At 43.0% G+C, this 127,262-nt stretch overlaps 1 protein-coding gene across 1 annotated transcript; it reads left to right on the top strand.

Moving 5' to 3' along the window:
• The first annotated feature begins 19,866 nt into the window (after positions 1–19,866).
• On the top strand, positions 19,867–90,944 carry LOC126204109 (odorant receptor Or2-like). Its single transcript, XM_049938525.1, has 5 exons — positions 19,867–20,666; positions 42,515–42,614; positions 45,069–45,170; positions 77,420–77,575; positions 90,870–90,944. Exons 1-5 carry the CDS (start codon positions 19,867–19,869, stop codon positions 90,942–90,944), a joined length of 1,233 nt encoding a protein of 410 aa, XP_049794482.1.
• Positions 90,945–127,262: the final 36,318 nt, after the last annotated feature.

Raw genomic sequence — 127,262 nt, forward strand, 5'->3', positions numbered from 1 at the left:
CTCATCTAAGGACAGCCTTGGCCTAAGAAGACCCGGTGTTTACGAGATTCCTTGTAGCTGCGGCATGTCGTACATCGGACAAACTTGTCGCACTGTGGAAGAGAGATGCACTGAACACCGACGCTACACTCGTCTGGAGCAACCAGAAAAGTCTGCAGTGGCCGAGCATTGTCTCAGTACAGGACATTCTATGAATTATCAACATACAAAAATTCTCGCATCGACGAGTTCGTACTGGGACAGTGTTATTAAGGAAGCAGTGGAAATACGTAGCTCGACGAATCTTGTAAACAGAGACACGGGCTTTCAGCTTAGTTCAGCATGGGATCCTGCACTGGCCATATTGAAGTCGCTTCGAGCAGAGAGGAATACTATTGGTCATAAGACGGACGACGATTCGCCAGCAACATAAATATTCTGTTGACAACGGTAGGATAAACAAGGCGCCTACGTGGACGCGCAGTTTTGCTTGCGGCTTCCGACAGAGGTCGCTGGGGCGACCGATGGCAGCGCAGAGTAACAGCGACAGCCTCCGCCCTTGCGGCTTCCGACAGAGGTCGCTGGGGCTGCCGATGGCAGTGCAGAGCAGCGGCGGCAGCCTCCGCGCGTGCGCCGAAGTATTTGGTCCTTCATCCTGTAGGTGGCGTTACTGTCCTTCCAGCTATCAGTTGATATCGTCGATATTGGCCATCGAATTTGGCGCCTCCACGCATGCGCACTTCCTGCCTAAAACTGGCATAAATAGGGGGCCCTGGTGCTGCCTTAGCAGTGTGTTCGTCGCACCTGAAGATGTCGGCCAGTTGTGGTGACGAAATATTGTTGAGTTTTCACTACGACATCCGACGTCTCGCCCGAGAACCATACATGCAACATGTCCATCGGGAAAGCCTCAAGCAACACAAGCTCCTTAATATTTATATTCCAGTTAAAATTTTCCATCCATATGTAAACTGAAAATTTGGCGTCAGTCTTCACTGTTCACTGGCGAGTGTACATGAGGTGCATCAGTTCCCATTTTACGTCCGAATAGGCCTCGTAAAGTCCAACGGTACGATCGATCGCCGTGTCATCCTCAGATGCTAGGTGTCACTGGATGTGGATATGAGGGGCATATGATCAACACACTGCTCCCCCAGCTTTTGTCAATTTTAATGACTCTAGCCACTACTTCTCATTTATCTAGGTCTTGAATTGGCCTCACACAGGCTGAGTGTATCCTGCTTGCTTAAAGTGCTTGACAGACCCAAATGGTCACCCATCCAAGTGCTAGTGAAGTATGACAGTGCATTAACTTTGGTGATCTCACAGGAACTGGTGTTTCCTCCAAGGCAGTGCTGTTGTCAGGTGCATCAGTGAATGGTGTTAATCTGTTTGTTGTACAAGGCAGAATTTTTTACGTTTTTCAAACTTACAGGTGATTTCGTTTTCTGAAAATTGATTAACAATTCTTTCGAAAGTTGTTTACACTCTTTTTTTTTCTTAAATGAGGATTTCCTCAACATAGAGGCTTATCTGCAGCAGAACAATACTTTAATATGTTTTGAAGTAAATATTACTTTTTACAATGAATGTGACATAAGTACATATTGAATTCTTGTTACAGTAAATATTACACAAGTACCTAAACATTATCTCTTCAATATGTTCCTGTAAGTATTTCAGTAATTTGCATCCCCTTCTTCTTCTACACCATATCTTCTCGTTGTCAGGTGTAAATTTTGTAGCCAACTTGTCTTTTGTCGTTCTTTTCCTCTTCCTCCAATATCCCGCCTCATTATCAGTTTTGGTATTCTTGTTTCGTCCACTTTCTCTTACATGTTCGTTCCACTGTGATTTTCTTCAGTTCATCAGTCGACATACTCTTCTTCTGCATCCACTGTATTTGTGTTGGTGGTGCTCCTTATGTAGTTTTTCCTGTAAATTCTTACTCACCCCCAAACATCCGTCTCTAATACTTTCATCTCGTTCGTATATCTCTGATCAGTTAACCAGCTGTGTGCTCCATATAATAATGAACTCTGTAATACTGAGTGGAATATCAGTCTTCTCTTTCTCACAAGACTGCTGTATAGGATTAAAATTAGCATTACTAATTAGTATAGTTAATTTCTAAATTTCAGTCTCTATGTGTTTCTAAAAAGCACCTCATCCAACAAAAGTTGTTAACTTTTTTGGTTCTTTCCCTTCTATGTATAGTTCCTTAACATGGAAAACTACACAGAAGGTGAATGCCGAATAGCTTTCAGTGCATGGAATGTACCTAAGTGTGACAGCAGGTGAGTTTTCCGACTTACCTGATGTATAAAACATATATTATAAACCTCACGGATTTATTCTTGGCATCAAAAGGTTACAAAAACTTCCTTAGTTAGGGATGCACGCAAGGATATAGTGTTCATGGTACAAAACTACATTTATCTCAGACATTTAAATATAGAAAGCTTGCTTCATGTGGCCACCTGGTGTTTCCAATGCATCCCCTGTGTCTGGGTCCCACATTATGCCATTAATTATTTGGGTTCTCCATATTTGGTTAAATCCATCTTGGATACGCTCCATCAGAACATCGATACTAGGAATAGGAATTTAATACAATAATCACTTTAAAAGTCTCCAAACGAAATAATCCCTTGGCATAAAATCTGGCTATCGATCAGGCCATAAAATGATTCCACCTCAACCAATCCTCAAGTAAGGGAACTGGTTATCGAGATACTGGTGAGTCAGCCATGTGAAGCGAGGTATAACATCACTGCTCACAACATGCGTCAGATGGAGGACGTCTAGAGCAAAAGAAGCAACTCAGGTCTGAGAAACTGTAAGCACATTTGTCCATTAATACTTTGCTATGACAAGTATGTTTCAAATAGATTATGATTAATGATTCAGTCCCGTGGTTTGAGGATGAACCTCTATTGATGTCTGTCTCGTCCTACTTGGTAAGGGTTTTATTAAGCACAGACATGATTGTTATGCTTACTGAAGATCGCATCACGTGTAAAGCCAGCCTTTCCAATGGATAAAGTACATGAAAAAAAACTGCAGACCCACAGTACACTACCGTAACATGCGCTGACAGAAAGTTACTCTTGGCAGAAAGTCAAACTCATTTAATTCTGGTAACTGTTGAAGGTGATATGAGTACAGACAAATTTCATGCAGAATATTCCAAATCATCAAGTGATTAATGTCTTCGTTTCTAACAATTCTCCTTGTACAAGTTGATGGAGTTAGCACGAAGAACTCGTTCTTCAAGCTCAAGCTTTTATACGTCGCGTCTCCCACCATTTGAAACTCACTTCTTAACTGAGGCAGTCTCTCTGAAGCATTAGTAGAGTCGCTCAAAAGTTCTTGCTCAAGATACCTGTCTCCTACGGTAAAGTTTAGGAGAACGTTAACGTGCTAGGTCCGCATTCTCTTCTACTAGGCCATACTTGTAGTCCAAATCCGTCATTTCAGACACAGAATACATCATCGTGATGTGTTGTGATGGTTATCTGGACGGGGCTCCATCTTCTTATTGGCGCTTTCAGCCATGATTCTATGGCAGAGATGACCTATACAACAGCACTAAACCATCTTTTCTGGTTATGGTTACTATCAAGACCAACCTCAGGGAAAAGGACAAATTTCTTGTTGCGTGATGTGTATTTATTCATTTACACAGAAGTTATTTCTTTTTTAATGAATAGTAATGGAATGTTTAGTTGGCATATGTGTGGGTTCAAAATGGTTCAAGTGGCTCTTAGCACTATGGCACATCTGAGGTTATCAGTCCCCTAGACTTAGAACTACTTAAACCTAACTAACATAAGGACATCACACACATCCATGCCCGAGGAAGGATTCGGACCTGCGACCGTAGCAGCAGCGTGGTTCCAGACTGAAGTGCCTAGAACCGTTCGGCCACAACGGCCAGCTAGGTGTCGGAAAAGTTGTCGTTGGTGTGCTAACCCCATATGCCAATGAGCCCCTTGACGACATCGTTAACGAAATAGATACCACACAGTGCCGAAACACAGAAACAAAGGATTAGTGCCTTGCCTTCATGATAAGTGAGTAGCTTTATTTCTGTGGGTCGAAGCCTGAAAACTAATGGTACCACAGATCACGCAGCCTCCTACATATCATAATAAAATAGAGAGATATGCCTAATAAAACGACTGCACCTTGTTAGTAATGCACCACTCCAAAAGATACATGAAATTGCAACCAAAATGAAATAAAACGACAGAAGTGGTAAATAGTAATGACTACAGCTAATAATAGGAAAACAGTATCAATATCAAAATGTGAACTCCTTCAGTGCAAAGCTACATTTATTTATAGAGGCAACAATGTCCTTAAAAAGTGTCAGAAAAATTACAAATGACACTATTTAAAGTTCTTTCTGACTCTTTAAATAGCAAGAGCGAGCTTTACGTTGCAGCTTATCTGTGCATGGTCGGTGAGTTGCGAAGTTGACGGCAGTTCAGCGGTGGTAACGACGAGATTAAAGTACACTGCTGGCCACCGTAAATGCAACACCCTGAAGGAAGTATCCGAATCAAGTGAAATTTACACCATGGGTTTGCAGCGATGAGGTATGCAACTGATTAGAATTTCAGCGCAGACACACATCACGCGCGCCTGTGGCGCCACCTCATAGCGCCATTTAAGGCTTGGCGATTTCGACGAGTGTACGTTTGGCACGTGTGTTTACTTTGTGGTTGTTTCACAAGACGATCAGTTATGCCTCGTAGACAACAGCGAACATCTTTTGATCAAGTATCCGAGTTCGACAGAGGAAGGATAGTGGCTTACCGAGATTGTGGATTATCATACAGAGAAATCGCTAGTCGTGTTGGACGAAACCAAACAACTGTAATGCGGATATGTGACCGTTGGATGCAGGAGGGTACGACGGAACGACGTGGTCGATCGCATTCACCCCGGTGCACCACTGCACGTGCTGATAGGCAAATTGTGCGCATGGCAGTGACGGATCGCTCAGTGACATCCCGAACCATAGCACAGCACATTGCGTCTGTAACGCATCATCCAGTGTCTGCGCGTACCATTCGACGCCGTTTACAGCAGAGTGGTCTGTCCGCAAGACGTCCATTGCTTCATCTACCATTGACGCAGAACCACAGACGTCTCCGTCGCCAATGGTGTGATGACAGACGGATGTGGACGGCAGAATGGAATAACGTTGTCTTTACTGACGAGGCACGCTTCTGTCTGCAGCACCACGATGGTCGGATTCGAGTGTGGAGACACCGTGGAGAGAGGATGCTGGACAGCTGCATTATGCACCGCCACACTGGTCTTGCACCGGGTATTATGGTATGGGGCGGCATTGGATATTACTCTCGCACGCCTCTAGTACGCATTGCCGGTACTTTAAATAGCCGGCGCTACATATCCGAGGTGCTGGAGCCAGTTGTCCTTCCTTACATTCAGGGCTCAGCCACAGCCATATTTCAACAGGATAATGCGCGACCACACGTGGCACGCATTGTCCAAAGGTTCTTCGTCAATAACCAGATTGAATTGATTCCCTGGCCGGCTCGCTCTCCGCATCTTTCACCGATAGAAAACATGTGGTCCATGGTTGCTCAACGAGTGACCCAGATTACATCCCCAGCTGCCACACCAGACGATCTTTGGCAACGTGTGGAAGCTGCTTGGGCTGCTGTACCCCAGGAACACATCCAACGTCTCTTTGACTCAATGCCGAGACGTGTGGCAGCAGTGATCTCCAACAATGGCGGCTACTCTGGCTACTGATTCTGGCAGGAACCACATGTCACAGACGTCTGTAAACGTAATCATTTGATACTTGGTCAACATGTTATCTACAAAATAAATCTTGTTGCGCTACCTCTTGTCTTTCTTGGTGTTGCATTTACGGTGGCCAGCAGTGTAGATCAATCGGTGATGAAATACACTCCTGGAAATGGAAAAAAGAACACATTGACACCGGTGTGTCAGACCCACCATACTTGCTCCGGACACTGCGAGAGGGCTGTACAAGCAATGATCACACGCACGGCACAGCGGACACACCAGGAACCGCGGTGTTGGCCGTCGAATGGCGCTAGCTGCGCAGCATTTGTGCACCGCCGCCGTCAGTGTCAGCCAGTTTGCCGTGGCATACGGTGCTCCATCGCAGTCTTTAACACTGGTAGCATGCCGCGACAGCGTGGACGTGAACCGTATGTGCAGTTGACGGACTTTGAACGAGGGCGTATAGTGGGCATGCGGGAGGCCGGGTGGACGTACCGCCGAATTGCTCAACACGTGGGGCGTGAGGTCTCCACAGTACATCGATGTTGTCGCCAGTGGTCGGCGGAAGGTGCACGTGCCCGTCGACCTGGGACCGGACCGCAGCGACGCACGGATGCACGCCAAGACCGTAGGATCCTACGCAGTGCCGTAGGGGACCGCACCGACACTTCCCTGCAAATTAGGGACACTGTTGCTCCTGGGGTATCGGCCAGGACCATTCGCAACCGTCTCCATGAAGCTGGGCTACGGTCCCGCACACCGTCAGGCCGTCTTCCGCTCACGCCCCAACATCGTGCAGCCCGCCTCCAGTGGTGTCGCGACAGGCGTGAATGGAGGGACGAATGGAGACGTGTCGTCTTCAGCGATGAGAGTCGCTTCTGCCTTGGTGCCAATGATGGTCGTATGCGTGTTTGGCGCCGTGCAGGTGAGCGCCACAATCAGGACTGCATACGACCGAGGCACACAGGGCCAACACCCGGCATCAAGGTGTGGGGAGCGATCTCCTACACTGGCCGTACACCACTGGTGATCGTCGAGGGGACACTGAATAGTGCACGGTACATCCAAACCGTCATCGAACCCAACGTTCTACCATTCCTAGACCGGCAAGGGAACTTGCTGTTCCAACAGGACAATGCACGTCCGCATGTATCCCGTGCCACCCAACGTGCTCTAGAAGGTGTAAGTCAACTACCCTGGCCAGCAAGATCTCCGGATCTGTCCCCCATTGAGCATGTTTGGGACTGGATGAAGTGTCGTCTCACGCGGTCTGCACGTCCAGCACGAACAGTGGTCCAACTGAGGCGCCAGGTGGAAATGGCATGGCAAGCCGTTCCACAGGACTACATCCAGCATCTCTACGATCGTCTCCATTGGAGAATAGCAGCCTGCATTGCTGCGAAAGGTGGATATACACTGTACTAGTGCCGACATTGTGCATGCTCTGTTGCCTGTGTCTATGTGCCTGTGGTTCTGTCAGTGTGATCATGTGATGTATCTGACCCCAGGAATGTGTCAATAAAGTTTCCCCTTCCTGGGACAATGAATTCACGGTGTTCTTATTTCAATTTCCAGGAGTGTATATACATCTCCTTACCCGGTACCCGATTCACTAAGCATCAGTCTTATCTTTCGGTCATCTCCCACTAAGTGTATGTTGGTCGTTAGTAATTATTGTTGCAGTTTGGATTCGAGCCCGTCATGAACGTCAGTAATGTTACTGATAAATATTATACGAATGTTAACATCAAATACACAGCTTCGATGGAACGTAAAATCCACTTTCACTCAGTGTTCGTTGACGTTTGTTACACCGTTTTTAGCATACGCGTCACCTTAGCGACTTCACAATTTAGCTAATCAGTTGCACAAGATGTAAATAGCTTAACTATTTCTATGGCGAAGTTTAACCGATTTAATGGGCACCGAAGTCCTTTTAAGTTGCAAATCGAATAAGAATCTTAAAGTACATTTGTTTCTGCAAATTTTCTGCAAATAATTTGTTTCAAATGACGACAAACACTATTAACTGGCGGGTACATTGCTACTGCAACTTGTAACACTCCACGAAACTCGCAGTATTCAAACGGTCAATGTTTTTCTTTCATAACGTTCACTTCAATATTTAGTCAGTATTCAAAACATAAGTATTCAGCAGTATAATTGTGTATGCGTGTGCGTGTGCGTGTGAAAATCGTATTGGTATAGACAATGGTGCTGCTGCAGATCCCATTGTCCCAGCTCATCTGAAGAACTGATCCGGTGCCTCACATTACCTACAACAACAGCTGAGCATCAAATGAAACCCTCCGACAATTTCAGGGGGAACATGTCTGTACCCACGAAAAAATTTGTCTAAATAATGTTCCTGGAACAGCGTGAGAAACGCCATCATGCATATGAGGTCAGTGTCAGCTGGACACGATGACACCACAGACCAAATGATGAAGTTTGCCCACTAAAGGAGATGTCTTCAATCATTCCCTGAAGCTTGGAAGAAGGGAATAGTTAGCCACAGCACTGGCAGATTATCGATCTATTCGAATTCTTCCTGCACTGTCCGGGTTCTTAGAATATATGGTCCACGACCAACTAACAAACTACCTCATTACAAATAACTAGACAAATACGAATCAGGTTTTTGTGAACATAACAGCACAACATCTGACGCAATAAAGTTAACACGTAAGCTGGAGCTTACTACGGACGCTTAAGAGGCGACTGTCAGGTGCTTCTTAGAATTCAACAAAGATTTTGACACTGTCGAATTCGAAATTTTACTTGTCAAAACCTGCACCCTAAATAGCTCTCCAAGTGCATAGCAATTGTTCCGCTCGTACCTGACTTCTCCCCAGCAGTGCATCCGGCACGATAGGTTCATGGTGGAGGCAGGTAGTAAAAGGTGTCCCCCTAGATTTTGTTACTAGGTACTACAGCCGGACAGTGATGCGTTGTCAATTTTGTCCTATGGTAATACCACATATACGCTGATGACCACCAGTTGAATGTAAATACTAAGACAATAAATGTGTACACAGCTATCTAGAAACTGGACACCAACTTGTGTGCACTATTAAAATGGGCATAGAATATATGATTATAGCTCAACCTGTCCAAAAGCTGACTGGCAGTAGGTGGCCATGCTAGGCTCATTAGCGTGAAAGATCGGGAATCCTTGCCATTTCTAATGTAAGACAAATATCAGCTTCTCTGTATCAACAAAGGGTTTAGGAGCAATAATCGCTGAAAATCTAAATTGGACTAAAAGCGCAACTGTAATGCTCAAGAGGGCTTCAGTATCTGTCCATGTCCTACAAGAATATAAGAATAAAAATTCTTCCCTCTTGACCTGAAAAAGAAACTTACAGAATGACTTATAAATCCAATTATTTATTAAGGCGATGCTATCACGAAAGGTCTTACTCAGGAAAGCCTACTGCACCTAGAAGTGGTTACGAATGCCTGTGTTCGACTCCTTGATCATATTTCACCAGCATGTACGCAGCTGTCCTGGCTGCGTGCACATAAGAGCAGAGATTTACAATTTCTCTGTCTTCTGCACTATTTTATGAACGTACACTTTTTCTCATATCTCTCCTCGACCTGAACATCATGGCAGAAACACCCGTTCCCTTCAGAGCAAAATCCCTTCTGTTCCACCCTGTCGTTCAGCCATATTCTACATCTACATCTACATCTATACTCCGCGAGCCACCTTACGGTGTGTGGCGGAGGGTACTTATTGTACCACTATCTGATCCCCCCTTCCCTGTTCCATTCACGAATTGTGCGTGGGAAGAACGACTGCTTGTAAGTCTCCGTATTTGCTCTAATTTCTCGGATCTTTTCGTTGTGGTCATTACGCGAGATATATGTGGGCGGTAGTAATATGTTGCCCATCTCTTCCCGGAATGTGCTCTCTCGTAATTTCGATAATAAACCTCTCCGTATTGCGTAACGCCTTTCTTGAAGTGTCCGCCACTGGAGCTTGTTCAGCATCTCCGTAACGCTCTCGCGCTGACTAAATGTTCCCATGACGAATCGCGCTGCTTTTCGCTGGATCATGTCTATCTCTTCTATTAATCCAACCTGGTAAGGGTCCCATACTGATGAGCAATACTCAAGAATCGGACGAACAAGCGTTTTGTAAGCTACTTCTTTCGTCGATGAGTCACATTTTCTTAGAATTCTTCCTATGAATCTCAACCTGGCGCCTGCTTTTCCCACTATTTGTTTTATGTGATCATTCCACTTCAGATCGCTCCGGATAGTAACTCCTAAGTATTTTACGGTCGTTACCGCTTCCAATGATTTACCACCTATGGCATAATCGTAATGGAATGGATTTCTGCCCCTATGTATGCGCATTATATTACATTTATCTACGTTTAGGGAAAGCTGCCAGCTGTCGCACCATTCATTAATCCTCTGCAGGTCTTCCTGGAGTACGTACGAGTCTTCTGATGTTGCTACTTTCTTGTAGACAACCGTGTCATCTGCAAATAGCCTCACGGAGCTACCGATGTTGTCAACTGAGTCATTTATGTATATTGTAAACAATAAAGGTCCTATCACGCTTCCTTGCGGTACTCCCGAAATTACCTCTACATCTGCAGATTTTGAACCGTTAAGAATGACATGTTGTGTTCTTTCTTCTAGGAAATCCTGAATCCAATCACAAACCTGGTCCGATATTCCGTAAGCTCGTATTTCTTTCACTAAACGTAAGTGCAGAACCGTATCAAATGCCTTCCTGAAGTCCAGGAATACGGCATCAATCTGCTCGCCAGTGTCTACGGCACTGTGAATTTCTTGGACAAATAGGGCGAGCTGAGTTTCACATGATCTCTGTTTGCGGAATCCATGTTGGTTATGATGAAGGAGATTTGTATTATCTAAGAACGTCATAATACGAGAACATAAAACATGTTCCATTATTCTACAACAGATTGACGTAAGCGAAATAGGCCTATAATTATTCGCATCTGATTTATGACCCTTCTTGAAAATGGGAACGACCTGCGCTTTCTTCCAGTCGCTAGGTACTTTACGTTCTTCCAGAGATCTACGATAAATTGCTGATAGAAAGGGGGCAAGTTCTTTAGCATAATCACTGTAGAATCTTACGGGTATCTCGTCTGGTCCGGATGCTTTTCCGCTACTAAGTGATAGCAGTTGTTTTTCAATTCCGATATCGTTTATTTCAATATTTTCCATTTTGGCGTCCGTGCGACGGCTGAAGTCAGGGACCGTGTTACGATTTTCCGCAGTGAAACAGTTTCGGAACACTGAATTCAGTATTTCTGCCTTTCTTCGGTCGTCCTCTGTTTCGGTGCCATCGTGGTCAACGAGTGACTGAATAGGGGATTTAGATCCGCTTACCGATTTTACATATGACCAAAACTTTTTAGGGTTCTTGTTTAGATTGTTTGCCAATGTTTTATGTTCGAATTCGTTGAATGCTTCTCTCATTGCTCTCTTTACGCTCTTTTTCGCTTCGTTCAGCTTTTCCTTATCAGCTATGATTCGACTACTCTTAAACCTATGATGAAGCTTTCTTTGTTTCCGTAGTACCTTTCGTACATGATTGTTATACCACGGTGGATCTTTCCCCTCGCTTTGGACCTTAGTCGGTACGAACTTATCTAAGGCGTACTGGACGATGTTTCTGAATTTTTTCCATTTTTGTTCCACATCCTCTTCCTCAGAAATGAACGTTTGATGGTGGTCACTCAGATATTCTGCGATTTGTGCCCTATCACTCTTGTTAAGGAAATATATTTTCCTTCCTTTCTTGGCATTTCTTATTACACTTGTAGTCATTGATGCAACCACTGACTTATGATCACTGATACCCTCTTCTACATTCACGGAGTCGAAAAGTTCCGGTCTATTTGTTGCTATGAGGTCTAAAACGTTAGCTTCACGAGTTGGTTCTCTAACTATCTGCTCGAAGTAATTCTCTGACAAGGCAGTCAGGATAATGTCACAAGAGTCTCTGTCCCTGGCTCCAGTTCTGATTGTGTGACTATCCCATTCTATACCTGGTAGATTGAAGTCTCCCCCTATTACAATAGTATGATCACGAAACTTCTTCACGACGTTCTGCAGGTTCTCTCTGAGGCGCTCAACTACTACGGTTGCTGATGCAGGTGGTCTATAGAAGCATCCGACTATCATATCTGACCCACCTTTGATACTTAACTTAACCCAGATTATTTCACATTCGCATTCGCTAATAACTTCACTGGATATTATTGAATTCTTTACTGCTATAAATACTCCTCCACCATTGGCGGTATATATTCCATTCTGTGTCTAGGATTTCGTTACTGTTCACTTCCGGTTTTAACCAACTTTCCGTTCCTAATACTATATGCGCACTATTTCCTTCAATAAGCGATACTAATTCAGGAACCTTGCCCTGGATACTCCTGCAGTTTACCAATATTACGTTAACTTTTCCTGTTGTTGGTCTCTGAGGACGGACGTTCTTTATCAACGATGCTGATGTTCTCTCTGGTAAGCCGTCAGGTATTTTATCGTTTCGCCCAAGGGGGGGTCCCTCTAACCTAAAAAACCCCCGTGTGCACGCCACACGTACTCTGCTACCCTAGTAGCTGCTTCCGGTGTGTAGTGCACGCCTGATCTGTATAGGGGGGCCCTACAGTTCTCCACCCAATAACGGAGGTCGATGAATTTGCAACCATTATAGTCGCAGAGTCGTCTGAGCCTCTGGTTTAGAACCTCCACACGGCTCCAAACCAGAGGACCGCGATCGACTCTGGGCACTATGCTGCAGATATTAAGCTCAGCTTGCACTCCGCGTGCGATGCTGGTTGTCTTCACCAAATCAGCCAGCCGCCGGAAGGAACCAAGGATGGCCTCAGAACCCAATCGGCAGGCGTCATTCGTTCCGACATGTGCTACTATCTGCAGCCGGTCACACCCAGTGCGTTCAATAGCTGCCGGAAGGGCCTCCTCCACATTACGGACGAGACCCCCCGGCAAGCACACCGAGTGCACACTGGCATTCTTCCCCGACCTTCCCGTTATTTTCCTGAGGGGCTCCATAACCCGCCTAACGTTGGAGCTCCCTATAACTAATAGGCCCGCCCTCTGTGACTGTCGGGACCTTGCCGGAGAATCGGCCACTGGCCCAACAGGCGAGGCATCCTGTGGTGGCTCGGAAACGATGTCATCACCACTAGGAAGCACCCCGTACCTGTTGGAAAGGGGTAAGGCAGCTGCCACGCGGCCAGATCCCACCTTCGCCTTTCGGCCAGGCACGCGCGAGCCCACCACTGTCCGCCATTCACCCTGGAGTGATGGCTGACCGGTAAGATGCTCACTGCCGGAAGACGCAGCGACATCAGGGGTTCCATGTGATTCCAAGGCCACCGAAGTAGGCATAGGTCTCACCACAGTTGCCCCAACGCCACTACGAGCCGACGCCTGCGCCTCGAGCTCGATGAGCCTAACAGACAGAGCCTCCACCTGCCCCCGAAGAGTGGCCAATTCTCCTTGCGTCCGCTCACAACAACCACAGTCCCTACACATGACTATGTTTACCCTACTCTATACGGTGACAAATTCCCAAGATAATCTTCTGATGAGCTACTCTGATAATCAAGAAACACTCACTGAAATACGAGACGCGAAAACTACGCTAGGTTTTCCCAGAAAAACTATTTAAAAGCTAAGCGCAGCAAATAAGTACAAAATAAATTTCTCTCCTAACGATCAAGAACTGTTAGTTTCTATGCAGAGCAGATAAACACAAATAGAATCCCTTCCTTAGTGGAAGGTCGTAAACAAAATGCAAAATAAACGCTTTATACAAACAGTACTCGCTGCTGCTGGTGCTCTCGCTCTGGCTGTCACAAGACAACTGCTGATTCAAGTGACTAGTGGCTAACGGCCGCGAAACAAACAAAAGACGGTTTTAGGGCGCTTTCTGTTCTAAACGATCAAGAAAACACTAAGAAATCTAACACGAAAACTACGTAAAGTTTTATCAAGAACTGTTAGTTACTATGCAGAGCAGATAAACACTAATAGAATCCCTTCCTTAGTGGAAGGTCGTAAACAAAATGCAAAATAAACGCTTTATACAAACAGTACTCGCTGCTGCTGGTGCTCTCTGTCAGTAGCAGGAACCAGACTCAGGAATAACCATCCTCATTATACGACATAAATGAATAAGATCTCCAGCTTCACAAGACATTAATGACATATCTATTGAAGCAACTATGATGACTAACGTTGTCGCTGTATGCACTGGTTACCCCTGTTCATTCTTCTTCCCCACCAGGTCTTCTTCATTTGCCAGTATTCCTAGCTGGTGCACTCTTCTTCCCCAGAAGTCGCTGTATCAGAAAACATCTGTTTCATAGAACTATAATTTCTTTTTATATCTTCTACTAATGTTACAGTTAACATTGTAACTACTGTTATTATTATTATTATTTTCATTATTAGTGGCTGCACCAGAAGTAGTAGACAAACAGCCTGTATCAACTTTATTAGTTCATTGTCAGTATTATTTACGCTCTTTATCCCTACACATATACAAATATTTTTAATTCAGTATACTATATTAAATTTGTTATTTCTCAGGCAACTGTGATGTAAGAAATGTACTGTATGCGTGAAATCATGGTGTGATGGGAGATGTCCGGATGATACTAATCGGATCAGGTTAAATAAATCAACAAATAAATAAGTAATCAAAATAAACAAATACTAACACCTTTCAAACAGCCTACCCGCGCAGGATATCGACACTGCACACACACACTGGCTGTCTCTGGTCTACTGCAGCAATCGATCTCACTCTTGCTTCACGGTTCGTATAAGAGTTAGAGATATTACATTTATTGTCACATGTTGCACTTATCAAGAGTTTATCAAGAAAGTTAAAAAACGGAAGTATTTGCACACACAGAAATAAGAATGAAAACATGAACAAGAGATTCCTGTTGTAGCGTGAATTGCCAGGTGTTCGCGTTATTATCAGAATGTTCGATATTTCACCGCGTGTTGGATGTTGGGTACCGAAACTGCATTCGTATCATTAATTTATCAACTACTTTGCAAAATCCAGTCAGTACACATTTGGTACACTGTCGCCAGCTGGTACCTGCTGCTTTCGTAAGTTTGAACCTAACCTAAGCGAGTGGCCGTTGTCCGTCTCTTTCTTTCTTTGGTTTCTGCTGCCGCCACCCGCATCCGCCACCCAACCCCGCGCGTCAGTTAATCAGTTGAACCTCAGAGTAGAACACATTTGAGTTTTGACGTTACTGTGCGCAATGTTTTGACTTTGTATCTAACCTACTTGTTAATTAATAAATCATGACAGAAACGAAGGTGTCTGCTGATTTGGAAAGTTATTACTATTATATTGCAAGACCATTTTAATCGTTTATATTCCTTGCTTTACAGCCGAGAATTTCTTTAGGTATAACTACCTTCTTTAATATCTATTATTGTGGTAAATTAGATTTTACTCTTTTGAATGTTACATAAATACTATAACGAATACTACGTAATCAACAAAAAATATGGATTCCTCACCCCCCCCCCAAAAAAAAAAAGGTTTTCATTGATCTTGTGGTTTTAAAAAGGAGTGGATGCATGATGAAAGATTTCTCCAGTTGTATTAGTCAAGCCAACGACAGACAACAGACCATACGTGTGATTGGTTCATCTTCTGTTAGTGTACACAACAATGAGGTGAATTGTGTTATTCAAGGCAGAAACGGCAAGATGCAGCCTTCATCGGTGCCATCAAGAAAAGTTTCATGCAGCATTTCTAAGTTTCTTGTACTAGCTTTTGGAGGTTTAAAAGAGAGCTTTAGTAGCGTTGAATCAAATCTATCGCCCGGTAAAACATGAACACAGCTACAATTCCTGTGACAATGACAGTAGAATACATTGCATACTTTATGATTTCCCTCAATTAACTTCAGACGTGCAGGTAGGTACAACAAAATTGGACGCTCTCACGACTAATTTGACGGCACTATATTCTAGGGAAACCGTCGTAAAAAGTAAAAGATAAAAGCAGTACATAATTCAATACCTATTGATAAAATGTACGCTTGGCTACGACGAGTAGTTTATTTATTTATCCTAAGACAACAATGAGGTGAATTGTGTTATTCAAGGCAGAAACGGCAAGATGCAGCCTTCATCGGTGCCATCAAGAAAAGTTTCATGCAGCATTTCTAAGTTTCTTGTACTAGCTTTTGGAGGTTTAAAAGAGAGCTTTAGTAGCGTTGAATCAAATCTATCGCCCGGTAAAACACGAACACAGCTACAATTCCTGTGACAATGACAGTAGAATACATTGCATACTTTATGATTTCCCTCAATTAACTTCAGACGTGCAGGTAGGTACAACAAAATTGGACGCTCTCACGACTAATTTGACGGCACTATATTCTAGGGAAACCGTCGTAAAAAGTAAAAGATAAAAGCAGTACATAATTCAATACCTATTGATAAAATGTACGCTTGGCTACGACGAGTAGTTTATTTATTTATCCTAAGGCATTATAAGTGCAAGTACAATCAGTGATATGATTAAAACACATAATATATATATTGAAAAATATATACAATATGTCCCATACTGATATAAATAAAACAAACACCAGTATATATAATGTTCATATGAGAGGTTAGTTATGGTAAAAAGCAGCCGTAATTCATTATATAGTTAAATCCAAAGGAGACAGCCTCTCAGTAACAGCAGGGCAGGCTTTTATAAAATCCCTCGGTTTTCCAGGGAAATTACGCAACGGGCAATCTTGTACTATATGGAGCAATGTTTGTTCAGCAATTTCACAACCACACATTCGGTTGTCAGTGATACCCCACTCGCGCATAATGGATTCAGTTTTTGCCTTCCACTACTTACACGGTTAAACTGAGACCGTGTTCTGCGGGAAAGTTGCATTCCTGGGAGTTGTTGGTTGGGGCCTTCTACGTTGTTCCGGATAACGTCACTGTTAGATAGGTAATTATATGTTCCATAGAACATTTGAACAATTCTTTAATCCAAGTGAAGTGGAACGAATCAGTTTACAGGATGTGTATACATTGTTAGTGCTAACATTAATGAACGCATTATCATTTTACCCTTACTCATGAAACTACGCTTAAAAACAAGTTTTCTTTCGTTTTTACTAGCTACCAGTTATTAAGCATAAATTCCTCAATCGTATAGGAGGAATTGTCTAGGAGAAATGATTTTTAAATTACATTTAAAACTTGCTTCACTACCTGTCATACATTTTATGTTATTGGGCAGCTGATCAAAATTTCTTATTGCTGAATATTAATCTTCTCTCTGACCCACTGACAACTTTAACAAGACGTAAGAAACGTCATTTTTTTTCCTCTAGTGTTGGTGGTATGTACATCACTGTTCTTCTCAAATTGTGATAGGTATTTTTTGAGGAATATCATTAGCGAAAATATGTATTATGATGATTAGTTACAACTTCTAGCTCCTTGAGAAGGTACCTGCACGACGTCAGTGGATAAATATCATATATAACTCTTACTGCTCGCTTTTGTGCGATCAATACTTTCTTTAACCTTGAAAATTATTCCGTACTACATTACTTAATGGAAATGTACAAAGCATGTGATAATAGTTGGACAACGATTGTCCTTTACTGTGTTTCACTGGAGACGGGATTTGTGGCTCCCTGTCCGACAAGTGTGATGAACTACGTGGCTCGACACCAGCTTCAGTATCACGTTCAATTGTTAAGCACGTATCGTCATCTTTGTAATCCTCATGTACACTGTCCGCGCAGTAGAGCGTATACTATATCACACATTCCACTGACTGATCTTGCAGAGACGCTAATATTTCATCTGCCACTTCTTTTGCACTCTGCGGAAGTCCTTTGGTTCCTTTGTGACGAAATGTCAATTTCAATAACTGTTGTTATCGGTATACTGTAATGTTTGCTTTCTTTATCTTTGCCATTACTCTGCTCCGTTCAACAGCACTAGCACTGTTGCACTGTGCTCGTCGAGTAATTAGTTGAATTACGCCCCATAGTCTCATGCTGGACACCATCGTGGACACATCGAGTAAAGCCTCCTCTTTGCGTTAGTGGCGAATAATGTGGTTGCATGGTAGACAATATATTGGGCATCAGTTGCCGAACTGGTGATTGAACTCAGTACAAAATAATTTTGTAGCTACGTCTTTTAACGGTTTCGACAGAGATGTACAGTACAAAAATATAGCATATGAGATATAAAAAAAGTGTCAACACAAGTAATTAAGCCCAGCTATTTTTCACCGTTGCAATTAGACATCTTTTATCACAGTAATTTACCGGACATCGTTCGCAGTCGATAATGGATCAGTAAGCACGAGAACTTGTAATTTGACACCTTGTGAATGCTCAGTCTGAAATACGATTTATTTTCAAGGTGTACGTAGCAACAGGTATTTCTCGTACTCTCTCGCTAAGAGTGGAAAACTCTGGTGCCTGGAACGTGTTCGCTTCTTTCCTTTGTCTTTCTGGTGTGATTTAGTTCTACCAGTATCACAAGCGTCCGCTGACAGAAGGATAACGACAAACAGACAAATTAGACAACTACAATTAGCAGTTGGTTGGTTGAAAGCCCACGTTTCTTCTAATTTACCGAGGCATGCAAAAGATAATTTAACGGCCATTTCTTCGAGACAGTTTTTTTATTGGTAGGATGTGGTGTGCTGCAAGCTTATCTATGAAAGACGTCTCAAATTCGAAACAAAATAATATAAAATTTGTTACATATACAGTTCATACGTTGGTTACGCTGTATAAAACATTCCAAAATTAGAAACAAGGTAAACTGTTGCTATGCCTGTAGGTTCGCACATCGCCGTAATATTGGTAGCAAAGAGAGCAAGCTAATCCATGTCGAGGTACACTGTTTTTTATTGAGTGAAACGTATGATCGTTTGAATGTTTCATTGAGTGATAACATTCTTCCATTAATATTTCTTTACCTAAATAACTTGGGTGGTAAAATATTGTTTTAGTGAGCTTTTGTGAGTATTTAAATCAGATTGTACACATGCTTAAGAATGGTATACTACTTCTAGCCATGTGGAGCTTTCTAAAGGTTATCAGTGACGCCATTTATTGTCGAAAGTATCTATGTTCACATTTGGAATTCCCACCTTCACCTCATAGTCTGGTAGTGTCCAGAAAAAGACTGCGATTCAGCACACGTAAAATTTCAAAAGTACTTCGATATGTGCTCATGTCATTGGTGTATATGAGAACTGTGGCAATTTTAAGTACTCAACAGATATCTCAATTTACCACTGCCTTTGGGCATTGCTTACATGTGAACTCAGGCAATGTACAATCACAGTTGTTCATCGGGATTTGTGTTTAGGCTGTAAACATTGTTGTAAGACTCAGATACGACGATTAAATGAGTACACGTCGTTGTTCGTAGCAAAACCTTCAGAATGGCCCTAAGACTGAAACTGTATTTGTGAAAATAAATATATTCAACAGTCAACGGCGAAAATGATCTCTTTTAAAAACGCCTGAGATTGTTATTTCAAAGTGTTACTACCTGCCAAAAAGAGTGTTAACAGTGGCATACGCCAAGGTTTTTTGACAGAATGTGACACATATTTATATATGTATTGTCATTATTAATCATTTTCTGATTGGATGAGCAACGTACATCGCCACATGACTTTTAAGTGATCTTATCAACCGAACTGTTTAATGTTTCATTTAAGCTACATTATTAACCCTATTGGCTTACTGCGTTTGTTTACGTTACATAACTCAGACGGGACTAATTCAGGAAGATGAATATTTCAACAACGAAATGCTGAAATATTACTTGATAAATTGAAATTCGTCTCGACCTCTCAATTTTTTACTACTGCACTCATGTATATATATGTTTTTACAAGTGACGTTCAGCGTAAATGGATCGAGAAGCTGAAAGGACTGCAGTAGTTTAAATTTCGCTCCACTGTCTGCACCGGTCTGTGTTACGGAAGTCTATTCGGGCGGAGTATCCTGAGCTGCAGGTGGAAGAGGAGCGATGAAAAGCAGGGAAAAGGGTGACACGGAGCTGCCTTTGTCATGGTCGGAAAGCGAGCGGTCAGTCTTGAAGCTGAATATGCGCCACTTGTGTTTATTTGGAGCATGGCCGCTGTCAAGGTACCGAATATTCCACGTTTACAGCGTCATCAACGTAGCTCTGGGCATCTGGTACGTTAACGAGGCCTCGACATACGTCTCCTACATATGGGGAGACATGGAGGAAGCGACGCTGGTACTCATTAGTACTTTCAACATCGGCAGCATCGTTGTGAAGACGACCTTGTTCCTGTGGCACAGAGGACAATACTTTGCTCTGGTCCGACGAGTGGACGATCTGATGCTGGTACAGAGCGAACCCTGCTCCCAGGACCCGGTCCTCGGTCACTTGCTGTGGCGCTCCAAGAGGACCGCAGTCCGCCTCACCACGGCCATGCTGCTGCTCATGGTGTCCCAGTACGTCACGTGGTACCCCATGCCGCTCATCATGAACTGGGGTGAACGCCGCTTGCCTCTCGCGCAGCATCCCTGGGACAACAACACCAATTATTACGTACTGTCGTACGCCGCACAGTGCATTGCTGTATCGTGGATGACGCAGATCAGTTTCGGCATCGACTGCCTCTTCGTGTCCATCATGATCCTCGTGGCCGCGCAGATGAAGATCCTCGCTTCACGCGTGGCCAGTCTGAAGATGCAAGACGACGGGTCAAGTCGCAAGCAGCACACAATTAAAAGTCCCAGATACAAATTATACAGAGATTTGTGCCTCTGTATTAAAACCCATCAACAGCTTCTAAGGTACGTTGAGCAGTGATTTTGTAATTTCTGTGAATGATACGAAGCTTTTCATAGTCTAGGATGTTAATCTTCATCGTATAAATGATCGGTTTCAAATGGTAGAAGTCATCCTCAGGCAACAGTATAAGGCGACCCTTATTATTGCAAAAACTTATCGTAAACGATGTCTAAACGGAAAAGCAACCAACGTCTTCTATTACGGAGAACGAATAAGAACTCCACAAAAAAAATTTAGGAGAATGTTCTAGGATATTTTCTGAGTATTTTGGCACAAGGGACTGGTGGTCTCCTGGATATCGTTACAGAATAGTTTCATTGCATGTGATTTCGATCGCTATTTATCTTCGTAATCGTACTGCAATGAAAATTTTTGCACAAGAGTGCAAATATCGACAACATGCACAGTGTGCCTTGTTTTGCAGCAAACACAATCCATTCACTCACGGTACTTATTGTTGACAACAGCAATGACCGCTTTACTCTACGCCGCCAAAATTTCAATTCAGTGTTGCTAATTAACTTTCCCGGGTTTGTTTCACTGACAGTCCTCGTTGCACATTTACAGCCGCTACACACGCTGCCGTTTTCGAGGTGGTCAATTCTGGGATTAATAGATAACAGATCTGCATTTGTAATATGCAATTGTATACACTAATAGAACCGTTTGAAATCATTGTGACAAGAAAATACTTCCTTGGTCTGAGCCGGCCGAAGTGGCCGAGCGGTTCTAGGCGCTACAGTCTGGAGCCGAGCGACCGCTACGGTCGCAGGTTCGAATCCTGCCTCAGGCATGGATGTGTGTGATGTCCTTAGGTTAGTTAGGTTTAATTAGTTCTAAGTTCTAGGCGCCATTTGAACCTTGGTCTGAGTTTTCTTCTGTGTCTTCTGTTGAAATTTCTGGTGATCGTATAATACACGCTTCTTCGCTGTTGTGAAGGGATTGTCACAGCAACTGTGGTTATTGGGATGACAAACCGAATACATCATTGTTATATTATTACTCTGAAATGATGACCGCGGGTTTGTAGTAGCAAAATACTCATAAAACATCCCTGTCCAAAATCCCTGATATTGCCAGTGGAGTTCGGCTTCAGCCACTACCGTAATTTTGCAATAACTTACTATGTCAGAATACGTCCGCCCGGTTGGCCGTGCGGTCCAACGCACGGCTTTCCGGGCGGGAAGGAGCACCGGTCCCCGGTACGAATCCGCCCGGCGGATTTGTGTCGAGGTCCTGTGAGCCAGCCAGTCTGTGGGTGGTTTTTAGGCGGTTTTCCATCAGCCTCGGCGAATGCGGGCTGGTTCCCCCTATTCCGCCTCAGCCACACTATGTCGGCGATTGCTGCGCAAATAAATTCTCCACGTACGCGTAGATCACCATTACTCCACCACGCAAACACAGGGGTTACACTCCTCTGGTGTGAGACGTTCCCTGGGGGGTCTACCTGGGACCGAAACGCACAATAACCCTGGGTTCGGTGTGGGCAGGCGGAGAGGTGAAGTGGACTGCGGTAGTCGTCATGGGATTGCGGACCACTGCGGCTGCGGCGGGGACGGAGCCTCTCCGTCGTTTCTAGGTCCCCGATTAACATAACATGTCAGAATGTTTAGTTTGGCATTTTAGTATCTAAGTTAATATTCTCATAAGGTTATTTATGTTTGTACTCTACACAACGAAGCGACGACTACATTTCAATTTTGAGATTTTGTTTGTTATGTAAGGTTTATGCTACGCCTCCTATTGTTCGAAATTCCTCCCCTTTTTTTTAAATTTACCGTTGAAACAGGTGAAGCAGACCACTTGATGTGTCATACCTTTGTAAACTGCAAACAACACATTACTGGAAAGTAATTATTCCGTAGATACGTTTCTTATCTTTTCCTTTCGTTTCATCCCATTTATTTTCCCTTTAATTGAAAGTCTCTAGTAGTATATCTTTGGGCACTCGAACTGTTTGACCAAACTTCAATCATAGGACCGTCCCATGCTATCACTGTACTTGAACGCATGACTTCAGCCGCATTTGCTGCAGCTGTAACGTGATACGCAGCTATGACAGCAAAAATTCACAATCTTCAGCAAAAAGTCTGTCCCATCAGGAAGTATTGCACACAAAAAACACAAACACACGTTTTGCTCTCCCACTCTCAGCCCATTATTTTACCAGGCATTAAACTGGGCCATGTGCAAAAGTATCCAATTATATATGAAAATACAAAATTTTATTCACAATTCCAAAGAATTTCCGAGCCAATATGGTGTAAGCTTCACCTGAATTGTATAAATCGAGTTAGTTTTCGAAATCACCCTAGGGAACTGAATTTTTATGCCATTTTCAGATAGTATCGGAGCCCCTTGTATTATTTATCTAAATACATGCTAAGATTTAGAACACTGTTTTAACTCACAAAGTATTTTTCTGTATTACTTATAGAATATACACGCCAGATAATGTTCCTAACATTCTGCTTTATCATTAAATTTCATCTACATATGTTTTAGAGTTCACAAGACAATGTCCAGTACCGTACTGCCTCATCAGTGAATTTAATCCACTCGGTTTTATTTGTATATCACTAAATTACTTTTCATGCCCGATATTGAACGGAAAAAACTACCTCATCAACAAAATTTCTTTGCTTTATTAACTTTTATGATTTAGGCTTTCATCAGTTTCATGTCATAAAAAAGTAAATCTTTAATTATGTGTGTAGTATCATTTCACAAAGGGTACCTCCTGTGTTTCAGAATAATGCATCTGTCTCCGATTGAAGGACCATATTCAAGTAAACGAAAGGAACTTTCAGATGAAATAAATATAATTATGTGCTTTCTATGTTTCTTTCCAGTTTTCGCACTATAACTCAGTTACAAATCAAATTTACTGTTTCTTTATATTATCACACACGCTTTAAAATCAGTTACAAATACTATTTTATACTTTGACGGAAAGAAATTACAGTAACAAAACATAAGTAATCTAGGGCAATGAAATTTTCGGAATACAGTTGTCTAGGTAACATACATAAATGATTAGCATTGCAAGATCACATTTTAATGCAAGTGGAGATAAGCCATTGTAAATGCGAGAAGCTGGTACATCAGTAACTGCTGTAAAAGTACTAGAATGTTGAATGGAAGCATGCAAACGTGCAAGAATTGTGTTGTACAGGTGTCGTGTGACAGTTTATGGGATGGAGTTTTTTGGTCGGTGAATACAGGAACGGTTAATTCTGCTTGTGGATGAGACTGCAGTAATCGTCCGATGGTGTCCCTCTGTGCTCCATTGGAGATAGATCTGGTGACTGAACCGGCCAAGGCAACTTGTCGACACACTGTAGAATATATGGGCGAGCGTTGTCATGTAGCAAAACACCCCCGGAATTCGGTTCATGAATGAAAGCGCAACAGGTCGAATCAACCAGATTGACATACAGATTTCCTGCCAGAGTGTGTGGGATAACCAAGAGAGTGCCCCTGCTGTCATAAGAAACCACGCCCTAGGCCATAACGCCAGGAGTAGGTCCTGTGCGTCTAGCACGCAGACAGGTTGATTGCAGGCCGCCCATTAGCCTCCTTCCTACCAACAAGCGGCCATCACTGGCACCGAGGCAGAACCAGCTTTCATCGGAAAACACAACGCACTTCCACCCTGCCCTCCACTGAGCTCTCGCTTGACTCCACTGAACTGAAGTAGCAAATGGCGGTGGCTTAGGGTCAGTGGCGTGTACGAGTGCACGCTACAAGGCGTCTAGCTTGGAGCTGTCCTCGAAATAAACAGTTTTCAATAGTTGGTTGTCTCACTGCGGTGCCAACACCTGCTTCAATTGCTGCGGCAAATGCAGTATGATGCATCGTAGGCATGTGCCGAACACGATGGTCTTCCTTCTCGATCCTGCCTCGTGGCCCTCTGGAGCCCCGTCTTCTAGCAGCCGTAAATTCTCATGACCGGCAGTGCCAGAAGTCGTGTGTAGTGGCTACATTCCTGCTAAGTCTTTCTTTCTGCAATACTGGAGAAGGAGCATCCAGCCTCTTGTAGTTCTATTACAGGACCTCGTTCACTCTCAGTAAGTTGTTAACAATGGCGTCTCTGTCGCCTTAAAGGCTTTATTGACTAACATCAACTCACCACTTCGAATCTCAAATGCAACTAACGCTCACTATCGTTACAGAATGTATTTAAAGGAAACCTGATCAGCATCCTTATAGTGGCGTTACCAGTGCCACTGTTATGCGACTGGCACAAAATTTTAGTAGACGTAGTCTTTCAGATGTAGGAATGCGCCTGCGAACTTTCGATTAAATCGCACAAATCCTTCTTGGTGCTGTGATATTTTTCCGTCAGAGTATTTTCACACATACACAACAAATTCAGTTATTAGTTTTCAGGAAGTTGTTACCCAAAGCTATAATAGCAACGTCATCTAGAACTATGAAAGTTTATCATCTTGTGCTGTAAAGCCAATTTGTGGTGTTTAAGAGTAGAAACTACGTGCCAATTTGATGAATAACGTCCTGTACAGTAGCTTTGATAACAGAGTTTAACACATGTTCCCAGTAATCACCAGTGCTTAGTTCTTTTGTTGATGAGCATTTTACATCTTTTGTTCTATGCACTATGTTTTGTACTTCAGATCCGGGGGCATACATTTGTGTTCTCAGTCCTGCGAATTCTATGACAGTCTCTACTGATAAATGAGCTGTAATTGAACCAAGTATCTTTCTGTTGGCACTTGGAACTTTAAAGACGTTATTAGGGAAAGCTGAACAGTTAACACAAGTATGTCCATCACTTTAAATAACATCATAACTATATGGGGTACTTACATGATATATTACCCCATCTGTGTCTGTAAATCACATTTTAACATTTTTGAAATACAAATACCAGTAATGGAAATCTGAAAGCAGCATCCAAGAAATAGCTAACTTAGACATTCCTATGGCTATCATAAACAATGTTAAGTCTGCTTCATACAACAACAATCTATTGTTTCAAATTCAGCCTTGCAGTTAGAGCAGTATCTCCATATCTATCTTGCTTAGATGTCTCTAGTTGTGTGTCTTTCATATTTCGGACATTTTGCGTTGTTTTACCTAACAAAAAGTTATTCATCAGTAGATGTAAGAGGATTTTTTCTCAAAAGACTGCTTACATGGATACATTTTTGTGCATTCATCTCAATATGTGGCTTCGTCCAAGGAGTTCATCTAATGGATAAAATTCTCTAAATCTCTTGTAATACCAATTTACAGTGGAAATATTGCTTTAGATTTCTGCAGTGAATTCAGGTACATCCTAGTCATTTCTCTGATTTGTTACCATCAGGTGGAGGTGGATTTCTCTGACGAGAGAAGAATAAATCTGACTGGAAATCGTGAATACTCTAAAGATATTTGACATCTCCTTCTAACATGTACCATACTTCAGAATGTTTTTCACGTTAAGAGTTTCAACACTCTCAGCGAAAACGCAACACAAAATTGGGCACTGGTAGAGACCATCACTGACCGGCTGCAGAGGCTATTCACGTCCACTTTGTAAGATTATTCAGTTTTATCATCATAACTAGCAATGAATCTGTTGTTTGCAACAGCACGTCTGCATGAACAATGAACAATAAGATGATGTTGCTGGTAATAAGCTGCCAATAATATGCTCATCTAACTTTAAGTAGGGCTTCCCATCTCAAGCCAGGTGAAATAGTGTAAATAACAAGATCCAGTTTACACCTTTTAAGACATACGGTACAAATATTTTTAATTTTGAAAACATAAGCACGGAGTAGCATAAAATTTTCAAATCTGTCGGTGGGTTACAGGCGCTCAACAGCGAGGTTATCAGCGATCTTACACATATTAAAAGAAACAAATGTGGATAAAACAGCTAAAATTGTTGTCACCTAGGGAACAGGAAACCTATAAAATGACACTGACTCACTCCCAGCTCACTCGCGTTAATCCACACAATCACTCCATCTCACATGCTTGAAGACAACGGAGAAAGGATGAAAGCTGCTGTACCTGGGATTAAGCCATAAGTAAACCGACAGAGGAGCTAAAAGAAAGATAAAGGGAAATGTGACTGGCTGACCAATCGAAAAAGAAAAGAAAAGAAACATGGGTTGCCCGGTCATCCTTTTAACACACGAAAATCATCTCCCTAGAATTTTAGGGACAAATTGGACACATCACCCCATTCGTTTGAATGTCACTTAAAATAGGGGAAAGATTCGTCTGCTTATCTGCCGCTACCCTCTGGCCTGAAAATAAAGCAGAGTCTAAAAAGTTGAGGATTGTGATCTATACGCCACGAGTTCTCTCGCCAGAGCAGGACGTCATGCGACGTAGGGCTTTGGCCTCTGCGAAGACGAGCAAGGAGGATCTCGTCACGTCTGCGTAACTGGAAGAAGGTAAATCACGACCACGTTGTGGGCTTTACTAGACGAATCGTATTGTCTGTCACTTCCAGCCACTTATCATCCCGTCGACGTATGACTCTGTACCTCAACAGCAAGAAGATAGAGAACACAGGGGGAAGGCACAATGAACTAAGTGAGGATCACGACAAACCTCCTTGGCTACTACATCCGCCCTTTAGTTCCTCGCAATACCTATGTGTCTTGATTGCCAACAGAAAGATACCTCCTTCCCCATCATTTGTAACTGGAAAAGAGCACCCTGAATATCCTGGACGACTCTATCGGCGGGATGCAACCGTTGCAAAGCCTGAAGGCCACTTAGGGAGTAGGAATAGACCAATAATTAAGACGGCAAGACGCATGTTCTCTGCCCCTGTGCCCTCAAGGTAGCGGATAACTCGGCATCAAATACAGTAAACTCTGGAGGTGACCACATCTTGAGGATTCGATGTGGGAAACCAACAGAGCAGCCAACGGAATCCACCTGTTTACATCTATTCATGACTACAGTTACACAGTTTCCGTGCTAGTTTAAAATGTCTGAAAATATCACATTAAAATTAGAAGGAGAAGTACTGCACTAAATCTAAAATTACTATCTGCTTCTCCAGTAACCAGGGTGGTAGTCGGTTAAGACCCCGGATCTGAAGTGTCCTGCGCCAATGGACTCCAACACACATTTCCTGCGGGTCCCAAACCACCTCATTGCCCATGGACGACTGGTAATGAGGTGTTCCACAGCTGTACGGGCAACAGTACGGTACGATAGTCAATTGGGAGTAGAGAGAAACATACATGCACGATGCACCATGAGGATTTACGGTCGGATGGTAAGTGGCAGTTCAGCAACCTCAACACAGAGATTGGATAGGGCGCTGGTCTTGAATGCGCTCGTGGCCAGTCTGACCTCTCATGGTGTACAACGTCAATTCTCTCCAAGTTAGAAGGTCTCGCTGACCCATACGCTGTACAGCCATAGTCAAGCCACGATCGTACGAAAGCCCTGTAAAACTAGTGTGGACGCGCCCTGCCCTCTCCCCAAGACCTGTGGTCCAAGACATTTCAAAGTGTTCAGTGCCTTCTGGGCCTCACCTTTGTGTCCTTCAGGTGTAGTAATCAAGACAGTCGGGAGCCAAAATTGAGGCCCAAAGACCACACAGAGTCTTTAAAGGTGGGAGAACAAAGATGTTGTCCATGAGTCCAGTGTTCTCAGTGTTACCCTCTTTGCCACAGCCATAAACAGTATCAAATCTACATTATGGAGTCCTCTACAGTGCTCTTCAATTGTGGACGATTTTGCAATTTCCTGTTTCTTTTCCTGTACAGCAACAATAACTTGTCATCAGTCGCAACTTACAGTAAAGTGGCTGGAGGAGTGGGCTCTCGATTTCGTAGCTATAGTCACAGTTAGCAGAAATCAAGTAGCCAAGACGAACACAGAAACTACCTCCATTGTTCCTCTTCCTACATGCCATGAAGTGATAGTGTATTTGCCATTATTTTCGTATTCCTGGCATTAAGCATCAGACCTTCAGTAAGAGCATTCTTAACTGTTTCTCATTATCTCCTACTAATATATCAACTAAATATCCAAGATCATTTACATCTATCCCGGTTGTTTCAATTCCGGAGTCTCCTTCATCTAATACGGGATTCGTCATAATGTACTCTACAAACAGATTGAATACATAAAATGACAGTATTCAGCCTTACCGTACCGCTTTCTGAATCTTGACCCATGTAGTTGCTCCATATATGGTTCTCACCGTGGCTCCTTTGTCAGAGTATTAATTCCATACGAGATAAATAACGTGATCGGGCGTTTCAGTGTTTCTGAGTGCTTCCCGTAACTTACTGTGGTCGACACTGTCAAAGGCTTTAGCATAAGAAATAAAGCAGAAATACTCATATCTCTGGCATCCTCTTACCTTCTCCGTAATCCATCCGATGTCGGTAGTTTGATCTCATGTCTCTCTTCCTTTACAATATCCAACTTGGTCTTCGGCTACCTCTTGGTCTGTGTGCCAAGAGTAACACTGATATACATGTGAAACTAAAAAACATAGTAATTATATTAATTTTCAACAATATCTCCGCGATACTGATTTTTCCGGTGCCTTCTGTCATAGCTTCCACAGTAGATTTATAAGACTCAGTATATTTGAAAGTCATGATGGAAATATCCAAGAAAATTATAAGGACCTTTGCGAAAGGAACAGGCTTTTCCTACGAACATACAGATGAGGAAGAGCTATTAGATGTGGATAAAGAAGAATAAGGTCACTCCTGCCTGTATTGTGATTAAACATGCTCTTAATTTTAATTCAGTATTAATGTTGTCCTGACACGAGACCAGTACGAAGCATTTCTGTTTTCTTTCTGTCTCATTCAAACCTGAATGGAAACACTAATTACCACGCGTATCACACTGCTGTGTTGCATTGTGGTCTATGCATTGGCACAAATAAAAATTATCATAAATTATATTTACCTACACTAAAAAATTAGGTCAGTTTAGTTCCGTTTCCCCTATGCCAAGATGAGTCTAAAACATTTAACAATAGCTCTCGTAACTTTCTGAAAGAGCACACGTTTTCTTGAAGTTTTTTGAAGTTTTAGGTGGAGTTGTATGGGACCAAACTGCTGAGGTCATCGTTCCGTAGTCTTACACACTAATTAATGTAAATTAAATTAACTGCCGACTGGAGTGGCCGAGCGGTTCTAGGCGCTACAGTCTGGAACCGCGCGATCGCTACGGTCGCAGGTTCGAATCCTGCCTCGGGAATTGATGTGTGTGATGTCCCTAGGTTAGATAGGTTTAAGTAGTTCAAAGTTCTAGGGGACTGATGACCTCAGAAGTTAAGTCCCATAGTGCTCAGAGCCATTTAAATTAACTTACGCTAGGGACAACACACGCATGCCCGAGCGAGGGAGGACTCGAACCTCCGACGGGGGGAGCGCGCGAACCGTGGCAAGGCGCCCTTAGACCGCACGGCATAGGTTTTGTTGGACCCTTGTGATATGTTAAAACTGTGTGCTTGACCAGGATACAAAACTGTGTAACGGTGTGCGCGGAGTGGGAGCCTAGTTACAAGCTCACGGTTTGCACCGGACAGAACAGAGACAGGAGATTTCGCTGTGTTCCACTCCAAATATGTACCATAGATATAGTCTGTCACAAAAGGTTTCATTTTGGCCTACACTAAGCTGAAGAGGTGATACAAAAAATCTCAACAAGACTTTTGACCCGACAATCCAGAAAAACTCGTGACAATATTCTAACGCTGAAGATACTTATTCCAGGATACGAAGTTTTTTCTGTGGAATGCGAAAGGAATCTAGAGCAGACAGTGCCAACTTGAAGGTGCGACTCAGTCGTGATATTATGCCCTTAGATGTCTCTGAGCAGTATGTGACACAACATCTAAGGTCATTAGTCCCCTAGAACTTAGAACTAGTTAAAGCTAACTAACCCAAGGGAATCACACACATCCATGCCCGAGGCAGGATTCGAACCTGCGACCGTAGCGGTCTCGCGGTTTCAGACTGCAGCGCCTAGAACCGCACGGCCACTTCGGCCTGCTATTATACCCTTAGCAGAGCCAGGACGGAACCAGCCATGGTAGATATGTATGAGGGATGGTCTTGAAATCGAGAACAAAGTACCGAGTATTCTATGTAGATCTACTCCACCGTGTGGTCATTATCGTAACAGCAGCAATTATTCCGCAAGTACATCAAAACAGATCTAAAATAGTCCCCATTGGGAAACCTCTGCCCCATTATCAGCTCGCTTGGTATTTGGCTGAAAAGAACCGGTTTTCTGTAAGGTATTGGATATCAAACAGCCCATTCTGCCACTAGGAGTAGAGACTGAAAAGCATAAAAAGAAAAAAGTCAAGTTCACTAACTTCCTGCTATACTTCGTCAAACATTCCAAAGCTAATAAGAGAAAGCAAATTAAAATGAACCTCGACACCTGAAGTTACAACAGACACTAAAAGTAACATTGCTAGTGGAACAGACAGCGAGCGTAGCAGAAGGATCTACTATCACCTGTTATTTTGCGTCAAGCGAGGGTGTGTTTACAAATATTTACTTGCTCGTATGTTTACTCAGTTTCTGTTAACGTTCATAGAAGCACAATACCTTTGATAATAATTACTTATTATTCACGATTACCAGAGTAATCGTAACGTTGGTTTCCAGTTTCTGGTAGTAACAATCACCATCAAGACTAAAAAAAAGCTAAAGACGCAAAAAAGACAGTAGTATCGTTACGACGGAGGAGGGCCACACTAGTGGCACCACGTGGGTCATTGCCTCAAATGCATGACGTCACATGTGTGTGCATATATCCTAGATGCAGGAGCAATACTATGAGGCAACGGTGCCCCGGTACGCAGTTACGCCAACAAAAATTCTGCCTCGTCAGTAAAAGTTTTGCCTCTTCAGCGAAACACATACACACACGCACACACACACGCACACACACACACACACACACACACACACACTCAACTGATAATATTTTGTACTTCAATAAAACAGTGTTTATGTCAGCAAGTTTAATCTCTATCTGTTTCATACTTCACTGAAATGTAGCGCAAGATGGGTTGCGGTTGCAGAGTATACGTGCAACGAAAATAAGACTGTGAAAGAAAAACTACGTAAGCAATGGTGCTTATTGTTGCAAGGCGTGGAATGTGTATGTGTACCCACAGTGGTATCATAGCTCACTAATAGAAGACGCCAAGTAAGTATCCTTTACGCATGATGAAGAACCGTGACTGCTGCAACGAACTACGTCTCCTGTGTTATGTCCTCATAATCAGATATAAAGAAAACGGCTTATGATGCCCATTGTGAGTGGCTCATTAATTTGCTGTAACCGTAAACACGTCTTTTTAAAAAATACAACTTTTGATGAAGGTAAAAGTGTGCTCCTTACATCCAGTGATATTTTTCTGACTGCTAAGTGCAGCTGGATGTAGGCTCATGTGCGTAGGAAAGCGACCGCGACGACGAGGAAAAATATTAGACATAGAAAATATATCAAAGAAAAAGTGTAATAATTGCTGAAGGAAGTTAGCCACGAAATCACACACAATATTAGTGCTCAGAAACACGTTGCACACAAAGGTTCAACAAGCGACAAAATGAAATCTAAACGAGCCACGAGACATTATTTAAATTATAGTGATAGAGAGTGTAGCGACTTCAAATGCTTTGCTATTATGATACATCAAAAGCAGATAGTTTCTGCACCGTACTTCTAAAACTGCTTTCTTCACAGAGGTGCAATGTCTGTAGCCTCACATGGATGACACGCCTTAATGTCATGAAAGATTCAGTGAAATTATCTACTTCAAAGCTCGGAACGCGAATCACGGAAATAAATTCATGTAACTACCCGATCTCTGTGTACAATTACCAAAGTTGCATCTGCTAATGCTGCAAGCAACCAAACTGCACCTTACCACACCATTGTGTCTAAAACAGACAACTATGCCTTCATACTGCCAAGATGTAACACCACACCACACTCATGAACACTATTGTTTCTCTTCAGACATGCTACCTATCGTTCGTCCTGAAGTGGGTTGTGACGTATGGGCCACCTGAGTTGGGTGCAGAGTCCTTCTTAAACACCTCACAAAACAAACACCGTAGAAACAGGCCTTGGAGGTCCACCTGTACCGACCAACTGCAGTGTCATCCTCAGTGCAAAGGCATCGCTGGGTGCAGATACGGAGGGGCGTATGGTCCACACACCACTTTCCAAACCACTGTCCAGTTTTGTGACCGGAGCCAGTGCTTCTCTGACAAGTAGTTCCTCAGTTGTCCTCACAAGGGCAGAGTTCATACGACTTGTCAACAGCACTTGGCAAATCCTGAAGGTCACCGATCCAGGTATTAGCCAAACCTGACAATGCTTAACTTTGGTAACCTGCTGGGAACTAATGTTACCAGTGCAGCAAGGCCATTTGCTTAAACACCTTACAGACTGTGGCAAAAACCAAGTATGTTGATAGCTGCCTATAACTAGATTCATGAAAGTATCTTTATAGTAAACCTGTGGTTAATAATATTCCAACTAATCTAGAAGACAAAGTGACAAATGTAACATACAACCATCACAGTCTGGAGATGGGTAGAGAGAAAGAGGCGCCTGTGCGGCTGGTCCCGGCGGAGGTTCGAGTCCTCCCTCGAGCATGGTGGTGTGTGTGTTTGTCCTTAGAATAATTTAAGTCAAGTAGTGTGTAAGCTTAGGGACTGATGACCTTAGCAGTTAAGTCCAATAAGATTTCACAGACATTTCAACAAAGAGGTGCAAACAGACAGCTAGAGAAGGGAGGTGGAGACAGAGAATGGAAAACGAAGAGACAGGTAGAGGCAGGGAAGAAAGATATAGGCAGAGAGAAGGAGGAGGAGGAGATGAATAGAGAAAGGGGGAGGAAGAAATGGACTGAGAAATTGAAGAAGGGGAGATGGGGCGACAGGAGGTAAAGTACCTGATGGTCATAGAAAGGAAAGAGGCAGAGACGAACAGGGTAAGGTGTTTCTTACATAATAAGATTGATTTTTTTACTTTCTGCACGTATGTTTATTGCAGTAGAGGTTACAGTTTTCCCATATATATAGCTACGTGGATTTCTCCATTCTTATGGATACAACGTTGGCCCATGGAACATACCACCACTTTCCTGTGTCGCTTGTTTTAAAGGAAAAGCACGTATTCACTTTGCACTGCATGCACCAGCTGTCTTTCATAATATTTAGGAGAAATCGGGCAAGGATGTCACATCACAGTTCCTGAGATACAGCTAGTAGCAGGTCTTCAATAATTTTCAGATGAACAACTGCTTACAGTTTAATAATTTTTTGAGTGATAACTGTAATAGATGGCAATCACATTTGTGGATTGGTGAGGGTGAGAGGATCCTGGAGCGGTAAGTAGCAAAGCAAAACAAAATTTCTTAGTTTACTTGACACCAACAATTTCACGTAAGACACACACTGGTAATCTTAGCACACTTGATTATTAAATTAAATACTCAAAAGGGAAATTTACTGAATTATTTAAAATCATCAATAAGTAATTCAGGCCCTATTAACGGCACAATCCTGACAGAATTCCAATAACCAAAGTTAAATTACAATGCACAACTAATTTACGGTTCCAAAAGAGAAGGCCAATAGCTAACGAAGGGGGTTATAGAAATATCCCGAAAATCTTCGTTTAGAAGCTGGTACATGAGTTATTTACATTCTCCACAGGTCTCAACAAGGCTTCCCACCAAATTGAAAAAAGCGTAACTAAACGATTAAATTTTACGTCTAAAATACTAAAGAATTATTACGACACATGTCAATTACAACTTAAAATAATGAAATATGTGACAGAATGGCACCTGTTCCACAAACCAGAAACATAAATCAATGTACGATACGAGATTCCAGCAATTCTCTTGACTACACCGCCCCTCTGGTACAGTAGCACACATTTAAACCGAGTACCAGCTAACACCTAGGGAACGGCATTTGGGAAATTTACTCTCGACAGGTGTTGCTAAATAAATTCAATATCAGTAACACCGCATATCAAATAAAGACACCATAATAAAAACTGTAAGATCATCTCAGCCAAATTAGATCAAAGAGAAATCATAGACAAGATACTATGGGGTGCAGTTTTTACAGATGAAACTAAATTATAGACATTTACAAGTTATTGTTGGGACTCTCTTCGGAATCTTAGACAAAAGACCACGTAAATTTAACATACTGGCCACAGTAGTTGAGATCTAATTTCTAAATATCAAACAGAGAACAAGTTTTCGTCGACACGTAAATGATGGGGCAGCAGACCACGCATGAACACTGTCGAGAATTACGCATGGAAGTGATATGTCCACTCACCTTGGTACAACAAAGAGCTGTCACGAAGTAACTCATGTGAGGGAAGCTTACCGTGAACTTCCTTTGGATAATGATGATGATAGCTGCTACAATGACTCACAGCAGGTACACCTCACTCTACTACTTTCGTGGCAGGAACAGAACATGGATACACCAAATGAAAGTGTTCCGTACTGGAAGGGGAAACATAAAAAATGAACTAAAGAATTTATGTGTGGCTACCAATCACATAGACAGATCCACACTAAAAAAACCGTAGACTTTCCAAGATGACAGTCGTTACTGTGAATCGGCTGTGAAAATGTGCTCACCACTGCCAGGAGACTCCTTGGGCAAGTGTATTTTCAAAACCCATAATTCACACCGTGCATCCAGAACTTGCGGCCTCTCGCGACTTGCGAAGGAAACTCCACATACCTCACCTTAAGGCACCGACGCTAGCTTATAATATATCGATATGAAGGTATCAATCTCCTCCCATGTAATCGGAAGCCGGATTATGGGCTCAATCATTAGATACCACCTTTGCTTCGGCACTACCTAACTTCAGCTGACTCAAATATGACCTGATTTTCTTATAAATTTTAATGTCTTGGAGCAAGAAGTTGACAGTGGACAAACTATTAACAGCTTAATGCAGCCAGAGATGATCCCTTGTTTCCCCCACTCTCAATGAAACAGCGTCTCCGCCCCCCCCACCCCCGATTGTACGTACGGTTCTCTCTCATGTATAAAATAAACTTTATTTTGCACCGTCTCCCATTTAGCCTTGATGTGCTCAACGTTATTACAAACAGGTAATACATAATTCAACGACCACAAATAACTCGGTGCTGAATTAAGGACGAACGTGAACTTAAGTCTGGCAGGCATCATGTTATGTGCCTCATGGCAGGCAGTATTAAATGCAAAACTAAGCCAATATACCTAACTAAACGAGAATAGTAAATTACTAAAGGGGATTTCAAATTTCTGTTAATATTTTCCCGTAAATATGGCTGAGGCTAATACGGAGTAGTCGTCACATGAGAAATACCACCATTTAAATGAATTTTTTTTATTCATGTGGTCACTTTCCAAGGACTTACGATATCCTAAACTGGTTAATATAACACTTAAACGCTGGATACAAATGGTACTCGACATTAGGGACCAAACACATACACCCCATAAAGGTATCAAACACCACTAAAACGTACCTACTACGATTTTTGCTATGTTGAAGAGGCTCCAAACAATCACGAAACAGTTTATCCATTGGCTGATATTCCCTGGTGGATTGACTAAAACTTCTACTGGTGTTAGGGGCTGTAACATTCTTTATTAAAAGTTAAATGGACTGATGACGATTAATGTGTGAACTATGGAATCGATACAGAAGTCGAATAGTCATGAGGTGTGTTGTAACTGCAAGTTGTGTGCTTACTCTGTCTTATTGTTAGCAAAACTTTACATGAATTGATTGGGCAATGAAACTTCCAATACCGTTAAAGAAATACAGTCACCGCAAAACACATTCACCCCCTTACGCACTGAATTATCTGATCCTGTTAAAAACTGATAATTTTGGTCACTGCAAAGTACATTCAGCCCCTTAAGCACTGAATCCTAAGGCCCTGTTTACATAATAAATAAATTAAATTGTCTTACCTCTAAAGCAGCAATGGAGTAACGCCATACTTACGTCATTAATTATCGTGCAAGATATCTTGGTAAAGGCGTTTTTCCATTAGAGCATTTAAAGATTTCTAAAAGGCTTTTGACACTATTGACTGGATATATTATTAGGTATATAATATAGGTAGCGAATGGCTTCCTAGAACATTTAGAAAATTCAGATTGCAGTTACCACAGTCGAAGGGCGTGAACAAGAGGTGGTAACTGGGAATGGAGTCTATCCGCCACGCTATACAAACTGTACTTAGAACAAGGGGAGCAGAGAAAAACAAAGTTCATGCGGAAGACATAAACGGTTTAAGGTTTCCTGATGATATTGCAATTCTGTCAGAAATGGCAAAGCAGAATGGATATGTATTACGAAGAGTTTATAAGTTGAACGTCACCAGAAATTTAAAAAAAAATAGGGAAGTTAGTGACGCCAGTAAATGGAGTAAGAAAAAACGAGGCGTCAGTACCGTAATGGAAGATGACAAACAATAAATGGCATGAACACGAGCCGTGCATGGCTCATAGTTATGGAAAAAATTCGTTTACGTTAAATACACTGAAAATGAATCTTCTCCTTTAAGGTGACTATTGTAAATCACATTGGACTAACTGTATTGCACATATCTGTTGATTTGTAGAATATGTGTCGACTCCTCATAGAACTACAATGAGCTGAGAAACGGAAGCTGGATCTGCCCAAGAGTGGACGAGTGTGGCTCCATTGTTACATTTTAGCATGGCTTCGTAAAATAACGCCGCAGCTGCAGTTTATGCAAGAAGTCATGAGAGCAGGTCAGAACGGAGCCAGCTTGATGCATTTACATCAGAGGTTACCTAATAAAATGTCCATTATTTGCCCCAAAGTGTCGAGACCGTTACCACACACAGCAACTGAGTGAAGAAACAAGAGGTGTAACACCATTGACTCAGCAGGAAGACTGAATAACAGTGATATGGGTTTCACGTCTGAGCCATGGGGCTGTTGTGGCTTATGTGACATAAATCGATGCTGTAGCACAGTTTTCATAGTTTTATAGTCATTAAACTTATTATTGATGACGATTATAATAACCAACTTCATTGCATTCCATATTAAAGAGTTTTGAGTTGGTGGTGTATATCCCCTTCACATTTAGGCTGGTGTATGTGCATTTTGTCAACTGCTGATTTCTCTTTGCCACACGATATTCGCGCTATTTCAGAGTCGTCACAGTCACTTACTACATTTAAATTTTTGCTCGTTTAGTATCTGGCGACTGCTTTATTCTGCACAGCAGGGGGCTGTGTGGAAGGGACTGGGTGGTTTTTTTAGGTTAGAGGGACTCATGAAACCACACAAAGGGCGTCCTTGTAAAAGGGGGCAGGTAGATAACAGTAAGGAAGTGGTAGAAACGATCGGTATTGTAGTTGTAAATTGTTGTAGCTGTGGTGGAAAGAACAAGAGCTCCAAACCCTAATAGAAAGTACTGAAGCTCTAATAGTTATAGGTACGGAAAGCAGGCTAAAACAGGAAATAAGTTAATCCGAAATTTTTTCGAACGACCTAACGGTGTTCAGATAGGATAAATTAAATACAGTTTATGGTGGAGTATATATTGCTGTCAGAAGTAGTTTACCTTGTAGTGAAACTGAATTAGATAGTTCCTACGAAATAGTGTGGGTAGAGGTTATACTTGACAATCGAACTAAATTATTAATTGGATCATTTTACCAACCCACCGACTCAGAAGATACAGTTGTGAAAAGTTTAAAGAAAACGTGAGTCTCATTTCAAGTAGGTGCCCCACTCATTTTACTGTAGTCGGTGGCGACTTCAGTCTACCCTCGTTATGCTGGAAAAATTATACGTTTAAAGACGGCGGCAGGCATAAAATGTCATCCGAAATTGTACTCAATTCTTTCTCAGAAAATTATTTTGAACAATTAGTTCATGATCCCACTCGAAGCGTAAATGGTTGCGAAAGCATGCTTGACCTCTTAGCAACAAATAATCCTGGACAAATTGGGAGTATCATGACGAAAACAGGGATTAGCGACCACAACACTGTTGCTGCTAGGCTGAATACTGTAACACCCATAACAATCAAAAAGAAACGCAAAGTACATCTGTTTAAAAAAGCTGGTAAAAGTGCTCTTAACGCATTTTTAAAATACAGTCTCCACTCCTTCTAATCTGATCATGTAAGCGTAGAAAAGACGTGGAATGACTTCAAAGGGATAGTATCGGCGGCAATTGAGAGATATATACCACATAAATTAAAAAGTTATGGAACTGATCCCCCATGGGACATAAAACGGGTTAGATCGCTGTCGCAGAAGCACCGAAAAAAGTATCCCAAATTTAAAAGAACGCAAAATCCCGAAGATTGGTAAAGTTTTGCAGAAGTTCGAAATATAGCGCGTAGTTCAATGCTAGATGCTTTTAATAATTTCCACAACGGAACTCTGTCTCGGAATCTGGTAGAAAAACCAAAGAGATTCTGGTCATACTTAAAGTACACCAATGGCAAGACCCAAACAATACTTTCACTGCGCGATAACAACGGTGAAGAACTGATGACAGTGCCACTAAAGCAGAATTATTAAATACGATTTTCAGAAACTCCTTCACCAAAGAAGACGAAGTAAATATTCCTGAATTCCAGTCAAGATCAACTGCCAAGATGAGAAACATAGAAGAAGATATCCTCGGTGTAGCAAAGGCGAGGCCTCCGGTCCACGTTGTATACCAGTCAGATTCCTTTCAAAGTATTCTGATACAATAGCTCCATATTTAGCAATTACATACAACCGTTTGTTCACAGAAAGCTCCGTACCTCAAGACTGGAAAATTGCTCAAGTCACACCAATACCCAAAAAGGCCCATATCACCAACGTCGATTTGCAGTAGGGTTTTGGAACATATGCTGTATTCGAACATTATGAATTGCCTCGATGGAAGCGATTTATTGACACATACTCTGCACGGATTCAGGAAACATCTTCTTGTACAACACAACTAGCTCTTTATACTCATGAAGTAATGAGTGCTATCGACAGGGGATGTCAAATTGATTCCATATTTCTAGATTTCCAGGAGGCTTTCAACACAGTTGCTCACAAGTGTCTTCTAACTAAACTGCGTGCCTATGGAATATGGCCTCAATTGTGCGACTGGATTCGTGATTTCCTGTCACAAAGGTCACACTTCGTAGTAATAGACGGAAAGTCATGGAGTAAAACAGAAGTAATATCGGAGTAAAACAGAAGTAATATCCGGAATATCCAACATTCCCCAAGGAAGTATTATAGGCCCTCTATTCTTCCTGATCTATTTGTATATCAACGACATAGGAGAAAATCTGAGTAGCTCTTTTGATTATTTGCAGATGATGCTGTCATTTATCATCTTGTAAAGTCATTATATACCAAAAAGAATGGCAAAATGACTTAGATAATATATCTGTCTGGTGCGAAAAGTACCAACTGACCCTGAATAAAGAAAATTGTGAAGCTATTCACGTGATTACTAAAAGAAATCCGCGAGAAGTCACACAAATGTGAAGGTTGTAAATTCTACTAAATGCTTAGGTATTACAATTACAAGTAACCTAAACTGGAGCGATCACATACATAATGTTGTGGGTAGAGCAAATCAAAGACTGCGATTCATTAGCAGAACACTTGTCCGCCCTATTCTGGAGTACTGTTGTGCGTTGTGGGATCCGCATCAGGTGGGACTAACGGATGACATCGAAAAAATTCAAAGAAGGGCAGCTCGTTTTGAATTATCGCTAAATAGAGGACATAGTGCCACAGACATGATACGTGAATTGGAGTGGCAATCATTAAAACAAAGGCGTTTTTTGTTGTGATGGGATCTTCTTATGAAATTTCTATCACCAGTTTTCTCCTCCGATTGCTAAAATATTCTGTTGGCACCTACCTACATAGGGAGAAATCATCACGATAAAATAAGAGAGATCAGGGCTTGCACGGAAAAATGTAAGTGCTCGTTTTCCCGCTCGCCGTTCGAGAGTGAAACGGTAGAGAGAAAGCTTGAAGGTGGATCACTGAACCCTCTGCCAGACAATTGCAAATAGCAGAGTAATCACATAGATGTAGATGTAGATTGAAAGCAAATTATAGCATTCAAAATTATGGCTAACTACAGTAACATTTCAATTTATTATTACTTTTTACATTTCGATCCTTCCGTACTAACAAACACTCTTGTGATAGCAATCAGGTTGAATCTATCTATATTCTATCGGTAAGCATTCACCTTCGGAGTCAGTACATTGTTTCCGATAACAGCAGAACATTTCGTACACAAGTCACCATAAAACCTTACATATACTGTAGAGTATAAGTCCGTTAGTAAGGTGGACTAATTTTGATTTTTGTGTGTTATCGATGACCTCGTCAGAGAGAGAGAAAATTTCGTTAATATTCAAAAATCTTTGGTCTTGTTGTAGCATAGTTTCTGACTCGTAGCAGCCTGATATATTCTTAGCTGAGGCATGGTAGTGATGGGTATATTCAGCAGTGTGGTGTTGACTTGCGATTGTATCTGTTAAATGGAGAAAGATTGTTGTAAAGGAGAGTAAGCAGAAATAAGACGTATATACTGAAAAGCGAAGAGAATATAAACTTTGCACAATGTTCTGTTTTTGAAGAGAAGAAGTTTGAGGTAAGACTGCAACACAGTGCACTTAATTTGTAGAAATGATTATTGGCACTTGATCAAAGCTAAGAGAAATACCCTACCACTTCCCTCAAGATTTCAACTGATTAAGCTGTTTGATTTTTATAAACATTGTGTGTTAACATTTACGCTTTTCAAATCATTGTTCACGTTGTTAATCATAGTACTGTTCAGACCAATGTTATGTGCGAAGATTACTCAAAGTTTTACCTTGTCTTTTTGAATACATACTTCTTTCTAAAATCGTTGTCTTGAAATATCATTTCATAGGAATAGTTACGCTCCCCATCCCACTGTTTATCATTAAGCGTTACCACACTGCGCCATGTGATAGCCATAATCTGAATAATTATTTAGAAATAAAAATCTAGCTTAGCCATTGCCTGCTTGCTGTTGTGCTTTCGGGAGATCTGCTACAATGTTGTCAAGACGCCAGCTAAGTGAAAATTTTGATTAGGGCCAGATAATTGTTTTATTTCAGTTGCACATTTAATATGAAGACAAGTTGCATTCAGGTCAGTTACAGTTTATTTCAAATTAGGTTCTGTTTAGTCAATGGTTAAGATACGAGTTTAAGTTGGATAACGGTTTGTGGGTACATACTTTTGGTAATATATAGTTGTTTATAGAGTGGGAGGTAAAGTTGGCCTAAATTTCGTACAGAAACAAATATAGTGGGGAGATCCACATTATACTAGGACTGAAAATAATATCGACAAAGGCTTCAGCAACTTACCGTTAGAATACTCCGATAACAAAATAAAGACATATTCAACAATGTACCAGAGCATTCTTCATCAGTGCGCCAGAGTATTGTTAATCTCTTGTACTTAATATGTAGGAAAGTAAGAGTGGAATAACGAACATTGTATTAGGCCCGTTGTTCTTCCGGGAACACGCTTTTCGCAGAATTTATCCCTGTGTTTGGTTCTAATATGATTGTTTTTGTCACTGCAATGTTTCATAGCTTCATGTTGTTCTGTAGACTTTTCCTGCAAATTGGAGACTCCATACTATGTGTCCTACGGAGTGTGAATTGTGTAACATGAAAATACATGCATTGTTCTCGGTTTATGATTCTACAGGTAGAAATGGCTCTAATAATATGGGTTGTTAAAGTAACAACATGAAACTTTCTCTGTTACAGATTTATCAGGGAATTGGAGGACGCAATGAGTCCCATCGTATTGACTCAATTTGCCTGCAGCGTTCTTGTCACCTGTGTGACGCTGTTTCCAGCAGTTTTCGTAAGATTCTTAGTTCAGATTAATATGATAAATAGTAAATAGTTCAATTTTTTCGTCTTTAACTATTTGTAGTTCTTTCGGTGCAAGATGGTCGGATTCATAGAAAAATGGGCCGGATTCATAGAAACGGATGTCAAGAACTGCTTAAAACGTATACGTAGGCTGACGAGTGTTATAAATCAACACTGTGGTCAGATTCTATCTTGGTAGCTACTGCGTTGCTCGGTTCCAATCAAGACAGCGCCTACTACTGTGAACCTATTAATTACATACACTAGCAGATCAAAAAAATATCCACTTCGTATGTCAAAGCCCACAGTACTTCCAAACTGCTGGAAAGGTGAAGTGGGTGGTTTGTCTAGAACAGTAGTGTGAACATAGGTGGTACCGAAAAATGGTTGTGTCGTTCTCCACCTGAAAAAGTGGAGAAACTGTGATGCGGGTGTCATTAAAAGGGTGAACGTCTTTATTGTTTTCTTGTTGCTGCTTTTCACCACGAATGAGAGTTACAAATTATAGATCTTTGGTTATTGTTCCCCACAAAACCTCTGCCGTTAGAGTGGGTAAACTGGTACGGGGAATAGACTAAGGAACGTAGTAAACGTTTATATAGCTACACTAATCATATATCTGCAAGTAAGAAAATAATTCAGATCGTTGCGTTCACTGTAAACCTAAGAAATCGTTACAGAACATCAACAACAAATAATATTTTTTGAGGTAATGACTGTCGGCCCACTGGAGTGTAATTTCAGTAGGTATCAGGAACGTCGAGGAAAAATCACACATGTAACTGACACAGTGGATCCCATGATTTGAACCCCAATTAAAATTTTTCGAACTGTTTGTGAGAATGTGATAAAAATCTGGGACTGCCTCCACTAATCTGACCGAAATATTTACTAGTATATTAATGCATTTATTTGGCTGGTGTATGATAAGGAGCTTCAGACATATACACTAACCAATATTTGCTCAGTGAGTAAACGCTGTAATTTTTTGTGATACATGCGCAATGTATAATTATATTGCTAATAATAATAATAATAATAATGACACCAAGTACAGCAACGATAAAACGTTAACCTGAATTATATTCTTGAATGCAGAGTGGATTTGGATCAGGCGCAAATTGCAATTAATTTATTCTATACACGTATGGCTGAAATGAAGTTGTTTGCTGTGCATCGTTAGCTACACAGTGATGTCTGCTACAAACTGAAACTCTACCCGCATCGCAACTACTATCAAGGTTCACTTCACAATCAGTGTGGAACATGAGTGCTTCTGAAGCCAATGAACAGAATTAATAGTAACAATGATATGCGTAAATTTCATTGGAAAAACGAGTCCAAGAAAGCGATTCATATTTATGACCTGGTAAAAGTAAAACAGTAGACATGTTGTTATGAAAATTCAATTTATAACGGGTATAATTGCAGATATTTTTATACGTCGTACCTTAATATGTACACACATCAGTGAAGTTGCTTCTTCTTTCTCTGTGTAGAACAGACTTCCCACAAACATGTCGCAAATCAACAAATCACGGTCTGATGTTTCTGCAAGTTTGTAACTGCACCACTAAGTGGATTATGCCTTTCAGTATAGACTGCCGTTTTGTGCACTCACTTCAACACCTAAACTGCTGCCCAGTGGACAATAAGCAGTAGTTGTTTGCTCTTGGCAAACATACTTAGAGGTACTAACCAACCACAGTAGCAGGTGCGATTATTACTTTGCAAATGACGTAAATACGGACGAAATGTTGTTCAGTAGACAGTTCTCACTCACCAATAAAAAATGTCTCCACTTATAGCTGGTGCACCATATATATTAATGGTGGTTAGGAAGAGTCGGAAAAACTTGTAAAGGTGTTGCAAGGGAGTTTGTACTGAGAAATAACCGTTCAGAAAAAAAAAATTTGATACGTTGTTTCATTTCCGAGTTATTTAGCTTTTAAATTAGACAATCAGTTCGTTTCGCGCAGAAATGCAAGCACTTGCAAGCGCTAAAATGCCGTATTACGTATGCATCTGTGTGTCTGTGGTTACCGTTTGTTGAAACGCTCATAACCTGTTAAAATTTGCCTTTTTGTAGAGTGATAAATTTAAGCTGGCTGAGCATAGCCTACTTTCTTTCGGTTTGAGGAAACAAAGGAAGAACACGTTTGGCGACACAGCTGCTTCATCCACGTAATGAGCTGACTGGCTAAGCATGTGCTGAATAACTCACAAATAACGCAACGTATCGATTGTTGTTTTCTTTTTCTTTTCTTAACAGCTATTATTTCTCAGCCAAACCTCGCCTGCAACAACCTTTTCAGACTGTTTCTGACCACCATGTACAGCTAATGCAGTAGTTTCGAAAAATATATGGTATCCGTAACTGTATTTTTGTCTTCCACAAACACAAAGGACGAACATGTTCAACTGTCTGTATTTCTTGCTGCAGAGCACAGACTTCACTGCTGTGATTCGGAGTGCCGGCTTCCTGCCCGTGCCATTAGGACAACCTTATCTGTACTGCTGGGGTGCTCACACCGTGACAGAACAGGTAATAACGCACAGGTCATCCATGTTCACTTCATTGTGTCCTTCTTGATTTCTTAGACCATGTGGTCCCGGAAAAGTCTCTCTCGTCAATTATATACGCATTATTGTATGGTGGTTGATGCTTACTGTAAATGTTACGTATATTGCAGTTTGGTGGCACCCAGGGAGAAGTGGGGGAACGCCACTGCCCTCTTTCACAACTTCTCCCCATACTCCCGCCAAAGGTAAAAATGATTATTATCCTTTCAACGAAAAGCTCTCTTCTTATTCTGCCGCTCAAATAGACGTATCAAATGATTCAAATGGCTCTGAGCACTATGGGACTTAACTTCTAAGGTCATCAGTCTCCTAGAACTTAGATCTACTTAAACATAACTAACCTAAGGTCATCACAAACATCCATGCCCGAGGCAGGATTCGAACCTGCGACCGTAGCGGTCGCGCGGTTCCAGACTGTAGCGCCTAGATCCGATCGGCCACGCCAGCCGGCAAATAGATGTATCAATTCAGTGTCAGTATGAAGTCAGTCAAAACATGCAAAGGACACTTACTATTGCCAAGTGTACACAGAGCTGTTTCTCATAAAATCTCAAAACTATTCCTCGTCTATTTTTATGCCCACTGGAAATGCCAGACTGCTCCACGCTGCAGATACATCAAGTAGTGTTTTACACACATTTTCCGAGGATTTTTCTCATTTTAAAACTGCGATTTTCCAAACTACTAATACTTAAATATGGAAAGTATTTGCACATATCCGAGCGTGACCTGTCTTACTGCAATATAATTAAGTCTCATGAAAACTCTAAAAGATAAGTCGTGTGTGCTTCTTATAATGTAGTATCACTAGTACGATCAATAATTCATAAACAGTTTTCTACTATTTTATACTTTAAACTCTTCAGTACTTTACTTCACTCACACCGCTTTTACGAAACTAATATGATTTGTCAGCACCCCACCACCTCCTCTCACACTAACTCAGCTACTGAATACGTCCTTGCGTCAGTGTATTACATGACATATGTACTTCGTAAATTCTTGGAGTTTAGGTTTTCAACAGTACAGCGCCGGTGTTGGGGCCGAGCGGCTCTAGGCGCTTCAGTCCAGAACCGCGCTGCTGTTACGGTCGCAGGTTCGAATCCTGCCTCAGGAATGGATGTGTGTGATGTCCTTAGGTTAGTTAGATTTAAGTAGTTATAAGTATTGGGGACTGATGACCTCAGATGTTAAGTCCCATAGTACTTAGAGCCATTTGAATCAGTACAGCGTTCATCTCTGTCGATGGGCAGGACACAGTATCGCAAATATATGCGAGATTACTGCCTCCTCGCTAAATTAACGAAGCTGCTCGTATTGGTAACGAGCTGCTTGTCGCGGTACATTAGAGCAGACTGATATCTAACATTCTTTAAGCTGTCAGTCAAACAGATGAAGGAGAAATACAACGCCGTCTCAGTTTTGTTATGCCGTGAGTCAAAACAGATAAAAAGCTCTCTTGTGAGCATTACGCTGAAAAACTTGTGCAGAAACTGGTCGCTGATACATTATTATAAGAGTATTTTACACTGTTTCCGACACAGGAAGGGTGTTTACAGACACTTCGTTATGCTGAAACACGTCGGTGCCATTTCCTCCAGATTCACTTTCGTTTCCAGTTTTAATACATATTTGTTTCTCGGCGTGTAGCTAGTCACTGGAACATTGTACTGGGTGGTTAGAATGAAAGTGAAGATGTTTCGAGGGCTGCAGTGCGGGTTCTATGCATCACAGGATGCTGAAACATCATAAGTACGTTCATTAATAGCCGCACTCGCAGAGGGCCCTAAAAAATTTGTATTTCCATTTTCTGCCACTACATGAAAATGTGGCGCTGTAAGCAGTCAGAATGTTGCGAGGGTGCAGTAAAACGGAAGGAACGGTCGACTCGTGATAACGATGGTTCAAAATGGTTCAAATGGCTCTAAGCACTATGGGACTTAACATATGAGGTCATCAGTCCCCTAGACGTAGAACTACTTAAACCTAACTAACCTAAGGACACACATCCATGCCCGAGGCAGGATTCGAACCAGGGACCGTAGCAGCATCGCGGTTCTAGACTGAAGAGCCTAGAATCGCTCGGCCACAGCGGGGGCCGATATCGATGTTTCTGACACCTTTATCTGGGTATGGTCACAAGCTACAACATGTGTTCAATATGGTCTCCGGACTAAGGAACATGCTACATCCATAAAACGGCAAGATCTACAGTTGCTGGCAGCTTGTCCGTTGTAATCAAAGTGATATGTCATCGTATGCTATCCTTCAGATCACGAAAAGTCTAAATACCGCAACATGAAGTCACATAGAGGGCTTAGAGCCTAGAGCTGATGGGGTCGTTACCGATGGCTTTTCGAAGTAAATGTTTCACCTGGAAATCAACATGAGGTGTCGTCCCATCTTGTGTGACAATAAAAGTGAGTACACGGTTGTATTCTTGTAAAGATGGATTCAAGTGTTGCACAAGCAGGTCCTTATAACGTGGAGATGTCACTGAACACCTAACAGGTCTGTAAGGTATCATGTCCTCCTCTGCGTATCATGGATCCGACAGTTTGTTGGTAGGTTTGTGGACGTACGTGGCATTAAATGGCCTACAGCCTTGCCGCAGTAGTAACACCGGTTCTCGTCAGATCACCAGAGTTGACCATTCACCGGCATGGCTGGCACTTGGATGAGTGACCGTCACGTCTGCCGAGAAGCGGGGTGCACGCAGCCCGCGTGAGGGAAATTGAGGAGTTAACTTGAATGAGACGTAGCGGCTCCGGTCACGGAAACTGACACCGGCTGCGAGAGCGGTGTGCTAACCCCAGGCTCCTCCATATCCGCTACCAGCGACGCCTGAAGGCTGAGTACGACACGGCAGTCGGTCAGTACTGTTAGGCTCTTCTGAAATCTGTGAGGTGAGTTTAGTTTTAGTTTAGTAATGTGGCATTAAATGTCTACGCACAGGTCAAGTAATTCGCGTAGATCACCGGCCGCTGGTTGCGTGCGCGGTGATGGCGAACGATAGCGACACAGAGGGACCCATAGGATTTATATCAGGAAAATATGGTCGCCGAGATATCAACAAGAGTTCACTGTAAACCGTCTCAGACCACTGTAGCACTGATGAAGGGCGACACTGTCGTCGTGGAAGACATCAAACATGAAGTGATGTAGTTAGTTCTCAGATGTCAGCGTGTCTTGGATTACCACCACAGGTCCCATACAAGCGCAGCAGAATGTCTTCCAAATTAAAATACTGCTCTCACCTGCCAGCGTCCGTGACGCGCAGCACTTTTCGAGTGGCTGTTCACTTCGATGACGACGTTTGCGGAGCAGGAGGAGGAGGAGATAAGTGTTTAATGCCCAGTCGAGAAAGAGGCCATTAGAGACGGAGCACAAGCTCGGATTAGAGAAGGATGGGGAAGGATATCGGCCGCGCCCTTTCAAAAGAAGAGCGAGCGAGGTGGCGCAGTGGTTAGACACTGGACTCGCATTCGGGAGAACGACGGTTCAATCCCGCGTCCGGCCATCCTGATTTAGGTTTTCCGTGATTTCCCTAAATCACTCCAGGCAAATGCCGGGATGGTTTCTTTGAAAGGGCACGGCCGACTTCCTTCCCCATCCTTCCCTAATCCGATGAGACCGATGACCTCGCTGTCTGGTCTCCTTCCCCAAACAACCCAACCCAACCCTTTCAAAAGAACCATCCCGCCATTTGTCTGAAACGATTTAGGGAAACCACGGAAAACCTAAATCAATATGGCCGGAGATGGGTTTGAACCATCGTCCTCCTGAATGCGAGTCCAGAGTGCTAACCACTGCACACCTCAGTCGGTGGCGTTTGTGAAGACGACCATCGACCTAATGTAGCAAAAAATGTGATTAACCCGAAGAGCCGATTCGTTTCCATTGATAGTCCGTCGAATCGCGGTGGTCCCATGACCTCCGCAATTGTAATTCACTATGTCGTTGGGTCAACGTGTGAAGACGTACGGGTAGTCTGCTGCGGATCTCCATCCAGTGCAATATACGATGAACGATGTGCTCCGAAATACTTGTGTGTGCACCAGAATTGCGCTCTTTCGGGCAGAGATGCCAGAGATCACGATTTATCCTATTTTACAGAGCAGGCGAGCCTCCAAAATCCACTTTCTGTGAAGAGTTGTGAACGTCCATCCATTTAGCTCCTAGTGCTAGTTTTATTGTCCTTATACCTCCTTCCGTAGATGCTCAAGCACTAGCACGTGAGATTTCGAGCAGCTTCGCTGTTTTCGATGGCAGCGTAATAATAATCTGCCGTGTATGAAAGTCGATCTCAACGGATTTCCCCATTTCTAACCCATATCTTCGCAAGCGTGATTCCCCGTCCGTGGCCCATCAGCATACATACCTTTGCAACCACGTGAAGACGTGCCCGCAACGGTACCAGGCGGCATCCAACGTCGCAATGAGCAGTGATCATAATGTTTTGGCTTACCAGTGTATGCTGAATGAAGTGGATGCTCCTGCACAACATGGTTCATTTGGTGAATTTTCTGGATGTTATAGGGATGTCAATGTAAAACATGTCGGAAAACATTTGGAACTGTCGACGAGGGAAGAGAAAATTCTCGTGAAACAGCTCGGGCACTGGCTGCAGAATTTGAGGCATGCTCTGCACGCTCAGCACCTCCACTAACGACTACCAACTGATTCGGCCACCTGCCTCTACCTGCTGCCCCACATAACCCACCTGCTTGTTCAGATTTCTGGATCATATTCTTTAGCCTATTTATTGACATGTGGCCTCTTCGCAGTTGTTTCTGTCGGTGATTCCCCAAAATGCAGCGCAGCTATTGCTACCTTTCTGATAAAACAACTTTCCCGACGGTGCACAGTCTTTCTTCTCGGTAGCCATTGCATTTCATGTAGAAAAACCTTTTACCCAAACACACACTTCGCAAAAGAAAGCAGGAGACACCGACAAGCAAAAAACATCATTCTGACTTCGAACCAGGAAACATTTCACTTTCTGACTGTTTACAGCGCCGTGATTTTACCTGGTTGCAGGAAGTGGAAGTATGACCATTTTTAGCGTACTTCGCTATCGCGCCTAATAACGAGCGTACCTACCATCTTTCTGCTTCCTGCTGCACTCTTAACCCTTTAGTTAAATTATAACTACGCGGCATCCGTGTTCACTCTCTCATGAACTTCTTTGTCTCAACAGGCTTTTAATTTACTCTTTTGAGCGCTACTTACATACGACCTATTACTGAACATTGTCTTTCTAATTTAGCGTAGCTTGTATAAGAAAGACCAGCAATATGTTATACATTAATGCATGCACAGCTTTGATGTACAGAAAATAAACTAAATTACACAAATACTTGATGTACAAAATTTAAATGTCCGAGTTGCTTTTTACTAGTTCATTTGCACTACAACACTACGTCATCACATATATACAAAAAACTGAAGGGACTTTAGCAGGAAGAGCTATTGTTGTCAGTCCAAACTAAATATACAGAGTGAAGAAGGTAGCGGGGTTCACAGCGGTAGCTGGCGTATCGGCAACCGTTTGTAGCGAGAAGTAGCGCAGGTGGAATCTGCACGCTGCACCCAGTACTGGGCGTCGCCTGCTGTAGCATTACTCGTAACTTTAAACAAGAAAAGATACAAAATCTTTGTTGTCATACTTCTTCATGGGAGCCTTCAAGCATCTATTTCTCGATTTCCATTCGAATCCACGTGTGTACGTGGGAGCTGGTATCACATTATTGTTACACATCTGTGAATGTAAATAGTTTCCAGTATTCCTCTATCTGTGGTAAAAAGCATTGGTAACTGCTTTCTTGTTTCACGCGCGTCGCGTCAGATAATGCTGTGAAAGCTGCACATTATTTCAACGAGACAGCTGCTCGACATCTTCAGGTGCTTACTGACGTGTTGCTGCAATGTCTCGCCAATATATATATATACGCTAGCTTGCCAGAAAAGCGCAGGCACCAAGGTGTATGTCATCGTAAACGAACCATAGAGTGTAGTGACATCAAGAGCCTCCTGCCAGAGAAACGGTTCACGCTCTTCGTACGCGCAACGCGGCAAAAGCACGGCCGCAAATAGTGCCCAGGATGCGCTCGAGCAGAGTATTGGCGCCCGCTTTAAGTGCGCAGACTCCGATTCCCCGTCTCTGTAGACACGGTTTTATTCGTATCTACATCTACGTCTACATCTACATGATTGCTCTGCAATTCACATTTAAGTACTTGGCAGAGGGTTCATCGAACCACAATCATACTATCTCTCTACCAATCCACTCCCGAACAGCGCGCGGGAAAAACGAACACCTAAACCATTCTGTTCGAGCACTGAACTCTCTTATTTTATTTTGATGATCATTCCTACCTATGTAGGTTGGGCTCAACAAAATATTTTCGCATTCGGAAGAGAAATTTGGTGACTGAAATTTCGTAACTAGATCTCGCCGCGACGAAAAACGTCTTTGCTTTAATGACTTCCATCCCAACTCGCGTATCATATCTGCCACACTCTCTCCCCTATTACGTGATAATACAAAACGAGCTGCCCTTTTTTGCATCCTTTCGATGTCCTCCGTCAATCCCACCTGGTAAGGATCCCACACCGCGCAGCAATATTCTAACAGAGAACGAACGAGTGTAGTGTAAGCTGTCTCTTTAGTGGACTTGTTGCACGTTCTAAGTGTCCTGCCAATGAAATGCAACCTTTGGCTCTCCTTCCCCACAATATTATCTATGTGGTCTTTCCAACTGAAGTTGTTCGTAATTTTAACACCCAGGTACTTAGTTGAATTGACACCCTTGAGAATTTTACTATTTATCGAGTAATCGAATTCCAACGGATTTCTTTTGGAACTCATGTGGATCACCTCACACTTTTTGTTATTTGGCGTCAACTGCCACATGCCACACCATACAGCAATCTTTTCTAAATCGATTTGCAACTGATACTGGTCTTCGGATGACCTTACTAGACGGTAAATTACAGTATCATCTGCGAACAACCTAAGAGAACTGCTCAGATTGTCAGCCAGATTGGGAACAGCAGAGGTCCCAGGATCCTTCCCTGGGAAACACCTGATATCACTTCAGTTTTACTCGATGATTTGCCGTCTATTACTACAAACTGCGACCTTCCTGACAGAAAATCACGAATCCAGTCGCACAACTGAGACGATACCCCGTAGGCCCGCAGCTTGATTAGAAGTCGCTTGTGAAGAACGGTGTCAAAAGCTTTCCGGAAATCTAGAAATACGGAATCAACTTGAGATCCCCTGTCGATAGCGGCCATTACTTCGTACGAATAAACAGCTAGCAGCGTTGCACAGGAACGATGTTTTCTGAAACCATGCTGATTACGTATCAATAGATTGTTCCCTTCGAGGTGATTCATAATGTTTGAATACAGTATATGCTCCGAAACCCTACGGCAAACCGACGTCAATGATAGGTCTGTAGTTCGATGGATTGGATTACTCCTACTACCCTTCTTAAACACTGGTGCGACCTGCGCAATTTTCCAATCTGTAGGTACAGATCTATCGGTGAGCGAGCGGTTGTATATGATTGCTAAGTAGGGGGCTATTGTATCAGCGTAATCTGAAAGGAACCTAATCGGTATACAATCTGGACCTGAAGACTTGCCCGTATCAAGCGATTTGAGTTGCTTCGGAACCCCTAAGATATCTACTTCTAAGAAACTCATGCTATCAGCTGTTCGTGTTCCAAATTCTGGAATATTCCATTCGTCTTCCCTGGTGAAGGAATTTCGGAAAACTGCGTTCAATAACACCGGTTTGGCGGCACAGTCATCGGTAACAGTACCATCGGCTCTGCGCAGCGAAGGTACTGACTGCGTCTTGCCGCTTGTGTACTTTACATACAACCAGAATTTCTTCGGATTTTCTACCAAATTTCGAGACAATGTTTCGTTGTGGAACCTATTAAAGGCATCTCGCATTGAAGTCCATGCCAAATTTCGCGCGTCTGTAAATTTTAGCCAATCTTCGGGATTTCGCGTTCTTCTGAACTTCGCATGCTTTTTCCGTTGCCTCTGCAACAGCGTTCGGACCTGTTTTGTGTACCATGGGGGATCAGTTCCATGTCTTACCAATTTATGAGGTATGAATCTCTCAAATGCTGTTGCTACTATATCTTTGAATTTGAGCCACATCTCGTCTACATCTGCATAATCAGTTCGGAAGAAATGGAGATTGTCTCTTAGGAAGGCTTCTAGTGGCACTTTATCCGCTTTTTTAAATAAAATTATTTTGCGTTTGTTTCTGGTGGATTTGGAAGAAACGGTATTGAGCCTAGCTACAACGACCTTGTGATCACTAATCCCTGTATCAGTCATGATGCTCTCTATTAGCTCTGGGTTGTTTGTGGCTAAGAGGTCAAGTGTGTTTTCGCAACCATTTACAATTCGCGTGTGTTCGTGGACTAACTGCTCGAAATAGTTTTCGGAGAAAGCATTTAGGACAATCTCGGAAGATGTTTTCTGCCTACCACCGGTTTTGAACAAGTATTTTTGCCAACATATCGAGAGAAGGTTGAAGTCCCAACCGACTATAACCGTATGAGTGGGGTATTTATTTGTTACGAGACTCAAAATTTCTCTGAACTATTCAGCAACTATATCATAGGAGTCTGGGGGCCAACGACGCATTAGTGCCACCAGTGCTGGTTCGCATGTCTTGCTGGGTTGAAATCCCGTGTCTCTATTACTCAAGTTGCTACCCACACGTATTTCGACTACTTCTTTAATGTTGGAATCCCAATACCTGAAAATGAACGAAAGGATCTTTGTCCCTCCGTAGTTCATACTGTATCCCGTGTCAAGGCAGTGTTACGCGACAGGAGTCTTTTCTGGCTGATCCTATCTGGAGTGATGTCCATGTTCAACACATCAGTCTTTAATAAGTGCGGCACTTCTGGCAAATGTATGATTTCCGACACTGACGCTTAATTTTCTATATCCCAGCTCTCCTTAGACCTAGACTTAGACCTAGGTTGTCTTTAACAGAACCCAACATCATTTGTACTACTGGAGGGCAGAAGACACATTTTATTTGACCCCTCTTGAACGGCCTGCCGACCTTGAAGGACACGCTGCCAGCATAAGAGTAGGGTAGAAAAGCCGTTCTCCTAGAGTTCCCCGTTTCTTCTGACTGTTCAGTTTGAAATGCATTACGCGCCAGTGAATCAGAGTACCTGTTTTTTGCAAACACAGAGCGAAGATGGTTAAGCTCTGTTGATCAGCTCCCCCCGTCCGAGATAACTCTGGTCCTATGAGAAAGAATCCGTAATACGCCACCGCGTTAAGATGAGTGATGGCAGCTCGTACCTTATAGACATACGAGGTGCGACAATAAAGTAATAAGGCTGACGTGAAAAAAAAATGTTGCCTACCGTTTTAGTCAAGTTTAGTGTTGTCTCCTTCAAAGTAGTTCCCTTTCGATTGCAAACAGTTTTTCCAGCGTTTCTGCCATTGATGGTAACATTCCTGGAACTCATATTCTGTAATATCGTCCAAGACCCTCGTCACAGCTTTTTGGAGATCTTGTGTTGTTTGGAAATGGTGTCCCTTGACCGCCGTTTTGACTCTTGGAAAAAGAAAAACGTCGCACGGAGCGATATCTGGTGAATAACGTGGCCGTGGTGGTACTGAAATTTGTTTTGAGGTTAAAAATTGCTGTACTGACAGAGCAGTATGGGATGACGCATAATCGTGATGCAGAATCCAATTATTATTAGACGGACCATTCCTCGATTGATGTTCAGTTCCTCTGCAATCATTTTTACGGATCATCTTCGATCAGATCAAACGAGTTCAAGCACCCTGGCCAAGTTGACGTCCGTCAGTGAGGTTGATGGTCATCCACTGCGGTCTTCATCTTCAACATTCGTCCTGGTTTCACTAAACATTTTACGCCAACGAAAAACTTCAGCTCTTGACATAACATCCTCTCCAAAAGCCGTGTGAAGCTTACCGTAAGTTGTGGTCACGTTTTCACCCAACTTAACGCAGAAAAAATGGCATACCGTTGCACAATATTATACGTTTCCATTTCCGTGACGAGACACAAACACATGTTCACTTATTACAGCACAACTCATGACTGAGCAGTAGCATCGATGTGCCACTTGAACGAGAAGCAGCTTATAGACCCAGGTCGAAGATATTGTGCCTACGCAAGCCTGCAGGGTTGCCACATCTTCCAAAAAACATCAGTCTCACATCATAGGTACACACTGTGACCTAAGGAACCATCTTCTTTTCTGCAGGCCAAGCCATCTAAGGATGGAAGGTCTCCATTTTTGTCCACTTCCATGGTGAAGAAAATGCTTGGATGGAGGGAGTTAAGGTGTTCCAGAAATGCAGGAAACGTTGCTGTCCCATGTGGCCTTACTACAAAAGTGTCGTCCATGTATCTGTCGAAAGATTTAGGTTTCAACACCGCCGACTGAAGTGCTTATTCCTCGAAGCTACTACGGAAGGCCGGCCGGAGTGGCCGTGCGGTTCTAGGCGCTACAGTCTGAAGCCGAGCGACCGCTACGGTCGCAGGTTCGAATCCTGCCTCGGGCATGGATGTGTGTGATGTCCTTAGGTTAGTTAGGTTTAATTAGTTCTAAGTTCTAGGCGACTGATGGCCACAGAAGTTAAGTCGCATGGTGCTCAGAGCCACTTGAACCATTTTACTACGGAAGACAAACACACACAGTAATCCGAAATATTGTTCATTAAATAAAGAGTAAGTTGAGGTAAGTACACGTTTAAATAGATGTAAGGTGTTCTCCACCAACTTAACCAATATAAGTTGTAGAGAGTCCACGGGACGTACTCGTGTGAATAAAGACACCACATCGAAACTCACTAATACGTCAGCTGGTTCGAGACGCGAAGTCTTCAGTCGCTGTGTAAAATCTACAGAATAGCAAATGTGATGTTTACAGATTCCTACCAAAGGACTCAGAAGAAAAGCCCGCTTTTTTCTCAGTAATATGTTGGGACTCCTATATTGATCACAACTGGGTGAAGCTGAACACCTTGCTTATGTATTTTAGGCTGTCAATAATCTCGTAGTGGAACTGGCGGTTGTACTCTTAAGATCTTTTTAAGATAGTCAAGAAACTGGCTGAACTTGATGAGGGTGGATGACTTCCGTTGTACTGCATCACTCGGATCCTTTTGGAGAAGACGATACTCTGAGCCCTGCAGGAAATCCGTTATCTTCCCGAAGATGTTGCAGGCAAAAGAACAGTAGCGTTCCACTTGCAAGCAGCTAAAATAGACTATTTCTGTGTCTTCTCTTAAGGAATGAAGCGCTTTTCGTTCTTCAGTGTAGATGTTCTGCTTGGGAGCGGGCATCCTACTTAGGGCCCTGCAAGTCTCTCGCCTCCTTCCTTCAGCAGTCTCACGTCTCACTGGGATAAGACACCTTCCGTGACACTGATAAGATCCAAATTTAGTCCCTTTCCAACACCGATACCGTAGCGTCAATCCGTTGTTTACCTGTGAAATCGAACAAAGTACTTCTACATAGTTCATGTTCTAGCGATGACCGGCTTGTAAGGCGATGTGACTTGGAAGTTTGACGCGCTATGGCCTGTTGCCGCATGAAGCCCGAAAGCGAACACTTAGCATTGTGCGCCCATTCCCAGGGGTCCCCTGACAGATGCGATGAGATATTCAGATGTAGGAAAAGTAAGCTCCTGGAGACTCTCTCTAATTCTCGCCTTCTGCAACAGATTCTGTCTCTCACCAATGCCATACTGCCTCCTGGTTTTATCCTCTAGGCGACTGCAGAGTCTACATAATGAGCAAACTTGGCGAATGTCGGTATAGTTTGCTGGTCAAAAGTGTGTTTCTCTTGTTGCAGAGCTTATCTAACTCAGGTATTCTATTGAGCATCTCCTCCCTGTAGAGGAGCTTCCACGTACTGGGACTCTTTCATCAAGGGGACATTTTATGTCCTATGCCGCCAATATAGAACTATCGAATTTTGTTACCCATTATCTTGAAAGCTTTTTAAGACACCAACTTATAATTTTCCATAATTATTGAATGCACCTCTCTAGATACACTGAACTAGAATTATTAATAAAATTGAATTGTGGACCATCTTATCTTTTTCTCTCAAACACTCAATTTTTTGATAGAATTGTGTTACTAAATGGACATAAAAACAAAATGACGCAGGATATTTTAATTACACTACTTCCATATGTGTTGCATCTCACATTTGGTATACTGTGAAAATTTCATGTCTGTACCATCACAACTTTTTTAGAAAATGGGTCATTTATTGCATAAATGTAGTTCAGAGAGAGTGAGGTTTAAAACTTTTCTTATTACAAATTCTTATACAGACTTACATTTCTGCGTCTTCTATGCACTAGAATTGCCCTGCCCATAGCCTGTGTCTTCTTCACTGTCACAACAGCCCAGTTCTTGCCTCCTCCTTTTCTTCCTTACTTCTTTTGTCATTTGCTGAGCAGATAACTCTGCTTCATGTCCAGTTCCCGCAGTCTTTTAGCTGTGTTGTGTCCAAATCTTACCCCTAACTTCTCCAGAACCTTGAGACAATTAATAGTTATTACAGCATCAGACACTGCTACATTTAGAGTCATAAGGCCAACAAATGTATTTTTAGGCACACGGCGCCACACAACATTATTGAAGGACCCACTCACTTTCTGGGTCTTCCCATGTAAACACTTCTTTAGTAGCTCAGGATTTACCAGATCTCTGTAAATTGGAAGAGAATGTTTATGTGTAAATTCATGCAGGGTGCCAGAAAATTCAGCTTGCCTATATTTGCACCAAGTGTTTGGTGGAGGTGGACACAAAACATGACACAGCTTTCCATTGGTTGATACTCGATGAACGAATGTGCTCCAAACAGCTCTTTTCATCATCTGTACTTTTCATATTCATCTTTTCTAGTCATTTCATTTACATATAAAAAGCAATAGAAATTAGCTTACTACAAAGTAGCCAATAACACTGTTCTACAAAAAAAACCTTTTTTTCTATTTCTGATAAAAAGTATTGTGATCCTAGTTGTAATTTGAGTGCTGAATTGAAAACTGTTTTTGGTTTTTTTCTGTCAAGGATAGTTTATGAGTAATCGCAATTTTATTTCTCTTTTCAGTTTCTGATATAGTGCAGCAAACGTGAGGTGAAATTCGACAAACAAATGCACATCTTTATGATGTTATAAGTTCATCACATTAATGGATTGTGGGATCTAACATATAACACAGTAACCTTTGTGTATACACTTTGAAGCATTTATTTGACATGAGAAATTACAGGAAATTGACAAACAATGAGCCACTGCCTTGTAATGCACTTCACTTTTTTCTCTTGTATTGTGAATCTTTCTTCTCTTGAATGATATTCCAGCAATAATCTGTTAACATAGAAGGTACCCACTTCCCTTCATAGTGCCTTTCTATGGTAGAAATGTCTTTATGGAATCTTTCCGCATGTTCATCCGATACGTCACTACAACTCTCTGTGAACTAGTCCAGATGAGAGTCCATCATATGTACCTTTCAAAGACATATTGCACCCCAAATCCTGATATGCTTTGATCATATCCTTCACCATTGCTTTGTAGTTAGTAGCACTTCTTCTTCCGAGGAAGTTTTCCGACATCATCTTGAAACAGTCCCATGCGGTTTTTTCTTTATCAGTTAAACATGCTTCAAAATTTGCATCTTTCTGCAGCTCTCTGATTTGTGGGTCCACAAATACACCTTCCTTTATTTTTGCAGCTGAAAGACGGGGTAATTTGGTAGCTAGATATGCAAACCCACAGCCTGTTGGATCCATGGCTTTCACGAATTGTTTCATCAGGCCAAGTTTGATGTGAAGCGGTGGAAGTAGTATATATTCAGGAGCTACCAGACTTTCACGTTGTACATTCTTTTCGCCAACTTTCCCTCTTCGCCTAGGCCATTTCTTTTTCACGTAGTAAGAATTTTGGTCTCGACTATCCCACTCGCAAAGAAAACAGGCATACTTTGTGCAGCCTTGTTGCATTCCCAGTTCCGTAGCAATTACCTTGAAATCTGCACATATTTTCCACTTGTGTTCATTGTATTTTAATTCGTAATTCTCTTTTGTCAAACTAGCGTAAGATACTGGAACAGAGGGTATTTTATTTCCGTTATGGAGCAAAACACCCTTCAGACTTGTTTTCGATGCATCTATGAAAAGTCTCCACTTCAGTGAAATATAAGTGAAGTTCAGCACTTTCATCAGGCCAGCAACGTCATTGCAAAATGTCAGTGCTTCGTCAGTTGAAAAATAAGAAATAAAGGCATGTTCTCTGTGCCTGAACACACTGATTTTAGTACTTTGGTGGAGTAGATTATACTCTTGTAATCTTGAACCAAGCAGCTGCGCCTTTTGTTTACTTAGTCCTAGATCACGTACTAAATCATTTAAATCTGCCTGTGTTAACAAATGTGGCGATGACTCACTTGTGCAGTGATATAAAGAATCATCATCTGTGATTTCTTCAGTACTACTTATTTCACTGTCACTCAGAATTTGACCTCGAGCTCTTGAAGGTACTGGAAGGTTGTCGGAATGCTGAACTGCCATTCTCGCTGAAGGCAGATCTGGGTAAACAATGTGCCTCTTCGACTTTTTGCTTGTAAAACCCTGAATTTTTGTTAGACAGAAATAACAATCAGTAACATGGTCCTTAGGCTCCCTCCACACCATGGGAACAGCAAACAACGCCACATTCTCTTTACCTTTCCACCACTGAATTAGTTTGCAGTAACATGTAGCACAACAGAAATGTGGTGCCCATTCTTTATCTTGGTCTCCTACCTCTACTCCAAAGTAATGTTTGTATGCTTTCTTTATGACTGAAGAAATTTTCTTCCTATTTCTGGCAAAAGTGAACTTCCCACAGATATAGCAGAAGTTTTCCGGCTTATATCGACATCCACGATGACGTGGCATTTCTGCAAATTTAAAAATACCACTTTGGTAATACACCTGTATTAAATTAACAGTAGGGAACTAGAGGAACGCTGATGTGTAAAAACAAGCAGTCGTTTTATCTTCAGCACCAGGCTCAATCAGTTTACACACAGGAACTAAAAAATTCAACCGTGCTCAGAAATATGACAGACAGTCACTTGTCAGCCAAAACACCCACTTGTTAAGACTGACACAAATTGCGGCTAACACCACTGTTGTAAACTCGATCCAACTGCCCCTAGGAGGCGTGAAGCTTTACTGCCGAGGCAGCGACCGGTTGTCGCCGTTCGAGTTAATGAGATGTTTCAGGTGGTCTTAATGACATAGGTGTGGCAGCGGTAACCTAATGATGTCTGATTCTTCCCACCTGCTGTTGCACAAGAAATTATCACGTTCTATCACTACTGGATGTGGCAACATAACCGTATTCCTCTATAACGTCTCTGTGTTTATCATGAATTGTGAATATACATATATATACGTATTACATAAAAAGTATCCCTGACAACGATATTTTGTTTACATATTTGAATTTCCCACGGTAAAATGGTCTAGAAGCACATACTTTAATATCAGAAATAGAACCCATGTCGAACAGTGATAATCACACTGCTTTCAAAGAAAACTAGTATCAGAAACAATGGACTGATTTGTTTATTCGTAATGCTAACTTCTGAGGCGCAGCAGTAGGCACAAAAAGCAATTCACAGACTTCTAGACTGTGTATTCCCAAGATATGACTGCTCAACTGCAGCAGTATACACTCCTGGAAATTGAAATAAGAACACCGTGAATTCATTGTCCCAGGAAGGGGAAACTTTATTGACACATTCCTGGGGTCAGATACATCACATGATCACACTGACAGAACCACAGGCACATAGACACAGGCAACAGAGCATGCACAATGTCGGCACTAGTACAGTGTATATCCACCTTTCGCAGCAATGCAGGCTGCTATTCTCCCATGGAGACGATCGTAGAGATGCTGGATGTAGTCCTGTGGAACGGCTTGCCATGCCATTTCCACCTGGCGCCTCAGGTGGACCAGCGTTCGTGCTGGACGTGCAGACCGCGTGAGACGACGCTTCATCCAGTCCCAAACATGCCCAATGGGGGACAGATCCGGAGATCTTGCTGGCCAGGGTAGTTGACTTACACCTTCTAGAGCACGTTGGGTGGCACGGGATACATGCGGACGTGCATTGTCCTGTTGGAACAGCAAGTTCCCTTGCCGGTCTAGGAATGGTAGAAGGATGGGTTCGATGACGGTTTGGATGTACCGTGCACTATTCAGTGTCCCCTCGACGATCACCAGTGGTGTACGGCCAGTGTAGGAGATCGCTCCCCACACCATGATGCCGGGTGTTGGCCCTGTGTGCCTCGGTCGTATGCAGTCCTGATTGTGGCGCTCACCTGCACGGCGCCAAACACGCATACGACCATCATTGGCACCAAGGCAGAAGCGACTCTCATCGCTGAAGACGACACGTCTCCATTCGTCCCTCCATTCACGCCTGTCGCGACACCACTGGAGGCGGGCTGCACGATGTTGGGGCGTGAGCGGAAGACGGCCTAACGGTGTGCGGGACCGTAGCCCAGCTTCATGGAGACGGTTGCGAATGGTCCTCGCCGATACCCCAGGAGCAACAGTGTCCCTAATTTGCTGGGAAGTGACGGTGCGGTCCCCTACGGCACTGCGTAGGATCCTACTGTCTTGGCGTGCATCCGTGCGTGGCTGCGGTCCGGTCCCAGGTCGATGGGCACGTGCACCTTCCGCCGACCACTGGCGACAACATCGATGTACTGTGGAGACCTCACGCCCCACGTGTTGAGCAATTCGGCGGTACGTCCACCCGGCCTCCCGCATGCCCACTATACGCCCTCGCTCAAAGTCCGTCAACTGCACATACGGTTCACGTCCACGCTGTCGCGGCATGCTACCAGTGTTAAAGACTGCGATGGAGCTCCGTATGCCACGGCAAACTGGCTGACACTGATGGCGGCGGTGCACAAATGCTGCGCAGCTAGCGCCATTCGACGGCCAACACCGCGGTTCCTGGTGTGTCAGCTGTGCCGTGCGTGTGATCATTGCTTGTACAGCTCTCTCGCAGTGTCCGGAGCAAGTATGGTGGGTCTGACACATCGGTGTCAATGTGTTCTTTTTTCCATTTCCAGGAGTGTATGTGTAGCCGCGAAATTTGACAATCGCGCGTCAACATTCAAAATATTATTTGAATGTCTCACAATTGTTTGAATTTAATGTACTATATACCAAACTGTTCAGGGAAGTCCAAAGTACATCATGGAGTAGAAAACAGAAAATGTCATATTTCAGCTAATTTCACGTACAATGTCCCCTTGAGAAATCAGACGAAATACGTTTGCGTAACGACCTGGTTAACAGAGACGCGGGATTCCAACTCTGCAGGACATGGGAACCAGCACTGGTGGCCCTAAGGCATCGTCGGCTGTAGAGGATTAAATCCGATTCAACACAGACTGGGAATCTGAGTCCGCATGCTTAAATTGGGCGCCAGTACTCCACCCGTGCGCGTGCTGGAACACGATATGCGGTCGCGCTTTTGACTCGTCTCGCAAGCGAAGGTAGTGGGCACTCCTCTATGAATCGTCTACGTGGACGGTACAGCCTGACCCCTCGGCACCTGCGCTTTTCTAGCGAGCCAGTGCATATGAGGTGTGGCAATAAAGTAAAGAGACTGATGTGAAAAAAAATGTTGCTTACCGTTTTAGTCAAGTTTAGTGTTGTGTTCTTCAAAGTAGTTCCCTTCTGATTGCACATACTTTTTCCAGCGCTTCTGCCGTTTATGATAGCATTTCTGGAACTGATCTTCTTTAATATCCTTCAAGACCCTCTTCACAGCTTTATGGACATCTTGTGTTGTTTGAAAATGGTGTTCCTTGACCGCCGTTTTGACTCTTGGAAATAGAAAAAAGTGGCACGAAGCGATATCTGGTGAATAAGATGGCTGTGGTGGCACTGAAATTTATCTTGAGGTTAAAAATTGCTGTACTCAGAGTAGTATGGGATGGCGGATTGTTGTGATGCAGAATCCAATTATCAGCAATATTGGCACGGACATGAAGAACTCTTTCATGAAGTTTTTCTAAAATTTCTTTGTAGTAATATTGGTTAACTGTTTGTCCAGGAGGCACCCACTCTTTATGAGCAATTTCCTTGACATCAAAGAAGCACACAAGCATGCTTTTCACTTTTGACTTTGACATGCGACCTTCTTTTGGTCTGGGTGATCCCTTTGAGCACCATTACGAACTTTGGCGTTTTGTCTCTGGATCGTACTGAAAAAAGAAAAAAAAATTTCCATCACCAGTGATAACACGGCTCAACAGTTCTGGATTGATTTCTGTTTGCTCTAACAGATCGGCTGCCGCATTTTTACTTGTTTATCGTAGCTGTGATGAGACAATCTTGGGGACTATTTTTGCACAAATCTTTCTCATACCAAAATCTTCAGTTATTATTGGACGAACCGTTTCCCGATTGATATTCAGTTCTTCTGCAATAATTTTTACGGATAATCGTCGATCAGATCGTACGAGTTCACGCACCCTGGCCAAGTTAACGCCCGTCCGTGAGGTTGCTGCTCGTCCACAGCAGTCTTCATCTTCAACATTCGTTCTGCCGCTATCGACAGGGGATCTCAAGTTCATTCCGTATTTCTAGATTTCCGGAAAGCTTTTGACACCGTTCCTCACAAGCGACTTCTAATCAAGCTGCGGGCCTACGGGGTATCGTCTCAGTTGTGCGACTGGATTCGTGATTTCCTGTCAGGAAGGTCGCAGTTCGTAGCAATAGACGGCAAATCATCGAGTAAAACTGAAGTGATATCAGGTGTTCCTCAGGGAAGAGTCCTGGGACCTCTGCTGTTCCTGATCTATATAAATGACCTGGGTGACAATCTGAGCGGTTTTCTTGGGTTGTTCGCAGATGATGCTGTAATTTACCGTCTAGTAAGGTTATTCGAAGACCAGTATCAGTAGCAAAGCGATTTAGAAAAGATTGCTGTATGGTGTGGCAGGTGGTAGTTGACGCTAAATAACGAAAAGTGTGAGGTGATCCTCATAAGTTCCATAAGAAATCCGTTGGAATTCGATTACTCGATAAATAGTACAATTCTCAAGGCTGTCAATTCAACTAAGTACCTGGGTGTTAAAATTACGAACAACTTCAGTTGGAAAGACCACATAGATAATATTGTGGGGAAGGCGAGCCAAAGGTTGCGTTTCATTGGCAGGACACTTAGAAGATGCAATAAGACGGCATACACTACACTCGTTCGTGCTCTGTTAGAATATTGCTGCGTGGTGTGGGATCCTTACCAAGTGGGATTGACGGAGGACATCGAAAGGGTGCAAAAAAGGGCAGCTCCTTTGTATTATCACGTAATAGGGGAGAGAGTGTGGCAGATATGATACGCGAGTTGGGATGGAAGTCATTAAAGCAAAGACGTTTTTGTCGCGGCGAGATCTATTGACGAAATTTCAGTCACCAACTTTCTCTTCCGAATGCGAAAATATTTTGTTGAGCCCAACCTACATAGGTAGGAATGATCATCAAAATAAAATAAGAAAAATCAGAGCTCGAACAGAAAGGTTTAGGTGTTCGTTTTTCCCGCGCGCTGTTCGGGAGTGGAATGGTAGAGAGGTAGTACGATTGTGGTTCGATGCACACACTGCCAAGCACTTAAATGTGAATTGCAGAGTAATCATGTAGATGTAGATGTAGATTAAACATTGTAAGCCAACGAAAAACTGGAGCTCTTGACATAACCTCCTCTTCAAAAGCCTTCTGAAGTTTACCATAAGTTGTCGTTGCGTTTTCACCCAACTTAACGCAAAATGAAATGGCATATTGTTGCTCAATATTATGTGTTTCCATTTCCGTGACGAGAGACAAAAACACGTGTTAACTTATTACAGCACAGCTCATGACTGAGCAGTTGCGTCAATGTGCTGCTTGGACTAGAAGGAGCTTATAGACCAAGGTCAAAGATATCGTGCCTATGCAAGCCAGAAGGGTTGCCACTTCTCGCAAAGAAAATCAGCCTCATTACTTTATTGTCCAACCTCATATATTGACGAGCCACTGCAACAACACATCAGTAAGCACCTGAAGATGACGAGCAACTCACTCCTTGATATACTGTGAATCTTTTGCAACATCGTCCGACACGACGCATGTGAACCGATAGAGCAGTTATTAAGTCGGGAAAGTCTCAATCAGCACAGCACTGGAAACATTTTGCAGCTTGACTTAGGTTATTCATCGGCTGATTGTGCCATGTGGGAAATAGTACATCATTTGTACAGATGTTTTAATTGTCCACGTGGTTCTACCTTTCCTATATTATTGTTTCTAACATAAAAAGATTCATGTTTCACTTTCTGTATGTATATTTATATCAGTAGAGGTTACAGTTTTCCCGTATACAGGGTGGTCCATTGTTCATGACGGGGCCAAATATCTCACGAAATAAGTGTCAAACGAAAAAACTACAAAGAACGAAACTTTTCTAGCTGGAAGGGGGAACCAGATGGTGCTATGGTTGGCCCGCTAGATGGCGCTGCCATAGATCAAACGGATATCAACTGCGTTTTTTAAATAGGAAGCCCCATTTTTAATTACATATTCATGAAGTACGTAAAGAAATATGAATTTTTTGGTTGGACCACTTTTTTCGCTTTGTGATAGATGGCGTTGTAATAGTCACAAACGTATAAGTACGTGGTATCACGTAACATTCCGCCAGTGCGGACGGTATTTGCTTCGTGATACAGTCCCGTGATAAAATGGACCGTTTACCAATTGCGGAAAAGGTCGATATCGTGTTGATGTGTGGCTATTGTGATCAAAATGCCCAACGGGCGTGTGCTGTGTATGCTGCTCGGTATCCTGGTCGACATCATCCAAGTGTCCGGACCGTTCGCCGGATATTTACGTTATTTAAGGAAACAGGAAGTGTTCAGCCACATGTGAAACGTCAACCACGACCTGCAACAAATTATGATGCCCAAGTAGGTGTTTTAGCTGCTGTCGCGGCTAATCCGCACTTCAGTAGCAGACAAATTGCGCGAGAATCGGGAATCTCAAAAACGTCTGTGTTGAGAATGCTACATCAACATCGATTGCACCCGTACCATATTTCTATGCACCAGGAATTGCATGGCGACGACTTTGAACGTCGTGTACAGTTCTGCCAGTGAGTACAAGATAAATTACGGGACGATGACAGATTTTTTTGCACGTGTTCTATTTAGCGACGAAGCGTCATTCACGAACAGCGGTAACGTAAACCAGCATAATATGCACTATTGGGCAACGGAAAATCCACGATGGCTGCGACAAGTGGAACATCAGCGACCTTGGCGGGTTAATGTATGGTGCGGCATTATGGGAGGAAGGATAATTGGTCCCCGTTTTATCGTTGGCAATCTAAATGTTACAATGTATGCTGATTTCCTACATAATGTTTCACCGAAGTTACTACAGGATGTTTCAGTGCATGACAGAATGGCGATGTACTTCCAACATGATGGATGTCCGCACATAGCTCACGTGCGGTTGAAGCGGTATTGAATAGCATATTTCATGACAGGTGGATTGGGCGTCGAAGCACCATACCATGGCCTGTACGTTCACCGGATCTGACGTCTCCGGATTTCTTTCTCTGGGGAAAGTTGAAGGACATTTGCTATCGTGGTCTAACGACAACGCCTGACAACATGCGTCACCGCATTGTCAATGCATATGCGAACATTACGGAAGGCGAACTATTCGATGTTGAGAGGAATGTCGTTACACGTATTGCCAAATGCATTGAGGTTGACGGACATCATTTTGAGCATTTATTGCATTAATGTGGTATTTACAGGTAATCACGCTGTAACAGCATGCGTTCTCGGAAAAGATAAGTTCACAAAGGTACAAGTATCACCTTGGAACAACCGAAATAAAATGTTCCACCGTACCTACGTTCTGTATTTTAATTTAAAAAACCTACCTGTTACCAGTTGTTCCCCTTAAATTGCTTGCTATATGTTTGTGACTATGACAGCGCCATCTATCACAAAACGAAAAAAGTAGTCGAATTAAAACATTCATATTTCTGTACGTACTACCCGAATATGTAATAAACATGGGGCTACCTGTTTTAAAAAACGCAGTTGATATCCGTTTGACGTATGGCATCGCCATGTAGCGCGCCAACCATAGCGCCATCTGGTTTTCCCCTTCAAGCTAGACAAGTTTCGTTCTTTGTAGTTTCTTCGTTTGACGCTTATTTCGTGAGATATTTGGCCCATTCACGATCAGTGGACCACCCTGTATATAGCCACGTGGGGTTGTCCATTCTTATGGATACAACGTGGCCCCATGCAACATACCACCACTCTCCTGTGCCGCTTGTTTTACAGGAAAGGAACCTATTCGCTTTACACTGCATGCTCCAGCTGTCTTTCATTATATTTTGCAGAAATCGGAGAAGGATGTCACATCACATTTCTGGAGATGCAGCTTGTAGCTGTTCTTCGATAATTTTCATATAAACAACTGTTTACTGTTTAATGACTTTTGTAGTGATAACTGTAATAGATGGAAATCACATTTGTGGAGTGGTGAGGGTGAGGGGATCCAGGAGCGGTAAGTAGCAAAGCAAAAAAATTTTCTCAATTTATTTGACACCGACATTTTCACGTAAGACACACGCTGGTAACGTTAGCACATTTGATTATTAAATTAAACACTCATAAGGGAAATTTACTGAATAATTTAAAATCATCAGTAAGTAATTCAGACCCTCTTAACGACACTATACTGACGGAATTCCAACAATGAAAGTTAAATCACAATGCACAACTTATTTAAAGTTCCAAAACAGTAGGCCAATAGCTGACAAAGGAGGTTAAAGACTCATCCTGAAAATCTTCGTTTAGAAGCTGGCACATGAGTTATTTATATTCGCCAAAGTTCTCAATAGTGCTTCCCACCAGATTGAAACAAGTGTAATTAAACAAGTAGAATTTACATCTGAAAAACTGTAGAATTATTATTATCACACATGTCAATAACAACTTAAAAGAATTACATACGTGACAGAGTGGCACCTGTTCCGCAAACCAGAAACATAAATTAGTTTATGATACGGTATTAAAGCAACTCTCTTGTCTACACCACCCCTCTGGTACAGTCGCACACATTTAAACCAATTAACAACTAGAGAACCGCACATGGGAAATTTACTCTCAACAGGTGTTCTTAAATAACTTCAATCTCAGTACAACATATATCCATAAAGACAATAACAAAAACTGTAACAGTCAAAGTCCATCTCAGTCAAATCAGATCAAAGATAAATTTGAGACAAGGTTCCATCGGTGGGGTGCAGTTTCTACAGATAAAACTCAATCATAGAAATGCAAAGGTTACTGTTGGGAGACTCTTTAGAAGCTTACATAAAAATCACGTAACTTTAACATATTGCGCCGCAATAGTTGGCATCTAATTCCTAAATATCAAACAGAGAACCAATTTTCGTTTACATGTAAATGATGGGGCATCAGACCTCGCATGAACACTGTCGAAAGTTACCCATGGACGTGAGATGCCCAGTCACCTTGGTACAACAAAGAGCTGTCACGAAGTAACTCAGCTGATGGAAGCTTACCATGAACTTCCGTTGGATGATGATGATAACGTCTAGAATGGTCTCACAGCAAGTACACCTCGATTAACTGCTTTCGTGGCAGGAACAGAACCTGGCTACACCGAATGAAAGTGTTCCGTACAGACAGGGCCCTAAACACATAGCCACATCCACACTGAAATAAACCCGTCGACTTACCAAGACGACAATCGTTACTGTGAGTGGGCTGTGATAATGTGCTCACCACTGTCAGGAGACTCTTTGGCCAAGTGTATTTAGAAAACCCATCATTCACATCGCGCATCCAGAACTTGCGGCCTCTCATGGCATGTGCATGAAACTACAAACACCTAACCTTACGGCAGCGACGCTAGCTTACAATGTATCGATATGAAGGTTTCAATCTTCTCCTATGAAATCAGAGGCTGGAGTAAGAGTTCATTCATTAGATACCAGCTTTGCTTCGGTACTACCTAACTTCAGCTGACTCAAATATTAACTGATTTTCTTACGCAATTTAATTTCTTGGAGCAAGAAGCTGACAAACTATCAACAATCTTAAGCGGCCTGGGATATCAGGGCATTTTATCCATGATCCTCCGTGTCCCTTTACTTAGCTCCAGAAAGTCTTCACATAAATAACATAACCCACTCTCATTGAATTAGTGTTCCCCCAAATGTACAAGAGAAATTTTATTTTTCACCGTCTCCCATTTAGCCTTGATATCCTCAACGTTATTACAAACTGGTCATAGATCATTCAATGACCACAAAATCCGCGGTGGTGAATTAAGGAAATATGTGAACTTTACGAAGGCTTTCCCGGCGTAATAATTGATAATATTCTTCTCGGGTATGCAGCCGGATCATAACGTCTTCATGACACAATATTTCCGCGGTCCAACTGGCCGCCATCTTCAGGTGAGAGTGCTGGTGCACGATCTCGCCGGAACTGACTTCCCAGCGCAAGGGGCGGCCCCTATATAGGCCGCAGAAGACCCACAACGCATGCGCGAGAAGGTGCCGTAACTGCTCTCTAGCGCAGTAGACTTACCCCGCCGCCAGTAGTGGAAGCAGGCCAAATCGAGATATCGCTGTCAAAAATTAAAAAAAATTATTCCGACGATCGAACCACAGACCGTTGTTTTTTAATGTCAGATAACACCGGGTCCCAAGTCTTACTTAAAAGATAACCGTAGTCTCTATTAATAAGATTGTCAGATAAACGAATCTCTATGGATTCTTTTAAAACACAGTCCCAATAGCGTGATGCAGGGGCAACCATTTGTGTCTCGTCATATAGCATTCTGTGTCCCTCGGTGAGACAGTGTTCCGCCACTGCAGATTTCTCAGGTTGAAGCAGCCGTGTGTGCCGCTGATGCTCAACACATCGGTCCTGAATGGTCCGGATTGTCTGACCAATATAAACCTTCCCACAGTGGCATGGGATCTTGTACGCACCGGGCTTCCTCAAACCCAAGTCATCCTTAACAGAGCCAAGGAGCGCTTAATCTTGGCTGGCGGACGAAAAACACTTTTGATATGATATCTTTTCAGAATCGTTCCTATCTTCGAGGAAATGCTCCCAGTAAAAGGCAGAAAAGCCACCGATTTGCAGGTATCTTCTGGTGGTTCAGGCGAAGGTCCAAACTGGAAAGCACGACGGATCTGTTTATCTGTATAGCCATTCTGCTTAATCTTAAGATGGTCCAATTCTTGTGTCAAGCTTTCTCCATCTGAAATGGCATAAGCTCTTCTCGCCAACGTCCGCAGGACCCCCGTACGCTGGAACGATGGATGACAGCTAGAAGCATATAGGTAACGGTCCGTGTGCGCAGGCTTTCGATAAATACTGTGTCCCAATGTCCCATCATCCTCTGTGTACACCAGAACATACAGGAACGAAAGCTTTCCATCAGTTTCCACCTCCATGGTAAACTTGATGCTAGGATGCAAGGAATTAAAATGATCTAGGAGGCGGTCAAGAGATTCTCTCCATGAGGCCACACCATAAACGTATCGTCAACGTACCTCCATAAACAGGTTGGTTTTAAGGACGCCGTCTTCAGCGCCATGTCCTCAAAATCTTCCATAAAAAGATTGGCGACTATTGGGGACAATGGGCTCCCCATAGCCACTCCGTCAGTCTGTTCAAAATATTTGTCATTGAATAAAAAGTACGTCGACGTCAACACGTGGCGACAAAACCTGGTTGTTTCCTCATCCAGTTTCTCACCAATTAATTGCAAGGATTCTTCCAGAGGAACCCGGGTAAAAAGCGACACGACATCTAAGCTCACAAGCAAATCCCAGGGACTAAGAGACAAGGATTTCAATCTCTGAATAAACACCATAGAATTGGAAATGTGATGTTCGCATTTACCGACGTGAGGACCAAGAACAGATGCTAAATACTTGGCTAGATTGTAGGTAGGAGCACCCAAATTACTCACGATCGGACGAAGCGGGACCCCTTTCTTATGAATCTTGGGTAGACCGTATAATCTCGATGGCACGGCAGCACCAGGGCGAAGTTTTTTCAGAACGTCGTCAGGTAAAGAACTCCTCTTCAGCAGTGAAAGCGTCTTCCGTGTTTTCCGTTCAGTTCGGTCGTCCTGCGATGATTCCAAGATAGTCATCACGTGACAGAAGAACCGTTGCGTTTAAATTTTCTAACCTACCTGCCCAATTAAGGATCTGACATTCCACGCTCCGATCCGTAGAACGCCAGTTTTCCTTCTCCTGATAACAACGTCCTCATGAGCAGTCCCTGCCCGGAGATCCGAATGGGGGACTATTTTATTTACGGAATATTTTACCCAAGAGGACGCCATCATCATTTAACCATACAGTAAAGCTGCATGCCCTCGCACAAATTACGGCTGTAGTTTCCCCTGGCTTTCAGTCGTTCGTAGTACCAGCACAGTAAGGCCGTTTTGGTTAGTATACAAGGTCATATTAGCCAATCATCCAGACTGTTGCACCTGCAACTATTGAAAAGGCTGCTGCCCCTCTTCAGGAACCACACGTTTGTTGGCCTCTCAACAGATACCCCTCCGTTGTGGTTGCACCTACTGTACGGCTATGCGTATCGCTGAGGCACGCAAGCCTCCCCACCATGGCAAGGTCCATGGTTTCTTGGTGCGGAGATTTCTGTTAAAATGTACTTGTAAATAAGGCCGAGACTAATACGGGGTAGTTGTCACATGATAAGTATCATTATTAAAACGAATTTTTTTGCCATATCCTAAACTGGTTAATATAATAGTTAAGCGCTGGATACTAACGGTGGTCTTCATTCCTTTATTAGGGACCAACCATATATACCTCATAAGGGCATTAAACACCACTAAAATGTACCTAATCCCATTTTTGTTAGGTGGTAGAGGCCCCAAACAATCACGAAACAGTTGATCCATTGGCTGATGTTCCCTGCTGCACTGACTAAAACTTCTTCTGGTGTTAGTATTAGACACAGCAGTCTCACATTCTTGACTTTGACCTACTAATCTCCTCATATGTGAGTCATTATTTCCCGAGTGAGGTGTTGTTTAATACGCATGCTGGTTTTATAATGCCCCAGGTGCCCCCGCACAATGAATGATAAAAGTAACTAAAGACAGTAGGGACTAAGCTTTCAGGATGACAGATCTTGAGATTCCAGTTGTAACGTGTACCGTAACACACAGTACTGCCTTCTGCACGAAATAGACATCGAACGAGTTATCGTCCTCCTGCTTTCACTGAATTTCGCCCAGACCACTATCTTGTAGCTGTCTGACCTTAAAATCAAAAAGCAGTGAAGCAATTACTGCGGCTACCACAGAGTACACTGCCTTCGTCTGCAGATTCCAGCACGTTCCCCTGAAATACGCGACTAGGCGCATCCGCGACCTGATGTTGCACATCCCGGATACGTGTTGCTTCAGACTGGAAGGCACATTCCACGAAGTTTCTGCATGGTCGCCAGGTGACGTTGACTGCTTTCCATGATGTGTCGGCTGATACCTTTCAGCCATATTCAAGTGAGTATTTCGCACGGTTGGTTTCTTGTTCACTTCTCTGACTTCACACCAAAACAATATAGACACTCCGACGTATCACTTTGGTAGAAATCTTGCGTCTGTACTGAGACCTTTTGTGGGGAAGTGCTTGCATCGTATTCGCAACTCTTGTGACTTTATTGATAGACTGAAGTAACTTTGACTCGTTCAATCGAACTTGTTATTTAGCTTCGACGTTGTCTCATCCTTAGTAAGGTCCCCCTCATGGATTCAATGTCACTCATTAGCAGTAAGTTCAAACCTATCATAACAGCGTTATTTCGACATGCCCTTTCCTCACACTACCTTTTATTCAGCAGTGAATATTCTGAGGAAAGTAACGGTGTTGCCCCTGGTAATAAAGTTTCTTACGGAAGACTTTGAGTAGACGGCACTTGATACTACCGCACTTAAGCCAAAAGTCTTCTGGCAATGTACAGAAGATGCATTTGCAGTGTGGCCCCACGCTGAAGAAGACTGTCACGTTTTTTGAGGCATCTGAATTCAATCCACCAGAATATCGAAATTATGACAGATGCGGAGAAGGTCGGCTGTCTGTCGTTTCTGGACTTCTTGGTCATTTGGAATGTTGATCGATCGTTGTGTCAGTACATATATAGTAAGACCACACGCACAGACCTGTATGTCTAGGTGTCCAGCTGCCACCACACGTCATAGACTATGGGAGTACATCGAACGTCAGTGCAACAGGCGCATGTTGTGTCAGTTCGAGACAGCCCTTCAACCTGCGTTCGTAGAAATTGCATTCTCTCTACATCAGGCCGTATCAGCTTTAAGGAGGAAGAACCCATACGAGCAAGTCCAGGTCGTTCCTCTCATATATCGGCATTATATCTTCGAAATCAGGCAGAATCCTAAGGAAACTTTATGTGAAAGTAATCATCCGGCCACCTGCTAAGGCTTGCGCATTTCCCGGTTCAGCAAAGGATGACCAGGGATTGCGGAGGGCTGGAAACTAAAGAATATATTGGTAAGACAACACGTGTAGTATGTAAAAGGTGCGATGAACATGATCGCCACACTCGCCTTATGCATTCCAGCCGAATATTGTATTTTCACAGAACATTCTAGGGAAATCTTGGCCTCGAAATCCTTCGAGGATACCATTATTAAGGAGTCAGTGCAAATACGACTGACGGAAGATGTTATTAATCATGATACCAGCATTCTACTGGATAAGGAGTGGGACCCGTTGATTTCTTCAGTATCTGCTGAAAGGAAACATTTTGTGACTAGTGACACGTCTAGTGACTACTTTATTAATTTGACATCTGAATTTCAACTATGCAATCTCGCATTGCGACAGCCAGCGCGCATGTAGTACCACCGCCATGCATGTTGCTGCGTGTCGTAGATGAAGCAATTTTGAAAGATGACGTGAAACTCGATGCAGATCGCTCATGTAGTGATTACCTTAGCACATGTGACTTTGCGCAAATTTTTTTGTATAGTCAACGATGTGAACTAGCAATCACAAGTGAAAAACACTTACCTGAATATGACTGTATGGTTGTCAAATGTTCAAATGTTCAAATGTGTGTGAATTCCGGAGGGACCGAACTGCTGAGGTCATCGGTCCCTAGACTTACACATAATTTAAACTAACTTATGCTAAGAACAACTCACTCACCCATGCCCGAAGGAGGACTCGAAATTCCGACGGGATGGGCCACGCAATCCGTGACATGGCGCCTCAAACCACATGGCCACTCCACGAGGCAAATCGTTGTCAGCCGAAATATTGTGGCAAGAAGTCGACGTCATTGGCTACAATCCCGAAACAACCACGGAATACTCTTTACGCCAGGAAAATTTCAAATTACTGAAAGGCAGATACTCGGACTTCCATCGCGCAATATTTCCGGTTTTATGGGACCTGGCACGGACGCTACTCAATCCCTGATTATCAGTTTCTAAATTAAATGTATTATGCTCCAGGTAAAACTTAAACCATTCTACGGCAGAGACGACCATCAAAGCTTCCAACAGCTTCTGCAGCTGACGAGGCTGAAAAGCATAAGACAGAGACCTCCGCTTTCCATCATGTTCCTGTAACGAAACAGCACCACTCCAGAATTTGAAGTGTCTGTCTGCACAACAAACAGCAAGTTGAAGTCTGTAACACCTAGTACTGGGGCACTGCGCAACGCTTAAGAAAATTCTGCATGCCTATGAATAGTGCAACACACTTCATGTCATTGGGCAACAGAAACCTATACGGAGCTTGAGTTCGTCCTGATCTATACTAGCCCCACAGACGATAACATATGCCCCAAAGAGATTTTACTCTGGGCCAAATTTTCGCTAGATGGCTTGACTATCAATCCCGCCTCACTTAGATATCCCAACACTTTCCTAAGACGCTCTATATGATCGAAAACGGTTGCACTATAAATGACCACATTGTCTAAGTAATTGTAGTTGCACTTAAACTTTAGATCCCCCAACACAGAATCTAAATGGGCAGACAACACCGCCGCACCTGTAGACTGTCCAGAGGGCACTCTGTTAATTTCAAAAAGATTGATATCAGTGCAAAACATTGTTCAACACAGAATTTTACGTGAGTGATATCTGGTAATAGGCTTAATTAAAGTCCAGCTCAGTAAAAATACGTACTCCTGCAGATCACATAAAACTGTTATGTTAGTCAGGAAGTAGAACAGATTCCAACAACGCCTTCTGATTTGAAGCATGGTAATCAACGACTGGTCTACACTCTGCATTATTTAGCTTTGCAACAAAAAAATATAGGAGCTATTTAAGGAGGAAATGAAAGTCTAATAACGCAGTCAAGTAGCCGTTGGTTTACAGTTTTAGGCACCTTCATCTTAGGTGGTAAAAGCCAGACCTGAGTCTGCCAAATTTGTTCTGGTAATAAAAGCGGGAGGGGAAATGGGAGTAAAGGCTCATCGGTCTAGGGGAAGGAGGGAGGAGGTATGACATTGATTGTACCACATAAAATAGCGTGGACAGGCCTCAGAAGGAGAGGGGAGAGGTATTGAAGGGATGGAGGTTGTGGGGGTGGAGAGTGGCTTTCAATACACTTGTCAACTGCCTCACATGTAACCTACAATAACTATGCAATCTGATACGCCCTTATCAGTTCCTGGAAAACTGTTCCCATATGCCCACTGATCCACTACGAGCATTAATGCAGTCGTCACTAAACATGAACCACCTAAACGAATTCTGAACATCTTCTCCTTGAATTCATTCTTGGGACATGCCTCTGCGGCTTACTTCTGGATTTCATTAAATCATGTAACAAGAAATTATTCCTGTAAGAATAAAGTAAACAATTCATTTAGAATATGAGTTGCCATATTTATCATATATAGCACATATCTGATACTTACTTAAGGCGAATTATCAACAGAAAGAGGGAACAATCAGTAAATCGAAACTTCCTAGCAGTTCAAACTTCGGACCTTTGCTTTTCGCGTCTACCGACTAAGCTACCCACGCACGACTCACATCTTCACAGTTTTACTTCCGCCACTAACTCATCTCCTACCTTGCATCTCCTACTCTCCCAATTATTAGATCATTACATGAGCTTAGATGAGCAATCCCGCTAAATGTAGGAACAGAGGGCGAAGCAATACGTAGTTAAGTCATTAATTATCGTAGAAGATATCTAGATAAAGACGTATTTCCATTAGAGCATTTATAGATTTCTAAAAAGCTTTTGACAATATTGACTGGGTATATTATCAGGGATATAATACAGGGTGCGAATAGCTTATTAGAACGTTTAGAGAATTCAGACTGCAGTTACCACAGTCGAAGGGCATGTAGAAGAGATGGTAAAACGGAATGGAGTCCATTGCCCATGCTATGCTAACTGTACATAGAACAAGGGGAGCAGGATCCCGATGGAATTGGTTTAGAAAATGAGACTGGGAAACAGCAGATGTGTTTTGAATTTCAAGCAGAAAATAATTTATTAACTTACAATGGTCTAAATAGAGAGGATATAAAACGGGGACCGGAAACAATCAGAAAAGCTTTTCTGAAAAAGAGTTACCTGCTTATGTAGAAATAATGTACAGGACGTAAAGTATGAGTGTCATTAATGAACAGTACACTAAAAGTCTGTAAATAAACCTCGCATTCTGTAGAAAGATGATGAAAACTTTATTGCCTATTTTCACAGTTTCCAAAGCATGAATCATCTTGAACGTTAAGAATGTAACAAGAAAGAGAGATACCTTGCATACTCTGACGTGAGTCAGTTTTTCAACAATAATCGCCTTTACACACATAATCCGCTGATACAACCGTAATCATCGTATGACAAAACTGATACTTGTTGATTGCATGCATCACCAGTGAGGTGAAAAGTGTGTCGCTATGATCTTAGCATTATCAGCCCTAATAATTACTTATTTTGTTAACTGAAAGACGTCGCGTCGTGTCAGTAATATTAATGTTAACAGGCCGAGGCTGTGTCAGCGGCGGCTTACAGCTGCGCATGGATGGAGGCGAATGAAAGCTTCAAGCGAGCCCTGAGGATCCTCATAAGCCGCGCACAGAAGCCGCTGGTGATCACGGCCGGGCACCTCTATCCCATCAACAGGCCTGCCTTTGTTTCGGTTAGTATGCAAGTATGTGCGTGAGAGCTATATCTGGTGGAGTAAAATCCGGATTTCAGGTGATTTACCACACAAGGGAATGAGTGGACAGTGAATGATCGTTTCTTTGTTTCTCTCTTGTGCGTTGCTAAACAATTCATCGAACTGCTATGAAACTTTGGGCTATTGTTGTGCGTGCACCAACGAAGTTTCTGAATTAGTACAACCATTTTGCAATAGGTGTTGCACTAGCTATTTCTACTATTGAAATTGATTAATTTTTGTCGGCTCACCTGAGAAAGTTCTGTTTATTAGTACATCCATTTCACGGTAGATGGCGCACGAGTCGTTTCTACAAGTGTGTCTACCTGCTGTCCCACAAAGGCTCATATAGTTTGAACTTCAGTAACTCGAACAAAAATAAAACTATGAATTTTAAAACAGGAAGATTTTCACGATTTTGTTAATGATGTTTTAACATTGAAGATGTTCAAACTGCCTCCCACCGGCAACAATACAATGTCTGAAATGTGTCGTGGTTGCTATTAGAAATAATTTACATTTGATCACAATCCCCTCTTGTATGTCATCCAGGAAACGTGGTTTGTGGAGTGCACTGGGTCCTTCAGAGTTACCCACAGAATGAAGTCTGTCTGCTAGATCGGTAGATCTGGATGGAAACACTTCCTCATTGGCCTATACACATCTCAACAAATGTTTCAGCCAGAAATTGCCCCGAGTCATGTGAAAGGCTTGTTGAAGAAAACAACCTTCATCTTGCTACAGCTGGTGAACATCTAATACAGTTTGTAACTTCAGCATGGTGAGGCACTTCTCACATGTCACTCTTCCTTAAAAAAAAAAAAAAAATAGTCATGCAACTCCTCACTTGTTGGTGGGCTCTGACAGTTATGGTGAGAAGGTGGTAAGCTGTGACATCATCAATGATGTCACCTCTGATTCATCATATTTCCCCAGACCTCCACCCCTTCACACCTCTGACAAACACCAACGACCCTGCACATGAAATGGTAGGAAACTGAAACAAATGGGGTTTTCCATCTAATCCTATGACGTCACTGTGGAAGTAGAGCTGTTGTCCTCAGTATAATTATCCGGAAATTGAAAAATGCTAGATGTCACATCATCAAGCTTGTCGAAGTAGGTCATTTATGCTAAGCATTAGAGGTCTGCATTATCTCCGATTTTTACCGGCGACTCCCGCTCGCCCCTCTGGCTCTCGGGAGTATGCGGCCGAGCGTCCTCTTCCGCCGGCTGTCGGCAGCCGATCGCCAGCGCTCGGCCGAGTGCGCCAAACGCTCGGCCGGTCGCCAGTAACCGGTGGACTCAGTGCCAGCGAGCGGCGCTTCGTTACTTCCTTGAGATCAGAGTCCACCGCTTCACATTAACCACTCACTAATTTCTTTTACAAATGTCTTTCGTTGTTTACTACCAGTTCTATGACCTAAATAATACACTTGTATATGTTAAATTTGATGTTTGTTAATATGTTGCAGACTACTGGAGTTTCGCCTTTGAGGTTATCATGTATTCCAGTAATTGTAACGTTAAAAACTGTGATGTCTGTGCCGGCCGCTAGTGGCCGAGCGGTTCTAGGCGCTACAAAATGGAACCACGTTACCTCTACGGTCGCAGGTTCGAATCCTGCCTGGGGTATGGATGTGTGTGATGTCCTTAGGTTGGTTAGGTTTAAGTAGTTCTAAGCTCTAGGGGACTGATGACCTCAGCAGTTAAGTCCCATAGTGCTCAGAGCCATTTGAACAATTTTTTTGTAATGTCTGTATTTAGTATTTTGTTCCGTTCGGTAGATAAACGGGAACACAGTAGTCTAATCATGGACTATGTGTAGCCTATCTCCAAACTCGGCCACGTATACGTTGTACTAATAATATTGAATGCAGGGTCGGGAAGGAATGACGGAGTTAAAAGTAATACTCACGAAATTTTGTTGCACAAACGTTAATTTCTGAACAAATTATGACCTGTAAATAATGTTACAAGTGAATCATGACTGTACAATTCGTTTTTCGTCATTGGTGCTCCCTAATACACAGGCGTCATTTGTATTCCTGGAACTATTACTACGCCTGGCGGTTTGAACTTTTTCCTGTGAAGTCAATGAAAGTGGAATCATACATTTATAGTTTGAGAAATGTTTCCTTCCTTGTGATTACGTGGTATGTTGTGAATACTTACGTAATTGTGATGGATCACTAAGAGATCATCCACCTTGTCTGATTCCATGCACGACCTTTTGCTGGACAGCAGGTGACCAGCCTGGCTAAAATTCTCTCGCTGGCAGCACTAGTGGAAGGAATACAGAGAACTCTTCTAGCTACTACCGACAGCCTTGGAAATAACCCCGTGTGCGTTTTCCACCACTGCAAAATTTGTCCTTCGGCACAGATACAGTCGGATTTGGAGAGCGAAAGGTACCTGTCGAGTTCATTGGTAGTAACTGTGTGTCAATCTTCGTCGTCCTCATCCGAACTCCAGTCCATCCTGGACTTTTTCATGGGAAGAACTTGGTCACTGTTTGCTTGAATGGACTCTAAACATGAATGACAACATCCGTAAGATATTCCTGTCACCTTCAAATATGTATAAAGCGTAATTAGAATTACTGGTTACTAAACGACTATATTTCAAAAAATGGTTCAAATGGCTCTGAGCACTATGGGACTTAACATCTATGGTCATCAGTCCCCTAGAACTTAGAACTACTTAAACCTAACTAGCCTAAGGACAGCACACAACACCCAGCCATCACTAGGCAGAGAAAATCCCTGACCCCGCCGGGAATCGAACCCGGGAACCCGGGCGTGGGAAGCGAGAACGCTACCGCACGACCACGAGATGCGGGCGATGGCAGATTAGACAAACAAACATTCGTTCACTAACTGGTTTCAGTGAATGAACCTTACCATTTACGGGCAGTTCCGAGTACAATCGTCGAACTTCAGCATACGTTCCAGCGTTGTTACCTTTGCAGTTTCCAAATCCTACCTCGCTTCTTTAAAGGGGGTTAGAAAAGCGACAACGTCTCGTACGCACTCTTCTTGGAAGGTTTCTAAGAGTGTCGATTGCCCCCGGGGATTCTAGTAGATCTCGAATATCGTCGATTTGACTTATGACGGAATTGAGCATTAACAGTATACTGTTCCACCGAGTAACAGCTTCTTGCTTCACAGAGTGCCCGAGACGCCCCGAGTGACCCGATCTCTTCAAATAGCCTACTATAGCTCTTGTTGATAGTAGACACGACAGGATTTCAGGGGCTTCGTCTTCTAAAAACGTCTCTTGAAATGTGTGACGAAGCGCAGTCATCAAGCAGTGATCAAAGCAAGGCAAACGGTCCTAAGATTCAAGTGCCTTCTTCATATTAGCTCCTTGGTCGGTGACAAATTAACATTTCGTAAGATCATTCTTGTTAATTCCTAACTCAAGCATCCGCTCTTCGATTTCGTGTCGTATGTTCTCTCCTGTCTTAGGTACGTCCGGAAACTCGGTTGTTATCAAAACAAAGGTTTCTAGCCGCCACTCATCTGTCACATAATGCGACGTCATAGTCTAAACATTTCTCTTCTTGTAGTTATCAGACCACAGATCAGCGTCTAAAGCGCACATTTTGTTCTTTAAGGCACATATTAGCTTGTGCACCATTGTCACCCACATTTTGTCTGCCTTTTCTTTAATATTCCACGATACAGTGGTAGGGTGCGGAAGAACATCTTCTGTACTGACTTTCCCGTAAGTGGCGCCAATATTGATGAGCTCCTGCGAATAATTCTTGAAGCCAATCTTACTACAAGTATTTAACGGTAGCAAATCTATTCCACTCATATCGACCAACGTATCAACAAAAACTTTCTTTATGCTACATGGTACTGCAAGTGGCCAGTGGACTTCTGCTCCGCATTTACTTTTGAAGTGCCGAAGCATACCTGTTGTGCTTGCCTGGTACGAAAGTATGGTATTACATGTGGTACATTGCACGAAACCAGCAGAATCCTGCGTGACAGGATCCACTACAAGTGCAAACGATTTCCAAGCTTCACTTTTCGCCTCCTCTTCCGACATATCTTTCTTCTTCAGGACTAATGAGCCGCTCCTAATTCTCTCCATAAAACTTCTCTTCGTTTCATGAATGGAACGTTTACGACCTATTATTGGTTTACCCACAACGCTGTCTGGGCTGCTCAAAGCCAGGCCGCCAACTGCGTTTACACACGGTTTCTAATGCGATTCGGCACTGTAGAGAGCGCGACGGTTGTACTGTCACCGGCCGAGATTGTCAGTACGATCGAGCGCTCGGCAGTGCTCGACAGTCCAACTGATAACCGAGAGGTGGAGGACAACCGGCCACATGGTGCATTAGACGGCCACAGCCGTCTCGCAGCGCGGGACTTTCCCAGCCGTCGAGCAGCTGCACGAAATGGGAAATGTCAGAGCGGTAGTTTTCTTCGAAATGCAGAGCTCTACTAAGCATACTACGCCAGCCGGTGTGGCAGAGCGGTTCTTGGCGCATCAGTCTGGAACCGCGCGACCGCTACGGTCGCAGGTTCGAATCATGCCTCGGGCATGGCCGTGTGTGATGTCCTTAGGTTAGTTAGGTTTAAGTAGTTCTAAGTTCTAGGGGACTGATGACCTCAGATGTTAAGTCCCATAGTGCTCAGAGCCATTTAAACCATTTAAGCATACTAGTGCAATACTAGTGTAGACCTACTATGATGTCAGAAACCAACACGACGACCGGACACGGCGACCAGAGCACACTGGCACATCGCTATTATGTCATAATCCGAGATGATGGATTTTGGACACTCGCGTTGCTCTGTAACGTTAGATTCCAAGGCGCTTGGACAAAAGAAAGTTAATTGCCTGCTACACGGTACATATTCCTGAAGGGACCATTAGGGCTACTAACAATGTTAAGGTCACTTGTCGTACGTCCTAAACTAGAAAAGTCCCCTCCGATATCATTTAAACCGGTGTTTTAGTTTGCACAGCATTTACACTACTGGCCATTAAAATTGCTACACCACGAAGATGACGTGCTACATACGCGAAATTTAACCGACAGGAAGAAGATGCTGTGATATGCAAATTATTAGCTTTTCAAAGCATGCACTCAAGGTTGGCGCCGTTGGCGACACATAAAACGTGCTGACATTAGGAAAGTTTCCAACGATTTCTCATATACAAACAGCAGTTGACCGGCGTTGCCTGGTGAAACGTTTTTGCGATGCCTCGTGTAAGGAGGAGAAATGCGTACCGTCACGTTTCCAACTTTGATAAAGGTCGGATTGTAGCCTATCGCGATTGCGGTTTATCGTATCGCGACATTGCTGCTCGCGTTGGTCGAGATCCACGGACTGTTAGCAAAATATGGAATCTCTGTGTTCTGTAGGGTAATACGGACCGCCGTGCTGGATACCAACGGCCTCGTATCACTAGCAGTCGAGTTGACAGGCATCTTATCCGCATGGCTGTAACGGATCGTGCAGCCACGTCCCGATCTCTGAGTCAACAGATGGGGACGTTTGCAAGACAACAACCATCAGCACGAACAGTTCGACGACGTTTGCAGCAGCATGGACTATGAGCTCGGATACCATGGCTGCGGTTACCCTTGACAATGCATGAAGGGCAGGAGCGCCTGTGATGGTGTACTCAACGACGAACCTGGGTGCACGAATGGCAAAATGTCATTTTTTACGGATGAATCCGGGTTCTGTTACAGCATCATGATGGTCGTATCCGTGTTTGGCGACATCGCGGTGAACGCACATTTGAAGCGTGTATTCATCATGGCCATACTGGCGTATCACCTGGCGTGATGGTATGGGGTGTCATTCGTTACACGTCTCGGTCACCTCTTGTTCGCACTGACGCCACTTTGAAGAGTGGACGTTACATTTCAGATTTTTTACGACCCGTGGCTCTACCCTTCATTCGATCCATGCGAAACCCTACATTTCAGCAGGATAATGCACGACGGCATGTTGCAGGTCCTGTACATGCCTTTCTGGATACAGAAAATGTTCCACTGCTGCCCTGGCCAGCACATTCTCCAGATCTCTCACCAATTGAAAACGGATGGTCAATGGTAGCCGAGCAACTGGCTCGTCACAATACGCCAGTCACTACTCTTGATCAACTGTGGTATCGTGTTGAAGTTGCGTGGGCAGCTGCACCTGTACACGCCATCCAAGCTCTGCTTGACTCAATGCCCAGACGTATCAAGAGGTGGTACGGCCAGAGGTGGTTGTTCTGGGTACTGATTTCTCAGGATATATGCACCTAAATTGCGTGAAAATGTAATCAAATGTCAGTTCTAGTATAATATGTTGGTCCAATGAATACCCGTTTTTCATCTGCATATCTTCTTGGAGTATCAATTTTAATGGCCAGTAGAGTATGTCCTGCAGCATTCTCCGCCTACTTATTTCTTTAAGTTGGAGCCCAATTTTAAAACAATATGCTGCATAGTAGGAACAATCGTGTCCTTATTCAAATAAACACTAGGGTGCTGGGCTCTCCGCCCCCTACATACCCCCTCCCCCTTCCACCCCACCCCACCACGCCGTCGCCACTGCAGTCGGAAACACGTCATTCGGAGCTGTAATGAAGGGTGCTGGGCTTTGTGTTGTGTAATGCTGAGCAGTACCGGGCGGCCGGGAAGACCACTACGCTGCTACTGCTACTGCCCCACTGCAGATATAAGACACACACAACACCAGCGAGGAAATCAGGAGTCACGTCTTCCTCAGCGTGTCACAGCTAAGCACGTAGTACGATTCACACATTTACTCTCTAGTGACATTAATGTGGCAATCCATCAAAAGCCTGAATAACCATCTTGTGCAGCGCGTGCGACTGTCAGACGTGCAGGAAAAGAATAAGTGATGTTCTGCAGGGTATTGACGGGGCTGTGGAGCCGTGCTGGCTTCAGCGTAGTGGCCAGATGGGCTGGATTTCTTGGCTGAGGATACATGGCGCGAAAAGGCCTATCGAGTCGGTTCTATACTCGACTGGGTTTTAATGTGAGGAGTCTGGTTGGCATGAGAGTTCATCCTCGTGCTCTTTGAACCATGGACGTACAATGCGATCTATGTGGCACATTGATTTATCCAGCTGGTAGATCCCATAAAGATGAGGAACAAACAAACTGCTTGCTGGGGTGGACACAGTCAACAAGGATGGATGTTTATGAGTGTGGGTCCATTATTCCTTCCAGAATTAAGAGCTCACCCTGGGAATGCCACTAAAACATTCCCCAGACCATAACGCTCCCACCTTCCAGCTGTTGCATGGTGTTTGCTTTTAGATGTTTGACGCCTTATACACCAACCGCCATCTGTCCAATGGAGCATCGAACGTGATTCATCTGGAAAGGCCATGTGCTGGCACCCGTTGAGCGTCCAGTTGCGGTATTGGCATGCAAATTCCAACCTTCGTCGCCGGTGAACACCAGTCAGCATGGGTGCATAAGCCATGCACCTACAGAAGAGTCTCGTACGCACCAACGTTCCCTGAACCGTAATTAACTAGACGCTGTTGGTATCCCGTTCGTTCATCTAGGCAATCAGTTGCTCCACAGTTGCACATCTGTCCGCCCATACACATTTCCACAGCTGTCACTCACACCTGTTATCTATGGGCCATGGTGCAACACACTTGCCTCAGCGCCAGTTCTGAATAGTATCATTTTTCCACACACAGTATACTTTAACCGCTACAGCACATAGAGAGTTTACAAACTTATGTGTTTCGGAAATGTCTATTGTGGTGTCACCGCTAGACACCACACTTGCTAGTTGGTAGCTTTAAATCGGCCGCGGTCCATTAGTACATGTTGGACCCGCGTGTCGCCACTGTGTGATCGCAGACCGAGCGCCACCTCACGGCAGGTCTAGAGAGACGTACGAGCACTCGACCAAGTTGTACGGACGACATTGCTAGCGACTACACGTACGAAGCCTTTCTCTCATTTGCCGAGGGACAGTTAGAATAGCCTTCAGCTAAGTCCATGGCTACGACCTAGCAAGGCGCCATTAACCATATCTGGAGAGAGTCTCACTTGTATTATCAAGAGAAATGTACCACAATGAATTAAAGTTAAGTATACGAGAAGCTCCGTTCTTTTCTTTATAGCTTTCATCACGTATCCTGTTTCAGACTTAACGCCAGTCGGCGTGTGTGTACGCGTGCCTTTCGGTTACCCGTCACTGTGGACTGGCTGCCTTGTCCGGCCACTACATTGGCGACGAGAGTAAACGTGTTCTTTCTAATTTGTACTAATTTGCTTGTGTCATGGCTTCGCCACACTCTCCAGATGTACTGTCCGAATCGCAGACCGAGCGCCACCTCACGGCAGGTCTAGAGAGACGTACGAGCACTCGACCCAGTTCTACGGACGACATTGCTAGCGACTACACGTACGAAGCCTTTGTCTCATTTGCCGAGGGACAGTTAGAATAGCCTTCAGCTAAGTCCATGGCTACGACCTAGCAAGGCGCCATTAACCATATCTGGAGAGAGTCTCACTTGTATTATCAAGAGAAATGTACCACAATGAATTAAAGTTAAGTATACGAGAAGCTCCGTTCTTTTCTTTATAGCTTTCATCACGTATCCTGTTTCAGACTTAACGCCAGTCGGCGTGTGTGTACGCGTGCCTTTCGGTTACCCGTCACTGTGGACTGGCTGCCTTGTCCGGCCACTACATTGGCGACGAGAGTAAACGTGTTCTTTCTAATTTGTACTAATTTGCTTGTGTCATGGCTTCGCCACACTCTCCAGATGTACTGTCCGAATCGCAGACCGAGCGCCACCTCACGGCAGGTCTAGAGAGACGTACGAGCACTCGACCCAGTTCTACGGACGACATTGCTAGCGACTACACGTACGAAGCCTTTCTCTCATTTGCCGAGGGACAGTTAGAATAGCCTTCAGCTAAGTCCATGGCTACGACCTAGCAAGGCGCCATTAACCATATCTGGAGAGAGTCTCACTTGTATTATCAAGAGAAATGTACCACAATGAATTAAAGTTAAGTATACGAGAAGCTCCGTTCTTTTCTTTATAGCTTTCATCACGTATCCTGTTTCAGACTTAACGCCAGTCGGCGTGTGTGTACGCGTGCCTTTCGGTTACCCGTCACTGTGGACTGGCTGCCTTGTCCGTCCACTACATCTATTTATAGGGATACGTGAACATTTAAAAAATATTTCTTAACGTTTGTGTTTTAGTAATATCAGTTATATATTTTATTCTACATGTTTTTTTACTAAATGAGACAGAGATGAGAGAGATAAATACTGATTTACTTTCACTTTGTTCATTCTGTTTAATCTATAATGTCAAGGAAATATACATAAATATGCTCACAATTCTCTAGCAACATTAGGGTCAAAATGGTTCAAATGGGTCTGAGCACTATGGGACTTAACTTCTAAGGTCATCAGTCCCCTATAACTTAGAACTACTTAAACCTAACTAACCTAAGGACATCACACACATCCATGCCCGAGGCAGGATTCGAACCTGCGACCGTGGCGGTCGCGGGGTTCCAGACTGTAGCCCCTAGAACCTCTCGGCCACCCCGGCAGGCCAACATTACGTAATGATGAACCAGATGCGTTGTACGTGATGTGTACACATAGAAATTCGTAGCAAAGATTTCCTCCGAAGTATTCTGGTGTCATCGTAATGACGTTACGAAGCTCAGTGGTTTACAGTGTTGGAATATCATAAATGAATAACATAATAGAAATTCGTAGCAGAGACTTTTTCCGCATCCTCCTGATAGGCGTGCTCTGTAAAGATTTATCACGGAATTCCATAAAACGCGCTGGATGGTTTTGCTGCCATGTATCAGGTTTCTGAAAGTGAGTGAACTTATAGTATTCTCTTAGATGGTTCTTACACTTCAATACAGGAACACTGTTTGCAACTGAGAGTTAAACATTACAATTATCTGTGCTGAATCCCGCTATAATTCAGATCAATTACAATCCCAAAGCACTAATTTCATGTCAGCAAATCGTGGCTGGTAGAGAGAGTGGCACTACATTGAGCTCTTGACCTGAATTTGTTTCTTAACCATCAGTCTTCTGACTGGTTTGGTGCGGCCCGCCACGAAATCCTGTCCTGTGCCATCTCTTTTATCTCAGAGTAGCACATGTAAACATGCAAACTACGTCCTTAATTACTTGCTGGTTATATTTCAATCTCTGTCTTCCTCTACAGTTTACGCTCTAGTACCATGGAAACTATTCTCTCATGTCTGAAATATGACCTACCCTCCTGTCCCTTCTTCCTGTCAGTGTTTTTCTACATATTCCTTTCTTCACTGATTCTGCCGAGAACTTCCTCATTCCTTAACTTATCAATGCTCCTTATTTTCAGCATTTTCTGTTGCATCACATGTCAAATGCTTCGGTTCTTCTCTGTTCCCGTTTTCCTCACCGTCCTTTCTTCGTTAACATACACAATCGTAATCCAAAGGTAATAAAATTGAGGCATAAGTTTGATACCAGTAGATTTTTCTGGGACAGGAATGCCATTCTTGCCCCAGATATACCGGTAGTCTGAGGACCTACAAATTTGTGACCATAGACGTGAAATAAAATAAATTTATTCTACATTTTCGGGACACTGTTATATTTGCCACCGTGTCGCAGGTTGTGAGACGTCATGAACAGTATACTAGTGGTGAAAATCGGCACTACTGTTCCACACTTTCCTTTAGGCTATTGAATCGGTTGTATTGGTGCAATATCCCTATTGATTAGCTGTGAGGCAAATTTTGACATGACACACAGTTACCTGGCTGGTGTCGTGTCGGATTCGTATGTCTGCTGTGAGGCAGTATTTTAGTTGCAGTAGTGGGGTATTATCTATCACCCCCGGTACAGCACACTGCTACACTTGGCTTGGCGGAGCTGTAAATAAAGTTTGCGGGTAAACTGGTGTAATGGCGGCGGGGGGGGGGGGGGGGGAGTGCCCTTGGCCTGGTGCTTGTTTAAATAAAGAAACAGTTGTTCCTACTACACAGCACACAGTTTTGAAGTTTGGTTCAAAATGGCTCCGAGCATTTTCGGACTTAACATTTGAGGTCGTCAGTCCCCTAGACTTAGAACTACTTAAAGCTAACTAACCTAAGGGCATCACACACAGCCATGCCGGAGGCAGGATTCGAACCTGTGACCGTAGCGGAGCTCGGTTACGGACTTAAGCGCCTAGAACAACTCGGCTTGAAGTTCGGAGTTTAACACATATGAATAAGTAGGCTTACACATGCATGACACATATGCTGGTCAAACTATTTTTCTTGAAAATTTTCGATTGAAAAAATGTGGAATTTGTGGTGGGACATCGTGGAATATTCGCATTTCTGGCCTTACAGTTTCATGAAGTTCCATAGGTGGTGGCCTTACACGTAGTCTTGAAAATGACGACCGTAACGCAGGTGCGCTCCAACCAGAGAGCTGACACTGCGCCTCTTTTGGCGAAAAAACGGAGCATCGCAGATATTCATAGGCTCTTGCAGAATGTGTACGGAGACCTGGAGGTGAACAAAAGCACAGCGAGCTACAGGACTATGCCTCTGCTATCACCACAAGTCGCGTGTGCCGATCTGCCACACAGGTCTATGACTGCTACAGTGATTGATCTCGCACCTTCCGACTTCCATCTGTTTGGGCTAATGGACGATGTGCGCTACAGGAATCAATAAGTGGATGACCGGAAGGTTGCTGATGCAGCAAGACTTTGGCTCCAACTCCGACCATTTGAGTGGTAACATTCGAGCATACAACCTCTTCTAAAAATATGGGTAAGCACGTTGCCTTGAATGGAGATTATGTTGAAAAATAGGGTCTCGTAGCGAGAAGAGTGGGGAGTAATATGGTGTGTTTGAATCCTGAATAAAACCAACTTAATTTCAGAAAAAAATGTTTTGCATAAGTTATTGTGTACCCCCAATATTACGGTAAAAATTAGAGTGAGATAACGTGTGTGCTTTAGACTAGTCTGTCGGAAAAAGGCACTTGCTATATAGACTAGAACGTCTACTTCAAAGAAATGTGTACAGCTACAATGATATAACACTTTTCTTGTTTTCTATGAGAGCCTGTTCTTCTCTGTGTAAATAATGCAACCTGCATCCAAATAGATCTTCTTACTGTAGTCAAGTCTTCGTCTACTCTACAAAGTTTGCTCCCCACAAATCTCTTAGTTACGAAAACTGACTATTCCCTGTTGCCTCACTATGTGTCCTACCAATGGATCCCTTGCCTCTGTCAGCTTGTGACATAAATTTATTTTTTTGCTCAGTTTGATTCAGTACTTCCTCATCAGTTCTTTTTACTGCCAGTCTCCATTTGAAAATACTCTCGATTTCGCCCATCGTTAGTTCATTTGCTGCCCAAATATTAAAATTCACCTACCACATTTAGTTCCTCATTTCCTAATCTAATTGTCTCAGGGTCGCCTGAGCCAATACAAGTACACTCCACTACCCCTGTTTAGATTTTTTTTATGCTCACTTTATTACTTCTTTTCCAGAAGCTATCGATCCTGTTCAACTGGTCTTCCAAGTCCTTTGTCGTGCAGTTAGCAACATGTTCCATAGATCATTTGAACGATTCTTTTATCGAAATCATTTGGAACGAATCAGTTTGCAGCACATGGATTGATGATAACTGTTACCATTAACGAACACATTATCTTTTTTTCCTACTCAAGCGACTGCACTGAAAACAAGTATTTTTTTTAAATTTTTAATTCTTTTACTGACTGCCAGTGAAATTCAGGGAGAATAAACTCAGGAATATGTACAAATGAGTTCGTCTTCCTTTCCAACTGATACCTTCCATTCATGCTATACTCAGCATTACTCATGCTCTAGGATATGGTTTAGCGACTATTCTGATGCATAGCTCATTACTTGGACGAAAGCCAATCATAAACAGAAAAAGTAGTCTCTGTTTGCGTAAAACTCATATAGCTACTTGGAAACCAGGAACCCTATGGATAAGATAAGGTCAAGAGGCACAGGTAATAACAGTGCTTTCTGTATTGAAAGTGATATACTTACGTTTCTTCTTTGGTAACGGTTAGCACTATTATAAGAAACATCAAAAATTTTTTCAGTTTTTTCATATGTGGTATTATTGCCTGCAGAAAGCACGTAAACAGTGTTGAACCTTAAATAAAACATGTTATTTAATAAAATGTGAAACACTAGTTTTTTCGCCATTTTCTTAAATTTGGTCTTATGTTACAGTTGGTGAATGCATCGTACACGTACTACGCACTGCTGTGTCAATTCAACAAACGCGCAAAGGAACGAGCGCTCTGAAACCTCAGGCAAGATGGTTAATTAAGATGAACGTCAACCAACAGTTTATCGGTGTTTACCATTAGTTCTATTTTTCTGTATATTTTTGTGTTGCAATTAGTAACAGAGCTAAGTCACGAGTCTTGTATGAAGTATTAAGGAAATGCAGGCTCTGGAGAATAAGAATTACAAAAACACTATTATAAAACGTCAGAAGCCGTGATGCACTTAGTTTGGCATTATTATTTTTATTGTCACTATGAGGCTGCAACAGCATAAGATTAGCTCTACTTCTGAAACCCTTTCAATAAAATTTTCTCGACGTATCAAAAATTATTCAAAGATAGAATGGAATGTAACTGTCCTTTACCCAATGAATTGTGTGTCTTTCTGCAGCAAGTTATCTACAACCATAAATTATAAGAAAACTTTAATTTCCGTAATTTAAGGAACACCATATACATTGGAAATTCAATTGAGACTACACTCCTGGAAATGGAAAAAAGAACACATTGACACCGGTGTGTCAGACCCACCATACTTGCTCCGGACACTGCGAGAGAGCTGTACAAGCAATGATCACACGCACGGCACAGCGGACACACCAGGACCCGCGGTGTTGGCCGTCGAATGGCGCTAGCTGCGCAGCATTTGTGCACCGCCGCCGTCAGTGTCAGCCAGTTTGCCGTGGCATACGGAGCTCCATCGCAGTCTTTAACACTGGTAGCATGCCGCGACAGCGTGGACGTCAACCGTATGTGCAGTTGACGGACTTTGAGCGAGGGCGTATAGTGGGCATGCGGGAGGCCGGGTGGACGTACCGCCGAATTGCTCAACACGTGGGGCGTGAGGTCTCCACAGTACATCGATGTTGTCGCCAGTGGTCGGCGGAAGGTGCACGTGCCCGTCGACCTGGGACCGGACCACAGCGACGCACAGATGCACGCCAAGACCGTAGGATCCTACGCAGTGCCGTAGGGGACCGCACCGCCACTTCCCAGCAAATTAGGGACACTGTTGCTCCTGGGGTATCGGCGAGGACCATTCGCAACCGTCTCCATGAAGCTGGGCTACGGTCCCGCACACCGTTAGGCCGTCTTCCGCTCACGCCCCGACATCGTGCAGCCCGCCTCCAGTGGTGTCGCGACAGGCGTGAATGGAGGGACGAATGGAGACGTGTCGTCTTCAGCGATGAGAGTCGCTTCTGCCTTGGTGACAATGATGGTCGTATGCGTGTTTGGCGCCGTGCAGGTGAGCGCCACAATCAGGACTGCATACGACCGAGGCACACAGGGCCAACACCCGGCATCATGGTGTGGGGAGCGATCTCCTACACTGGCCGTACACCACTGGTGATCGTCGAGGGGACACTGAATAGTGCACGGTACATCCAAACCGTCATCGAACCCATCGTTCTACCATTCCTAGACCGGCAAGGGAACTTGCTGTTCCAACAGGACAATGCACGTCCGCATGTATCCCGTGCCACCCAACGTGCTCTAGAAGGTGTAAGTCAACTACCCTGGCCAGCAAGATCTCCGGATCTGTCCCCCATTGAGCATGTTTGGGACTAGATGAAGCGTCGTCTCACGCGGTCTGCACGTCCAGCACGAACGCTGGTCCAACTGAGGCGCCAGGTGGAAATGGCATGGCAAGCCGTTCCACAGGACTACATCCAGCATCTCTACGATCGTCTCCATGGGAGAATAGCAGCCTGCATTGCTGCGAAAGGTGGATATACACTGTACTAGTGCCGACATTGTGCATGCTCTGTTGCCTGTGTCTATGTGCCTGTGGTTCTGTCAGTGTGATCATGTGATGTATCTGACCCCAGAAATGTGTCAATAAAGTTTCCCCTTCCTGGGACAATGAATTCACGGTGTTCTTATTTCAATTTCCAGGAGTGTATATTACAGTGAATGTCATCAATGACAATATGTCTGTACGTGGAAATAAATAGTGCAGCAGATTTTTTTCGTATTATAACACCAATTACGGACTTTTAATTCGTTATTAATTATAATTCTAGCCTACAAGATTACATGAGGTAGCAATTTCAAGTCATTCCTTTTTGTAGCATGTATATGTTTAAGTTTAGGCCATTTCACGAAACAAACATTGTGAATTAAATCCTGCCTTATACGTGGGAGCTAACTCCTCTCCACAACATAATGCTGGGTGATCTCTTATTTTGACCAGAAATTTCGAGCTCCAATATTAGGTAATCATCTCGGCTGATACCTCTGTTAATTACATTTGCTTCTGGTAACAGTCTTATTCTGGCCACGAGTGCTTTACTCGTATTTCTTGAAAAATGTCATGACTTCCGCCATGAGCTGCTGATAAAACATTTATTGAAACAGTCAATTTCGGTCGATTGCCAATCGTCATATTCTTAAAAGCCTTTACGGCATCGCATTAGGCGAATATAAAATCGCAGGCAGTCGGCTCTATGCGACACACAGCCGTTCACAGCTTTAACGTCGATTGCTGATATAACAGGATAGCACAGTTAATATATTTACATTGTAATTTACGTTGTGATATGACAACAGTGACAAATTTATCGGTTTATTGTCTGTCAAAGATCTTGTATTTAAGAAGTTAATGATCGTCAGACAACCGAAACTGGTTATTTAAATAAGGAATTTATCAGCAGATGAGTGCATAATGTCATATCTACAAGCTGTGGGGCATTATCTCCTGAGAATACGCTTTACTTCTCAGTTGGGTGCCTTACTGTCGCATGAGCATGCTGACCACACTAGCGCCTGATAGCATTTACCTCCAAAACGCTGGCCGCCACCCACTACAATCATTTACAAATTCAAGAGGAGACTATGTTATGTGTAGAATTATTTCATATTTCCCGGTATGAGAATATCACTCGTAAGCCCCTGATATCAATGTTGGTTCAGGACTCCAGCCTTGGGGTGAGATGGCACTGCAGGTGCTAGATGGGCTTTGATTGTAAGTAACTATACGACTATAGCCCATTAAGCAGCATTCCAGTGCTGACGCACATTTCACAAGTGTCATGCGGACATCACAGAGACTTCGATAGGCAGGAGCCGGTGTTTTTTGCTTTTGACATTAGTGTGTGACACATTCTCGACGAGTTTATCAGTAGCGGAAGCAACCAAACGCGATCCCTTGCTTAACAAGGTGATGTCGGCGATACAGTACGACTGGCTGGGGTATCTTCTAAACAAAACACAGACGGCGTCCCAAAGGTACTTTTTGTTGTCACACACCCTTGACGTAACAAAGCAGTGTCCATCTCTTACCGACCATCACTACTAAGGCCGGGATGAGATTCAGATTACACTACGCCCCCATATTCCTAAATTCGTGGACATTGCACACTGGGATGTGTGCAGCATGAATTCCTTAGTGTGGCGTCAGATTTATTGGCCAGGTGTGGACGCCGCCATTGAACACAGGGACCGGAACGTCCATGTCTTCGTTCTAGGTCTACATTTGATCCCCTGCTCCCGCCCGAAGCAACCTGGGCAGAGAGATTTCGTTGATGTCCCCGTACCATATCAGCAACTGTGCGGATGCCCTCTCTGATTTCCCATAAGAGGCACAGATGGCTCTTATATTAATGCCTGCTACCATCCATGTTTTGTCTTCTAACTGCGGTGGTCTAGCGGTTCTAGGCGCGCAGTCCGGAACCGCGGGACTGCTACGGTCGCAGGTTCGAATCCTGCCTCGGGCATGGATGTGTGTGATGTCCTTAGGTTAGTTAGGTTTAAGTAGTTCTAAGTTCTAGGGGGCTGATGACCACAGATGTTAAGTCCCATAGTGCTCAGAACCATTTGAACCATTTTTGAATCTTCTAACTTTGCAAAAGAGGAGGAACATCGAAGGTCAGATGCACAAAAATGTGGCGACAAACCTTTCTAGAAAACGCTTGCCAGTTTCCTCACCTTTTAATCTACTGGTCCAGTCCAGTCATCAGACGGGCCAGGCTGAAATTCCGCTAGTGTGCTGGTCTTATTCACATGTTCTAAATCACGGCCGGATAGTTCTTCATCGAAACAAACTCCGGTTGTGGTAGTTTGCATCGTCTACTAGGGGAAGATTAAGCAACCACAGGCATAACACATAACAACCTCTCCCCCCAACCTGATTCTCACTTCCTGCCCCATCCCTACTTATGGCGAGATGGGGAAGGGTATTGTCTGCAATAACCAAAATGGGGGCCAACGCAGGTGGAAGCATTAAAAACAACAAGTACTTTTGGCAGCCCCAACCACAGCCTAAATGCCGTCTCTCGCCCTCAGGATCGAACATAGGGATAGAGATCACTCAGCGATGCAGTGGCGGCTGAAAGTAATAATAACAGATTTTACAGTATACGAGGGTTTGAACTTAAATAGTGGCAAGTATTTATTCACAACCGATACAAAAGAGTTACATGTTTGCCCCTGTTACTGTCCTTCAAAGCAGGCCCCAGCGTTGTGTATAACCCGTTGCCAGCGATGTGGAAAGCGTAGTATACCGTTAGCAGAGCCGATTCTGTTGATGGTACGCCAATTGAGTCGGTGTTTAACTAATGATCCATTACAGTTTACTCTCCTTGGATATTCATTCTGGACTAATCTCGTATGCTTACTGTAGTGGCGTAGCAAGACAGCCAAGCCACTCGGAGGTAGCCGAAAGGCACGCGTAAAGCTCACGCAGATTGGCGTGAGGTCTGGAACAGGACAATGTCTTGAGAATTGCAAATAAAGTACGTAGATGATGTAATACTTAACTTTAATCCATAATTGGTGTACATCGCACTTGACGGTACAGGTTTTTATAATAAGCTCAATATAACTGGTAATGGCGCCTTGCTAGGTCGTAGCAAATGACGTAGCTGAAGGCTATGCTAACTATCGTCTCGGCAAATGAGAGCGTAATTTGTCAGTGAACCTCTGCTATGAACGTCGGCTGTACAACTGGGGCGAGTGCTAGTAAGTTCCTTAGACCTGCCGTGTGGTGGCGCTCGGTCTGCAATCACTGACAGTGGCGACACGCGGGTCCGACGTATACTAGCGGACCGCGGCCGATTTAAAGGCTACCACCTAGCAAGTGTGCGGAGCTGAAATGGAAGAGGCATGCGGTACATATCGGTGGAAATAATTAATTTTTCCCAGCACACTCTGTAGCTGCTTCAAATTCTGCGGCGAAGGCAAGTCTTGTATGGCATGGAGGTGCTCTGGACTGGGATGTATGCCTTGGGCATTGATTACATGTCCCAGATAGGGTAAGTCACGAGCAAAAAACACACATTTGTCCTTCCGCAAGCGAAGACCATTTCGTCGCAAGACCTGAAATAATGTTCGGAGATTGGCTAAATGTTCTTCTTCCGTCTTTCCGGAGATCACAATATCGTCCAGATAGTTTGCTGCAGTAGGGACCGACGCACAAACAGTGTGCAGATATTGCTGAAACAATGCAGGGGCGGATGCACACCCGAATGGCAGTCTTTTGAATCGATACAAACCAAGATACGTGTTAACCACCAAAACGCGCTGGGATTCTTCGTCCACCGGTGTTTGCAAGTACGCATCTGCGAGGTCCAACTTCGAAAAATATTTACCCGGGCACAGTTTGTCAAAAAGATCTTCCGAGCGGGGTAAAGGATAAGTTGCAATCACTAGTTGTGGATTCACCGTTGCCTTGAAGTCCATACAAAGTCTCAATTTTCCGGAAGGTTTTGGCAAAATTACTAAGGGTGATGCCCAGAGAGAAGCCTGCACACGTTCAATTACACCTTGTGATTCCAAATCGTGTAATGTTCGTGCGACCTCATCACGCAATGCGTGGGGAACATTGCGCGCTCTGAAAAATTTCGGTTGCGCGTTGACTTTCAGTTCCAAATGTGCTTCATAGTTCTTAGCGCAACCAAGGCCCGGTGCAAAAATATCAGCAAATTCTTCACATAGACGAGAAACACTGGCTGAAGGCACAGTCTGGTTCACTGATAGGGCCTGAATTACTATAGACAAGTTAAACAACTGAAATAAATTTAAACCAAACAAGTTCACTCCAGAAGAAGAACGAAGTACGTAAAATGACACAAGTTTTGTTTGTCCCTTGTATATTGCAAGAAGGCTGCACTGTCCTAACACAGGGATATTCTGAGCGGAATAGCTAGTTAACTGAACACTTGCGGCACGCAAGGGAGGTGTGCCCAGTTGTTTGTACGTGTCTTTATTGATCAATGAAACTGCAGCTCCGGTATCAAGCTGGAATGGGATCACGGTGCCATGAATGTCTAAGTCTACAAAAAGTTTATTGTCCTGCTGACGACAAGAGCGACTGTCTCGTGCAACGTGAACAGACACTGGGACAGAATCACATGCGACCGGACGGGATTTCCGTCGATGTCGACGCAAACTTTTTGTGGGACGAACACAGTCACTGGTAGGGAGAGTGGCACTGGGCGGAGTGGAATGAACTACATGAATGTCCATGGGCGAAGGTTCACGAGCCCGGGTAGTCATGGTTCGATTCCGGCGCGAAGCAAAGGGCCTGGACTGGTTGTGAGTGTCCGATCTAAGCTCTTTCTGGCAAACACTCTGAAAATGTCCTTTTTATTACAGAAAAAGCAAATAGCTTGGCGTGACGGGCAATTGTCACGCGAATGTCTAGTTGCACACCGTGGGCAAGACTTTAGCACTGCATTTGCATGCTGGCGCGGCCCACTTTTTGGAGAGCTTGGCGGCAGCTGCGCGTACGGGCGCGAGGGCTATTGACAGTTCCGTGCAGCGCGCCCGGTGGGCCGGTTAACGTGACACACGGCTCGCGAAGTTGCAAATGATTCCTGAGCAAAGTCAAGTGTGTCTTGCCGATCCAATATGTCCACCACTTGTTGAAGGGAGGGATTGACTAGCTTCAAAATCTGTTCCCTTATACGAACATCAGAAACGTTCGGTGCAATTGCATCACGCACCATAGTATCTGAATAAGGGAGTCCACATTCACACTCAAAAGCACAATCCCTAGTAAGGCCGTGCAAAGTTGCAACCCACTCTCGATTAGTTTGACCAGCCGTACGTTTGGTACGAAAGAACGTGTACCGTTTGGCAACTACATTGACTGATTCTTTGAAATATGCATCTAATGCAGACAAAATTTCGTCGTAGGACAGAGTTGCTACGTCGCGTTGGGGAAATAATTTCACTATCACACGGTACGTGTGCACCCCGACGGATGCTAACAAAAAAGGCTGCCGCTCGGTACCTTGAATTCTGTAGGCAGCGAGATGGAATCCAAATTGGCGTGACCACTCCGTCCAGCTTCCCATTGCCGCATCAAAAGGACGAAAAGGTGGTGCAACTGCATGTTGTGGCTGCGGTAGCGGTGGAGCGGCGGCGGCCGCATCGTTTTGCATTGCATGTTGACCCTGGACGAGCTGTCCGAGGGCATCCAATAACGCCTACGTCTGCTGATTCTGCAAGCGATAAAATTCGGACAGTACATATGGAGATTGTGGCGAAGCCATGACACAAGTAAATTAAGGCAAGATCAATTGGTACAAACGCGATTTAGCTCGTCACCAACTGTAGTGGCGTAGCAAGACAGCCAAGCCACTCGGAGGTAGCCGAAAGGCACGCGTTAAGCTCACACAGATTGGCGTGAGGTCTGGAACAGGACAATGTCTTGAGAATTGCAAATAAAGTACGTAGATGATGTAATACTTAACTTTAATCCATAATTGGTGTACATCGCTCTTGACGGTACAGGTTTTATAATAAGCTCAATATAACTGGTAATGGCGCCTTGCTAGGTCGTAGCAAATGACGTAGCTGAAGGCTATGCTAACTATCGTCTCGGCAAATGAGAGCGTAATTTGTCAGTGAACCACTGCTATGAACGTCGGCTGTACAACTGGGGCGAGTGCTAGTAAGTCTCTCTAGACCTGCCGTGTGGTGGCGCTCGGTCTGCAATCACTGACAGTGGCGACACGCGGGTCCGACGTATACTAGCGGATCGCGGCCGATTTAAAGGCTACCACCTAGCAAGTGTGGTGTCTGGCAGTGACACCACACTTACAATAATCTTTCCGTGTTTTGGACTCTGTTTCTACCGAGCCGCCAGCCATACACCAGTTGGATTTCTTCGTCAGCGACCACTCCGAATTACATTCACTCCACCGATCACAACAACACTACTGCGTGCCAGTTGATATGAACTTTTCTGCTACCTACGCCGATTAGGACAAAAGACAGTATCAATACGACTCTGGTATGCTGACTTCAAGATATCTGTAACCGTCAACTATATATAATTATGGGAGAGCAGTTACGTGGAGAGGCGCATCAGACTGACAGTTTATTAGCTGTAGCGCAATGAGATGTGTGAAAATCGGGGGAAGTGGATGCCACTCGGTGATCATCGTTCTAGTACATTATGGTGTAAAAGCTTGTCGATAATAGCCACAGAGTCTATAAAAAAAAAAGTGGAGGCGTGATGCGATCAGGATGTTGAACAATATCAATAACAGTTGAATTTTAGGTGTACTGGTTGAAAGTGACTGTGAGGTGGCCCACTTAAACCCTGTCATGACAATTAAACATAACGCTCAATTTTTTCCTCTTCTTTTTCAAAGCAGTCCCTTACCGAACACGTGAACTGGCGTGCTCCGCTGTGTAGCAAACAGCACACAAAATAATCTACGAACTGAGCTATTAACACAAACGACGAAACGACAGACACTGATTGGTAGCTCCCTGGCACGTGCCTGTCTAGCTTTCAGAGCGGCTACGTGGCTCCCATATCCCGCTCCAGTGTAGTCGGTCGTCGGCTGGTCGCTAGGCAGCGGTGTGACGCTACTGAGCTGTCAGTACCAAAGACTCGTCTCTCAGACTACAGTATAATACAGCATTAAATTTCTTTCATGCAGTCTGGAAGGCTGCTTTAAATAATCACGTATTATATCAGAAGCAGAGAGTTATACGAGGGATATCCACAAAGTACATTACGTTTTGGAATTAAAAATAAATGAAGTATTGGAAATTTTTTTTATTATATACAGATGAAAGCCACACTTAAATACTACTTTTCTACATAGTTGCCATTTAAATTAAGGCACTTATCGCAGCGATGGACGAGCTTGGAAATTCCTTTGTCGTAAAATTCGGCCGCCTGCGCCTTCAACCACGTGGTTACCTCATCTTGAAGCTGTGCGTCGTCATCAAAACGCTGCATAGCCAACCACTTCTTCATTGCTGGGAATAAGTGGAAGTCGCTCGGTGCCAGGACGGGACTGTACGGCGGATGAGGAAACATCTCCCACTTAAAAGATTCGAGAACTTCACGAGTGGCATTTGCCGTGTGGGCCCTAGTGTTGTCGTGAATCAGCAAGATCTTTGAGCCCAACTTTCCCCTGCGCTTGTTTTGTATTGCTCTTCTGAGGTTGTACAGAGTTTGGCAATACCTTTGGGAGTTTATTGTAGTGCCTCGTTCCAGGAAATCCACAAAAATCACACCTTTTCTGTCCCAAAAGAGGTAACCACGTGGTTGAAGGCGCAGGCGGCCGAATTTTGCGATGAAGGAATTTCCAAGCTCGTCCATCGCTACGATAAGTGCCTTAATTTAAATGGCAACTATGTAGAAAAGTAGTATTTAAGTGTGGCTTTCATCTGTATATAATAAAAAAATTTCAAATACTTTATTCATTTTGTATTCCAAAACGTAATGTACTTTGTGGATAGCCCTCGTATATATGTTAAGGCTCAACGGCCGCTTGACCATCTTCTTCTGTGTGGATGCACAAAGTGCCCGAACTTTAACGGCAATCGGTAAAAAGCCGCGAGTAATGAGTATAATGGGCAGGGGCACTATGAATATAGTGCGGGACAATAAATTTAGAATGTGGGTCTCACTGGAGGCGTGCCAGAGATAAGACCCTGCAGTCGCACTATCATCTGTGTCCTCGGTGGCTCGGATGGATCGAGTGTCTGCCATGTAAGCAGAAGATCCCGGGTTTGAAGCCCGGTCGGAGCACACATTTTCAACTGTCCCCGTTGACGTATATGAACGTCTGTATGCAACTAAGCGTAGTGATTTCATTTGTAATTTCATTCATTTATAATTGTCTTCTCAGTATGTGTCTAAACTGCCAATGTTAAACAGTGCCCCTCTTCATCAATTCTCGCTGAAAAGTAGTTTTTCAATTTTCTTACCTCTTTTACTGCCTGCTTACTTCAAAGAGGAGTAAAGTCCGGTTCTGTTACGTCATCTTCATCTACATTTCGTTGTCCGTTCTCTACATTGACACAACACCCTTCGTGATGAAGCTACAGTATGAGTTCACTTACGCTAGTTTATACACTTTCGGTGAACAGTGCATCATCGATATTGCCATATCCCTCGGATAGACCAAATTCCTCTGCTAAAGTGTGAAGTTCGTACACGTGTTCGTTTAGGCTGTTTCTACAACATCGTCGGCAGCTGGTGAAGCACGGTCATTAAAAATAAACGGTGACTTCTTGAAGCAATTGCTGATTGTAGTGGATGTTACTTGTTCTAAGGCTGAAGAAATCCACAGTTTAACATTGGCAGTTTAAACACATACTGAGAAGACAATTATAAATGAATGAACTCACTACGCTTAGTTGCATACAGACGTTCATATACGTCAACGGGGACAGTTGAAAATGTGTGCTCCGACCGGGATTAAAACCCGGGATCTCCTGCTTACTTGGCAGGCGCTCTATCCATCCGAACCACCGAGGACACAGACGATAGTGCAACTGGAGGGACTTATCTCTGGCACGCCTCCAGTGAGACCCACATTCTAATAGATTTCCCAAGACCATATCCAGATTAAACATTCGACGCAAAATATGTCTCAACACTTTTTACCTGTTAAACACTAAAATTTTGAATATTCCACTGATCCAGTGTTTGGCAACATGAAGTTGAATTTGGCGGCAAGAAGACTATTTTCACATTTATAGAACAGCAAGGGAAGTGGCATTACCCATAAGCAAAACCAATTTCCCCCTTTCTTTTTCCAGTTTTCTATCAAGTTCCAGGAACCATTCAGTGAGTGTTGTTCTCGTTATTCAAGAACGTTTATTACCATACCACTCCACATTCAATTTACTCAAGTCAACACCTTTCGCAAACTTCCCGATAAGTAAACGCTTTTCAAATTCGCTCACCATATTAACACACAGTAGAGCAGTGAGTCGCCGTTTTGAAATTTTGACTCCTGAACAGTCTTCATCTATCAGGATCATTGTTTTACTGGGAAGAGTTTTGAAGAAACGACCGGTCTAGTCATGTTTAAAAATGTTTCTTTCTTCATAATCTTCACAAATTCTCGCAACCCTTTTTGACAGTCTCACACTATGTTTTCATGCACTGATCTGGATTCACCACAGACGGTGAGAAAAGAAATGTTCTGTCTACTCCCTAATGTCTCGAGTCAATCTACAGATGATTTAAAATCGTTAATACCTAACTCCTTGACGATTGCGAGTGCTTTATCGCTGATCAGAGGTCGACTAACTAGCAAGTTATTGCTGTGAGCACGGCAGAACCAGTCGAAAGTAGAATTGTCAACTTTTATGCGTGGTGTGTTGGGAAAAGCGCGTTTACTGTTCAGGTTATCATTTCCAGTCCACGATTTCAGAATGCGTGTTGGTTTGTGATCTGTGTTTTTCCAAGAGCAAACCTCGTGGCTACATCTCTAACACTAAGCTTTTCCTTTTCCTAGATATTGATTATCTCGTCCTTTTCATTCAGCGGTAACCGTTTCCTTTTTTTGACATCTTAGCACTACAGTACATGAACTTTCCTCGCCGATAGCTGAGTGGTCAGCGCGGCAGAAGGACATGCAAGGGGGCCGGGTTCGATTCCCGGCTGGGTCGGAGAAGTTCTCCGCTCAGGGACTGGGTTTTGTGTTGTCCTCATCATCACATCATTCCCATCGACACGCAAGTCGCCCAAGTGGCGTCAACTAAAACGACTTGCACCAGGCGACCGGTCTACCCGACGGGAGGACCTTGTCATACGACATTTCAGTACATGAACTCTCTCGCTTGAAGTCAGCAACATTAAGCACTTTCAGCCCCCTCCACACCGTGACACTGAGAAGAGCTTCTCGGTTGCACTTCCGCTGGTAAAACACAGGTTTAAATGGGTGTCTTCACATATGCCTTCTGCGGTGCTTGGCAGGGGATTGCCTGCGAAGCAGTGTGTCGGCGCATATGAAAAGCCGGCACGTGAAGTCAGCTCAGCAGTAGCGGCATCATCAAAGCTGTTCGCGACAGTGTCAAACATGACAACAGCAACAGGTGAAACTGGAAAGTCATGCATCATAATGATTGTTGAGGGTTAACTTAGAACCGTCGTTGTTTTCACACTGCCGGTTATTTTGAAGTTTTAATTGTTGTTGGGAGAGACATTCTAATGAGCGTGTTCGTTACTGAGAGTGTCCGCTATTCGGAAGAGTTTTACAATAACGGCTGATGTTACACACATGAAAAAAAGTTTTGAATCACCTCTGTTCCGACAATTCCGGAACCTGTACAGGAAATTGGAATAGAGATCAACATAAACATCATTTCCACCCTTTTTATTGCTCATGAAAACCACACATTGCATGTCGTACCACCATACAGGGAGAACTTCGTAGGTGGTGGTCCAGATTGTTGTACACACCGGTGCCTCTAATACGCATTAGGACGTCCTCTTGCATTGACGTGCGCCTGTATTCGTTGTGGTGTACTATTGACAAGTTCATCAAAGCACTGTTGGCCCAGATTGTCCCATTCCTCAACGGTGATTCGGCGTAGATCACTAACAGTGGTTGGTCGTCCATAAACAGCCCTTTTCAATCTACCCCAGGCTTGTTCAAATAAGGTTCATATCTGCGGAACATGCTGGCCACTCTAGTCCAGCGATCTCGTTATCCAGAGGAAGTCATTCACAGAATGTGCACGATGGGAGCGAGAATTGTCGTCCATTAAGACTAATGTCTCGCCAATATGCTGCAGATATGGACGCACTATCGGTCCGTAAATGGCATTCACGTATCGTACTGCCGTTACTGCGCCTTCCATGGCCATCAACGGCGTATGTCGGTCCCACATAATACCACTCCAAAACTGCATGGAATCTCCACCTTGCTGCACTCGCTGGATGGTGTGCCTAAGGCGTTCATCCTGACTGTGTTGCCTCAAAACACCTCTCCGACGATTGTCTGGTTGAAGGCATATGCGACCCTCATCGGTGAAGAGAACATGATGCCAATCCTGAGCGGCGCATTTGGCGTGTTGTTGGGCCCATCCGTACCGCGCTGCATGGTGTCGTGGTTGCAAAGACGGAGATCGCCGTGGACATCGGGAGTGAAGTTGGGCAACATGCAGCCTATTACGCACAGTTTGGGTCGTAACACGACGTCATGTGGCTGCACGAAAAACAACTGTAATGACTTCGAAATCGCTCAAATTCTGGACAAGAATGATAAAGCGGCAAATGATCAAAATCCACTGGTGCGACCTTGGATGTACAAAACATGTCTAACATGAACACTGCAGACGTTGGTTTGGGATGCATTCAAGTTAATTGTAATTATTATTACCAATAACGTCCAAACACTATCAAAACTCCATGGAAACTGTAGTGTGTCAAGTAACTCACAATAATGTTGTATGCCTGAAAATATGCTTAATCGTTATCAAACCAGATTAATATTCTCTCCTAATTACTTAACAAACGATTAATTTTCAAAATAATATCCTAAAAACTTTCGTTCATGGCAAAAGCTACTTGTCGCTACTAATGCTATGAAGAGATAGGCTCTTAATATCATTTACATAACACAGCATCATAAAATTAGTTTTTACTTTCGTCATAGAAATAAGAATGTCGGCACTAACGACGGCCCCGCCGCTTGGGTTATGAGGCCATCCTCTGCTCCTTTCGGCGGCTGGCCGAAATGGTGAAGGCAACTAGCAACGCGCGCGGGGTGCAGGCTAAGCTGTCTATTTGTAGCATTGTACCCAGTGTTGATCGCGTCCCTGTGGTTTGGAGCAGAGTGGAAGGTCTAAAGCAGAGGCTCAGACGGCTCTGCGACGGTATCGGATGCTAATATCTCGACCTCCGCTATCGGGTGCAGAATTGTAGGGTTCCCCTTGATAGGTCAGGCGTGCACTACACATGGGAAGTGGTTACTAGGGTAGTAGAGTACGTGTGGCGTGCACATGGGGCCTTTTCGGGCTTGTGGACCCCTCCCTTGGGAGCAAATACGATTTCTATGTTAAATCAGCAACAGCGACCTCAGAGAATCTTGGTCCTCAAAGATCAGAGATAGAAAAGATTAATAAGATTCTAGTAAACTGCAGGAGCATCCAAGAAAAGGTTTCAGAATCAGTATCGCTTGTTGAAGGTTATAATGCACTGACAGTATTTGGAACAGAAAGCTGGTTGAAGCCAGTTGCCAATGACAACGAAATCTAAGTTCAGACTGGAATGTTTATTGTAAGGCTAGGTTATTCGTCAATGGTGGCGGCGTGTTTATTGCAGTAAAATATTCCATAAAATCTAGCGACGTTATCAGAGATTTGGAATGCGAATTAATCTGGGTGAAACTGAGTATCAAAGAATGGTCAAAAATGGTGATCGGATGCTTTTATAGATCGCCTGGGTTAGGATCTGTAGTAGTAAAGCGCTTCCGACAGAGCTTGCAGAATATCATTAGAAGTTTTCCTGATCATGCAGTTGTGATAGGGGGTGACTTTGCCATCAAAACTGGTGCCAAAGACAGGGAATCGTATGGCATTGTTCTGGATGTCTTGTCAGAAAACTACCTTGAGCAGATAGTTAGAGAACCAACTCCTGAGGGTAACGTCTTAGACCTTCTGTCAACAAACAGACATGAATTCATCGAATCATTTAACGTAGAGGAAGGTATCAGTGATCATAAGACTGTGACAGCATCTATGATGACGGGTCCTACAAGAAATGTTAAGAAAGGTAGGAAGATATATTTGCTCAGTAAGGGCGACAGGATACAAATTTCGGAATATCTCAGCAGTCAGCATCAAATATTCGGTAATGAGGACGAAGACGTGGAGAGCAAATGGAAAAAATTGAAATGCATCGTTCAATATGCTCTAGACAAGTATGTTCCTAGTAAGGTTTTAGGGGATGGGATATATCCACCATGTTTTAATAGCCGTGATAGAAAAGCGCTGCGTAAACAAAGAGCACTTCATCTCAGATTCAAGAGAAGTAAAAATCTAGCTGACAAACTAAAGCTTAACGAAGCGAAAATGAGCGTAAGGGGAGCAATGAGAGAAGCGTTCAATGATTTTGAAAGTAAGACGTTGTCAACGTACCTGAGTAAAAACCCTGAGAGATTTTGGCCGTGTGCAAAATCAATAAGTGGGTCAAAATCATCTATTCATTGTCTCAGCGACCACACCGGCGTCGAAGGGAAGATAACAGAGAGAAGGACGAAATACTGAATTCGGTCTTCCGAAGTTGTTCCACAGCGGAAGATCGTAACACTGTCCCTTCTTTCAATCGTCATGCGGACGTCAAAATGGCAGATACTGAGATAACCGATCGTGGAACTGATTAAGTACCTACAATCGCTTAGTAGTGGAAAGGCTTCGGGACCAGATGAGATACCTGTAAGCGTCTATAAAGATTATGCTCCCCTTCTAGCAGCTTGACCAACGAAAGGTACCTAACGACTGGAAAAGAAGCGCAGGTCATTCCCGTTTTTAAGAAAGGCCGTAAGGCAGATCCACACAATTATAGACCTATATCGTTGACGTAAATCTGTTGCAGAATTATGGATCATGTTCTCTACTCAAGAATTATGACGTTCTTGGAAAATGAATAGCTGCTCTATAAAAATCAGCATAGGTTCCGCAAACAGAGATCCTGCGTAACGCAGCTCGCTCTGTTCCTCCATGAGATCCACAGCACAGTGGACAACGGCGCTCAGGCTGATGACGTGTTCCTTGATTCCAGTAAGGCATTTGACACCGTCCCGCACTGCTGTTTAATGAAAAAAAAATACGAGCTTACGGAGTGTCAGGGCAGACCTGCAATTGGATTCAAGACTTTCTTGCTGACAGAACTCAACGCGTCGCTCTTAACGGAGCTAAATCGACAGGTATATAGGTAATATCCGGAGTACCACAGGGAAGTGTGATAGGACAGTTGCTGTTCACAATATACATAAATGATCTAGTAGAAAGCGTCGGATGCTCTTTAAGGATATTCGCAGATGATGCAATTTTATTTAATAAAATTGCAGCCAAATAGCCATATACTGTTACTTTGCTTAACATTTTACATTTACATTTTACATTTTTGCATATTCATTTATCGATTTCACTCTTTTACTGACAGTTCTATGGGATATCGTTCACAGGCTTCGTTACACAGTTCACATACACATGTTGCGGTTGGGTTTTGCAGATTAGATGATGAAAGCCGTGAGTAGAAAGTCTACTTACAACACGTCGCTGTTCGAAGTTTGGTGCTGTCCATGAGCGGTTCGTCATTGCTTCGGTGCCATAAAACTCCGGCCATATTTTTTCTCGTTTGTCCTCTATGATCTTCAGTTGCTTTCTGGAAGCCCTGGTGTGTGGCATCATATATCGAAGTCTGATGTCTTCAATTAGGAATGTCTCTCTCGCTAGCAGGTACACTAGTCTAGATCTTGTTGTGTTTGAGAGACCTAGTGCTGTTTTTAGGTAGGTCGATTTTACCTTTTCTAGTGTTTCTAGATTTTTTTCTGTCAGGTGGGCCCATATAACCTCCATCCCATAGGCTAGGATTGGCAAGATTTTTGCGTTGAATAATTTCATGGCCGTTTCTAGACTGAGTAGGCGGATGTTTTTGATGTCCTGTATGCTATTATTGCGTGGGCTGCACGTTCTGTTGTATGTTTTGTGAAGCAATTGTTTATACCAAAGTAGCAACGCCAGAAGTTAGTAAGAATCTTCAGAATGACTTGCAGAGAATTGATGAATGGAGCAGACTCTGGCACTTGACCTTGAACGTAAATAAATGTAACATATTGCGCATACATAGGAAAAGACATCCACTAATGTACAGCTTCATTATTGATGACAGACAGCTGGAGACAGCGTCTACCGTAAAATATCTAGGCGTAACTATCCAGAGCGACCTTAACTGGAATAACCATACAAAACAGATAGTGGAAAAAGCAGACGCAAGACTCAGATTCGCCGGAAGATTCATAAGGAAATGTAACTCATTCACGAAGGAAGTGGCTTATAAGGAGCTTGTTTTCCCGATTCTTGAGTATCGTTCACCTATCTCGGATCCCTGTCAGGTAGCACTGATAGAGAAGATAGAGAAGATCCAACGAAGAGCGGCGCGTTTCGTTACGGGATCGATTAACTGGCGACAGAGCCTTACGGAGATGCTAAACAAACTGCACTGGCAGACGTAACAAGAGAGACGTTGCGAATCACGGAGAGATTTACTACTGAAATTTCGGGATAGCATTTTTCAGGAGGAGTCAGACAACATATTACTTCCCCCCACATACATCTTGCGTTTTGACCACGAGGAGAAGATTCGAGAAATTAGAGCCAATACAGAGGCTTACCGACAATCATTCTTCCCACGCACTATTCGCGAGTAGAACAGGGTTGTATGGATCAGATAGTGGTACCGAAAGTACCCTGCGCCTCAACCATTAGGTTGCTTGCGGAGTATGATGTAAATGTAGATGAAGAAGAATTGCATTCAAATCAGTTTTAGTTTGAACTGAATGTATGCAACAGTAGTGCAACACTAAATGAACAACTATAGTTACTACAGCTTTTTATTACAATAACTACTTGATTCAAAATGAACTGTACATTTTTTCAAACTATGTCTTTCACCTATGACTTTCTCGAAAGTCATGGTGAGAGGACAGAACGCTGCTCATGGTTAACGACATTAACAAGCTGAAACAGAATGAAAATATTTCAGGTAAGAAAGAATTCATTAATGCGCTTTACTGCTTTCGCTTTACTGCTGCAAGTAGTGTGTACCAGGCTGTGATCTTATGCTATTTTATTTCAATATCCCAGCTGTAAATTACTTTTCTATTTTAGTTGGACAAATACTTTCATCAGTACAATAGTTAACAGTAACAAACATAAATATACGCATTTTAGCTAATCCAGGATGGAAGACATTGTTTGGTCTCGCAAGTAATGGCGCGCTTCACTATCGAAATAAATGCAGTGTCTATTGTGGTCATTTTGCAGCAGTGTAAATAGCTTCCTCTATCAATTAATGACATTTATTGTAAAATACATTACTGATATTTATTAATCTTTCAGTATTATGTTCAGAATTGGTAAGAAACTGAAAACAGAAAAAAACAATTTTTTGTAACAAGCTTCAGACGAAGAAAGCAACTAAGCAAAAATTAATTCAAAACATGGAAAAACTACTATAACGAATGAACGGAACGCAGCCCTAATGGTTGGACCTTTAGCCTTCCCATCTGTACAAGTTTCTGGTGAATTCGATATACGACAAATAATGCGACAGTGACTGTGACCACTATGAGTACTAAAGATACCTCAGAGTTCGATGAAGCAACGAAAAATATCCCATCACAAAGTTTAGAGCTTTCGTCGACTGTATCTAGTTTGTAGACAGTTTAGTAACATTTCCGTAGATGTAGGGAAAATATCCAAGAGAATAAAAACTTGAAGCAACAACGAGGAACGTTACCTAGCAATGTCTCAAAGTCATCTAATGTTTGGCAGACTTTGTCTATTAATGCACTTAAGATCACTGGTGTAAATACACTTCAGTCCAAAGTTGAAACTTTCGCTACTGGAAAGGTAAACACTTTAAATTTACAGTTCAATGACTAGATGCATTCCTTTAGCAGTAACTTTTCCAAATGGATAGATAACAAAGTTAAGCACACTGATAAACGCATTGCTGAAGAGTTACAAAAGTTTCGGTTATGAAAATGCTTGTGGTTATCAGTTCCCACTAATGACCTATTGTATAATTTGCGGGCAGGATCTAACTCGTCAGCTGTTTCACTAGATGAGAGTTTAGTAGAACATCGTCAGTTACAGGTATTCTTCAAGAGAGAAAGACTGCCCACCATATTATTTTTACTAAATCATTTAAAACGGCCTTGCCTAGGGCTTGGACTGGTCGACAAAAGATGAATTACATAGTAGGCTGCACAGAGAGTGAGGCGGTTGTAGGGTCAACAAAACTGCGGACAACCGTATCGGAAACGAACAAGTTCAAAGCGCTTTTCTGAAAACGTTTCGGTAATGCTCTGTTGAGCAAAGATTGAGAAAACAGGTTGTTGAGCCACAGTTAACCGATCCATGTAAAGATAGCCTACTGTGCTATTTTCAAAAGTATCTAAATATGACTCAGTACTGAGAAGACTTTGTCTCCAAAGGAGATGTGTTGCAGAATCTAAAACAAAATTATCGTTTGAGGTAAGGGAATACTAATCCAGGTTCAAGAGACAGATATAGAATAGTTCATGTTTTTAGTTGACTCACTGGAATAACCCAGGAAGACAAACGCGTTTCGTGAAGTAACAGTAGTCACACAGCCCAAGCGACTTGTTCTAAACAGTACATCCAACCTAATTCGAGCTGTTAACTTTGTAGTACTGACCAATCATCAAAAAGATGCAACTCCTGTTCCTGAGAACTATGGAATGAATTTGTCTAATATGAAAAGAAGCAACAGATACCGTTTCCATCCAGGATACAACTGTAGTCGTAACAGATGAAACAACTGGAATGGGAACAGGAGTTATAATGAAAACTGTAAGTACTGTAACCACCGTAATAATGGCAATAAAAATAATTACTAAAACCGTCAGTGGCAGTGGTACCCACTGAACAATAACAATAATAGTCCTGAGAACCTGCCTCCCTCTAATACGAGGGTGCTTTGAAAAGTTCTCGCAACGGAACAGAAAAAAATTACTTACATCACTGATTTTTTTTAAATTTTTCAATGCAGTCTCCTTATAGGTTAGTGCACTTGGTCCCCCGATGTTCCAGTGACTTGATCCCATCTCGAAAATGAATTTCATCCAGGCTAGCAAAATAGTTGTCAACTCCGGCTATCATTTCTTTGTTTGGAGTGAATCTTCGTCTACCAAGAAAAATTTTCAGTTTTCGGAAGAGATTGAAGTCCGACGCAGCCATATCTGGTGAATAAGGCAGGTGGGGCAATAATTCATGCTTTAGTTCGTGTAATTTTGCCATGGCGACGATACATGTATGCGGGCTCGCATTGTCTTGATGGAAGATGACTTTTTTCCTTGCTAAACCTGGCCTTTTTTCGCGTATCTTTTGTTGCAATTTGTCCAGGAGGTTAGCATATTATTCTCTAGTAAAGGTTTGCGCAGTGGGGAGATAATCTACAAACAGAATCGCCTTCGCGTATCACAACATTGATGCCATGATCTTGCCCGCCGAAGGAATTGTCTTTGCTTTCTTTGGTGGCGGAGAATCAGCATGTTTCCACTAATTTGACTGTTTTTATTTTTTTGTTTCTGGGATATAGTACTGCACCCAAGTTTCATCTGTGGTCAGAAATCGGCACAAAAAATCTTGTTCAGTTCTCCGGAAATTGGCCAAACATTGTTTCGACATCTCCACTGTCATGGGTTTTTGATCCAGCGTCAAGAGTCACGGCACACATCTTGCAGATAATTTTTCATTTCGAATTCTTCGGTTAAAATGTGATATACCCTTTCAGATGACATTTGACAAGCGTGAGCAATTTCCCACACTTTCAATCGGCGGTGCTCCAAGACCATTTTGTGCACGTTTGCAATGATTACTGGAGTAGTGATACATCTTGTCCGACCACTGCGCGGATCATCATCTAAGCTCTCCAGAACAAATTTAAATTCATTTGTCCACTTGGCAACAGATGAATACGAAGGAGTAGTGTCCCCCAGTGTATTCTGGAGATCGGCATGAATGTCCTTTGTTTCATACCTTTCTTTACGAAATACTTAATCACTGTTAGATCTCGATTTTTTCATATTTGCAAATCACTATGACGGAACAACAAGAGAGCCACGTCACCGCCACAGCTGTCTTCCAAGAGCACTGACATGGCACGTGTTTTCAGGCAGAAGTTCAATGACTAGCGCGTGAACAAGTTGTGCTAGCGCTGACCTCTCGTGGTGATTCCGAAAACTTTTCAAACCACCCTCGTAATAACAGTAATGACAATAACAGTAACAACCAGAATAATTTGCAAAATAACACGCGAAGTTCTGTTGCCAAAGTGACTGGAGGACACAGCATCCTCATATGAGCTACCGAATGAGCCTCAACCGTCAAATGACGGCCTGTCAGACTTGACTCAATCTGAAACTTCCTGGCAGATTAAAACTGTGTGACAGACCGATACTCGAACTCGGTACCTTTGCAAACGCGGGCAAGTGCTCTACCAACTGAGTTACCCATGCACGACTGACACATCATCACAGCTTTAATTCTGCCAGTACCTCGGCTCCTACCTTCCAAAATAACAGAAGCTCTCCTGCGAACTTTGCAGAACTAGCACTCCTGGAAGAAAGGATATTGAGGAGACATGGTTTAGCCAATGTTTCCAGAATGAGATTTTCACCCTGCAGCCGAGAGTGCGCTGATAAGAAACTTCCTGACAAAGGCAGGAGACGAGGTAGTGGCAGAATTAAAGCTGTGAGGAAGGGCTGTGCGCCGTGCTTGGGTAGCTCAGTTGGTAGAGCAATTGCCCACGAAAGGGAAAGGTCCCGAGTTCGAGTTCCGTTATGGCACACCGTTTTTATCAGCCAGGAAGTTTCATATCAGCACACACTCCGCTACAGAGTGAAAATCTCATTCTTGATTCAATCTGTCATACCGCCAGATGATGGGGTCATAATGCAGGTTTTTAACACAATTAATGTGTAAAATGGTGCAATGTACTGACCTTTCCTAGTAACTGATCATTTAGTTACTGACTGCCATATAGATGTAGATTTTTCGACAAAAAGACGCAATAATCGACTTCTGCTTCGAAAAATGTTTCTTGGCGCACAGTGGTGCAAGGATGGAGTAACTGTGGGCAGGCAAATGTTAAATTATTGCAAATGTTGCCGGAGCTATCGTATACAACAGTCAGGCATTGATGACAGCTAAATGTTAGCCATCCCGAAACAAAAGTTGAGATACCAGACTTAAATAAACTCATGGGCGATAAAGTGATTGAATCTACATCAGCTGCAAATTAACAAGTAGACCAGTTATACGATTTATTACTACCCAATACAGGTATTAACACGAAAACATTGTGTTATTAAAACATCTACTTACAATATAGAAGTTCATCCTCATAATCCCCTGGGCAAAGCGAGCAACAGTGAGAGGTGAGATGAAGTAGATGCCAGCATAGAATGTAACTGAACCGTCTACATCCCCAAATTGTAGTCCATTGCTGGCAGTAACCAAACAGTAACGAAAATAAATAAATGCACCAGTATGCATAAGACCTGAAAATTTGTATGAGAAATTATAAAACTTTCATCACGTCTAACATCTTACAAATATAGATTTAAATAGTTCATATTGGCAGCTAAACTAACGACAGACTCTAGAAATTATACAACCTTTATTTTTGGTGGTAGTAGTAACACTGTATGTTGAAGGCATTCTGACACCAACAAATACTTGGGCATGACATCTACACAATTTACAAAAAGAACTCCGGAAGTTATCACAAGCAAGAGTAAGGGAAAACGCAGAAAAATGTAAATGTGCAAGAGACAAGATCAAATATTTAGCCTATGTAATATGCTCACATGGAATGCAACTAGATCCCTGTAAAATTTGCGCAATTTTCCCATATACAAACACCAAGAAGCAGTTAAAAGCATTTCCTGATCTCTGCTATTTCTTTCAGTGTTTCGTTCCAGATCAGTTACTAAATAGCACAGTATTACAATGTTTATTTAAGAAGATCGCTTTATGGCTTTAGAGACAGGAATATACCAGTGATTTTAACGTAGTCAAGAAGGCATTAGTTAATTACATTTTGTGTCATCCACATGTGTCGCAACAGACACATGTTTTGGCCCGTGTCTGTTTCAAATTGATCTAGAATAAGTAAGTATTGTAGCGGCAAATACTGCCATCGAATGCAACAGCAACACCAAATGTAGCACGAAGAGGTATAAGGCACCGTATTAAGACTCGTCCGAGCTTTCCAAGTGATTTATTGCTCCCAGCTACAGTGCCCCCATTCTTCTTGATCTATGTCACTGGCTCCCGCAATGCTGAGGACACCCCTTCACTGTCTGTGGAACAGCTTGGCACGGAATGGTTGCCTCAGCAACCCATGCACGCACTGCGTGTCGTCGGCCTTGTACGCCAGCAGAGTTGTTGCATTGTGAAAAGAATCAAATCTGTGTGAAATCATATGAGACTTAACTGCTAAGGTAATCAGTCCCTAACCTTACACACTACTTAACCTAAATTATCCTAAGGACAAACACACACACCCATGCCCGAGGGAGGACTCGAACTTCCGCCGTGACCAGCCGCTGCATTGTCAGTATGCCAACAGTTGACTTGGCAGTCTGCATCCCTGCTGACTCAGAGCTGCTTGGTGTGAGCCGCAGGTGACCAGCTGCGTGCATCTCGCCGGCGTGGCTCAGATCGCGGTGACAAGTGCCTGCTATACGGAGTCCGAATCTGCTACCCGCGCCTCAGGATGCCTCTGGCATGTGTTGGAATACAGGACGACTGCTCGCGGTAGTGAACCATGGAGTGACCGGCTACGGGCTGGCTACGGACACCGCGTCGGCCTCAGAGGGTTCAACCAGCGACCCAGCATGGACTGGAACGCTGGCGCCACATCAGCTGCTGCGTGTGGCTGATGGTGTAACACACCCCGCCGACCAGGAGAGCTGCCACACTTGAATGGATCTCATTGGAAACCCGTCCCAATTTATATGCGGCTGTGCACCTCTGTTTTGCCATATGTGCCACTTTGCGTCACGTACTCATACCATACTAGGTTGGCCAGTGGGCCCCTTCCGCCTGTGATTTGCTACATTCAAAACTGTTACATATACTCTTTCAGCAATTTGACGGGCCTGAGGCCTCTATTCTACATCTCAACTGTTGTATGCTTAACTCACTGCAATCTGGCCAGCACCTGGCTGTAACTTGTGCTCAGAATATTGCACGAAACTAACATTCCCCGTTCTAAATGGTGGTGTCGCTACAGTACCAAGCAAAAATGATCAAGCTTTGCAAGTTGAACACACTGAATACGAGGATTGTTATTCAGTGATAGATTTAGGAACATTGGTAGTTACATGGGCATTCAAAAACTTCAGTTAATCATTTGTGGTAGAAACATAAAGCTAAACACTGATCACCAAGCTTTGCTTTTTCTTATATTTTGCAAATTATTACACCAGAACCTAGCGCAGTGGTTATTGCTCTTACAGGAAAGTTCCTTTGAAATGATTCATGTAGCTGGAAAGCAAAGCATTGTAGCTGTTCGATGACAGTTTGGTTGTCACCCTTGGAGAGTGAAGTGAGAGATCAGGATGGCAGTAGATATGTTTAATTAACTTATTTGTTTCAGCCCTTAGCTGTAGTATATCAGAAACAGGTTGTTGCCAATTGGTTCTCATGTGAAACAATAGGCTGCCAGCTTTGTTGACACTGCAAAGAGCAAGGTAATGCATGGTGTCAATCGAATCCCACTGTCAGCAGTGTCTCTGGCTGTGACCACGACAGCATGGCAGCACAGCTGCCAATACAACGGATGGAGCCGTGACCTCCCTCCAGCAAGCGAGTGGCTCTTCGCTCTGGCAGCATCTGCTTTTATGACTCAAGACAGGCTGCCCTCTTAAATGGTCGAACAACGGAGCCCTTACTGTATTCCAGGATGTCACCCCAGGTGTCATAGGCACATGGTGTAAGCTGTGATATTGAGATGACAATTTTTTAGTACACCAATGTACTTACACATTCCAGACTATGAATCGTCACGGCTTATGGCATGTAGTCCAAACACTTCCACAGTGGCAAGTGAGGAAAAGCTTCAGTCCTTTCGCTATATACTGTAGTGTTGGCTGTTGCTATACGGTGCCCAACTGGCTCTGCTTTGCAATGCTTGCCGGTGTGTTTTTCATCAAACCTCATCACTTGTCTGCCTGCAGCTCTGTTGCAGCTCACCTTGCTCTGGAGTACTTGTTTCCCAAATACGGATAAGTGTTACGCAGATGACACAGTGTCTAGACTGTCGCAAGTGTGAATGGAAATGTGGAAACACAAGAACAATTAACAGATTATGCAATTTACTCATGAAGGACAAACACTATCAACAATACTATACTGATATGTGTAGAAATATGAAAGACTTACAAGCAGCAAATCCACGATCGCACAGCTGAAGCAGGATATTCAACGAAGTTGGAGTCTTATAACACCATACTCAATAATGTATTGTTCTATAGAAAGCATCCCAACATGAAATCTTGGTGTGTGTGTATACCCTACACAAAAACGTAATGATCTATAGAAGGTATTGCAACACAAACTCTTACTGTGTACGCATACTGACTAAAAGGACAGGTAAGCTCAGAGGCTTAAACGATTTTGATTTTCCCAATATGTGACGGAAAGCACATCGATTACCAAACACATTTTGTGTCGGCCATCAGAAATCAAAATCCATCAGCAAAACCAGTAAGAATTAATAGCAATGTATTTTTCCTAACAAACCACTTGAAACCGCAGCTGTTGAAGTTGCCATTCCAGCCACAACCACACTCGGAGATATCAAATATACTATTACCTTATTTTGTATTATTTCCAAATTTATAAAGTTACAATCTGCTTAGTCCGTTATGCTACACTTATTACCAATTAAATCTCAAATGATTAAACGAGTGATCTGAGAATTAAACAGATTTAGACTCACATATACATATCTAAAAAAATTGCAGAATGAAAACAATCTCAAAAATATGCAAAGTTATGAAGCAGAGAATTATGTTTTACACAGGACCCACCGCAAATCTTCGCAGCTCAAACGAATAAACAGTAAGTGTGCGTTCATTTATGAAGGACGGTATACCATGACATGCATTCCCACACAGGTTGTATTTACTCACAAATCCTAGAACCTATATGGTTCGAGGTCTGTACCCAAAACAATGATCTGAAGAACTTTCAACGTATGCTAAACTAGTAAATTAACATTATGAAAACCAAATATCAGCTACGAGAATATTTGTCATGCTGATCGCCAAATGAATCAAAACACACAAAACATGATTTATCTTTAGTTTGCAACACACGTATGTATCGGTGATAGAGGATCTATACAAGCTGAATTTGTATTTATCCATTTTCATACACACACATATATTAATTTCAGGAAGAAGCGCTATATTTCTGATTGACTTATATCTATGGTTTTTCTATGTTTGTTATGCTGCTAAGTATTTTCACCTGTGTAGATATATGGTTATTTTCTGTGAGTACGGAAGTGCCTCTCAGACTTACAAATTCCAGAGTACCCACCATGCTTAAAGCATTTTAATACTGACTTTTATTTTGTGAACAGAGGAAAAGATGGTCATAAACTTATAAGACTGGGTGAACAGCAAAATGCCACGGAATAATGTCCTATCAATAAATGGAAACATTAACGCAGATACACTACACTGTGTAATGACCAACTGAATGCAACACAATCATATGCAAATATTTAATGTATTACCATGTTCATAAAGCAAACATCAGTAGTACATTCATATAAAATACTACTCAGCAATATAAATGGTACTGAGCTGCTGACATAAAAATGGAACTAGAGGTTTTTGCTCTGCTCTTTTTGGGTGAATATCTGTTAGATTTTGTAATTCAATCATTTAAATGGTGAGTACCTTGTCATTCTGCACTCACGTACTTTAGCTAGTGATGTGCTGTATTGACTTTCCTCTAACCCTACTTTTAAAAGTATATAACTAAATGCAATAATACTTTTGTAATGTATGAGTGCTACACCTAGATTCTAAAGTACATTTTAAAGGCTGATAATCGGTTTGGTAAAATTTGTGAAAACATGTGACTGATTAAAAAAATCGTAAATATATTTACTTTGATAGACAATCTTTAAACATAAAAGCCCGCAGTAAATAAGAAATACCATACGAAGGAACCTAAACATAAACTAGTCATGTGTAAGTTATAAAACAGTAACCAATCATGTAATGGATAGAAAATTAGTGCATAGTGCGTAATCCCAATACCTGGCAGGGTGCTAAAGTTACATTCGGACAAATGAGCAGCACATCTGCCAGATACAGAGGTGTGCAGTCACCTCTTGGTAAAACTGGAACTGATTCCTCCAAGCATGTGTGCTACTGACGTTGCCGATGTATTCCACTGTATAGGAAGACAAAACCTGTCTCCAGCATCAGTCTTCACTAAGAAAACTTAACATCACATAAACACTGTGTGTCATGTCCAATGGTTACGTCTGAACTAAGCCATGGGCATCCCTACACTAAAATGCGATTGTCGTTGGGTGATTGTGTGAATGTCATTATTGAACATTCAAATGTACATACGAAAACAATGAAAAGTAAATAAAACAAGTACACGATAATAGATGAGTGAATTTATCAATGTTACACTTCTGTAGATAAGCAGCATACTATCATGATAAAGAATTAACTTTAACCTATGGCTGAGTTCAAACTGTACTTATGCACTGGGCAATGAACTCTCCAATTACCTAACATAGAATGAAAATGAGTATTTTCTATTGAAAATAGTATGACAATTCTAAAGTCATGTTAAAATCTATTAGTATGAAAAAACTCAAACTTTATCTATTTTATATTTACTTATCTATGTATTTTAGCTCTGTATGCACCAATATAATGCACGTTTTTCAAAAGATTGATGGCAATATGAAAGCGTTTGATGAATGCCAGAGCTGTGGCACTGCTGGACATTGGTGTCTGACGGAGGAGTAAGACGGCGAGCCTTGTGTACATAGCGGACTTTCTGAGGATAATCGTGCTGGCTAGCCTGTCGCCACCCAGATGACATCATGCAACCTGCGTCTGATGTAACTCCTCTACTGCACTTGAGACATTTCTCCACGTACACGAATCAACAACTGTCTGAACAGTGGTCTCATACATAGAACAATGGTATTGCTCACTTTTCATACTGACTTGTAGCTATAGACAAGCCTATACCAAGAAGTTGACAACTAATGAATCATTCACTTATGGGACTGTTCTTGTTGAACATGTAAAAATGTATATAATAATTTATCTTTTCTAGATATCTATAGTTACGAACAATGGTATCAAACTCATGAAAACTGGTACCTGTAAATACGTGAGGCACTAGGTTGTATTTTTAAAGCTCTGATGGGACTTCCACACAACTCTGCAGCCAACTGAACAACATAAATATGACGGAATTGGAGGGTCACCGGTTCGTCCTTCAAACTCACTGGAATCGATAGGTTTCTCATTTTCTATGGCCAACCTCACATCTCTTTACCTGTTAACTCCTCTTATTTTTGGGACCATCTTCTCTATGCTGAATATGTCCACTTACACTCCTGGAAATTGAAATAAGAACACCGTGAATTCATTGTCCCAGGAAGGGGAAACTTTATTGACACATTTCTGGGGTCAGATACATCACATGATCACACTGACAGAACCACAGGCACATAGACACAGGCAACAGAGCATGCACAATGTCGGCACTAGTACAGTGTATATCCACCTTTCGCAGCAATGCAGGCTGCTATTCTCCCATGGAGACGATCGTAGAGATGCTGGATGTAGTCCTGTGGAACGGCTTGCCATGCCATTTCCACCTGGCGCCTCAGTTGGACCAGCGTTCGTGCTGGACGTGCAGACCGCGTGAGACGACGCTTCATCCAGTCCCAAACATGCTCAATGGGGGACAGATCCGGAGATCTTGCTGGCCAGGGTAGTTGACGTACACCTTCTAGAGCACGTTGGGTGGCACAGGATACATGCGGACGTGCATTGTCCTGTTGGAACAGCAAGTTCCGTTGCCGGTCTAGGAATGGTAGAACGATGGGTTCGATGACGGTTTGGATGTACCGTGCACTATTCAGTGTCCCCTCGACGATCACCAGTGGTGTACGGCCAGTGTAGGAGATCGCTCCCCACACCATGATACCAGGTGTTGGCCCTGTGTGCCTCGGTCGTATGCAGTCCTGATTGTGGCGCTCACCTGCACGGCGCCAAACACGCATACGACCATCATTGGCACCAAGGCAGAAGCGACTCTCATCGCTGAAGACGACACGTCTCCATTCGTCCCTCCATTCACGCCTGTCGCGACACCACTGGAGGCGGGCTGCACGATGTTGGGGCGTGAGCGGAAGACGGCCTAACGGTGTGCGGGACCGTAGCCCAGCTTCATGGAGACGGTTGCGAATGGTCCTCGCCGATACCCCAGAAGCAACAGTGTCCCTAATTTGCTGGGAAGTGGCGGTGCGGTCCCCTACGGCACTGCGTAGGATCCTACGGTCTTGGCGTGCATCCGTGCGTCGCTGCGGTCCGGTCCCAGGTCGACGGGCACGTGCACCTTCCGCCGACCACTGGCGACAACATCGATGTACTGTGGAGACCTCACGCCCCACGTGTTGAGCAATTCGGCGGTACGTCCACCCGGCCTCCCGCATGCCCACTATACGCCCTCGCTCTAAGTCCGTCAACTGCACATACGGTCCACGTCCACGCTGTCGCGGCATGCTACCAGTGTTAAAGACTGCGATGGAGCTCCGTATGCCACGGCAAACTGGCTGACACTGACGGCGGCGGTGCACAAATGCTGCGCAGCTAGCGCCATTCGACGGCCAACACCGCGGTTCCTGGTGTGTCCGCTGTGCCGTGCGTGTGATAATTGCTTGTACAGCCCTCTCGCAGTGTCAGGAGCAAGTATGGTGGGTCTGACACACCGGTGTCAATGTGTTCATTTTTCCATTTCCAGGAGTGTAGTTTAAATTGGTACAGCCTCGTTCTACTCCCACTGTCTACGGATAACACTAAGCCCACCTATCTTCACCTCAATGTATAAGCTGTATATTGTATGCATATACTCCATAATTTTGATTTAGGTGTATCCTGATGAAGTAACATATTATTATGCAATTTACACGATCTTCGTAAATTATTTTTGAGATGTTGGTGTAAGTTATTTCACCTTCTAGCACCTGAAATCTGCATCTTGCATTGCAGTAGTGTTTTTACACATTTTGAGATACTAACGACAATGTGCAGAACCCTTCATCAGATAAACCTTTAATCAGTACATAAACCTAACCAATCACCTGGTTGACTGGGTCAGTGAACTCACAAATTGCATCCGCAATCACGCTCTCGGTGCCCTTAATGAACATGGTTTCGGAATTGTATTCTTGCAAGAAAAGACACCACCTGTTTAATCGTGGATGTGTTAGCTTAAAAATAAGAAGAAAAATCAATGATTTATGGTCGAAATAAATTTTCATATGATGGCTGTAAACGTAAGATCGGACGGAATGGCGGAAGCATGTGGTAGAGCACTGCTTACAAAGTAAGCACTACAAATTCACCAGAATTTCCCCAGAAAAGGGGTGTAGCCCTACTCATACTCATTTAATTAAATTTGCAAAATAATAAAATGAACCCAGAATATATTTTAGAAAGACCTAAGTTAGAATTCGACTAATTGTGGGTACAAGTGGCCAGGTCCGACATAAAAGAACTATCCTTAAATTTAACAAAAGTTAACCAAACTGGTACTACCAGAACAACATCACGAGAATTTACATGTGTTCCAATACTTAGCAACCGCAATGCAAAAGTAAATAGAGAGTAAACAGGCGGTTCACACTTGGCCTGCACAGTCCCAGTTAAGTCGCCCTTGACTTTTCAACCACCAATATAATATCAATTTATGCAAGTTTCAAGGTTTCTCTGACTATGTTGATGGTGATTAAATTATTAACGTTTTTTTTTTCTAACAAACCAGCACATTCGAATACTTTCCTTTCCATGTCATGGAACATCTGCACACCCATACAGCTAGCTGAACAACAGCAGAACGACACAAACGGAAGGACAAAGCTTCCTCGTTTAAACTCAATGGAGGCGGTATATTTCTCATTGATCTTGAGCAACCTCACGTCTTTTATCCTGGTAACACCGTTTATCTTTGCTGATAAGTTCCATTTGCTTAATCCTCTCACCTAGGTCAAGTTAATACAACCTCATTCTAATCCCACAATCTGTGGATAGCCATAAGCCGACCTACTTTCACCTCATTCTCACTATCAAGCACTTAAACTCTTAGGAATGGAAATGGAGGGACGAAAAAAGGAGTGTGACATATAAAATAAACACATATGGTTACGTTTTTCCATTCAAAACACGTAGCATGTCAACATGAAGAGAAGGCGGTCATCCATATACCATCCATCGATACCAAATTCGGATCGTGTGAACACAGTAAATAGAGTGGATGTAACAGTTCCACTTCATATTAACAAGTGCCTTTATTCTAGGCATAACTGACATGTACTTCAATAAAGAAGAAATCAATCAATACCCTGTACGTGTAATACATATAATAGATATACACATCGTTATAGGTTCAACGAATAACATCCTGCGTTCATTTTTACGATCAGATAACTCGTAAGATATAAAAAATGGTATAATTCAGTAGATTAGATATATACTGACGAGTAACAGCAATGGTCCTCCTCTATCATTCAATAACTTTCTTGTCAAGATCACAGGTTACATTCAACAGTTACCAATTTTTAATAGTTTTCATACGATTGTTCATTTATAGCGATAGTGTAACTTCTGTAGATGTTAGAAAACATATAGTGTTAAAGTCCAAGGACACACCTCTCAGTGCCGCACTGATATGATTGATTTTGTGCATCAGTCAGTCTATAAAGTACTACTTCATTTTAAAATTTGAATGAAGTCGTCATCTGCCATTTCATGACAACCTGTATTACTGAATCCATTGCCTCAGCCCATGCAGACTAAGTATTCTCACCAAACATAACCAACACTTCCCTGGCTTTAGGGCTGTATAACGTTCACATCCAAGTTTACAGCATGTATGCATCCGACTATCCTGGCCATGGGCAACTGCTGATAAGGCAGTCCACACTGCCTCAGCACCTGCTGCTTCAGTATTCATGACCTCAACAATGTAATCCAACTCCTAAGTGACTGTTCTCCAGCATATGTAGAATTTAAGTACCCTTTATTTGTGTCAAACGAATATTACGAGCAACTTTGTGGCGACGGTGGCGTATCTAGCAGCGTGAACTTCATAAGACATGACAACTACATAAACTTAGCCTATAAAGTCATAATAAATCCCAAGCAAAGAGAAAATATATCCAGAAAACAGACATGAACATAAATCACAGATAAAAACTCAAGCATTCTAATGTTAAGAAAACAATGGTAAAAACAGCATTATAAATACAGTCTTTTTGTACAGCTGTGTTCACTGTAAATGTATTACGTTTTGACGACAGACTGTAGTAACATTTATCAACAACTGAAATTGGCCCTCGATTATTTAGTCTCTTATGTTTTCAGTTTAACACGTCAGAACATCACTTCAATGCACCTTCACCTGGTTGCACCACATAGCAGCGAGGTTTTCCCATTGGGTACCAGTACTGCACATTCTCTACATGTCTCTGCCGACTGTCATGGCTCCAAAGCGATGTACTATGCCCTTATGTACGTAATGATTTGCAGCCACTGTCAAGATGGAGGTATTTTATCAAAATACGACGATGGTGTAGTTTCCAATAAAAAATGGGATGGTAAACCATAATCAGCCTCTGAACGCCATCCCCAGTAGACTAACACAAACACACTATGAAATAGCAATACAAAACGGATCTTAATGTTTGGAAAATATATTTAATTTAGTTCAAAAGTTTTTCTAAGATTCTCTCCGACAATATGTGGGTTTTTTGCTAGCAGAATTCGTTAAAATCAGTCACAAGCCATGTTCTTCAATTACTATTAAATCTTCATAAACGCACATGCTTAAGTTAACTGCTCTGTACAATTTTACTATACATCTCAGTACATTTTCTACAATAAACAAATATTAATTTATCCACGTATTGACAGTAAGTCTTTACCCACCAATAATTAACCCTGTCGTTTGAATTACACAGCACAGCTAACCCCACAAATAAGTCACATACATAAACACCGAAACCAGCCCAGATAAAAGTACTCCAACGAAGCAGACTTACAAAAGTTTTACTTATGCACTGCACTGGACTGAATCTCTCCTTAAGACAGAAATAAATAAATAACTCGCTGTTTATCGACCTGTTCACACCAAATTATGTATCATGTTCTCCCTATGTCCATGCACCGAAATGTGGCACCTTATTCTTCGTGTGAATGAAAATACCACCAATTGCTTCAGTTCTGGCGGAACACAGAAGCCTACATACTACACATGAAGCACACTTATATACCGACTCCAAAAGATATTTACTCTGACACGAATAAAAGGTAAATGTGACACAACTGCACGTAGTATATAGTATGAATACTTTTTATAACAATTTTCTCACCAGTGTAAATTAATTTTGAAGTTCACTTTCTCTGTGTTTTCTCCTGCTCAAATTCAAGGTCTTTTCGTTTGTAGATTAACGGAACCATACATAGAATTTTAAGATTCCACTGGAACATTACATTTTGAGCTAAGCAGAACACATTTTATTTCCTCACAAAAATCGATCTCCTTAATAGCAGCTTCTTGTACATTATCACATTCTCTCCCCTTCGCACATTTTTTCCATAACCGTTGAACTGCAATATTCCTTCATTTATGTTCTGCATTGACAGCATGCATATTAAATATAGAGAATTCGCATAACACGTTCTATATCTACATCTGCATATATACACACACCTCAAACCATCGTACGGTGCATGGCGGAGGGTAGCTTGTACCGCTACCAGTCATTTCCTTTCTTGCCCAACTATTTCACTCGCAAATGGAGCGATGGAAAACCGACTCTCTGTATGCCTCATTACGAATATTTTTTTTTACATTTTCCTCAACGTTATTACGCAAACTTTACATTGGTTGGAAGTAGGACCCACCTGAAGTCATTCTAAATCCCCTCTTCTCTAAATTTTCTCAATAGTAATTCTCTAAAAAAAACGTCGTCTTCTCATTGGAGATTTTTCCACAACACTTAAGTGCTGATCGATAGCCACCGGTAATATATCTATCAGAATGACTATGAGCTGCTTCGAAGACTTAATCTCATCTGGTGGGGATCACAAACACTCCAGCACTTCTCAATTATGCTTGTATACGTTTGTTCATTACAGATCAGCAACACCTTCAAAAAATTCTCCCAGTAATACGAAGACCATTCGCCTTCTCTACAATCGTACTTACATGGTCGTTTCATTTCATATCACTTTAGAATGTTGTCCCTAGATATTTCTACCTTCAACACACCAACTCATACCTCTTTCGCTCCTGTTTCACCCTCGCACACTTCAAGCTTCCTGACCAGTTTTTTTTTTCGCTTGGAAAAAACAAATTCAGTCCTTCTGCCCTACAGAACATGTACATCATCCCCGTATTGCTTCCCGTGGAATGGCCCTTCATTGGCTAAACAGACAATAGTCGGAAGGAGCGAGATCAGGGCTGTAGGGAGGATGAGGAAAAACAGTCCACTGAAATTCTGCGAGCCCTACACGGTGTTCAGACTTATGTGAGGCCTTACGTTCACGTGAATAACGAGAAGTTCGTTTGCATTTTTGTGGCGACGAGCGCACTCAAATCGTTTGTTCAGTTTGCTGAGGGTAGCGCAATACCCATCAGAGTTGATCATTGCACCATGAGGGGGGGGACATCAAACGAATAATGCCTTAAAAGTTCCAGAAGACCACCATGAATTTACGGGCTGAGGGTGAAGCTTTAAACTTTTTTTTTGCAGAGGAGAGGTGGTGTGGCGTCATTCCATGAATTGCCGTTTTGTTTCCGATCGGAAGTGATGAACCCATGCATTATTACCTGTGATGATTTTTACAAAAAAATTTCAAGATCAGCCTCGTAACGCGCAAGCAATTCCGCACACACGGTCTCTTGTTGCTCTTTATGGGCTTCCGTTAGGCGGCTATGACCCAGAGGGCACACAGCTCTGAGTACTCCGGTGGATGAGAGTGTCAGCACTACCAGCGGTGACGTCCAGTTGTGCAGCGAGATGTTTCTGTGTGATCCGACGGTCAACTCGAACGCGAGTGTCCACACGTTACAGCATTGCCGGAGTCACAGCTGTGTGCGGCCGGCCGGGACGCAGGAGATTGGGCAGGCTTGAGCGACCTTTTTACGATGATGATAGATGCCGTGCTTTTGGTCACAGCCAGGTCTCCGTAGCCTTTTTGTAGAATCCTACGAATATCTGCAAAGCTCTGGTTTTTCGTCAAAAGAAGCTCAAGCTTCCTGCTTGGAAGAAACCGCCTTTTTGAAAGCTGAATGCTTATAGAATATTATAAGTGTGTTATTGTAATGCTTTCAGATATGTTGCTATATTACAGTTTTTCCGTTATTCACTTCTAGTTAGATAAGAAACAGCTCTTTGAATAACGAATTTCGTAAGGTTAAAGTACTGGTTTGTCTTACTTAAGACTCTATGAGGTCGTACTGTTTCACAAATGCGTCGCCTTGTAATCGTACTTCGTTACACTGCACATTCGATTGGCGGCGTTTAGGAGCACATTTCACTTGAACTTTCAATTCACGTTTGTGTTTCAAAAAATTTTTAGTTTTGAATTATTACTGTTTATAATATTGCCAGCCGCCTCTGTGTGATTTCCGGTCTTTTATTGTATGTGCTATCGCATGTGTATGCAGCTTTACAGTCGTTTGCTTGTTATGTAGTTGCTTGTGTTATTATATGTGGGTAAGATGCTCTGGGCAAAAGGCTTGCTTGGGGGGCGGAGGGGGGGGGTGAGTAGGTTTCATCGCAAATATAAGGGTTTTTGTGTTACTGTGGTACGGGATGAAGTGTCAGCGCTGAGGGGATTGAGAAAATTATAATTAATCGTGCCGAATTCTACATCTCGGTTTGATATTGTTTTAACGGCTAACGTTATCAGTGAGTTGTTACTTCCATCGATTTGGCCATTTATTACACACATCAAAAAAGTTCCAGAACCTGTACAGAAAACTGGAATAGAGATCAACATAAACATCATTTCTG

Source organism: Schistocerca nitens, chromosome 9 (assembly GCF_023898315.1).
Source record: "Schistocerca nitens isolate TAMUIC-IGC-003100 chromosome 9, iqSchNite1.1, whole genome shotgun sequence".
NCBI lineage: Eukaryota > Metazoa > Arthropoda > Insecta > Orthoptera > Acrididae > Schistocerca > Schistocerca nitens.

Bases quoted from the DNA above. Each gene is read 5' to 3' on its own strand.
- LOC126204109 (XM_049938525.1), top strand. From the start codon at position 19,867: ATGAAAAGCAGGGAAAAGGGTGACACGGAGCTGCCTTTGTCATGGTCG. The intron at 42,615-45,068 runs GTAAGATTCTTA...TTCTTGCTGCAG, and splicing joins CGCTGTTTCCAGCAGTTTTC to AGCACAGACTTCACTGCTGT. The intron at 45,171-77,419 runs GTAATAACGCAC...TAATGTTAACAG, and splicing joins CTCACACCGTGACAGAACAG to GCCGAGGCTGTGTCAGCGGC.